Here is a 144,179-nt window from a genome sequence, read left to right as displayed (position 1 = left end):
TCAATGGCTGTACGAATTTGCCGGATATTGGCGTGAACTGGACCACACTGTCGTACGCTGTCGTACACGTCAATCCAGAGTATTCCAAACATCCTAAATGGGTAAGAACTGAGACATGTTCAGCTTTCAGGAATTGTGTACAGGTCCTTACGACATGGGGCCGTGTATTACCATGCTGAAACATGAGGTGATGGTGGCGGATGAATGGCAAGACAATGGCCCTCATGATCTTGTCACGGTACCTCTGTGCATTCAAATTGCCATCGATGAAATGCAATTGTGTTCGTTGTCCGTAGCTTATCCCTACCCATACCATAACTCCTTCGTCACCATGGGGCACTCTGTTCACAACGTTGACATCAGCAAACCACTCGCCCATATGATGCCATACACGCTGTCTGCCATCTGCCTGGTACAGTTGAAACCGGGATTCATCCGTGAAGAGTACACTTCTCACTGAGGTTGGTTACGACGCCAAACTGCAGTCAAGTCAAGACTCTGTTGAGGACAACAAGCACGCAAATGAGCTTTCCTGAGACGTTTTCTGTCTGTTTGTGTAGGAACTCTTCAGTTGTGCAAACCCAAAGTTTCATAAGCTGTCCGGGTGGCTTGTCTCAGAAGATCCCGCAGGGGAAGAAGCCGGATGTGGAGGTCCTGGGCTGGCATGGTTACATGTGGTCTTCGGTTTTGAGGCTGGTTGAACGAACTGCCAAATTCTCTAAAACGACATTGGCCTGGTAGAGAAATTAACATTTAATTATCTGGCAAAAGCTCTGGTTGACATTCCTGCAGTCAGCATGCCAATTGCAAGCTCCCTCAAAACTTGAGACATCTGTGGCATTGTGTTGTGTGCACATATTAGAGTGGCCTTTCATTGCCCCTAGCACAAGGTGCACCTGTGTAATGCTGTTTAATCAGCTTCTTGATTTTCCACACCTGTCAGGTGGATGAATTATCTTGGCAAAGTAGAAATGCTCACCAACAGGGACGTAAACAAATTTGTTGACAACATTTGAGAGAAATAAGCTTTTTGTGCGTATGGAACATTTCTGGGATCTTTTATTTCAGGTCATGATACATGGGACCAGCACTTTACATGTTGAGTTTATATTTTTGTTCAGTTCATGATAAAATACTGTGATCAACGACTTTTGCATACATATCAAATATATCTGTTAAAGGTTTGACTGATGTGTGCCAGGCTGCTTTGAAGGCAATACTGCATGGGAAATCAGAATGTTCCAGAAAAATTCAGGCACATCCGGACACCCTCTTTCTTCATCTCCCCAATGCCCCACTTTCAGCCAATAGGACTCTATAGCTACTGTGGTTCAATAGTCTTAACTTGGGACCATTTCAATATACATAATCTGCATAGGCGCATCCTATGCATCCTATTGTTTCCTACAACCTTTGCTAAACCATGGCCGGTGCTCTATATAAAAGGAAACACTGAGAACTGCACGTTTTGCTCCCTAAAACAACTGCTTCGGACTAATATAGTGTAATGATGCAATGGTCAAAATATTGCAGATATAAAAACAAAATAACACCACCTTTTGTTTTTGTCGGGACACAGAATTTATGTAGGTATCTTTCGTGTGTCTGGGTTACCAAGATATGTCCTCTACTTTGTTTACTCCCAGAATGAAACAGGAAACCATTTCAGTGCTAATTAGAGTGGAACTGACACAACAGAGAAGCTACATCAGCTCCACACACAATAATGGCGGTTTTTTTAAATGACCTTTATTGTCAATTTCAACTGCCTCTGGACAGTAACGAAAGCTATGATCGTTAATAACTGGGTTACAGTGTGTCCCTAGATGCCACAGTCCCAATTTGGCGGAGGAGACGTAATCACAAAGAAACATGAAGGATGGCATCAGCAGAAAAAATGAACTGCGTTGAACATGTATATTACGATCACACATCTCATTTGGATGAAATATGATTGTGGGTGATATTAACAGTTCACTGGAAACAATCATGTGTTGATCAATAATGAGAGGACTGTGTCGATGCTCTCATTTCTCCTTTTCACTATCTTTCTCTCTCCCTCTCTCGCACTTGCTTTTGCATTCTCTTGCTCGTGCACGGATAGTCTTGAGTCATTTACACATTTTACACACCTTCACGTGCTCACATGCACACGAGCGCTCGTACACGTACACTCTCGCGCGCGCGCACACACACACACACACACACACACACACACACACACACACACACACACACACACACACACACACACACACACACACACACACACACACACACACACACACACACACACACACACACACACACACACACACCACCCCTTCCTCCCTACACATCCACACACGTGCACACTGACACACACATTAGACTTGTTTTAGTCTCCCATGCATAGATTTCCACAGTTAATGCTTTGATCGTGAAGCCTTGATTTCTAGGGAGATGCTGTGTTCCGAGTTGCCCCGGGCTACATATAAGTTCTATTATTTATCCTTGACTGTCACAAGGCCTAGGCAGGGGGAGAGGAAAACGTCCTCCCAACCACTTTGATCCGCCTTCACAGCCAAGAGAGGAAAGGCCCTGCGTTCAGTCACTCGGAGATGAGAATATCCCTACTGTAAAATTTAGATTTTGAGATGTAACAGCGTTTCCCCATTTACAGTAGTAGAATGTTTAATGTTAAGTTTTGGTCAGAACTATTCTAGATCTAGAGCCGTTGCTGTTGAGAATGGTTTGGCTGTTGTTCTTCTGTTCATTTTCAAAGGCTAAATCGATAAGAGAAGGTGGAAACTTCTGGAACTCTAGAACTGTATTGCTTACTTATGACTGCTATGCAGTCCTCATGGCCACTAATGATGTCCCACAATTAAAGGGGTGGTCTGAGACTGTCCCGTTGATTCTTGAAGACTATTAATACAAAAAAAATGTTTTAAGTGAAATATTAGATTTTGTCTGAAGGAAATTCAAATCTAATTTGACCTATGCACTAACAAGACTTTTCAGCATAAGCAGCTTGACTACTGCCAGAGTTATGCAGCTTTATTGATCTACTGTACTTCAACAATAGATGTACTTACATTGGAAAGGTTGACTAGGATTCAAACCTTCTCTCAAACAGCTTAATACATACTCTTAGAGAAGGTTTAACCCATTCATGTACTTGGTAATGTAAGCATGTTTTTTCATGTAAAACATAATCCCATTCCACTCCTCTAAATGTTATGGGGGAGGTTTTCCTGGACACAGATTAAGCCTAGTCCTGGACTAAAAGGCAAGATCAATGGAAAATCTCCAGACAAAATTATTTATAGTCCAGGACTAGGTGTAATCTGTGTCTGCGAAACTGCTCTTTAATCCTACATTTGACCAAGCCTAATATATAAGCCTACTGAGACCAGATAGTTGAGATCTTTTGAAGATATTTAGAAGCTATACATGATTTATGTTCCTGTTCTAAACAACGGAGCAATGCAACCTTATATTTTTGGTTATGATAGGGTAAGACAGTTGTGCTATGCTCTTGAGACAATTATACAATATAGTATATAAAGGGTCAATCAGTGATTGCTTCATAAATGTTTTGACTTTTAAATTATTTACACAAACCCATTGACTCTTGAAGAATATAACCTATATAATAAATGCTTCATGAGTTCAGTCCAATTGTCATACCCCATCAGAACTCAAAATACTGGCTTTTTCTACTCAATCGTTTGTAAATAATGTAATTCGAAACAAACAGTGTTTAGCCACTTTAATATGGTTAAAATTGTCACTTTGTATCCATAGCTCTATCGATGAATTTGAGAGTGGTTACACTTCTCCACCCCCAATTATTCAGCTTTTTACCAAAACACTGGTGGGGTTAGGGCTTTGTTGTTGTTTGAACTGCAGATTGCCCCTTTAAGAATCAATAGCTATATATCACGATTATGAACATTGAACAGATTCCCAGATGGCAGATTCATGTAAAACACACATGCAAAAAACATGTTTACATCACCAAGTACATTAATCGGGTAAACCTACTCAAACATAATTTCCATCGGACTTGAATAAATTGAATAATGCAACTGTGTAGTGTGTTTTTTAACCCTTTATACGGGTAAGAAATGTCCGATTGTCCGATTTGGGCACTGATAAGCAGAACTCAGGCTCTGTTCTTCACAGCGCTGTATGGGTTTTGACTGACAGCCCTTCTGAACTTGAGCACCACACACGACAAGAAGTTTCCCCCATCCCTCCTGCTAATTGGGCAACTTTAGCAATTTTTTGGTTGTCTGAGTGAGGGAAGTGTTGCAAATGTAGAGGACTCAATGTATTTTGAAAGGTGAGACGTTGAGGATCATAATAAATAGCGCTTTGATGTCATACAAGCAAGCCAAACACCCGTTGGTCCAAATGTGCACTCCACATTTCCATATCAAATCAAATCAAATTTGATTTGTCACATGTGCCTAATACAACAGGTAGACCTTACTTACAAGCCCATAACCAACAATGCTTTAAGAAGTTTTAAGAAAAATAAATAAGTGTCAAGTAAAAATAGATCAGTAAAAAATTGAAAACAAAAGTAAATAATTAAACAGCAGCAGTAAAATAACAAGCGAGGCTATATACAGGGGGTACCAGTACAGAGTCAATGTGCGGGGGCACCGGTTAGTCGAGGTAATTGAGGAAATATGTACATATAGGTAAAGTTAAAGTGACTATGCATAGATTATAAACAGAGAGTAGCAGCAATGCAAAAAAGGGGTCTGGGTAGCCCTTTGAATAGCTGTTCAGGAGTCTTATGGCTTGGGGGTTGGTTGTTAAGAAGCCTTTTGGACCTAGACTTGGCTCTCTGGTACCGCTTGCCGTGCAATAGCAGAGAGAACAGACTATGACTAGGGTGGCTGGAGTCTGACCATTTTTAGGGCCTTCCTCTGACACTGCCTGGTATAGAGGTCCTGTATGGCAGGAAGCTTGGCCCCAGTGATATACTGGGCCATACGCACTACCCTCTGTAGTGCCTTGCAGTCGGAGGCCGAGCAGTTGTCATACCAGGCAGTGACGCAAGCAGTCAGGATGCTCTCGATGGTGCAGCTGTAGAACCTTTTGAGGATCTGAGGACCCATGCCAAATCTTTTCAGTCTCCTGAGGGGGAATAGGCTTTGTCGTGCCTTCTTCACGACTGTCTTAGTGTGTTTGGACCATGTTAGTTTGTTGGTGATGTGGATACCAAGGAACTTGAAGCTCTCAACCTGTTCCACTACAGCCCTGTCGAAGAGAATGGGGGCGTGACTGGTCCTCCTTTTCCTGTGGTCCACAATCAACTCCTTTGTCTTGATCATGCTGAGGGAGAGGTTGTTGTCTCTGACCTCCTCCCTATAGGCTGTGTCATCATTGTCGGTGATCAGGCCTACTACTGTTGTGTCATTGGAAAACTTGATGATGGAGTTGGAGTCGTGCCTGGCCGTGCAGTCATGAGTGAACAGGGAGTACAGGAGGGGATTGGGCACGCACCCCGTAGGGGCCCCTGTGTTGAGGATCAGCGTGCCGGATGTGTTGTTACCTACCCTTACCACCTGGGTGCGGCCCGTCAGGAAGTCCAGGATCCAGTTGCAGAGGAAAGTGTTTAGTCCCAGGATCCTTAGCTTAGGGATGAGCTTTGAGGGCACTATGGTGTTGAACGCTGAGCTGAATAGCATTCTCACATTGGTGTTCCTATTGTCCAGGTGGGAAAGGGCAGTGTTGAGTGCAATGGAGATTGCACCATCTGTGGATCTGTTGGGGCGGTATGCAAATTGGAGTGGGTCTAGGGTTTCTGGGATAATGGTGTTGATGTGAGCCATGATCAGCTTTTCAAAACACTTCATGGCTACAGACGTGAATGCTACGGGTAGTCATTTAGGCAGGTAACCTTAGTGTTCTTGGGCACAGGGACTATGGTGGTCTGCTTAAAACATGTTGGTATTACAGACTCAGTCAGGGACTGGTTGAAAATGTCAGTGAAGATGCTTGCCAGTTGGTCAGCGCATGCTCGGAGAACACGTCCTGGTAATCCGTCTGGCCCTGCAGCCTTGTGAATGTTTACCTGTTTAAAGGTCTTACTCACATCGGCTATGGAGAGCATGATCACACAGTCGTCTGCAACAGCTGGTGCTGTCGGACTGTCATGCATGTTTCAGTGTTACTTTCCTCAAAGCGATCATAGAAGTAATTTAGCTCGTCTGGTAGGTTCGTGACACTGGGCAGCTCGTGACTGTGCTTCCCTTTCCCATACAACGCATGTCATACAGTGTCAGCGTTTTTGATCACTACTATGATGTACAGTTTCAAGATGACATGGCGTCATACCCTGGGTTGCTCTGAACAGAAGGTTTACCTATTGTGAAGAAAATTCACAGTAGAACACGCACCTGAATGCACTCGCGACTACTTTCTGTGAGGATTGCCTTCTGAAAGCCTAACACTGTAAGACCGTATTTTATAACTTAGCTGGTCATGTTGGCAATAGAACAAGCTTTCAAATGATGACCACCTGACCCAGAATGTGATTTGTAATATACCGTTTTTGGATTGGGTAAACAGTAATTGTGTGATGCCGGGGATGCAGGGTTATGTTCAAAGCAGCAACAAGTGTGCTTGCTCTAGTTCATCAGAGGCACAGCTAGGATAGTTAAAAAAAAATGCACCGTATAGTTGAAGACTCTTCTTTGAGTCAAAAGTGAAATTACGTAGGAACTGTGCTAACTTTGGAGATGTGTGTGGCCACTTGGACACCAGTTAGTCCACTCAAACCCTTGTCATTTTTTACCTGCCCCACATTTTTGAGGAATATTCTTATGTTACTGAAAGTATCCAAAGTTTTGTCTGATTTCGTTGTCAACAAATGTGGCGTAAAGTACAATAAATGAAATGCACATAAAATCAACAGTGTAATGTTTGGATTAAGTCTTGTGTCAGGTGAAATGTTGTGTCCTCACCTACAGTATGCTTTAATAATTTTCAGACGATCTCCAAACTGTTCCCTTTCAATTGATACCATGAATTGTCCTTTTTCTTCTGTAAGAAACACTTCAATTTTGCCCTACCCATATAAGCCAATGTCTACGAGAGTAAAAATGTTAACCGACTCTCCTGTGCCAAGTATGGCCTCAAGGCAATTTGATTTTCTTATCAAAACTGTCTGGGGAAATGTCTATTATCACAATGTGTCCTTAGGCAAAGTATACACATCTTTTAAATATGGAGGAAATTATAGCTTTTCTTATAAGTCATGATTCGAGAACATATTTCCCTATGAGCAAGGTAGCTCAACGGTTGAAGGTCAAGGTAGTTTGTACCAGTTTGAAAACCCCAAAAATGTATGGCATAAAAAATTACAAATGTTACTTAGACCAATGTTTCATCATAACATTAGGAATTTCCCCTGCATCCAAGACAGTTAAGCACATGTGACAAGGTTGAGAATCTATCAAAACAGTCCCTATTCATTGGTGCAGAATCAAGCACTAATTTGCTAATCTCTCGTGTACAGATGTATGTGAACATAACTGGTACCGCAGAAGGGAAGGAATGGGAGGGAGAGAACGAGCAGCAATTGTTCCGGTGTTTGGTTATTTGGGGAAATCATGATTTTTGCAGGTGTTAGCGTCTTTTGTAAGTGGGGTGTCACGCTGGCATGAATGATTCGGGAGACAGGTGCAGGAATGCGTAATAGTTTTTTTTTATTATACCCCAAGCAGCGCAACGACATCGGCCTCGAGGACGATCACAGGAACGCAGTGCTGGTTGATCAGGACCCAATGCAACTGCCGAAGTTGCATCAACGTCGGACGGGCCAGTTGCCGCTGCCAAAGTTGCGGCGGCGTCGGACGGACCAGTAGCAGTGGCATCGGACGGCCCGGTTGTGGCGGCGTTGGACGGGCCAGTTGTAGCTGCTGAAGTTGCGTTGTCGGACAGACCCGTTGTGGTGACGTCGGACAACCCAGTTGCAGCTGTCAAAGTTGCGGCGGCGCCGGACGGACCAGTTGCAGCATCGTCGGACAGGTCATTCCTGCTGTCTCCCACAATGGTCGATTATTCTGTCACGCTGGCATGAATGATTCGGGAGACAGGCGCAGGAAAGCATAATAGTGTTTTTATTATAACCCAAATTACGGCGTGCCGTGTAAGGGCACTGGGACGAAGACCAAATAAACAAGTAAAAAAAACACAGGGTTGAAACCCAAACAAAAGAGCGAGGAGTACCTCAAATAAATACACATGCATACAATGATTAACGCATGGGACGAGGCCTGTAATCATCCGCACAATTCACAAGTGTACGAAAGCCCAAAACACACAGCACAGGTACTCACGCACCAACGGACATTGTAACAATAATCGACAGCACCGTGGTGAACAAAGGGCACGTATATACAAGTAAAATCAGTGGGAATAGGGGCCAGGTGTGCGCAATGAAAGTTCCAGAGGGATTCGTGACAAGGGGGGACTGCATTGTATTGATCTCTGAGATCTGTGGAATGTTCTGCTCCCTGACTGGACAGACAGCAGGTATTTTAACAAGGACTGAAAATATGTTGAGGGACATAAATGGTCATATATTCCAGTTCTCCGAGCCTGCCAGGCGGTAGAATGGTGTAAACACCTGAGTCAAGCACAAAATAGATTCCACATCACATACTGTATTGGAGGCAATGATGTCATTATTTCACAGAGCTATGGTCTCATATTAGAGAAAGGTTATTTGATAGATTTACAGAGAACTGCGGGTCTGATATCGCTGGTGCCTGTAGACTTATAGAGAACTTAGAGTCTGATATTACTCATGTCAGATCTAATGTATATAGTTTGGGGTCCTCTAAAACTATTTGAGTTAGACTGTTTGGCATTCATGTCCACTGACAAAGAAAGCGATGTTTAAAACAGTAATATCTGCCCCACAGATGTATTCGTTTTGAAAGCCATGACGGGGTGATGATCAAAAATGTGTTTTGCAAGGCCAGACAATTTGATTGGAGATTCATTCCAAAGATATATCACCTATAACAGAGAAATTCTGCAATTCAGAATTAGTATTCAAGGGATAGATAGAAAACAAGTGATTATTTTTAAATGAACATGATTGGTAAGCTTTTCTTGTGCACTATAATCTTGAAATAGCCACTGGCTGCTAACCCTAGTTGATGTCCTGCCAGGCTCGGTAATGCCTTTAGCAAGCGAATAACAATAAGTTGTTTATTTTTGAACTCTATTATCCCAACAGTGTGATCAATCTTTCTGTTGTCATGGGGGCCAGTGTATTAGAAGTGTTATCAATTCTGAAATGGATGTGATGGAACATAAACAAAATCCATTAGTGTTTAGACCCTAGTTCTGGGGACAAACACTTATGCGAGACAAGCATGAGGACTAACAGGTAGCTTACTATTGTCACCAGCAGGTAACATAACATACAAAGGCACAGATAAGGACAGAGACAAAGCCAATATGTATATATTGTATAAAACCTACAACAACCAACTGTTTGCTATACCAGGTGTGAAGAGAGACATGGCTAGAAGATTATAGCCATTGTTATTGCCTTTAAAGGCTAGCCGTTCCCGCTTGTGGGACAACTCCCGGTGAAACTGGAGGACGCGCAATTCAAATAAATAATCATAAATATTATGGATATTAAACATTAGGTACATACAAGTGTTGTATATCAATTAAAAGCTTACATTCTTGTTAATCTAACTGCACTGTAGGCTTTACAGCGAAAGTATGCCATGCGATTGTTTGAGAACGGCGCCCCACATCAAAATATTTTTCCACCGGCACAGGTTTCATAAATTTACAAATAGCGATTAAATATTCACTTACTTTTTGAAAATCTTCCTCTGATTTGTCATCCAAAGGGTCCCAGCTACAACATTTAGTGTCGTTTTGTTAGATAACATCCTTCTTGATATCCCAAAAAGTCTGTTTAGTTGGCGCCATCGATTTGAGTAATTCACTCTTTCAACATGCAGAGAAAGGAATCCAAAAGCTACCGCTAAACTTTGTTAAAACAAGTCAAAATAGGTTTCTATTTAATCCTCAGATACCCTAAAATGAAATTAAACTATAATATTTTATATGTAAAGAAGTATGTTCAATAGGAAAACGATATTAGCAGGTGCGTGTCCTCTTCGTTGCGCGCATACACTGATTTCCAAGTCTGTGTTCCTGTACTAAAACTCATTATTCTTCCTCGTTTTGGAAGAAACAAGCCTCAAACCTTGAACAAAGACTACTGACACCCAGTGGACGCCATAGGAATTGCATACTGGGAGCTAGATTAAATTTTTCCCTATACGTTCCATTGGAAGAGCATCGGCTCTCAAAAAAGAAAAATCTGGTTAGTTTTTCTTTGGATTTTCTCCTACCATATCGATTGTGTTATAGTCCCCTACATTATTTTTACAAACATATTTATACAAACTTCAGACTGCTTTCTTTCCAATGGTACCAATTATATGCATATCCTGGCTTCAGGGCCTGAGCAACAGGCAGTTTACATTGGGCACGTCACTCAGGCGGAAATGGAGAAAAATAGACCCTAGCCTGAAGAAGTTTTAATGAATCAAATAACACTTCAGTGATGCCTACAGTATAACATTGGCACTGTCAATTTGAAAAATACAGTCACAAGAAGTCTTTGAAACATTCTTCACAGAAACAAACTTTAAAACGAATTAAGGTTCTGTGGAAAAGCCTGCCTTATTGCAACTCACATCCCTTGGTGGAGAGAGTTCATGAGCTAGCACCCACAATACTACTAATGCTGGAACATGGCGTTGATCATTTTTTTGTTTGACATTTCAATACAGTGTTTCGAAATGAATTAGCCAGACTACAGAAAAAAAACGACCCTCTTTATCTCATTATAGGGGTTCTAACCTGTCATTATAGATGTTCTAGCCTGCCTAACTAGTCCCTAACCTGATATAAATGTGTGCATTTAGAGAGCACGTAAGAGTAAAAAGACCAGTGTTGTCTGTGTATGTACCTAGAAGACAGCATGGTCAAGGGTGAGCTCTGTCCAGTCTCTTGAGTCAGCCAGCCCAAGAAGATTAAGGCCATTCAAATGGTGGCAAATAATGATATATACTACACTGAACAAAAATATAAACACAACATTCTGAAACATGAGGTGATGGAGGTGGATGAATAGCACGACAATGGGCCTCATGATCTTGCCGCGGTATCTCTGTGCATTCAAATTGCCATCGATAAAATGCAGTTGTGTTCATTGTCTATAGCTTATGCTTGCCCATTCCATAACCCCACCGCCACCATGGGGCACTCTGTTCACAACGTTGATGTCAGCAAACCGCTCTCCCACACAACGCCATGCATGCTGTCTGCCATCTGCACGGTACAGTTAAAACTAGGATTCATCCGTGAAGTGCACACTTCTCCAGCTTGCTAGGGGCCCTTGAACGTGAGCATTTGCCCACTGAAGTTAGTTTGCAGAACTGCAGTCAGGCCAAGACCCTGGTGAGGACGACGAGCACACAGATGAGCTTCCCTGATACGGTTTCTGATAGTTTGTGCAGAAATTCTTCGGTTGCACGAACCCACAATTTCATCTGCTGTCTGGGTGGCTGGTCTCAGACGATCCCGCAGGTGAAGAAGCCAGATGTGGAGGTTCTGGGCTGGCGTGGTTGTGAGGCCGGTTGGACGTTTTTTCAACTTCTTTAAAATGATGTTGGAGGTGGTTTATCGTAGAGCAATTAACATTCAATTCTCTGGCAACAGCTCTGGTGGACATTCCTGCAGTCAGCATGACAATTGCACGCTGCTTCACATCTCGAGACATCTGTGGCATTGTGTTGTGTAACAAAGCTGCACATTTTAAAGGCGCTGCGTGGTCAATCCAACGTCTCCATTGGCCGTGCAGCATCTCCATACGGCCTCTGCAGAAGTCAGGGCATTCATACATTTTGCGCTAAAAAATAAATAATATAAACATCAAACCAACAAAGGCAAACCCCAGCATGGTCAGGAAGCTTCTCAATCTGTCTCTGCTCCGTAATCACCTGCCAATAACTCACACCTGTGAGCAATCACTCACCTTGCTGGTGCTCAAAGCACATGCCCCTAGCTACTGCTCCTTAGGGGTGGGATAGGTATAGTGGAAAATGGACAGCCTAACTTTACCCTAACCACAAAACTAGTAAAGTTTTTTTTGTTAACTAAATAAAGTTCAGTGTCATAAAAACGTTATCTATAAGGAAGCATGAATGCAGCCTAGCAGTTAGTTAGTTGACCAACCTGATGGCTGGGTGTGATAGCTGATAGGCCATACAAATGCAATACCGTACCTCATTTACCCCTAGACATGCTTCTGCTGGAGCAAATCCCAGACGGCATAGCCAGTGCCTGTGTCCTCAACAACATGATCGTCATCCATGAAGGCATCCCCGAGGACTTGGATGAGGACCGTGCTGTGGCACAGGCACAAAGCATCGAGCCAGTCCCTGATCCTGCAGACAACAGAGTGGCCCTCCGGAACCAGGCTGTCCAGAAGAGGGACAACATAATGGACTTGCTCTAAAAATATATATAATTGTTCGTGCACAATGGAGAACATTTTTCTGGTGTCCATTTTCTTAAATAAATAGCCCTTTCAATGGTTGAGATGCATGAAATAGAATGTAATAGAATAGAATACCTTAATTCCAGAAGGAACAAAAACAGAACTGCCAGGGAAAACAGATAGTGATTGTTTTATTATATTGCATTCATGAATTACACAAGACTATAAACATAAGAAATTTGATTTGATTGACTTTAAAATTGAGAAACATTACTCACTGCTGATTCCTAATAGAATGTAATTCAATAACAATCACTGCTCATTCTAAAAACGATTTACTTTGATTGATAATCACTGCTCATTCAAAAAACAAATTTACTTCAATTAACAATCGCTGCTCAATCACTGCTCATTCAAAAAAACGTATGTACTTCAATTAACAATCACTGCTCATTCAAAAATGTATTTCACTGTTCATTTAAAAAAAAAATGTGACTTCAATTTCACAATCACTGCTCAGTGATACTCTGTAAAGCAACGATGAACTTTTCCAAGAGAGTGTTGCGGTTGCACTTCTCTTGGCTGTGTTTGGGTTTCAGTGTGAGAAGGGTGAGGGTTTGGTAATGTACAGTACCAGTCAAAAGTTTGGACACACCTACTCATTCAAGGGTTTTTCTTTACTTTTACTATTTTCTACATTTTAGAATAATAGTGAAGATATCAAAGCTATGAAATCACACATATGGAATCATGTAGTAACCACATTTTTCTTTAACAAATAAAAATATATTTTAGATTTTAGATTCTTCAAAGTAGCCACCCTTTGCCTCGATGACAGCTTTGCACACTCTTGGCATTCTCTCAACCAGCTTCACCTGGAATGCTTTTATAACAGTCTTGAAGGAGTTCCCACATATGCTGAGCACTTGTTGGCTGCTTTTCCTTCACTCTGCAGTCCAACTCATCCCAAACCATCTCAATTCGGTTGAGGTAGGGTGATTGTGGAGGCCAGGTCATCTGATGCAGCACTCCATCACTCTCCTTTTTGGTCAAATAGCCCTTACACAGCCTGGAGGTGTGTTGAACTTTGTCCTTTACTAAGGGCTATCTTCTGTATACCACCCCTACTTTGTCACAACACAACAGATTGTCTCAAACACATTAAGAAGGAAAGAAATTCTACAAATTAACTTTTAATAAGGCACACCTGTTAAATGAAATGCATTCCATGTGACTACCTGATGAAGCTGGTTGAGAGAATGCCAAGCATGTGCAAAGCTGTCATCAAGGCAAAGGGTGGCTACTTTGAAGAATCAAACATTTAAAATATATTTTGATTTGTTTAACACTTTTTTGGCTTACTACATGATTTGTGTTATTAAAAGTTTTGATGTCTTCACTATTATTCTACAAAGTAGAAAATATAAAAAATAAAGAAAAACCCTTGAACGAGTAGGTGTGTTCAAACTTTTGACTGGTACTTTTAGACCCTGATTCTTTCAAATGCCCTCCAGCGGCCTGTCAATGTCATTCATGGACTGCTTGAAGGAGTTGCTTGCATAACTCCCTTCACAGAGACCGTATCCCCTCCGTTTTACCAAGGATGCTTATTACCATAGCAACCATATCTCGGAGGCAGCTTGAGGAGCAGCACTTTGAAACAGAGTGGCCATGCCATACATGCATAGCTGACTGTCAAGTATGCCTGTTTGATCATCTTAGAACCCACTCTCTTTGATTACACTTGAAAAAAAGCATTGTGTTACTACCTCTACAAAATAGCCTTCAGTAAATAGCCAACAACTTCTGTATTTCTGAAAACATTCTCAGGGCTGTTAAAATAGTGATCTTCTGTAATGCTGAAATGCTTTATTACATTGGTGTGCTGTAATGCTGTAGTTCTCGTCAATTGATTTAATTAATCCTTGGTAAGTCTTAAAGTTTCTGGCGTGACAATAAATTCACAGCCCTCTGATGTTATTATGGCCTTGATAAGATCTTCTGTCTAGAAAACTGGATGAGGTGGGTGGTAAAAGCATGCACAAGGGGGCTGTATGCAATGTCTCTATGTACTTAAAATGGTTGCTTTTGGCCCTGCAGAGAAAAGTACAGTACAATTTTTATGCAGCAGGTTTATAGTATATGTAAGTGTTTAAATCATGACCAATTCTGCTCCCCTGATATGGACGCCCACTGCGGTGATCTTTCTTTCAAAACACAATGGGGGAGCAGCAGCTGTTGCACATGTCGAACGCTCATGGCCCAATAAGTCAAGGGTGTGGCAGCCAGCCTCAATGAGGTTGTTTGGATATCTTCCACAATGGGATATTCCTTGAGGAAATATTATGGTTTCAGTTGCAGATGTTTTCAGCATTTTTTTGCAGTACTAGAATTGGGTTGTTGGGTTGGGCCTCTTTGATCTGAAATTAAAAGCACCACAAAGGATTGCAGCCCTGGGTCAGTCCAAGCTCCGGAGCTCGGTTTTGAGACCAAAATGAGAGCGGTTCCCACAGATGGATTTTCAGAGTTCCCCGTGGACCGTACCTTCTGTGATCTGTGTTCTGGGAATGCCACGGCCCGTCACCTTGATCCATCTCTGCCTTGGCAGCGCCCGCAACGAGTTGGCATCGCCCGTGGAAATGCTCTGACCTGTGCCAACGGTGTCCAACCATCAATGCCTGGTCGCTTCCACTTGCAGAGTTCGATTGTACATTAGCTGCATTTTGTCAACAAACATTTGCATTATGTGTATCTATGGATGCATTTAGACAGGCGGCCCAATTCTGATATTCTTTCCACTAATTGGTATTTTGACCAATCACATCAGAAAGACCAATTAATGAAGAAAATATCTGAATTGGGCTGCCTGTGCATTAATAATACTTTGAATTGTATATTGAAAAACTATATGTTATAGAGATTGGTTATAAAGCACCCACAAATCCAAAGTTTGCATTGACATAAACAATACAGTATAATGAAACAGTTATTCAGTAAAGAACACTCACACACTTTGTGCGCACAAAATGTTATTAGTTTTACAATAATTGGTCCTTATGCTCATTAAGTTCCATGAAAACACTATAAAAGTCATACCAAAACACTGCTACTAGAGAAGCTTACCAGCATCTGGTGACTAACAGTTTGTCATTCCCACAGCTTCCCTAATTCTTGTCAACGCAACTGTGCGTGGTGTGTCTCTCAGTGGCCTTGTGAGGCCCTGGAGGGTGTGGTGTATCTGCAACAAACACTTGACAATGCAAGATATGGGAAGATAAAACGTCCCAGTATTGCTCTTACATAGCCTCACACATCTCTCCTAAACACACTCCAATCAATACTGATCGCAGCTTTGTTTAATTGCACTTAATTAAGAGGATTATCAAAGATGTATGACCTCAAAGCACTATATAGTATAATACTCCTGGGAAATCGTGTGTCCTTCATTAGCTATTTTTAATGCCCTCTAAGATATCTAAGGGAAATATGACTGCAAACTAAAATCAAATATTATCTTGCTAATTGTTATAACTAATCCCTCAAGAGTTCTTGTAAGACTAAAATATGATCCAGAGGTTTCCTTTCTTTCATGTCTATTTGGGTATTTAAATGTTCTTATATAACATACTGGTACTATAGTTCTTTAAAGGCCCAAATGCAGCCATTTTTATTTCAATATCAAATAATTTCTGGGTAACAATTAAGTAGCTTACTGTAATAGTTTTCCATGAAAATGGTAAAAAAAGAAACAAAATATAATTTTTGCCAGGACTGTCTGGGAGTGGTCTTAGTGGGGAGGGGGAGGAAAATATAATCTGAAAGCTGTTATTGGCAAAAACGTTTGTAACCACAGATATAGAACACTGATATATGTATATGTTTGGAACTCTCTTTGGTATTAGTCTATATTAACTTATACCTCCTGGTAATGTCAACAGGCAAGCCAAAACCCCACCCATGCAAAATCTACTGATTTTAAGGTCTTCTGTAGATTTTATTTTAAACTAGCAATTATAAGGAAATAACACTGATTCAATTTCTGCACACTTGTACAGTGTTAGTTTCATCAACTATTGTACAATTAAATGACAATGCCCGAGAAGCCAGCGTTTGAAGGATATCGGCACGGGTGTGGTTAGGCCTGAGATGAAGTCGAGTTACCAACATAAACATATTCAAATATGTTATATTTTTATTAAAAACATTATTTTTATGGATTTATTCATACAATTTCATCCTTCCATAAGTCATGACACCAATCTAGGGTTGCTACCCAAGCTGGCTGGTCATTCGTTCTATCGGTTCGGTTGCCACTGACGCGACCTAGACGTTCAGTCTTTTTGTTCTGTATCTATGGACACGACCCAGTCGTTTGTTCTAAATGTTCCATTGCCAGCCTATCCCTTGCTTGCTAGCTAGCCAACTACGGCTAACTTACTGGCACGTCAAAAAGTGCAGCCAGAATAACAGCAAAGTAGCTGCATTTGTTTAAGATGTTTTCTAGAGACATTTATTTGGATACATCCATAACAATGAGCTAATGATTCACGATTTTGCCTGGCATAGAAAATGTGCTCACTTGTCAGGACACTGTTGTTCAGAGGAGCTAGCCAAAAACACAACTAACACAATACTTCAAACTGAAGCTGGAAAGACTGCAAACTAGCTGCACTTCATTTCGTTTGACCTGTTTTCTATTGATGGTTCCTTGTATATATCCATAAAAATGATGCTGATTCATGATTTCGACTGGCTGAGAAAAGCTGCCTGCCTGTCTGTCTCAACCCGACACGTTTATTACTTTGGGACAGCTGGGGATCGAATTTGAATATTGAAACAATGTTACACATTTTGGAGACAGATAGCAAGATTTATACAAATCTCCACTTTTGAAAACGAAATGTTAGTCTAAAATAAATGTGAGATAATGTCTAGATATGTTTATAGTTGAGGTCAAGTTTATAAATTGCCTGGTTAGGCTAATGAGACAGTGGCCAGTTTTGGAACAGAGTAAATATGCACTTTAACGTCATAGATTTAGCTGGTGGTAACTTGTGGAATAGACACTTTTAACCAATCAGCATTCAGGATTAGACCCACCCGTTGTATAATATGATACAAAACACAGTAAAACTGAATTTTAACTGAACTGGGCCTTTAATTATTTCTGTGTCATATTCACTAGCTGTCACAACTTTATTTATTCCATTCTATTCCATCAGTCTGGTCACACAGAAGGATTTCCTCTTCACAGAATGATATGAGTCATTTCTTGTTGTCGTGACCACCCTCATCTCAACAAATGCATCACTTGCTCCTTTTACAGGAACTATGATGTGGTGTCACAGCTGTATTTCTGAGGGTCACTGTGCACACTTAATATGCCTCTGTTCAAAATCATTTCCTGTTTGGTTTGTTATATTGTCGTTTATACCCACCATTTTGGAATGGACGTAGAGAAACAGAACACGTCAGGTCACTAATGTTCTCTCTACTGTGTGTATGCTAACCTACTTCAACATTTACTTATTCATCCCTTCATATTTGTGTGTATAAGGTAGTTGTTGTGAATTTGTTAGATTACTCATTAGATATTACTGCACTGTCGGATCTAGAAGCACAAGCATTTCGCTACACTCACATTAACATCTGCTAACCATGTGTACATGACCAATAAAATTTTATTTGACCATGGTAAAATCATTTCAGCGTTAAAAATTCCTCCTGAAATACAGATGACAAGCATACCCAATTATGCTTATGCTATACAATTGTCTGTCATCTCCCATTTTCAGATAATGTGCTATGGATAAACATATGCTGTATCCTAATACAAAACCCTCCAAACCTCTGCATTTCTGACTCTCATTGTGAACATTGAGTGCAGTGCTCATGACAGTCAGTGACAGTATAGCAAATGGAGACTGACATTTTGAGAGGTAATCCCTTCTTTGCCTGTCATCATAATAACACTGGGTTGTGAATCTAAGCAGATACCCTCGCAGGTCCCATCTGAGAGTGGTACAACAGAGAGTGTGAAGTAAGGCCCCACGGGCCATCATCCTGAATAATTGTCAGGCTGACACACACATCACAAAGTGACAGGTTGAAAAGGATCTTATGTTGTGAACCTCGGGCAAGTTCATGTTCTAAATGTCTATATCTTTTTTTGTGTCAAATCAAAAAAACCTTAGTTATTGATTTTAAAACCAGCATTCAGATCTTGTACGCTTAAAACAAGCTAACATTTCACAATTTGCTTGCTCTCTTTGTTTGAAAGCGACTCTCCACTTGAGCTGATCTGTGACCAGCTAACACCTGCCCTTGTCAGAGGGGAATGAGGCAACCTCACAAAGTTAGACACAGGGATGCTTTATTGAGACACATCAGAAATGGTAGTAGGAAAGTTAGTGTTTTTTTTAAACGCACAAAGTTTGTGTCTCTGAGAGATGGCTGTGAAATGGTGTTATGAGTCACCCACCGGAAGGGAATTTGTAACACACCCCACTGGGCACACACTGGTTGAATCAATGTTGTTTCCACATAATTTCAATGAAATGACATAATTCAACATCTATTCCATGTTGGTTCTGATGTCTGTGCCCAGCTTTTAATAGCTTCCAAACCTAGATGATGAAAATACAGTACTGGGAAGCTTTTACACAAATGAGTAGAATTGGTAGCTCGCTGATTGAAACTGACCACAATGACTGCTATAATGTAATTTCTGTGGTCCTGCACCGAGCTCTAGGGTTTGTGTTAGTAGTGCTGCTTGCGTCATACGGAGATCTAAAACATGTGGGGACAAGAGCATTATTAATTGGTCAAAGGTAATTAACTGTAGCATGGTTAAAATGTTTACCAACCAACCCGCTAATTAAAAGTTGAAAGGAGCCCGGGACCATAAGCTATTTAAAATGCCATGAGCAATTCCAACTCATCTTAACCTCACCCTGAGCCAAGAACTAAGAGGCCAATAAAAAGATTGAATCTAATTTAAATCATAATTACCTGCATTTAAGCCTCTGGTTGGTACAGGACATATTCACCCCAATTTCACATGGATATAGATGTATTCTGCTGATTGGCAAAATGATTCTCATTGTCTGAAGCAATGGCCATAATTTGAAGTGAAACAGCGACAGTGCACAGTGTACTTTTCAGGGTGAAATTTAAACAATTTACTATTGTGTCTGCAGAGCTGGCACGAGGTATTACTATTTTCAGCGCCTGTGGGATTGTGTTCCTTTCCAAAGGGCACTGGTGTCTAATTGCCTTGGTGCCAAGGTTAAAGCTGAAAAACACAACCTGCTTTGAGGACTATTTTCAAAACAGTTTATCTCAAGCTACTATAATGTCCCCAGTCAGAAGTCCCCATTTGGAACAGCAGGGCTTGTTGTGTTCAGATAAAACACAGTCCATTTCTTTCTGTAAAACAAAACACTTAATCTTTTTTGATGAAAGAGTCAGGCCAAGCACAGTAATATAAAACCATACCAAAAAAAACAAGACATGTTATAAACACAAATAATCTCACTGACAATACAGCATAGAAAATACAACATAAGCATTAGAGATAATTTGGAGGAAAATAGTTAGACAATACAGTATGAACTGGAGGCTGGGAGAAAGTTCAGGAATCGAGAGCCCTTGCCAGAAAAGTGACCTCAATAAACCCGTACAAAGAGACAATTTGAGTTTATCATGCTCTGATCCAGACCTTGTTGACAGCATCATCCACGGTGGAATGTTTCTGCAGACAGCTGGACAGTTCGATACATAAAAAAAATATGTTGCTTATCCAGAAATCATGTCATACATATTGTAGGTAACATAAAAGACAATACCCAGGGAGGTCAGAAGCTTTGAGGATTCATATACTTCATAGGCCCCACCCCAGTTCGGTAACATTTTTGATACGGTTTACGTTTAGTGATTCCAGAACAGTTTTATATTTGAGCGTTTGATCTCGTAGATCCGAGACAGACTTCAAAGACGTTTTTATACATACTACTGAAGAGTTTGATTTGCTGTAAAAGCCTTACAATACAAAAGTGCATGGCTATTGTCTGCAAGTCCAAAATAAGTAGAGTACAACTTCTGATAAGTCTCAGATAAGCTTAACATCGAGGTGTGTTTCTGCAATTTTACATCAAAGGCGACAATATTAGAGGAGATTGGAAGTGCCATTGTCTCTTCGGATCGTGACAACGTCTTTCATCAGAAAAGGTAGGATCATCCACTTCAAAGATAGAAGCACTACCATTCGCTTAGATTTCCATCTCTGAAAATCGTCAAAACACTGGTGGCCTAAATTGGGGACACTTTGATTGAATTCAACATGAAAGATAAATGTCATTTCAACAAGTCATCACAATGTCTCTATGTCCCAAAATTTGCTCTTCCATATTTCATGCATTGTGAAGGCCTATGTTTAGGCCAGTGGCTTCAGTGTGAGGTGTTTGTCTCGGATGCTGCCCATCCCAACGAAGTCAGATGGGTTCCACCCAGACAAAGCTTCCCCCTGTGGAAAGTCTCAGATAAACTCTCAAGTATATTTCACCACACCTAGAAAAACTCTGCTGACCCCAGTCCATCTTTGAAAATAAAAACAATGTGGTAATATATAGGACAGATAATCTAATGGAAAAGTATTGTACATTTTAATGGAAGCCCCCACCATACACACACAATCACACACACACACACACACACACACACACACACACACACACACACACACACACTCTTTCCCCACCATGGCTAAACAGTGGGTGCAGAAACAAGACAGAATCAGCAGGTAAGCCCTTCTCCCCCGACGACTGTCGAGAGAATCACAGCTGGCGATTTATACACTTCAAAGTAAGAGCCCCCCATGGACTAGACAAGGCTTAGTGGAACACACGGCTGCATGGGGAAGGTGACACAAACTGAATGCAGAAAGACATGGTTACATTCTTTATTTACCGAACACTGCTACCACTGGCTTTATTGCAGTATTTAAAAAATGAAGCGGGAGAGAGGACTAACGTTTTTTTTTAAAAGACTGGCACAGGAAGACAAATGCTTGGCAGTCATTGTTGAATTTCGCTTGTCCTCAAAGTTCTTTATTGCATACCATGTTTCATAAACGCTGGTATGTTCAAACAAACATTGTTCTTTCTCACCTTAAAAGACCATGACAAACCCGTTTTTAATCAGGTAAGGACGACAAAGAGTTTATTTTAGGCTCACTTAGGCTCAGTGCTGGATATTAAATACTTGTCTGCCTTGTTAACAGGGAAAGGAAGCAAGAGAAATGGATGAAATATTCAGTATAGACAGAGCGCTCCTTTGATGTGTGCGTCATCTAAGCCTAAAAGGATATTTAAGGGGTGACCTCTAATTCCTAGTTTGTGCAATGTGCTAGATCGATTTCCTGCCAAGATACTGTAAATAGACATTTGCTTCAGATTAGCTCCCTGACCATGGAATTGGCGGAGAATATATGCCATGTTCACGAGAACGTCACATAATTAAGAGGGACATTTTGTTGAGATTTTCCAGGAGCTGATTTGGAAATGGCTGTAAACTTTCCTTTAGAAAAGAGGCCGCCCCATGTCGTCAGGAAAGGGTGGTTTCCTAAGTTTGTAAACCTTCACTATTAGAGTAAACCGACTCTGGCTGTTGTTTTTTTCTGGCTGACCACATCACTAAAGTAGATTAAAGGACCAGGCCAGTAGTGCTTCGACATGAATGGCACATTTAGTGGACTGCTGACTAGCGCTGTGTAGTGCCTTACATGTGGTCTATGACCCTCGTTTCAAACAGGTTTAAAAGAAAACAGTATTCGTGAAACATTTGACCAGGGGCAGTTTATGCGTGTGACTAACTACAGTGAGGCTATTTGTAATGCTCAGACAGTAGGCAAGTCAAGACGAAGACATGGAAAGAAAGGGAGTTAGTGTTGATTTGTGTTGTTCAAGATGAGGTCATTGATAAAATGCCATAACTCTTTTCTGAGTAGGTTTTAGCCTGCATACAAATAAAGGTTAAATAAAGGTTAAATAAAAAAATGTATCCCTGATTTGAGAGTAAGTTCTTGTTTTTAGGGTGTTCTCTCAGAATCAAATACATTTCTACTTGTCAAATGCGCTGAATACAACTGGTGTAGACCTTACCGTGAAATGTGTACTTACGAGTCAGTAACCAACAATGCAAAGTTTTAAAAAGTAAGAATTGAGGTCAGAGAAAGTTGAGTGAATCTAGCCTACTCAAATCTCCGTTGCACTACCCTGGAATGTGGTAATCCAAAATTAACTAAATTAATTCATTACATGTTCTAATTAATATGATTTGCTCGGTTACTGATGTTCTCCTTGTATAGGCTCAAATTATTATCAAGACACAAGGTGAGACCCAGATTAGACACAGGAGGCAGATGGTTGGTTGGAGTCTTACAATGTTTATTAATCCAAAAAGGGGTAAGGAAGAGAATGGTCATGTACAGACAAAAGGTCAGAACCAGGTCAGAGTCCAATAGGTACCAAAGGGCAGGCAGATTCAAGGTCAGAGCAGGCAGGATGATCAGGCAGGCAGGAAAGTAGTCCAGAGTCAGGCAGTGGTCAAAACCAGGAAGACTAGCAAAAGAGAATAGAAAAGGAATACAGGGGAAAAACACACTGGTTGACTTGACTAAACCTTCAAGACAAACTGGCACAGAGAGACAGGAAACACAGGGATATATACACCAGGGATAACAAGCGACACCTGGAGGGGGTGGAGACAATCACAGGGACAGGTGAAACAGATCAGGGCGTGACAATTATAATCATTGACAAATGCTTTCAAGACAAATGCATAATAAAATATATAAATAAACTGTGTGGAAAAAGCTGAAAAAAACAGTCCTGATTCGACTGTTATTTTTCCAGCTGAACTCACGCACGCACACACACACTACCTCACAATAAGCCCTTTGGCCTTCACGTTGAGTAATGCTACTCAGGATACTGGGGGTTCCTTTCCTCATTACTAAATGATGCTGTATAGAAAAAAATCCTATTGAGTTTAAGCAGTAACTGTTCAGTAGGTTTCCTTTAGGAAGGAATAACAAATGGCATTAAGTCCCATTAATCTCTGTCTGGTGCATCACAGACAACCCAGGTGTTTTGCTAATGTTGGGGTGCAATGCTAACATAGAGCAAAGGTAGGTCACCCCCCCTCTCTCAGTCATGCCATGAGTGGGTGATGAAAATAAGGAAATTATCCTTGCTATTTTTGGAGGGCTTTGAAGGAATGAATGTGCCCACTCATGACGGTCAAGACCAAGCTGGGAACAGCAGATGTAACTGTACAGTAACGTTACACTGAGATCTTGTAAAACGCTGTCCATCAGAGTTAGCAGACACCAATTCTATGATTCCCCATTCAGGTGTGTTTGAATCAATTCTTTAAGATTACATTTATGTCTAGTGTGATGGTCCAATCTATTTGGGCTTTTCATTGCCAAGACGACTGTATTATATGGCATGACATCTATAGAAGAGATGGCTACTCATAACGTATGGGCCCTATGCGTCTTAAAGGTCGGTTAATGCATTACAGAATTCTTAGCAAGGCAGCAATACGCAACTTTCTTGTGAAATGAGAGTTTGAGAAATCTTGCTTCTCTATATCTATTGAACTACCTACAGTAGGTCAACGCTTTGTCGAATGTTGTGTCAAAATTCAATTGTGGTCAGCGGAGCATGACGTGTTTGGGAGTGAATGGATTTAGATTCCTTCTTTCACAGTTATCAGACCACGGCTAATTTGTCAGAAAGAGGTAGAGAAACGTACTCAACTACCCACAAAGAAACGAAATCCTTATCACTCCCACGAAGACAAACAGAAAACAATAAACTCCAAATACAAAAAAAAGATTTGCCAGTAACTTACCTCTTCCAGGATGTGTGACGCAGATGGTTCTCTTCCCTAACTTTGACCTTGTGTCCTAGTCTGTTTGATTTAAGATTGTTGTATAAAATCATTATGAATCTAAGCACGCTACCCACATCTCATCTCATGAACATTATTTCCCTGAATTCACTGTACTCATAGAACTACGCAACAAACTGGAGACTTTCCTCATCCTAGCGATAAATCATATGAAATCACAAATAAACATATACCCTTGAAAATAACAGAGTCAGTAGTCTATATATATTTTCCTTTTGAGTGAGGAAATACACGGAAAGTAGTGTCTGCTGGGCTAATTCTTCAAGTGTCAGAGAGAGTCTGGGTGTGCATCTATCAGTGTCAGTAGGGGTCTTAGACTCTTGGTAGCGGTGTCCCCTGGTCGCCATAGGGAGATCCCAGTGAATGATTAGTGCCGGGCCCCCGGGGCCCTTCGCGGCCCGTCTGACCTCCAGAGCCCAGGGCCATATGGAGCAGGCATCTGTCACATGTGAGCAACCCCACGCAGACGACATGCACCACTTCATACGTGTGGTGTGGCAAACAACTGCCTGAAGCAGTTGCCTAGCACAGTTTTATAGCTTATCTCATGCTATTTTACACATTTTGCCATGAGGCTCAGAGAAAACGTTGCTGTTTTAGAGCAGATTTCCTGCTATTCTACACATTACTCCATTTTGTCATGGTGCTGTGAGGTCTTTTATTTTATTTTTGGTTTTGAATAGCTCTGGGTTACATCTAATTCCAACCTCTGGGACCCCCGGACGGGGGTGTGTGCTACACCAGTGAGCTGCAGGCTCCCTGAATCCAAAAGTAGGAGACCATAGTCATAACATCCATGATACTGCTCACATGTTTATGTTTTCTTTAAAGGTAGACTCATAGTGGTTCAATTTCCACAACAACTAAGAGTGTTGAAGCGTGAGGCTCAACTTCTCTTCTGTTTTGGTGCTCTGACTACCATGCTGTGAACAGAGTGACGCGAACCCGTGCACATGCGCAGATACTGTGTTTGACTGTGAGAGTGTGAAGTCTTGCATCTCGCTCATCTCAACAATGCAATGCTGCTCGTGGCAACTTAATTTTGCTGAGTCTACCTTAAAGATCTTTGTTCTCTGGCTGTGCCAAACTATTGGTAGTATTGTGCCAATTAATTGCTAGCCATTTGTATACCACATAGTAGTAATGCAATGCAACAAACCCTTGTTTTCAGGTTACAGTCAAAAGGATAGTGTGTTGGACCCTAACTATACCCTCAGGTGATGTTGTGGACTAGCGGGGGTGACCAATATTCAATAGGACACGCCAACTGCTGCTCTATGATGGCGCATCTATATGTTTATATAAAGCTAGCATTGCAATCCATTCCATAAATCTCACAAATGTACCTATAATCATATCAAATCAAATTTTATTTGTCACATGCGCCAAATACCTGACCGTGAAATGCTTACTTACAAGCCCTTAACGAACAATTCAGTTCAAGAAATAGAGTTAAGAAAAGATTTACTAAAAAAATTAACAGTAACACAAAATAACATAACAATAACGAGGCTATATACAGGGGGTACCGGTGCCGGTTACTCGAGGTAGTTTGTACATGTAGGTTGTAAAGTGACTATGCATAGGTAATAAACAGTGACTAACAGCAGTGTAAAAACAAATTGTAAGGGGGGGGGTCAATGTAAATAGTCCGGGTGGCCATTTGATTGAGCCATGTCACAATGCATTAGGTCAGGGGCTAGGTAGCCATACACTACCAATGTATTGTGCTTGTGTCACTATATCAAGTCCAGCTTCATTCTTGCACTGTCCAATGTTCTTGGTTGGCGAACTGGCTTTTGTTTAGTTTCTTGAGAACAACAGGATCAAAAAAGCATGAACAAATCAGGTGATTTACCAGGTGACGCTGGTAAATTACGCTACTGCTACTCTCTGTTCATCATATATGCATAGTCACTTTAACCATATCTACGTACTACCTCAATCAGCCTGACTAACCGGTGTCTGTATGTAGCCTCGCTACTTTTATAGCCTCGCTACTGTCTTTTTACTGTTGTTTTTATTTCTTTACTTACCTATTATTCACCTAATACCTTTTTTGCACTATTGGTTAGAGTCTGTATGTATGCATGTCACTGTAAGGTCTACACCTGTTGTATTCAGCGCCGTGACAAATAAACTTTGATTTGATTAAAATCGAAAATCTATAAAGCCTGGACAGAAAAATAAACAGAGAGATAACAAAACAAAGAGAAAGTCAATAAAGTGTTGTGTTTTGGTATTTTGTGTGTTTGATTTTGTACTTGCTCTTGCTAACTCTGGAGGAGATGCAAAGACCTGTCATTTCTGTGAGTGTGAAGGGGGAGACCAATTGGTTTAACATCTGAGGAGAGGAGTAGTAAGGGTGACATCTGTCAAACATTTTAACCTATACTTACCTCTGTGCTGACAAAACGTTTCCTGGTCCATGGCCTTTTCTCGTTTGGGCAAAAGTCTGTCCTCCTTCCTCTCTCCTCCGTGACCCAGAAACCGATAAATGGTCGAGGAGTGTGTCAATTCCTCGATAGCCTCCTTTTGGCAAGGAAGCACAAGTGTATCCTACCACAGAAGAGTTCTGATATCTGCCACACCCCCATTGAATCAGCTGTTGTATTGTCAGAGGTGAAAAGCATGCACACACATTTAAACGATATGCTATTTATCTTTTAAAATCACTTTTTTTGGGATGCACTCCAGTAAACATAATATGCCTGATGACGTGCGAGTGGAGAAGGAGCTTTTTATTTTAATACAAGTGCATTTTCATCCACGTTCACTCTCCTCGCTGCCTCTTCTCGATAACCTTTGACCTTTTCAAAAGGACGCGAGAAAGGATGGAGGAGAGAGGAAGCAGGAGTTGAGAAAATCTATTTGAGAGAAAGCCAGAGATTAATACCAATTTGATGTCAGAGGGACATTGCATTTCCCAGTAAGGCAGCCACTTGCTAGAAACCGCAGCTCTAGGCAGGCCTATAATTATCAATTGCCAATTTGGCTTCTCCATCCATTCACAGACCTAATTAGACATTGGACATGTAGTCTGGAGATAGATACTCAGAACAGTTTTGCTGCTAGACAGTACATATAGGCTGTATTAAAGTGGCTCAGAAGAGTGCTGATCTAGGATCTGCTTTGCCTTATATATCTTATTTAATAAGATTATATGGACCAGTGGGATCAGCACTCCTACTCTGACATTCTTCATGAATATGGACCATGGTGGAAAGCTGCTGTGATGTGAGTGCCGTTTGAAACTGTTCCGGGATCTGTGTCTTGGGGAGCCCATGGGAACAAAAGACTCCAACAGATGGGGCTTATTTTGTACGAGTCTTTTCAAACTGCAATGTATAGTATTCAAGGTGTGTTAAACTAAGAACTCTGAATGCTAGCAGTACCATGGAACACGTGTGAGGATGGTTCATGTGCTTGGGTAGAGAGTGGGGTCTGCACACTTGGGTTCATTCAAGTTTACGATTTCTTTAAACTAGATTTTTTCATTGGTAAATTTTGTCCTAAAAGTTGAGGCCAAGTCGTGGTTGTGGAACATGTTTTGTTACAAAAGAAGACTATGAGAAAAGGGGCATTTGAATACCACACACAACTGACCGTGCTGTTTCGTGTGTTTTGCCAGCAAAGGGAGGTTTCCTCCTCCTGCAAAAAAAGAAAGAAAGTCTGTCCGGGGCCGAGGGAGGGAGTCTGTTTAATATTATAAACCACAGTGGGACTCGGCGGGTTTATGCAGTAGCATCTGGCGTCACAGCGGACGTACATTAGATCAGAATAATTGGCTGGGACAGCTATCTGAGACGGACTAATGCGAACCTCCCCCTGGTTGAGCTCATGGCCCAAAAGGGTTGGATGGAACAACGTTGCACAGTATTTTGATATGTGGTGATACAGGCCCTCCAGGGTGTGGTGACCCATAGAAACCAGAGAGACTGTTCAAAGGCATTTAGGGTTTGTGTAATGTTTGGAATGGTTTCGGTCATCGATGGATTTGAAGTATACAATGAAGTATACAAATAAAACCATTCCTTAGGTTTTTTGGAAAGACATTAATGTAATATGCCATGCCGACAACCTGGCCTCCAAGCCTTTGGCACTGTACGATGGGTAGAGCAGGTTGGTTGCTGACGTTGCAGAGATGGCCCATCCCAGACTACATGTTACAGTCGCCAATCTTCACAGAGGAGTCATGGATTTATTCATCGTGCATGTGGGACAGCGTGCATTCACACAGTAAATACCAACACACACATGCACGCATTCATACAATACATACCTCTACAGTATGCACGCACGCACACACAAACAATTATCTTCAGCATGTCCGAACATCAGGGAGATCCTCTCGCTCTGCCTGTAAGCATAACCCATTCCAGATTGTCCTATCTGCGCAGATATTTGATGAATAATTCGAAAACATATAAACACAATTTTTCAGTGAACCTGATGTCTATAAAATAGATGAAATGAACTGCAGTGGTGTATCGCAGTTTATACGATTTGATTAAAAAAAATAAAAAATTGCCATAGGGTACAGCGAAAAATGTGCCATTTTGAAGCTAATCTCATGCTATTTCATACATTTTGCCATGAGGTTGAAAGAAAACATTGCTGTTTAGAGCCAATTTTCCTGTAATTCTAAACATTTTGCCATGAGCCTGAGAGAACATTTTGCAGTTTGAAGCTAATTTCCTGTAATAAAAAATGTAATTAATCCTGGCTTCTGATGTTCATATGCTATCGGTGAACCTGACCTCCTAAAAAAAGATTATAAATATAATTACATTTCAATTATATTTTGTTGCCATGAGGCAGAGAAGCATTTGCAGTTTTATAGCTAATCTAATGCTATTCTACACATTTTGCCATGAGGCTGAGAGAAAAAGCTTGTGGGGCTGCGTGCTACGCTAGTGATGAACTGCACTACTAGTTATATTTCAACAGTAAGGCCTGGATTCAATCAGATCGAGTGCTAACCAGTGTTAACCAGCATTGGCTGACAGCCGCATAGCAGATGCTTTGGCAGTGTTGGAGGTATGAGCTGACAGAATCGGTGAGCGGCTACTCGTGTCACAAACCACTCCCTCCCTTATTACCCCTACTGCGTTATAAATTCAAAACGGTGCTAGAAAGTGTAGGCGCTATCGACGTTAGAAATGATGAAAGTAGTCAATTGTTTATTAAAACAAAAACAATCCCTCTTGCCTGTGATGTTCTGATTTAGTTGAGGGCTGCTCAGCTAAATGTGTCTCTGTCATCAATCAGTTGGTTACGGTTCTTATAGTTTTTCCATTCCTCTCGTTTATACAGTAATTATTTTTAATGGTCTTGCCTTTTCTATTTATTTAATGAATGCAGGGAGAAGTTATATCTAATTGTTTTGTTATAGAGTAGCACAATGGAAATCCAAATCAGCCATTACCTTAGCCATTCCTTGATTAAACAACAACTGTGAATGTAATTGTTTGATTATTTTTCCAACCTCATTAATTGAGAGACATGAGTAGAGTTCCTAGATTACTGGTGCATAAAACAGCTATTTACACTGATATCTGACAGTGGTGGGTTTTTCACATTGACAGAACCCACTCTTGATGAAATGCACAGTCAGGATGTAAAACAGTGAAATTACTTTTCTATGACACTTTGTCCATGAAGTATATAAGGTGTCACAACAGGCCTACTTAAAAAGGTGCCATCTAGAACCTAAAAGGGTTCTTTGGCTGTCCTAATAGGAAACCCTTTGAAAAAAACCTTTTGGTTCCAAGTAGAACCATTTTGGGTTCCATGTAGAACCATTTCCACATAGGGTTCTACATGGAACTCAAAAGGGTTTTACTTGGAACCAAAAAGCGTTCTCCTATAGGGACAGCTGAAAAATCCTTTTGGAACCTTTTTTTCTAAGAGCGTAGGCATGTACGTAGAAGGATCTATGACCATAATCCTATTCTGTTAGATGACTTTGATATGCCACTAAAATGTAATTTCCTCAGTCAATATTCCCTAATAATACGAATTTATACCATTACAATAACAATGAGAAAGACACAATGCTTTATCTTGACACCAAATGAAAGTCCTTATATTGCAGGGGACTATGTCAAAATACAAGTACCTATCTCCAGAAACACATTGACTGATTTATTTCTACTGACAGATACATACAACAAAATAGATCATAAAAGGTCATGTTAAATAACTTTGGTACGCAGAGAAGAGAACACACCCATATTTGGCATGGCGTGGACATAGAAATGAAAATATTGAAGATGAACACTCAAGAACTGTACAAATGACAGAGAAACCACCATTTCAGCATACAAAAAAGCATTCTGGACAACTTCCCTTCATTGAACAAAAAAATATTGAGTATCCATACTGTTCCACGCACTAGTTGGGGTTATATGAAGTTATAAAGCAAGCAGATTTTACACCTTTGCTACGACGGTATGTACGTTGAAACGCAACAAAACAGCACCCACTTGGTTTAAGTGTGCAACTTTATCTCCTCAACGAATACAAGTATCTTTGGTAGAAAAATACAACAGTACAGAAAAACCATGAAAATGAAATATTTACAAATATAGTTTGCATCAGTAAGACAGTCAACATTACCATTATGTCACTCCAAAGATCTAATAGATGGGAAAACAGGGGGGAGTGGGGAATCACTGATAAAAAGGACCATTATTTTCCTCTTTTATAGGAATAATAAAGTACCATAGGGATTGGCCTGAAGGAAGCTCACTTATGTACAGAAAAGTACTTGAAGAAGGAGCCCATTTTCCAAGATACTCTCTAGCCACGTGTGTTGAATTTCAACAAGACCCCTTAAAGGTTTTGGCACAAAAAAATGACACTAAACCGACGCTGCCAAAGATGTCCCTTAGCACCAGTTCCGATCTCTGAGAAGCAAAGGGAGAGAGAGCCTTCAGAGAGTGAAGAATGAATAAGATAGGTCCAGCATTCCAGTGCAGTCTATCCATTTCCTGTCTCTTCAATGCACTCAGTCAGCTACAGGTCCTCCACGGCGGCAAGATCCATCCACAAATGAAGTAGTTCCAGTCAGTTTTTATTCTCGTCCAATTAGCAAGATGAGAAAGGTCAAGCAAAGCAATCTCATTCGCTCCTCACTCTCAATGGAGATGGTTAGGGTTTGCCTGGGAGATGCTGGAAGACGCGTGCAGTTTCAAGTGTCTCCTGGGATGCTGGTGGCACCGGTACACAGGCTTGAGATCAGTCCCAGTCGTCTTTGCAAACACAGTCACACTCCTCATGGTGTTCCAAGGGCACATCGGTCATGGACTTCTGCAGGCCTCGGCCCCCGCTTCGGTGCTTCAGCAGGAGAACCTACAGAGAGCGGCAAGCCAGAGCTTGGATTGAAAGTTTGGAACAGGCCCTGCACCAAAACAACTTCAAACACATTTACACATCAAATGGTTAAATTAGCTAAAATACATAGCAGAAATATCTTTATGATAAATTTGTTTTACACCACTAACCACGTTTTCATCCACAGTTTTTATGCGAGTAAAGTCTTACCATATAAAAAAAAAAATCACAGCAGCTGTGATGGAAACAGGTAGTTTCGGTACAATTTTATAAATGCCGACAGATAATTTGTTCTTTTGACATGGTGGAATCTTTTTGTGTCTGTAAAATGTATTATGCGAGAAATGGTGGAGGAAATGCCTTTATGAGCAAAAAGTGATATACAGTGCCTTGCGAAAGTATTCGGCCCCCTTGAACTTTTCGACCTTTTGTATCCAAAATAATTTTGCACGCCCAATTTTTCAGTTTTTTATTTGTTAAAAAAGTTTGAAATATCCAATAAATTTCGTTCCACTTCATGATTGTGTCCCACTTGTTGTTGATTCTTCACAAAAAAATACAGTTTTATATCTTTATGTTTGAAGCCTGAAATGTGGCAAAAGGTCGAAAAGTTCAAGGGGGCCGAATACTTTCGCAAGGCACTGTATGACCATCATATCGAAGTAAACTTGGAGTCACGTGATATGGTGTGTGGTCCTCCCACTATGACTCAGGAAACCATGCAGTTTATTAGGCTACAGATGAAATACTTTATGATGAACTTTACAGGGTGCTGAAAGTGCACATGATCTTGATGCTCTTTTCCAATAAATATTGAGAGTATTATTCTGGTGACATGATTGATGCTTGACGGCAATCTGACAAATATAAAAAAAATCTCTCTCTTATCCATAATAATCTCAATGTAGACTAGTCGACCTGCATAGTATCTTGCAAGCTGTTGGCTTGAGCGCATGTGCCAAGACCAGAGTAGGCACGTTTGCAATTTAACGCAACTGTTTTTGTGACAAAACTATCTGTAGAGTTGAAAATGCGATGGAAACACATTGAACTCTATATTTGTATTCAGTGCATGTTAACTTAAGTGAAAAAGTACTGTGTACACTACATCGTCACCCACTGATTTTTATCCGCAACAAGTCTGTTTGGTGGAAACACCTATATTTTCTTTGTGGATTTTTGAATATCCACATAAATAACAGGATGTAATTTTGTTACGATACATTAGCTTGCATTTATTATGCTGATCTTTCTGAAAAATAATTAACTTCAAGTATAAGTAGCGAATTATGACCCTTGTCTAGAGTTGCAAAGTTAACTTCTAATAACTTTCACATAATTCCCAGGTTTTCCAGAAATCCTGGTTGGAAGATTCCTGGATTTCCAGTTTATTCCCTTCTGATTCCAGGGATATTAAAATCTCAGAAAATTGGGAAAGTTGCCACACTTTTACCTCATGGTACTTCTTGACGACCCGGGTAGGCTCACACTGGCAGTCGGAGCAGCGATGCGAGCAGCAGGCACAGTTGCCCCCACAGCGCTTCACCAGGAGGCAGCTAGGCCAGAAGATGGCGTCCGTCCTCTTCAGCTCCTCGCGCAGGGAGATGGAGAAGTTGCGCGGCGTGCAGCTGTACAGTATCACCTCTTCTCTCAACAGGTTGAGATCCACTCCTGTTCAAGAAATAGATTAAGCTCACCACGTCAACCTAAAATGATTAGATACCTTTTATTAAATTACAAAAAAGGGGCTAAACTGAGGTTAAATTGCCAAGATATAATTTCAAGTTAACCTTTCACAGACAGTTTTATGCTCAACTGCAGCTGTACATCTGTTTTTCCCTCCATCTCAACATGACAGCTCTTTCTTCCACTGCAATTGCTATCACTAGAACCCCAGTTGTTAGCCGTTTGAGAAGTGGCAGTCGCTGTACCTCTGGATTTCTTGTTGTGGAGGAATGACTTTCCCAGGATGTGCCACGTGGGCTTGTATAGGTCTTCCATGTCAAGCTGCCATCTCTCAGGCTCCAGGTACTTCATGACCTCCTCCACGGTACCGAGGCCAGCCACGGCCTCAGACAACGCATCTGCGCTCTGCAGAGATGGAGTTACCTCGGGCTTCGACACACATAAGAAAACCGGCATAAAGGAAGATGAGGAAAAAGTTTAATAGACTTCAGGCTCATGGTCTAAACTGAATTAAGCATAATTTAATGTCTACTTTTAGAGAGCCCCATACAAAAATAACTGCACTGAATCAGAGGTTTAAACTGGGTTACAGTTATTACAAGCAAAACCCCCATACAAAGTAACATAAGCTCTACATAATGAGTGATTGTGCTACAGTGCATTACAAAACCGAACATCAAAGCTCCATTCGTTTTGGCATCTCCATAGATTCCACTTCTCTCAGCTATATTTTCATCCCGAAATAACTACAGTAGCAACAAGGTTCAAGTTAAGACTCATCAGTTCCAATTGGGGGCAGCATTTTTTTTCTCTGACTTATATCTCTACCTAAAGACACAGAACGGTGCAGTAGATTGATACCTGGGGTATTGGTATCCCCACATGAGACTAATCCTCCAGATACCTTTCTGGTCTGTGATACTCTGGCTGAGTCCCAAATTACACCCAATTCTCTATATAGTGCACTACTTTTGACTAAGGTCCATTGCTCTGTTGAAAAGTAGTGCACCATCTCTGCTCATTCTGTCTGACATGTCAGCTTGCTGGTATCTTTATGTGGCAATACAGACCCAATCCTGTGTGATTGGCAAGTTGAATGCATCACTGTGACACCAGCAAGCAAGCACTGCTAATATGGACACTAAAAATAAGCACTAAAATGTTTATTTAGTACATTGATTACTAGTGGAATCCAACTCCCTATATTATCACAGTGTAGGCCTATCAAAAGCTTTGACAAAAATCCTATGTGAAATGTCTAATGCCTACATGACAAACAATCAAGAAATCTTGAGCGGAGTCATACTAGAGGAGAAACAGGGATTTGATTTGATGGGGGGTAAAAAACTGTTTTCAGCTCAGACAGACTAAAGAGATACAGAATGAATCAGGGAAAAGGACTCACCACAGGATTGATAATGTCACATTGAATAATGGAAGTAATACGGGAATGTCTGTTCTGATTCACTGACAACGTAATACAATCTGAAATTACAGTCAGCACTCCCTCGAAATTTGGCTCCCTTTGGCGCTGCCACTGCATGATAAGATTACAGAGGAAGGCTAGAGTTTAGCAACGTGGCCGAGGCAGAGGTCAGAAAATGTAGTTTATGCAAATGTGTTTACGCCAAGTGGTTTAGTGATCTGTTGATGTCTGTTGTGCCTTGTATGAACAACTTCACATTCAATAAAAAAAACATGGAGATTTACAGTGAATGGCAGTTCTTAGGCAAGTGGGCAAAGTCAAATGTGACAGGAATATTCATCCAAATGCACTGGTCATGCGGTTCGATTAATAAGACAATATTTACCATAAATACCAAAAAAAGAACATCAAAAGCATGAAAGAATTGTCTCAGGGGATCAACCAAGGCAAAACATCTTGCCATTGCTTTTCTATGAGAATAGTGGATATTTTTGCTTCATAGTAGAAGCACACAATGTGAATCCTGTTACACTTTCCTGGTCTTGGCAGTGGATACCAGTGTAGAATGGGAACCATTAACAGCTTGTGAATGCCGACGGTGCTACACTCCTCCAATTAACGGCACTCTGTAGGCACGGCCTCAAAAGCGGCAGCCAAGCACTCCTTAAGAGACAGATGAAATGTGAAGCTTTGTGAAGAAGATGAGAGCCCTGACTAAAAGGCATTGGGGAACAAAGCACTTAAAAAGGGCCACCATAACTTTGGACTAGCATGAATTCTCTGAAATTGTTCAACTGTAGTATCAAGAGTATGGTCGTTCGGTAGTCTTAGTCTTACCCCAAGTGTTCAGTTGTAGCAGAAGCGATAATCTATTATGGGATGGTAGATATGGAAGCGCAGAGGGTTATTTCCCATATAAATGTGGTGAAAATTGTCATCGGTGGAACAATGCCCACATCGACCCAAAAGTGAAAGTCTGAAGACCTTTTGAGTGATAGTGTTTGTAATTGAATGACCAGCACTATCCATCTGTTTCCTTATACTTGTAACTAACAGCACCACCACAAAACACAATTGTATTTGTAATAAAAAGCAAAGACAGACAAAACAACCAATATAAATGTGATGGAACTGAGTCAGACTACCTGTATTTAGCCAATTATTTGCACGGCTATAAAAATATGCAAGTCATCAACTCGCCTCACTTTGACATAGCTAAACTATGACATCTCCTTGCATAGCAACCCTGCAAATATTTTGCCTTATAACTGCAGTTAACGTGTTCACATTGTAACTTTTTTTATTGTGGTGCCTGATACTAAGTATTTCATCTTAGCCACAACTTCATCGGGTAAGAATTAATCTGAAGAGGTATAAAACCCCAGCACAGAAGTGTCTATTGTATTCTGCAGCCATAGCTAAAAGGTGTTTCAAATTGGTTGCAAGCTGTGTCAATCTTTCATAAGGAAAATAGCTTAGCAGGCAGACAAGGGGCTCAGACAGCAACTTCTGCCAGAAATGACAGAGTGGACAGTGTGTGTAGAGTGAGGAGTGGTAGAGCAGAACTAGACATCTGAGGCATGTGTAGAGGTGAATGGACACAGTGTACAAAACATTAAGAACTCCTTCCTAATATTGACTTGTACCCCCCCCCTTTTGCCCTCAGAACTGCCTCAATTCATTGGGGCATGGACTCGACAAGGTGTCAAAAGTGTTCCAAAGGGATGCTGGCCCATGTTGGCTCCAATGCTTCCCATAGTCTTGTCAAGTTGGTGGACGTCCTTTGGGTGGTGGACCATTCTTGATGCACACGGGACACTGTTGACCATGAAAAACCCATCAGCATTGCAGTTCTTGACACAAGCCTGGCACCTACTAACATACCCTGTTCAAAGGCACTTAAATATTTTGTCTTGCCCATTCACACACAATCCATGCCTCAATTGTCTCAAGGCTAAAAAAATCCTTCATTAACCTGTCTCTTCCCCTTCATCTACCCTGATTTAACAGGTGACATCAATAAGGGATCATAGCTTTCACCTGGTCAGTCTGTCATGGAAAGAGCAGGTGTTCTTAATGTTTTGTACACTCAGTGTATGTATGCATGCGTGCGTGCATGTATGTATGTATGTATGTATGTGTGTGTGTGTGTATATGTATGTATGTATGTATGTACACATGAACTATACCAGGAGGCAATGAATAATGTCTGACAGGAACGTATAAATCCAGGAAAACATAAAAAATTTTGAACCACAATCCCATTGTGCAAGCCATTGTCACTTTCTTGCAGGGTTGCATATTGTGGAGGAATGTGATCAGTTCCACTGCTGGGAAATATTGCATAAATAAGTAGATATACATTGTTACAGAATACAACACAAACAGTGAGCTCCAAAAGTATTGGGAGAGTGACACATTTTTTGTTGTTTTGACTCTGTAGTCCAGCACTTTGGATTTAAACTGATACAACGACTATGAGGTTAAATTGCAGACTGTCCTATTTACAATTTCTAAAAGGTGAACCATTTAGAAATCATATAACCTTTTGTACACAGCCACCCCATTTTAGGAGACCAAAAGTATTGGGACAAATCCACTTATACAGTGCATTAGGAAAGTATTTCAGAACCTTTCCCTACAACTTGATTGGAGTCCACCTGTGGTAAATTCAATTGATTGGACATTATTTGGAAAGGCACACACCTGTCAATATAAGGTACCACAGTTGACAGTGCATGTCAGAGCAAAAACCAAGCCATGAGGTCGAAGGAATTGTCCATACAGCTCTGAGACAGGATTGTGTCGAGGCACAGATATTGGTAAGGGTACCAAAAAAACACATTGAAGGTCCCCATCATTCTTAAATGGAAGAAGTTTGGAACCACCAAGACTCTTCCTAGAGATGGCCGCCCGGCCAAACTGAGCAAATGGGTGACAAGGGCTTTGGTCAGTGAGGTGACCAAGAACCCGATGGTCACTGACAGTGCTCTAGAGTTCCTCTGTGGAGATGGGAGAACCTTTCAGAAGAACAATCATCTCTACAGCACTCCCCCAATCAGGTTTTTAATTGTAGAGTGGCCAGACGGAAGCCACACATCAGTAAAAGGCACATGACATCAGTAAAAGGCACATGACATCAGTAAAAGGCACTTAAGGGACTCTCAGACCATGAGATACAAGATGCTCTAGTCTGATGAAACCAAGATTGAAGTCTTTGGCCTGAATGCTAAGAATCACATCTGGAGGAAACCTGGGACCATCCCTACGGTGAAGCATGGGTGGCAGCATCATGCTGTGGGGATGTTTTTCAGTATCAGGGACTGGGAGACTAGTCAGGATCGAGGGAAAGATGAACAGAGCAAAGTACAGAGAGATCCTTGATGAAAACCTGTTCCAGAGTGCTCAGGTTCACCTTCCAACAGGACAACAACCCTAAGCGCACAGCCAAGACAATGCAGGAGCGGCTCAGCCCAGGTCTCTGTCCAGCCAGAGTCTGGACTTGAACATCTCTGGAGAGACCTGAAAAATAGCTATGCAGCGACACTCCCCATCCAAGCTGACAGAGCTTGGGAGGATCTGAAGAGAAGAATGGGAGAAACTCCCCAAAAACAGGTGTGCCAAGCTTGTAGGGTCATACCCAAGAAGACTCGAGGCTGTGCTTCAACAAAGTACGGAGTAAAGGGTCTGAATACTTATTTATTTTTAATAGATTGCGAAAATGTCCCAAAACATGTTTTTGCTTTGTTTTTGATGAAACAAAAATAGAACTATTTGGCCATATTGATCATCGTTATGGTTGGAGGAAAAAGGGGGAGGTTTGCAAGCCGAAGAACACCATCCCAAACGTGAAGCACGGGGGTGGCAGCATCATGTTGTGGGGGTGCTTTGCTGCAGTAGGGACTGGTGCACTTCACAAAATAGATGGCATCATGAGAACGGCAAATTATGTGGATATATTGAAGCAACATCTCAAGACATCAGTCAGGAAGTTAAAGCTTGGACGCAAATGGGTCTTCCAAATGGATAATGACCCCATGCATACTTCCAAAGTTGTGGCAAAATGGCTTAAGGACAACAAAGTCAAGATATTGGAGTGGCCATCATAAAGCCCTGACCGCAATCCTATAGAAAATTTGTGGGCAGAACTGAAAAAGCGTGTGTGAGCAAGGAGGCCTACATCCTGACTCAGTTACACCAGCTCTGTCAGGAGGAATGGACAAAATTCACCCAACTTATTGTGGGAAACTTGTGGAATGCTAACCGAAACACTTGACCCAAATTAAACAATTTAAAGGCAATGCTACCAAATACTAATTGAGTGTATGTAAACCTCTGACCCACAGGGAATGTGATGAAAGAAATGAAAGCTGAAAAAATATCAAAGATTCTCTCTACTATTATTCTGACATTTCACATTCTTAAAATAAAGTGGTGATCCTAACTGACCTAAGACAGGGAATTTTTACGAGGATTAAATGTCAGGCATTGTGAAAAACTGAGTTTAAATGTATTTGGCTAAGATGTATGTAAACTTCTGACTTCAACTGTATATACACACACATATTTATTTTATTTAACTAGCAAGTCAGTTAAGAACATATTCTTATTTACAATGACAGCCTACTCCGGCCAAACCCCGACGACGCTGGGCCAATTGTGCGCCGCCCTACGGGACTCCCAATCATGGCCGGATGTGATACAGCCTGGATTAGAACCAGGTACTATAGTGACACCTCTTGCACTGAAATGCAGTGCCTTAGACTGCTGCACCACTCAGGAGACCATTTTTATGTACCAGTCAAAAGTTGACACACCTAGTCATTCTTTATTTTTACTATTTTCTACACTGTAGAATAACAGTGAAGACAACAAAACTATGAAATAACACATATGGAATCATTCAGTAACCAAAAAAGTGTTAAACAAATCAAAATATATTTTAGATTCTTCAAAGTAGCCACCTTTTCTCTTGACAGCTTTGCACACTTGGCATTCCCTCAACCAGCTTCATGCAGAATGTGTTTCCAACAGTGTTGAAGGAGTTCCCACATATTCTGAGCACTTGTTGGCTGCGTTTCCTTCACTCTGCTGTCCAACTCATCCCAAACCATCTCATTTCGATAAGGTCAGCTGATTGTGGAGGCCAGGTCATCTGATGCAGCACTCCATCAGTCTCCTTCTTGGTCAAATAGCCCTTACACAGCCTGGAGGTGTGTTTTGGGTCATTGGCCTGTTGAAAAACAAGTGAGAGTCCCACTAAGCGCAAACCAAATTAGGTGGCGTATCGCTGCAGAATGCTGTGGTAACCATGATGGTTGTGCCTTGAATTCTAAACAAAATCAGACAGTGTCATCAGCAAAGCACCCCCACACCATCACACCTCCTCCTACATGCTTCACGGTGGGAACCACACAAGCAGAGATCTACCATTCACCTACTCATCCGTTCTCCACCAACGCCGGTTGGACCAAAAATCTAAAATCTGGACTCATCAGACCAAAGTTCAGATTTCCACCAGTCTAATACAAATTGCTTGTGTTTCTTGGCCCAAGCAAGTCTCTTCTTATTGGTGTCCTTTAGTAGTGGTTTCTTTGCAGCAATTCAACCATGAAGGCCTGATTCACACAGTCTCCTCTGAACAGTTGCTGTTGAGATGTGTCTGTTCCTTCAACACTTAAGCATTTATTTGGGCTGCAATCTGAGGTGCAGTTAACTCTAACGAACTTATCCTCTACAGTAGAGATGGCTCTGGGTCTTCCTTTCCTGTGGCGGTCCTCATGAGCCAATTTCATTATAGCGCTTGATGGTTTTTGTGACTGCGCTTGAAGAAACTTTCAAAGTTCATGAAATATTCCGCATTGACTGACCTTCATGTCTTAAAGTAATGGACTGTCAAATCAAATCAAATGTATTTATATAGCCCTTCTTACATCAGCTGATATATCAAAGTGCTGTACAGAAACATAGCCTAAAACCCCAAACAGCAAGCAATTCAGGTGTAGAAGCACAGTGGCTAGGAAAAACTCCCTAAAAAGGCCAAAACCTAGGAAGAAACCTAGAGAGGACCCAGGCTATGAGGGGTGGCCAGTCCTCTTCTGGCAGTGCCAGGTAGAGATTATAACAGAACATGGCCAAAATGTTCAAATGTTCATAAATGACCAGCATGGTCAAATAATGGCTCGGAAAATAATGTCTGTCATTTCTCTTTGCGTATTTGAGCTGCTCTTGCCATAATATGGACTTGGTCTTTTACCAAATAGGGCGATCTTCTGTATACCACCCCTACCTTGTCACAAAACAACTGATTTGCTCCAACGCATTAAGGAGGAAAGATATTCCACAAATGAACTTTTAACCAGGCACATCTGTTAATTTAAATGCATTCGAGGTGACTACCTCATGAAGCTGGTTGAGAGAATGCCAAGAGTGTGCAAAGCTGTCATTAAGGCAAAGGGTGGCTACTTTGAAGAATCTCAAATCTAAAATATATTTTGATTTGTTTAACACTTTTTTGGTTACTACATGATTCCATGTTTTATTTCATAGTTGATGTCTTCACTATTATTCTACAATGCAGAAAACAAAAAATAAAGAAAAACCCTGCAATAAGTAGGTGTGTCAACTTTTTGACTGTATATTTAAATAGTATTATGTTTCTCCACAATAAGTGTCAAGGCACAATGGACCTCAGTCCCATGAAGAACCAAGACCAACTTACTGGAGGTATCGTGTGAAAAATGGGTCACCCTGACGCTGACATTTAGGGAGACAATGGAATTTCAGTTAGTTTTCCTTTTTCGCTCCCATTCAGAGAAACACATTTTTTCCGAGCCACGCTGTGTTTTAACAACCTCTTCGCCTGGACCTTTTTAGCTTTTCCAAAATATCTTCCCACGAATTACAATAATCTCTTCCTAAGAATTTCCCCTTTCCATGGAAGTGGTAAAGAGGAATTATTGCTTGTTTAAATATAAACAAGTGCTGCCCCCATGACCTGAGGTTCCAGTAGCGTTGGTTTACCACAGGGAAACAGAGTGCTGCTGTTCATTGGGGCCTTCCAGTGCCCGAGGAATGCTCAGCGAGAAGCCAGGCCGAAGTGAGGCCAAAGCTAACCTTTCCTCTCGTGATTTCCACCAGTAAACACTCTTGCTGGCCAACAATTGTCTGCCCCAAGTCGAAACATGAATGACATGCCACCTTGTTCTTGCTCTCTCAACGTATTAATTCTCGCAAATATCTGTTTACGGATGGATGGACAGAGGCAGTATTTAGGGATGTATGTAATTATGCATGCATGTTCAATAGACCGGTAACAGACAAAATTAAGGAAACACCAACATAAAGTGTCTGGAACTTTATTGAAGGGATATGACACCATTCTTCCATGAGAAATTCCATCATTTGTTGTTTTGTTGATGGTGGTGGTGGAAAACGCTGTCTCAGGCGCCGCTCCAGAATCTCCTATAAGCGTTCAATTGGGTTGAGATCTGGTGACTGAGACAGCCATGACAAATGCTTCACATTGGTCACTGAATGGTTTGATGAGCATGAAAACACTCATGCCCTTTGGATGGCAGCATTATCAACCTATGGGTGCCAAAATAAATGGCCAAAAAAGAGGCCTGCCCAGCATTTTTATATAACCTTAAGCATGATGGGATGTTAATTCCTTCATAAACTCAGGAACCACAAATGTGTGGAAGGACCTGCTTTCAATGTACTTTGTATACCTCTTACGCAAGTGTTTCCATTATTTTGGCAGTTACCTGTAAAATCTGCGCTACGGAGAACGAGGACAGAAACGCAGAATCCAGACATTAAAATGGAATTCAACAATATTCTAAAATGTATTGAACTTAGTAGGAAATCACCTAAATGTATTGAACTTAGGAGAAAATGCATTATTTTGCCATGACATGAACAAAATGCATCAGTGATACGTAATTTCCTTCAACTTTCTGAAGAGGCAAAGGAACTGTCTGGTGTGTCCGTTTTTCTACCACTACCATTTCTACCGTTTCCAAAAGCCTTCTCAATTTAATATTAACTACAAAGTAGTTGTTGCATCAATCAAGTGGACATTTGTTTTGCAAACTCTGTAATCAAATGGGCGCTACAGAAATATTGCTAACCAAACAACGGTCTATGGCTGGTGCACAGTTGAATTAAAAGGTAACTATACCACAAAATGTGTTTGATTTTTCCCAGACCTCAAAAGTAGTCTCCTGATATGGTTTAAGCACCGTTGTGGACTTAAAAATAATCATCTAAGTGTGACTTTGACAGAGAAAGCCTGAAAAAACATAAACCTGAAAAAACAAAATGGAGAAAAAAGCTACATTTGGGAAAAACTAAATAGAACTGATTCAATCCCACTATAGGTTTCCATCCAATTGGCGACAGATTTTCATGCGAATATTCAAAAAATCTGCATAAAGAAAATGTGAATTTTCCCACCAGTGGTGTGTTTCCACCAAACTGACTTGTTGCGGGTAAAAGTCAGTGCGCGATGACGTAGCACACAAAAGTACGTATCACGTATCGAATAAAAATCTAATGTTCAATGCGTTTCCATTGCATTTTCCACTCAACCGATAGTTGTCAGAAAAACTGTTGCAAACATCGTTCATCATGTCACCAGAATAAGACCCTCAATATTTATTGGAAAGGAGCATCAAGCGCATCACCTTGCACCACCCTGTGAAGTTCATCATAACTTATTTAATCTGCAGCCTAATAAACTGCATGCCATTCCAACGAGTTTTAGTGGGAGGACCACACACCATATGACTGATATGCCATTTCTCACATACATTTTAGACACAAAAAGACACCATATCGAATGATCGGTCTGCATTTATAGAATTGCACCGAAACGTCCATTTTGCATCACATTTTGTGATTTTTTTTAACATGGCATGATATTACTCACAAACTGTGGATGGAAGCATGGTTAGTATAGTGTAAAGAAGTCAAATCCCAGGCAATCACCTGAGAAGCCTACAACACATTCATGAAGATCAGTGATTCCGTCACGAATACATATTTTTCTGTCAGATAGTGGATGCATTAGAAAGATTTATATCCTATCCACATGACTTCATTACACAGACAGAATCTCCTGTTCTATAGCTTATGATGTACGGTACTATCACAGACTCCAAAATGAAATGTCAAATGGGAAAGAAACAAATGACAACGCCCCTAAAATGCATCAGTACCATGGAGAAGACGGCACGCAGCAGAATTGTAGGTTGTCCAATATACTCCCCTCCAATGGACATTATAAATAGCACCTCACAATCCAGCCACACCTCTTTTGATGTGCACCCTATGCCAGAGACGAAGCCAAAACACACCTCCTTCCCTTCCCTTCCCTTCACTAGAACAGAACAGTTCTACAAGAAAAATATACAACTAAATACCACAGAGGAAAAACAAATTTACAAATTGTAGACCTTAGGACAACTCAACATTGCTTTTGGGAACCAATGTTTAAGAGGCACAAATCCTACAGCAACCTGGATTCTTACTAGATTATGGATTTAGAGATTGGAGTGCCTAAAGCATAGTGTTGTATATTGTGTAAGGTAATATTTGATAAGATAATTAGTATTGACTAATTTTAGCTCTGATTAGGATTGATGCAGAATACAGAAAAGTTTACCTAGCGATTTAGGGTGCAGATCTGAGATCGTTAAAATGATCTGTGATTTGTGAATAAAACATACTAAAGTAGAAGTACTGTAAGCTGTCCTCATCTTCTCTACCCTCATGACTTTCACGTACATAAATAAAATGCATTCATTCCCCATCTTAGAATTTCTGTAGTGCTTGGATGGGATTCTAAGCAATGTAAGTTGATGTTGGTGGGCCAGATTTTAAGGTTTTGGAGTAACTATTCTCTATGGATTGACAGAAGTCATTGCGTACATTATTCTGTAAAAGGGTACCAAAACCTTCAAATCTGTGAGATCCTTATTCTCTGTAAATCTATCTGCTTTATAACAATCTCTCCCATGATATTTGGCTTAGAGATAAAGGAGAAGAACCAAACAAATATCAAGTCCCATCTGGTCTTTCATACAATGACTATGTCTATCTTGCATTGTATGAGTGATTATATACACCGACTGTAAAAAACATTAGGAACACCTGCTCTTCCCATGACAGACTGAACAGGTGAATCATATCACATTTTATTTGTCACAAGCGCTGAATACAACAGGCTTACCGTGAAATGCTTACTTACAAGCACTTAACTCTATTTCTTGAACTGCGTTGTTGGTTAAGAAAATATTTACTAAATAAATAAAATAAAAAGTAACAATAAGATTATATAACAATAACGAGACTATATACAGTGGGTACCGAGTCAATGTGCGGATGTATTGGTTAGCCGAGGTAATTTGTACATGTAGGTGGGGGTAAAGTGAATAGTCCGGGTGGCCATTTGATTAATTGTTCAGCAGTCTTATGTCTTGGGGGTAGAAGCTGTTAAGGAGCATTTTGGACCTAGACTTGGTGCTCCGGTACCGCTTGCCATGTGGTAGCAAATAGAACAGTTTACGACTTGGGTGACTGGCCTTCCTCTGACACCTCCTAGTATACAGGTCCTGGATAGCAGGAAGCTTGGCCCCAGTGATGTATTGGGCCGTACGCACTACCCTCTGTAGCGCCTTACGGTCGGATGCTAAGCAGTAGCCATACCAAGCGGTGATGGTGCAGCTCGATGGTGCAGCTGTAGATCTTTTTGAGGATCTGGGGACCCATGCCAAATCTTTCAGTCTCCTGAGGGGGAAAAGGTGTTGTCGTGCCCTCTTCACGACTGTCTTGGTGGGTTTGGACCATGATAGTTTGTTGGTGATGTGGACACCAAGGCACTTGAAACTCTTTACCCACTCTACTTCAGCCCAGTCTGTTTATGGGAGCCTGTCGGCCCTCCTTTCCTTGTAGTCCACTATCATCTCCTTTGTCTTGCTCACATTGAGGGATAGGTTGTTGTCCTGGCACCACATGGCCAAGTCTCTGACCACCTCCCTTTAGGCTCATCGTTGTCGGTGATCGGGCCTACCACTGTTGTGGCGTCAGCAAACTTAATGATGAAGTTGGAGTCATGCTTGGCTATGCAGTCGTGGGTGAACAAGGAGTACAGGAGGGGACTAAGCACGTACCCCTGAGGGGCCCCGGTGTTGAGGATCAGCATTGCAGATGTGTTGTTACCCTCCCTCACCACCTGGGGGCGGCCCGTCAGGAAGTACAGTTCAAGAGGGAGGTGTTTAGTCCCAGGGACCTTAGCTTAGTGATGAGCTTTGTGGGCACTATGGTGTTTAACGCTGACCTGTAGTCAATGATAATGACTACTGGTAATCCGTCTGGTCCTGCGGCCTTGTGAATGTTGACCTGTTTAAAGGTCGTGCTCACATCGGCTACCAAGAGTGTGATCACACCATCGTCCGGAACAGCTGGTGCTCTCATGCATGCTTCAGTGTTGCTTGCCTCAAAGTGAGCATAAAAGTCATTTCGCTCGTCTGGTAGGCTCGCGTCACTGGGCAGATCGCAGCTGGGTTTCCCTTTGTAGTCCATAATAGCTTGCAAGCCCTGCCAAATCTGACAAGCGTCTGAGCCGGTGTAGAAGGATTCAATCTTAGTCCTATATTGACGCTCTGCCTGTTTGATAGTTTGTCTGAGGGCATAGAAGGATTTCTTTTAAGCGTCCGGATTAGTGTCCCGCTCCTTGAAAGCGGCAGCTCAAGCCTTTAGCTCAGTGTGGATGTTGCCTGTAATCCATGGCTTCTGGTTGGGATAAGTACATGACCAGTCAAACGTTTGGACACACCTACTCAGTGCAGGGTTATTCTTTATTTTTACTGTTTTCTACATTGTAGAATAATAGTGAAGACATCAAAACTATGAAATAACACATATGAAATCAAGTAGTAACCAAAAAAAAAAGTGTTAAACAATTCTAAATTCTATTTTATATTTGAGATTCTTCAAAAATAACCACCCTTTGCCCACGCTTGGCAATCTCTCAATCAGCTTCATGAGATAGTCCCCTGGAATGCATTTCAATTAACAGGTGTGCCTTGTTAAAAGTTCATTTGTGGAATTTCTTTCCTTCTTCATGCATTTGAGCCAATCAGTTGTATTGTGACAAGGTACGGGTGGTATACAGAAGATAGCCTTATTTGGGAAAAGACCAAGTCCATATTATGGCAAGAGCAGCTCAAATGAGCAAAGAGAAATTACAGTTCATCATTACTTTAAGACATGAAGGTCAATCAATCCAGAATATTTCAAGAACTTTGAAAGTTTCTTCAAATGCAGTTGCAAAACCCATCAAGCACTATGATGAAACTGGCTCTCATGAGGACCGCCACAGGAAAGGAAGACCCAGAGTTACGTCTACTGCAGAGGATACGTTCCTTAGAGTTACCAGCCTCAGAAATTGCAGCCCAAATAAATGCCAGTAAGTAACAGACACATCTCAACATCAACTGTTCAGAGGAGACGGCGTGAATCAGGCCTTCATGGTTGAATTTCTGCAAAGAAACCACTACTAAAAAGGACACCAATAAGAAGAAGAGACTTGCTTGGGCCAAGAAGCACGAGCAATGGACATTAGACCGGTGGAAATCTGTCCTTTGATCTGATGAGTTCAAATTTGTGATTTTTGGTTCCAACCGCCGTGTCTATGTGAGAAGCAGAGTAGGTGAACGGATGATCTCCGCATGTGTGGTTCCCACTGTGAAGCATGGAGGTGGTGGTGTGATGGTATGGGTGTGCTTTGCTGGCGACACTGTTTTTGATTTATTTAGAATTCCAGGCACACTTAACCAGCATGGTTACCAAAGCATTCTTCAGCGATACGCCATCTCATCTGGTTTGCTGGGACTATGATTTGTTTTTCAATGGGACAATGACCCAACACAATGTGTAAGGGCTATTTGACCAAGAAGGAGAGTGATGGATTGCTGCATCAGATGACCTGGCCTCCACAATCACCCAACCTCAACCCAGTTGAGATGGTTTGGGATGAGTTGGATCGCAGAGTGAAGGAAAAGCAGCCAACAAGTGCTCAGCATGTGGGAACTCCTTTAAGACTTTTGGAAAAGCATTCCAGGTGAAGCTGGTTTGAGAGAATGCTAAGAGTGTGCAAAGCTGTCAAAGGAAAAGGGTGGCTACTTTGAAGAATCTAAAATATATTTTGATTTGTTTAACACTTTTTTGGTTATTAAATGATTCCATGTGTGTTATCTCATAGTTTTGATGTCTTCACTATTATTCTGCAATGTAGAAAATAGTAAAAATAAAGAAAAACCCTTGAATGAGTTGGTGTGTCCAAACTTTTGACTGGTACTGTACGTACGGTCAATGTGGGGACGACGTTGTCGATGCATTTATTGATGAAGGCGATGATTGAGGTGGTATACTCCTCAATGCGATTGAATGAATCACGGAACATATTCCAGTTTGTGCTAGCAAAACAGTCTGTAGTGTAGCGTCCTGGGCATCTGCCCACTTCCATATTGAGCGAGTCACTGGTACTTCCTGCTTTAGTTTTTGCTTGTAAGCAGGAATCAGGAGGATATAATTATGGTCAGATTTTCTCTGTGTGGAGTAAAGGTGGTCTACAGTTTTTTCCCCACTCTGGTTGCACGTGACATGCTGGTAGAAATGAGGTAAAATGGATTTAAGTTTGCCTGCATTGAAGTCCCCGGCCACTAATTGCGCCGCTTCTGGACGAGCATTTTCTTGTTTGCTTATGGCCTTATAGAGCTTGTTGAGTGCGGTCGTAGCGCCAGCATCAGTTTGTGGTGGTAAATAGACGGCTACGAATAATATAGATGAGAACACTTTTGGTAGATCGTGTGGTCTAAAGGTGATCATGAGGTAATCTACCTCAGGCGAGCAATACCTCTAGACTTCTTTAATATTAGACATCGCGCACCAGCTTTTATTGACAAACAGACACACCCTTGCCCCTCGTCTTACTAAACGTAGCTGCGCTGTCCTGCCGATGCACAGAAAAACCAGCCAGCTCTATATTATCCGTGTCGTCATTCAGCCACAACATAGTGAAACTTAAGATATTACAGTTTTTAATGTCCCGTTGGTAGGATAGTCTCGACCGTAGATCATCCAGTTTGTTTTCCAGTGAATGCACATTGGCCAATAGAACCGATGGTGGCGGTGATTTACTCACTTGCCTACGAATCCTCACAAGGCAACCCGACCTTCGCCCCCTGTATCGCCGTTTTTTCTTCATGCGAATGACAGGGATGTGGCCCTGGTCTCAGGGAAGCAGTATATCCTTCGCGTTGGAAAAAAAAATCTTTGTCCAGATCGAGGTGAGTAATCGCTGTTCTGATGCCCAGAAGCTCTTGACAGTCAAAAGAGACGGTAGCAGCAACTTTATGTACAAAATAAGTTTCAAACAATGCAAAAAACAAAATTGAACAGTTGGTTAGGAGCCCGTAAAACGGTAGCCATCCCCTCCGGCACCATTATATTATCCAATTTAAGTGTGTCAAGAACTGCAATGCTGCTGAGTTTTTCATGCTCAACAGTTTCCCGTGTGTCTCAATAAGTTTCCACCACCTAAAGGACATCCAGCCAACTTGAAACAACTGTCGGAAGCATGGGCGTCAACATGGGCCACCATGCCTGTGGAACGCTTGACACCTTGTAGTCCATGCCCCAACGAATTGAGGCTGTTCTGAGGGCAAAGGGGGGTGCAACTCAATATTAGGAAGGTCTTCCTCATGTTTTGTGCAGTCAGTGTATATAAAACACCAAACCAGGCTTCTGTTGCTTTTTTGCATGAGCAGAGAAAGACAAACACTGCCTTTCTTACAGAGGGAGACAATGAAACTCATTTTGCAGAGATTGAAAGGTCCAGGCATGCACAAGTGCTTTAGTGAACAACTCAGGGAAATAAATAAAGTTCTGAGCCGGGTATCACACACCAAAAGAAACATAGCTATTAAATCATTTCCAGAGGATATGCTTCATAAATTACTTTCCAGTATTCATTGACGTGTAAATTGAGATGGGATATTGGAGTGGAAGCACTGCAGCACCCAGCCAGTTGTCAATGCCACAGATGTTTTTCATTGACAAAAAATTGGCAGTATCAAAGGTCCACTCTCAAAAAAGACTTTGTGAGATTTATGATATGGTGGATCATAAATGTTCTCCAAGGTAGTGATAGGAAAAATATTTTGACTAACAACAGTCTTGGTCAAGGAAGGGAGCATGGCTAGCAAATGGTCTCAAATTCACTGGATTGGATGTTTTAGTCTATATCTGCAGGACTTTGGAAATTCTACTGTGAAAAGTTTTAATCTAATGACACTTTGGATCATTGAACAATCCTAATGGATAATCTTTAAACTGGAACATGGCTGAAGCTAGTGACATCAGTTGTAGTCACATTCACATGGACATGCTATTGGTCTTGACAGATGTCATTAAAGCGTAATGAACAGAAACTGCTTCCTCTGTATGGTCTCATATTGTAGAAATGTGGGTTCCAAGTACTAAACCACCAATTTAATTTTAATTATTATAAATGTTTAGGGCAAGTTGTATGAAATGCTCTTAGAATTAAGGTCAGGTCAGGCCTGTATACAGTATGTATGTGTGGGTGGACTCCTTCAATTTAGCATTGAGGACTGCAGATTTAATCTAATGAATATAGCTGGATGTACACAATATACGGTGTAGAATATGGACTCACATTACATCACCTTTATGGTATGAAAGTATTTGATTGAATTTTGGGTGACGAAAGTGGAATGGTTCACGTTGAAGGCCCAATGCAGACATTTTTATATCAATATCAAATAATTTCTGAGTAACAATTAAGCACATTACCGTAATAATTTTACAAAAAAATAACAGCCTTTTAGCCAAAAACTATTTCTCAAGCAATAATTTTCCAAGGACTGTCTGGGAGTGGTCTGAGTGGGGAGGGGAAAACGGGAAACTAGCTGTAATTGGCAGAGAGGTTTGGAACTCTGAGGGCTGTGACGGTCATGGAATTTTGGATGACGGTAATTATCCAGCCAAATGACCGTGGTCACCGTAATAAGACTGTCTGGGAGTTCAAATATCAAATATTCCAAAACATGCATTCTGTTTGCAACAAGGCACTTAAGTTATACTTCAAAAAATGTTGCAAAGCAATTAACTTGTTGTCCTGAATACAAAGTGTTATGTTTGGGGCAAATCCAATACAACACATTACTGAGTACCACTCTCCAGACACTTTCAGGACAATAACCTAAAACACACGGTCTAAATCTACACTGGAGTTGCTTACCAAGAAGACAGTGAATATTCCTGAGTGGTTGAGTTAGTTTTAACATAAATCTACAGCAAGACCTGAAAATTGTTGTCGAGCAATGATCAACAACCAATTTTACAGAGCTTAATGGGCAAATGTTTGGCAAATGTTGCACAATCCAGGTGTGGAAAGCTCTTAGAGACTTACCCAAAAAGACTCACTGCTGTAGTCGCTTCCAAAGATGATTTTACAAACTATTGACTTAGGGGTGTCAATACTGTACTTATGTAAATGAGATGTGCAAAAAAAATCTAAAATCATGTTTTCACTTTGGCATTATGGGATATTGTGTGTAGATCGGTGCGAAAAAATTAACATTTCATCCATTTTGAATTCATGCTGTAACAACAAAATGTGGAATAAGTCAAGGGGTATGAATACTTTCTGAAGGCACTGTATACATCTCTGGGGATACTCAGACTGTTTATATTTAGTTGGCCACACATGCAGGAGGTATTAGGTTAGTATTTTGGAGTAACTACAATGCTGTTGATCCATCCTCAGTTTTCTCCTATCAAAGTAATTTAAACTACCGTAAATTCCGGACTATAAGCCGCAACTTTTTCCCCCAGGCTTTGAACCTCGCGGCTTAAACAATGACGCGCCTAATATGGATTTTTCCAGCTTTCAATTTTTTTTCTCCAAAAAAACACATTCTGTGACGGGCTCAGTTTTTTGCCGGCATGAAGCTTTCATTAGACCAATGAAATTGCCGAACGGGTTAAGGTCAAACAACTTTTTTGTTTACGGTTTAGATTAAATCGAGCGCTCTCAAACTTCCCATCATTCTGATTACGGTAGTCATTTTGTCACCCTCATGGCAAAGACACGGAGAAAAGCATATGATGCAGCTTTCAAGTTGAAGGCAATTGATCTGGCTGTTGGAAAAGGAAATAGAGCTGCTGCACAGGAGCTTGGTCTTAATGAGTCGATAAGACGTTGGAAACAGCAGCGTGAGGAATTGATTCAGTGCAAAAAGACAACTAAAGCTTACTGCAAATTTTAAATTTTTTGTTACAAGCCGTGTTTCGTTAAAGCCTATTTATTTTTGTTACAAGCCGTGTTTTGTTAAAGCCTTTGTAAAGTTAATTTGTTTCAATGTACCGGTAGGCACCTGCGGCTTATAGACAAGTGCGGCTTATTTATGTAAAAAATATTTTTTTCAAATTCAGTGGGTGCGGCTTATATTCAGGTGTGCTTAATAGTCCGGAAATTACGGTAACTATTTTAAAGTCATCACTGGGCTCATGGTGATATCTCTGAGTGGTTTCCTTCCTCTCCAGCAACTGAGTAAGGAAGGACGCCTGTATCTTTGTAGTGACCGGGTGTATTGATACACCATGCTCAAAGGGATATACAAATGTCGGCTTTTTTAGGGGGCTGGACATCTGCCCATCCTCTTGACTCTGCAGGACACACAATACTTGCAGTCTCCCTCAAGCAGTGGCAGAGAGCAACATATTTGTCTCTGCCCATCAACAACTGGACTCACTCCACAGGAGGATGGTGACAGCTTAAAAATCTGTGGAATGGTATCAAATACATCAAACACATGGTTTCCATGTGTTTGCTGCCATTCCATTCACGTCATTCCAGACATTATGAGCCGTCCTCCCCCCAGCAGCCTCCACTTGGTGTGCATGCCCAAAGTGAATAAGTGTGACATTTGTATAGTGTTTTTCATTGTTAGTTACTACTATTTGGATAATGTATTGTGTGGTGTAATACTCTGCAGGTGGCATATGTAATCTATACAGTCCTTTTACATGTATTACTGCTATATTCTATAGGTTCTGTATCTGTGCATTTGTGCCTTGGTGTATTCATTCGGTTTGTGTGTATTCATTACCCATTTCTGTCCCTTACAGAACCATTCTACTAGCTTTCCCACTTTTCATTCCCATGTACATTGCCATATACCTTTACAACCATCCCCATGTTCATCTTCTCCTGTTTGTGAATAAAGTTCCTGTGTGTGTTAACTCTAGGCTGCTTTATTCCCCTCTAACTGGGGCGGTGTCAGAAACCAGTAATATAAGTAGAGCCGGATCGCTGTCTTTCAAGAAATGTCAGCTCATCTACCAAAGGGAACAGAGTCAATAAAACCAATTGAAAGAATGTGGTAATTATAAACCAAATCCTGCCTCTTCCTCTGAAAAAAATAAAAAGGTCAAAGACAAAAAAAAGCACTGTCGCTGACCTCCTTTTGCCATTAGTGCTTGTCAGGAACAGAAATTATTTCACTGCGCTGCAGGCCATTGCAGATTAATGAAGGGAAGAGCTGTTTACTAAGAGTGAGGCGCACACAACTGCAACATGACAGATTAAAACAGCAGCCTTCACTTCAGTTTATCTCTGGGCATTTGTAAGTGAAAGGTGTGGGTATGAAGGGGGCTCTATATATGTGGTCTGAGATGAGGACATAGAGAAAAAGGAGAGAAAGAGTGAGGGGAGGGGGGAGAAGTAGGGGAGAGAGTAAAAAAAGAGAAAGAGGAGAGACTAATAGGATGCGAGGCATAGGATGTAAACAGACAGTGAAAGCAATGTGATCCAAAGTTGTGATCTTTCATCTTACATGAACTAAATTGGGATTATTGCCATACATCCTGCCAATAGAGCCTGACTGAACCGAGAAAGGAAGGATGGAAGAAACAGCGAAAAAGAGCCGCTCTTAATCCATCTTTTCTATCCAGTCGGAGGAGAGGAATAAGACATGGATTGAATCCAACCAGGGTCAGCAGGCCATGCTGTGTCTGAGAGTCTAGACGCCATCTGGGCCGAGCTCAATCTCAACCAACACCATTAACACTCCACCACCAACCACCTCTTTTTGAAACCTTGTCTGATTGGATCGACAGCAGTGCCAGAGCTAGACAATCACACAGGTGCATCAAACGGCAACGCAGGTCACAATTTCTATTACAACAGCACTTAGCTATGAACTCAGGACAAAACAAACACGTCGAGAGAGGTTTAAACATACAGAATAGCAGTGGCCGTTACATAATAAGTAATTATATAAGGGAGCGTGTGCTGTTTATGTGCTCAGAGGAAAGATGGCTTATGGCTTACCATGGGGAGCAGGGAGTAGCGAATACTGAAGCCAGGCTCGGAGGGGAAGTACTCATCAGATATGAATCTCACCCGGATCTGACCGCCTTTGGACACGTGGCTGGCAGGTACCTGGGTCCCGCACCAGCGGCCCAGGATGGTGTCCTCAGACGGCTCCTCGATCTCCACAAAATCATACCTGGAAAAAGGCCAAAGAGAAAGAGCGAGAGAGACAGAAAGAAAAAGAGAGCTTTGGCTCAATGTGTGTAGTCCCATGAATTCACATTGCCATTGGAGACGAGACAAAGTTGCCGTGCAATGAAAGCGAGCACTTAATGCATATACAGTACAAGTCAAAAGTTTAGACACACCTAATCATTAAAAGGGTTCTTCTTTATTTTGACAATTTTCTACATTGTAGAATAATAGTAAAGACATCAAAACTATGAAATAACACATATGGAGTGTAGTATAAAAAAAAAAGTAACAAATCAAAATATATTTTATATTTTAAAACCTTCAAAGTACCCACCCTTCGCCTTGATGACAGCTTTGCACACTCTTGGCATTCTCTCACCCAGCTTCACCTGGAATGCATTTCAAACAGTCTTGAAGGAGTTCCCACATATGCTGAGCACTTGTTGGCTACTTTTCCATCATTCTGCGGTCCAACTCATCTCATACCATCTCACTTGAGGTCGGCTGATTGTGGAGGCCAGGTTATCTGATGCAGCACTCCATCCCTCTCCTTGGTCAAATAGCCATTACACAGCCTGGATGTATGTTGGGTCATTGTCCTGTTGAAGAAAAAAAAATGATAATCCCACAAATCGCAAACCAGATGGGATGGCGTATCGCTGCAGAATGCGGTGGAAGCCATGCTGGTTAAGTCTGCCTGGAACTGTGCCTTCTTTCATGCTTCACGGTGGGAACCACACATGCAGAGAGCATCCGTTCACCTTCTCTGCGTCTCACAAAGACAGAGCAGTTGGAACCAAAAATCTCAAATTTGGACTTCAGACCAAAGAACACATTTCCACATTTCTACTGTCCATTACTCGTGTTCTTATTGGAGTCCTTTAGTAGTGGTTTCTTTGCAGCAAATTGACCTTGAAGGCCTGATTCACGCTGTCTCCTCTGAACAGTTGATGTTGAGATATGTCTGTTACTTGAACTCTGAAGCATTTATTTGGGCTGCAATATGAGGTGCAGTTAACTCTAATGAACTTATACTCTGCAGCAGAGGTAACTCTGGGTCTTCCTTTCCTGTGGCGGTCCTCATGAGAGCCAGTTTCATAGTTCTTGATGGTTTTTGCGACTGCACTTGAAGAAACTTTCAAAGTTCTTGAAATATTCCGCATGTCTTAAAGGAATGATGTGCTGTAATTTCTCTTTGCTTATTTGAGCTGTTCTTGGCATAATATGGACTTGGTCTTTTACCAAATAGGGCTATCTTCTGTAAATTACCCCTACCTTGTCACAACACAACTGATTGGCTCAAATGCATGAAGGAAAGAAATTCCACAAATGAACTTTTAACAAGGCACCTGTTCATTGAAATGCATTCCAGGTAACTACCTCATGAAGCTGGTTGAGAGAATGCCAAGCGTGTGCAAAGCTGTCATCAAGGCAAAGGGTGGCTATTAAGAATCTAAATGTTTCCATATGTCTTTTTCATAGTTTATGTCTTGACAATTATTCTACAATGTAGAAAATAGTAAAAAAAAAAGAAAAACCCTTGAATGAGTAGGTGTGTCCAAACTTTTGACTGGCACTGTACAGTACACACCAAACTGGGGAGTGGCACATGTATCTATCCTCAGAGCATGAATTGAATTGCTGTGTCGATCTAAAGGGGTTTTATGGTTCCTTCACTGAAGCTGGGTGTTTCCTTAGCCATGTAGCACAATGCTATTTCATAAACTGCCTATGACTGCTTCAAATCAAATCTTATTTGTCACATGTGCCGAATACAGCAGGTGTAGTAGACCTTACAGTGAAATGCTGACTTACAAGCCCTTAACAAACAATGCAGTTAAGAAAATACCCACCCCCCCAAAAAGTAAGAGATAAGAATAACAAATAATTAAAAGAGCAGCAGTAAATAAAATGTCGGGGCTATATACAGGGGGTATCAGTACAGAGTCAACGTGCAGAGGCACTGGTGTCGAGGTAATATGTACATGTAGGGAGAGTTATTAAAGTAACTATGCATAGATAATAACAGAGAGTAGCAGCAGCGTAGAAGGGGGGGGGGGGTGGCGAGGCCGAGCAGTTGCCATACCAGGCAGTGATGCAACCCGTCAAGATGCAACCCGTCAAGATGCAACCCGTCAAGATGCTCGCCCATGGTGCAGCTGTAGAACCTTTTGAGGATCTGAGGACCCACGCCAAATCTTTTCAGTCTCCTGAGGGGGAATAGGTTTTGTAGTGCCCTCTTCACGACTGTCTTGGTGTGCTTGGACCATGTTAGTTTTTTGGAACTTGAAGCTCTCAACCTGCTCCACTACAGCTCCATCGATGAGAATGGGGGCGTGCTCAGTCTGTCTTTTCCTGTAGTCCACAATCATCTCCTTTATCTTGATCACGCTGAGGGAGAGGTTGTTGTCCTGGCACCACACGGCCAGGTCTCTGACCTCCTCCCTATAGGCTGTCTCATCGTTGTCGGTGATCAGGCCTACCGCTGTTGTGTCATCAGCAAACTTGGTGTTGGAGTCGTGCCTGGCATTGCAGTGACGAGTGAACAGAGAGTACAGGAGGGGACTGAGCACTCACCCCTGAGGGACCCCTGTGTTGAGGATCAGCGTGCCGGAAGTGTTGCTACCTACCATTACCACCTGGGAGTGGCCCGTCAGGAAGTCTAGGACCCAGTTGCAGAGGGAAGTATTTAGTCCCAGGGTCCTTACCTTAGTGATTAGCATTGATGGTGTTGAACGCTGAGCTGTAGTCAATGAACAGCATTCTCACATAGGTGTTGCTTTTGTCAAGGTGTGAAAGGGCAGTGTGTAGTGCAATAGAGATTGTATCATCTTTGGATCTGTTGGTGCAGTATGCAAATTAGAGTGGGTCTAGGGTTTCTGGGATAATGGTGTTGATGTGAGCCATGATCAGCCTTTCAAAGCATTTCATGGCTTCAGACGCGAGTGCTACGGGTCGGTAGTCATTTGGCAGGTTACCTTAGTGTTCTTGGGCACAGGGACTATGGTGGTCTGCTTGAAACATGTTGGTATTACAGACTCAGTCAGGGACAGGTTGAAAATGTCAGTGTAGACACTTGCCAGTTGGTCAGCGCATGCTCACAGTACACATCCTGGAAATCTGCCTGGCCCTGCGGCCTTGTGAATGTTGACCTGTTTAACCTCTCTGTCGCATGTGGGACGAACTCGTCCCACCTACGTAACAGCCACTGAAATCCAGTGGCGCGATTTTTGAATCGTTAGAAATACTATTACTTCAATTTCTCAAACATATGACTATTTTACAGCTATTTAAAAGACAAGAATCTCGTTAATCTAACCACACTGTCCGATTTCAAAAAGGCTTTACAACGAAAGCAAAACATTAGATTATGTCAGCAGAGTGCCCAGCCAGAAATAATCAGACACCCATTTTTCAAGCTAGCATATCATGTCACATAAACCCAAACCACAGCTAAATGCAGCACTAACCTTTTATGATCTTCATCAGATGACACACCTAGGACATTGTGTTATACAATACATGCATGTCTGTTCAATCAAGTTCATATTTATATCAAAAAACAGCTTTTTACATTAGCATGTGACGTTCAGAAAAAGCATAACCCCCGCAAACTTCCGGGGAATTTACTAACAGTTTGCTAAATTACTCACGATAAACGTTCACAAAAAGCATAATTATTTTAAGAATTATAGATACATTACTCCTCTATGCACTCGATATGTCCGATTTTAAAATAGCTTTTCGGATGAAGCACATTTTGCAATAATCTAAGTACATAGCCCGGCATCACAGGGCTAGCTATTTAGACACCCACCCAGGTCAGCCTCCACCAAAATCACATTTCCTATAAGAAAAATGTTCTTACCTTGCTTGTTCTTCGTCACAATACACTGCCAGGACTTCTACTTCAATAACAAATGTTGGTTTGGTCCCAAATAATCCATCGTTATATCCAAACAGCGACATTTTGTTCGTGAGTTCTAGACACTATCAGAATGCTACATCACGGTCTCGCGCATGGCGCATTGGCGTGACAAAAAATGTCTAAATATTCCATTACCGTACTTCGAAGCATGTCAACCGCTGTTTAAAACCAATTTTTATGCCATTTATCTCGTAGAAAAGCGATAATATTCCGACCGGGAATATGCAATCAGCCTAAACAGCCGAATTAAATTTCTCCTCAGGAGCGAATCGTGGACGCGCCTCATTCAAAGGTCCTCTGATCCGCCACTTACCAAAGGCGATAATGTGTTTCAGCCTGAGGCTGCCTCGTCAACCTTCAGGTATTTCCCGGGTTCTGAGAGCCTATCGGAGCCCTGGGAATTGTCACGTTACAGCTAAGATCCTTACTTTTCAATAAACAGATGCAAGACGCACGACTCCTTGTCAGACAGGGTACTTCCTGCATGAAACCTTGTCAGGTTTTTGCCTGCCATAGGAGTTCTGTTATACACAGACACCATTCAAACAGTTTTAGAACATTCAGAGTGTTTTCTATCCAAACCTGAACAATAATATGCATATTCTAGCTTCTGAGTTGGTGTAGGAGGCAGTTAAAAATGGGCACATATTTTTTCCAAAATTCTCAATACTGCCCCCTAGCCCAAACAGGTTAAAAGGTCTTACTCACATTGGCTGCAGAGAGCATGATCACACAGTCATCTGGAACAGCTGGTGGTCTCATGCATGTTTCAATGTTACCTGCTTAGAAGCGAGCATATAAGTTATTTAGCTCGTCTGGTAGCCTCATGTCACTGGGCAGCTCTCGGCTGTACTTCCATTTGTAGTGCGTAATAGTTTCCAAGCCCTGTCACATCCGACGAGCGTTGGAACCGGTGTAGTACGATTCGATCTTAGTCCTGTATTGCCGCTTCGCCTGTTTAATGGGTCGTCGGAGGGCATAGCGGGATTTCTTATAAGCCTCCGGGTTAGAGTCTCCCTCCTTGAAAGCGGCAGCCCTACCCTTTAGCTCAGTGCGAATGTTGCCTGTAATCCATGGCTTCTGGTTGGGGTATGTACGTACAGTCACTGTGGGGACGACGTTCTCGATGCACTTATTGATAAACCCAGTGACTGATGTGGTGTACTCCTCAATGCCATCGGAAGAATCCCGGAACATATTCCAGTCTGTGCTAGCAAAACAGTCCTGTAGTTTAGCATCTGTTTCATCTGACTAATGTTTTTATAATGGTGCTTCCTGCTTTAATTTTTGCTTGTAAGCATTTGCCAAATGGAGGCCGAGGGAGAGCTTTGTATGCGTCTCTGTGTGTGGAGTAAAGGTGGTCTAGAATTTTTTTCCCTCTGGTTGCACATTTAACATGCTGATAGAAATTAGGTGAAACTCCCTGCATTAAAATCCACGGCCACTAGGAGCGCCGACTCTGGATGAGCATTTTCCTGTTTGCTTATGGCGGTATACAGCTCATTGAGTGCCAGCATCGGTCTGTGGTGGTATGTGGACAGCTACGGAAAATACAGATGAAAACTCTAGGTTGATAGTGCGGTCTACAGCTTATCATGAGATATTGTACCTTTGGCGAGCAAAACCTTGAGACTTCCTTAGATATCGTGCACCAGCTGTTTACATATATGCCTAGGCCCCCGCCCCGTGTCATACCAGATGTTGCTGTTCTATCCTGTCGATAGTGTACAACCCGCCAGCTGTATTTTCTTAATATCGTCGTTCAGCAACAACTCAGTGAAACATAAGATATTACAGTTTTTAATGTCCCATTGGTAGGATATATGTGCGTTCAGTTCGTCCCATTTATTTTCCAGCGATTTAACGTTAGCTTGCAGGACGGAAGGCAAAGGTAGATTAGCTACTCATCGCCTGATCCTCAGAAGGCACCCTGATCTTTTTCTGCAAAATATCGGTTTCCTTCTCCAGCGAATGACGGGGATCTGGGACTGGTCAGGTGTCTGTAGAATATCCCCCCCGTAGCGACTCATTGAAGAAAAACTGTCAAAACTGAGGTGAGTAATCGCAGTTCTGATGTCCAGAAGCTCTTTTCAGTAGCAGCAACAGAATTAACCTAGAATTAACGCTGCAAATAGCAATACTGGGTGATTTGAAAAGTCAGTCAATCAATCAATAATATAATTATTTTAGCAAAAATGTTTCTTTAATTTTCCATCTGTAGAAGCTATGAGAATAGAAAGGTTCAGTACTTTTGAGAAGAATCAAAGCTCAGTTGAAAAATATATGGCAAATAGAAATCCAAAATGGATGGTGTTAAGAGATAAATGGGAAGGGTTGAATGGAGCTGAAGGGTGGGACTAATAACCAATGTAAAGCATACGGGGTCTGTAAAATGTATATAGGTTCAGAAATGTTGTGAAATAGCACAGTTACAAATAGAAATCAAACTGGATGGACATCAGAAATAGAGGAAGGACTAAAAACAAACAAAATAACTATGGTAAAATAGATTGTCTCTAAAATGTGTATAATACCTATAAACTGAATGTAGAAGCCTAAGTGTTATTGTTTATTAGTTTCCTCCAATCGGGGGAGGGGTGGAAGGGTTTGCAAGGAATAATAAATAAATAATAAATACATTTATTTATTATTCCTTGCAAACCCTTCCACCCCTCCCCCGATTGGAGGAAACTAATAAACAATAACACTTAGGCTTCTACATTCAGTTTATAGGTATTACACACAAAAAAATGTACATAAGTTACGAACAACACAAAAAAACTAACAAAATAGCATGGTTGGTTATGAGCCGGTAAGACAGCAACCATCCCCTCTGGCGCCATCTTGATTATTGTGAGGTCAGCTTTTGTCCCTCTTGAGCCCTAATACAACCCCACTGAGCTGCATCTGCCCTACATGGCCCCCTCTTGATTTTACTTTCCTCCCCTCCCGCCCATGCATCCAGTTCCCTCTCTCTGAGGAGAAAGGGCTATGCCATCACTGAACGGTTTCGAACGGTGGGGCCTAATGCTCACAGTGTCTCCGCGGGGAGCAATGGGCGGCTCCACAATTTAGAGTCGATATTAAATTAAGAAAAGAGCTGAGCATTTCCTGTGAAATCGTTCAGAGTTCAACCTCAGGTGGGTTGGGGAGGAGAGTAGCATTAGCAGCTGTCGCCTTTGGTTAGCAATAATGGGCCTGACGCAGACACTGGGACAAGCCTATTAGGCTAATGCTAATTGCTGTAATCACATACAGTGCAGTGAAAAAGTATTTGCCCCCTTTCTGATTATCTCTATTTTTGAATATATTTGACATGGATTGTTTTTAGATCTTCAACCAAAACCTAATATTATACTGAACAAAAGAGCTGATCAGGCTGTTGATTGTGGCCTGTGGAATGTTGTTCCACTCCTCTTCAATGGCTATGCGAAGTTGTTCGATATTGGTGGGAACTGGAATACGCTGTCGTACACTCCGATCCAGAGCATCCCAAACATGCTCAATGGGTGACATGTCTGGGTGGTATGCAGGCCATGGAAGAACTGAGACATTTTCAGGTTCCAGGAATTGTGTACAGATCCTTGCGACATTGAACCGTGCATTATCATGCTGAAAAATGAGATGATTACAGCAGATGAATGGCATGACAATGGGTCACTGTATCTCATCACGGTATCCCTGTGCATTCAAATTGCCATCGATAAATTTAAATTATGTTCGTTGTCCGTAGCTTATACCTGCCCATACCATAACCCCACTGCCACCACCGGGCACTCTGTTGACAACGTTGACATCAGCAAACCGCTCACCTACAGGACGCCATAAACATTGCGGTTGTGAAGCAGGTTGGACATACTGCCAAATTCTCCAAAATGGCTTATGGTAGAGCATGGTTCCCAAACTGGTGTATGCGTAACCCTGCCGTCAGGGGTACGCCAAATAAAAATGCGATTCACATTTTTTTCTTCACATTTTCAAACAGTCCATTTATATTTTTCATCGGGGCTATACATTTGGGTGAGTTTATGTTCCTTGCCTGAGCAGCCTCGTTTTAATGCCAAAAATAAAATTCAACCATCTAGTGTTCAGCGAAATAACAACACAATGTCATATACAGGTAGCCTCGTCAAATAACTAACATCCAATCACATTAACCGTTACTCTCACGGGAATTCCACTAACGGTCCTAATGTAGCCAAACGTAGCTTCTGCTCATTCAGTTTGCTCAAAAATTGTATAAATGGTAAAAAAAGTAAGGCCCACGTCCATAGACACAACAGCTTTGCTGGTAGTACTGCTACTACCAGCAGTACTACACCTGCATCTGTCGACGACACAAGTTGTTCTGCTTCCACGAGCACATCCAATGCTAGCATCAGTAATTCTACATGTTTTTAGCCCAGCTAGCATGGACACTGACAGTTGTGAATCTGATGCAGCCGAAGAGCTACTGCCCCCTTACCCGGGAAAGCACCGAACATACAGGGACGTTGGACCATTTAATTTATATATGATAAGAACTACATTAATTTGGGGGTAGTGCCTTTCCACAGCCAGTGTGTTATATGTGCAAAAGTACTATCTCACAACTCAATGAAACCTTCACTCTTGCGCAGTCATTTAGAAACAAAACATGCCAATTTAAAAAAGCCACGGGAGTTTGAGCGAGAATTAAGATGACTTTCGAGTAGTAAGACAAAAGCAACAGATACCATTAATAAGAAAGGTCTAGAAGAGTCTGATATGGGGAGCTACCGAGTGGCTAGAACAGGCAAGCCCCACACAATTAATTCTTCCTGCTGCCGCAGATATGGGTGGGACAATGCTGGGGGAAAATGACCCCAAAAAATATACAGACAATGCCTTCATCAAACAACACTGTTTCACGATGCATAAGTGACATGGCAGGAGATGTTTTGAAACAATTACTGCTTCGCATACAAGCCAGTGAATTCTATGCGTTACAGCTGGATGAGTCGGACATGGCGGGCCTGGCACAGCTCCTGGTATATGTCCGTTACGTTTATGGGGGGTCAATTAAGGAAGACATCCTCTTCTGCAAACCACTGGAAACCAGGACAACAGGAGAGGATATTTTTTAAAGTACTTGACAGCTTTGTGACATCAAATGGACTTTGGTGGTCAAGATGTGTTGGTATCTGTACTGATGGCGCAAATGCCATAACAGGGAGACATAGTGGAGTGGTAACGCGCGTGCAAGCAGTTGCTCCCGACGCCACTTGGGTACACTGCAGCATCCATCAAGAGGCTCTTGCTGCCAAGGGAATGCCTGACAGCTTGAAAGATATTTTGGACACTACAGTGAAAATGGTTAACGTTGTAAAAGCAAGGCCCCTGAACTCTCGTGTATTTTATGCACTATGCAATGATATAGTCATTAACAGCACAATGCTTGAAGCATTGCGAAGAGCTGCTGGCAAACGCAGGAAAGTGCTGTTTGAATGAATGCTTACGAGCTTGCTGCTGCCTACCACTGCTCAGTCAGACTGCTCTATCAAATCATAGACTTAATTATAATATAATAACACACAGAAATACGAGCCTTGGGTCATTAATATGGTTAAATCCGGAAACTATCATTTCGAAAACAAAGGTTTTTTCTTTCAGTGAAATATGGAAGCGTTCCGTATTTTATCTAACGGGTGGCATCCATAAGTCTAAATATTGCTGTTACATTGCACAACTTTCAATGTTATGTCATAATAACGTAAAATTCTGGCAAATTAGTTCGCAACGAGCCAGGCGGCCCAACCGTTGCATATACCCTGATTCTGCGTGCAATGAACGCAAGAGAAGTGACACAATTTCCCTAGTTAATATTACCTGCTAACATGAATTTCTTTTAACTAAATATGCAGGTTTAAAAAAAAATACTTCTGTGTATTGATTTTAAGCACGATTGTGCTTTTTTCGCAAATGCGCTTTTGTTAAATCATATCCGTTTGGCAAAGTTGGCTGTCTTTGTTAGGAAGAAATAGTCTTCACACAGTTTGCAATGAGCCAGACGGCCCAAACTGCTACATATACACTGACTCTGTTGCACAGAACGCAAGAGAAGTGACACAATTTCCCTAGTTAAAAGAAATTCATGTTAACAGGCAATTAACTAAATATGTAGGTTTAAAAATATATACTTGTGTATTGATTTTAAGAAAGGCGTTGATGTTTATGGTTAGGTACACATTGGTGCAACGACAGTGCTTTTTTCACGAATGCGCTTGTTAAATCACCCGTTTGGCGAAGTAGGCTGTTATTCAATGATAAATTAACAGGCACCGCATCGATTATATGCAACGCAGGACAAGCTAGATAAACTTGTAATATCATCAACCATGTGTAGTTAACTAGTGATTATGTTAAGATTAAACTTGTCTTATTAAAAACAATGCTAGCTAGCACCTTACCTTGGCTCCTTGCTGCACTCGCATAACAGGTAGTCAGCCTGCCATGCAGTCTCCTCGTGGAGTGCAATATAATCACCCATAATCAGTGTCCAAAAATGCCGATTACCGATTGTTATGAAAACTTGAAATCGGCCCTAATTGATATTGGCCATTCCGATTAATTGGTCAACCTCTAGATAGAAAACACTTAAGTTTGTAGAATTGTTATGGTCCCTTACTAGACGTCCGCGAATGTTTCTAAAATTCGCAGACGGCGGCGGGCTGTGCATCGGGGCCAGACCTTCTGGGAAGTCGTCGAATGAAGTCTCTCGGACATTCGGTTTCCATTTTATAAAATTTCGAATTTGTCATCGAAGAAAAAACTTGCTGAGCATAGGTTTGGACTAATGGGCTGTTAGCCCAGAAACAAGATGGCATTGAGGCCTCAACACTTTGAGATGAGGCCATTTTTCTGGGATTAAAGGTAAAAAATTAAAATAGAGCGCAAATTTGACCGCTTCACATCAAAGAACATGAACATACGGTGTCAGGGAAAAAAGAATCAGCCATTTATCTATCGTAATTTAAGAGAAATCGTATAATGTACAATTGGTGATGGTCAAGGAAATGTGTTTTTTTCCAAAAAGGTTACAGATCCAGTTGCGGCGTGTTCAGACGAATCCATTAAGGCGGGTTTCGGAGCTCTGCGAGATTTGTGATTATCTGAAATCACACACACTCATTCAACCCTCTGTAAATCAGCCAGTTCTTAATGTAAAGACTTAAAACTCAAGATTCTGTAAGAGCCTACCCCAAGGAGGATGTGTGTTCACTTTCAGCTTCCTGTGTCAACCGGAAGTGCATTAAATTGGGGTCATAGGGCTGTTTCGAAGAGCTAAAAAGGTCAGATCTTTTCAAAACTTCATAGGTGTGATTAGGCAACCCTCATGAACTGTAAATCAGTCATTTCTTCTAACAGATGTCAAAGAAAAGCTCTCGCACACACACACACACACACACACACACACAGCAAGGATGGAGTGAGACAGCGCGGGGCTTAAAGACACACAGAGCCTGCAATGCATTACCATAATCTCTAGGCTGTGCCGAGTTCAATGAGAGCTCGCTCGGTCTGAGCGCAGCGACCGTGAAAAAAAGTAGGCCCAAAATGAAGCCTGGCCCTAAATTTCAGGTGCTTTTGTGTGACAGCGGGAGAACCGTTAGGGTAAGAAGCACAATTCAACCTCAGGAACGTTCCTGAGGTCCTCCCGATCTGTGAAAGCCTAACCTTGACTGTGTGGCATTAACCCTTAACAGTGAAAACAGGGTGTCTACATCTAACATTTTGCAATGACTTCTCTCCTCATAGGAATACATTGCCACTCAAACGCAATCATCAGTACTTCACTTGGGATTACATTACCACTTTGAGGAGTTGAGCAGAAGGGAGGAAAGAAAAAAAAACGTGGGGAAATGTGCATCTGTGATTGTGTGTTGAATAATGCGTAATAGGTTTTGTTGCCCGATTTTGTTCACGTGAAAAGTCAGAATAATTGTAGAGAGAATGATTTATTTCAGCTTTTATTTCATCACATTACCAGTGGGTCAGAAGTTTACATAATTAGTATTTGGTAGCATTGCCTTTAAAATGTTTAACTTGGGTCAAACGTTTCAGGTAGCCTTCCACAAGCTTCCCACAATAAGTTGGGGGAATTTTGGCCCATTCCCCCTGACAGAGCTGGTGTAACTGAGTCAGGTTTGTAGGCCTCCTTGCTCGCACACACTTTTTCAGTTCTGCCCACAAATTCTCCATGGGATTGAGGTCAGGGCTTTGTGATGGCCTCACCAATCCCTTGACTTTGTTGTCCTTAAGCCATTTTGCCACAACTTTGGAAGTATGCTTGGGGTCATTGTCCATTTGGAAGACCCGTTTGCGACCAAGCTTTAACTTCCTGACTGATGTCTTGAAATGTTGCTTCAATATATCCACATACTTTCCGTTCTCATGATGCCACCTATATTGTGAAGTGCAGTTATATTTTTGTTTCATCAAAACAGAGGACATTTCTCCAAAAAGTACAATCTTTGTCCCCATGTGCAGTTACAAAGCGTAGTGTGGGTTTTTCATGGCGGTTTTGGAGCAGTGGCTTCTTCCTTACTGAGCGGCCTTTCAGGTTATGTCGATATAGGACTCGTTTTACTGTGGATATAGATACTTTTCTGCCTGTTTCCTCCAGCATCGTCACAAGGTCCTTTGCTGCTGTTCCGGGAATGATTTGCACTTTTTGCACCAAAGTAGGTTCATCTCTAGGAGACCGAACACGTCTCTTTCCTGAGCGGTGTGACGGCTGCATGGTCCCATGGTGTTTATACTTTCGTACTATTGGTTGTACAGATGAACGTGGTACCTTCAGGCATTTGGAAATTACTTCCAAGGATGAACCAGACTTGTGGAGGTCTGCAATTTTTTTCTGAGGTCTTGGCTGATATCTTTTGATTTTCCCATGATATCAAGTAAAGAGGCAGAGTTTGAAGGTAGGCATTGAAATACATTTACAGGTACACCAATTGACCCAAGTGATGTCAATTAGCCTATCAGAAGCTTCTAAAGCCATGACATTTTCTGGAATTTTCCAAGCTGTTTAAAGGCACAGTCAACTTAGTGTATGTAAACTTCTGACCCACTGGAATTGTGATACAGTGAATTATAAGTGAAATAATCTGTCTGTAAACAATTGCTGGAAAAATGACTTCTGTCATGCACAAAGTAGATATCCTAACCGACTTGCCCAAACTATAGTTTGTTAACAAGAAATTTGTTAAGTGGTTAAAAAACAAATTTTAAATGACTCCAACCTAAGTTTATGTAAACTTCCAACTTCAACTGTATGTTGACCATGACATGACAACGGTGTGTAGCAGTAAGTGGTCATGATATGAAGGTTTGGCTTGGAAAGTTTTTTTTCGCCTGGTAACAGACACTGAAGTCCACAAGCGAAGGGAAAAAGTGAAAAGAGGAGAGCGTAGATAGTTGCGAGAATAAATGATATAACGAGCAAAGTGATCATGCTGTTTTTATGTGGCTGCTATGAAAGTGAACTGTGTTTGCGTTTGAGCAGAGGTGTACTCATTCCGCCGTTTCTGCTTAAAATATTTTCTTAAACGGAAGCAAACAGAACGAAATTAGGATAAACATACCTGCATTTGTCCAATAGAAACTCTAATTTGCAACTGTTGGACAAATGATTACACCCTAGATCAGCTAGATGGGCTCCCGAGTGGCTGGCACCTCAAGCACTGCATCTCAGTGCTTGAGGCGCCAGTACTGTCCCTGGTTCGAATCCAGGCTGTATCAAATCCGCCCGTGATTGGGAGTCCCATAGGGCGGCGCACAATTGGCCAAGAATCGTCCAGGTTTGGCCGGGGTAAGCCATCATTGTAAATAAGAATTTGTTCTTAACCGATTTGCCTAGTTAAAGGGTAAATAAAACATTTAAAAATAATAACAAAGTTGCAGGCAAGCGCGTGCAAGGCAATATTGAATGTTTCACACTCTCACCTTGATTACAAAAAAATTGTAAACTTTCATTCATAGGCCGATCATTCACAGGCTGCAGTAACCTCATGGGTGTAGGAAAAATTTGACTATCATGTAGTAGTCTAAACCTATCAATGTTACATTGAGCTAGGTGAATGGAAAATGAATGACTGTCATCAAATATGCTGTAATAGAAATAAGGCCATGCTCATTAGAAAAAATTATCGGCACTGATTAGCAGTCAATATTCAGCCTTTCTTTCCTGACATGGTTTAGATGTCTGTGAAGCAGGACGGTGCACTCTAGGATCAAATCGCTGACAGCCCCACGGTGGCAGATGGGTCATCTATAATGCAGTGCAACCTGCTTTTACAAAGTTTCATATTTTCCGATCCTACATGTGCAACATCCCGTTTTGGATTTGCAAATCCACCGACGTACATGCATCTCTCACACATTGTTTATAGAAATACAGTAACAGTTCTCGAGAATGGTTAATCACACTGTAGCTAAGTGTCTCAAGTGTCTCTGTGTTGCTATGCCAAACGACACGTTGCAAGAGGCGAAACACACTCAAATATGACTTCTCTCTTCGGTGGATTTGGGCAGAATGTTTTTTTAGCCCCCCTAAAACAAGCATAATAGTAGATGAGCATCTGAACTACTGAAGATCTTACTCATCTTGAGGATGACCACTCGCTGGAGGTGCTCTCACTCCCTTTCTAGTGCTTTTTCTCCACCCTTTTATTTGTTTTATTCCCAGCTACTGCTGTTGATTAGAGAACCAAGGTTTTGAGGATTTGTATTCTCTTATTTATTTACTTACTGGTTATTGTGATGTGAGGCGTAGGGTAGAAAACCTTAGCAACATAACACTTTGTATGTGAATGTATTCCATTCAGATATTTCAGCTTGGAATGGATTCCTATGGGGGCGCACTGAATTCATTTTTCAACAGACTAGGAGAGAGACTGTGGATGTACACGATGAGTTGGAAGGGGGTAGAGCTAACAAGAGGGTGTGTGCGGGTGTTTGTAAGAGACAGAGAGGGAGAGAGAGAAGCAGAGAGGGGAGGAGGAGACAGACAGTGACAGCGATTGGGAGAGAGAGCGAGAAAGAGTGAGAGCATGTGTGTGTGTGAGAGAGACACTTGTGAAGATCTGTCTGCTTCTGCTTGTGTGTGCATGAAGTCATTTGTTTGCCATCCCTGCCAACCTGATCAAATTAAACGTGTTCTCTGCCCCTGCTTGAAAATGAAAAATGTGGGAGGTAGAGAAAGGTAGACGTGGCAATGACTTGCATGACCCTGCATGAGGATGTTATTGTCTGCTCCCCTCCTCGGGAAACTAGTGCAGGCTTGTATGGCATTAGGGCCAGAACAAAGGCTGCAAATCCTCACTCTTCCCCACTGTGGGACGACTCCTCTTGGGCATCAGACACCACAGTGAACCCACACATCAAAATACATCCACCCACACAAGATGGCTGAACATGGGGTCAAATTACCAGGACTGAAACCTCTGGCTGGTTCTTCTGACGCCAGAATAAGCTTTGCCTTTTATGTCATCATATCGTAGGTGAGATTAAGGGCTGTGGCAGGGAGAGATGATCTAGGATCAGCCTGAGTATGATGACAACACATCTCTGGGGATCTGGCTGGCTGTGGCACTGTCATGTCATACATCATAACTGCAATCAAGGGACTCTCCAACAATAGCCAACCACTGTCTGTCCTCTCTCCCTCTCCTTTCTACAGGACATCTCCATACCAACCAAGAAGTCAGACCTGCTGTATTGATATCGGGACGCTAAGTATAATACATGAAGGAAATCGATCACAGACCGGTTCAGCACTGCTGGTCCTAATGAATAGTAACAGAGGCGCAAAGATAGCCGGTAATTGAAAAGGGGGTATTAAATCAAATGGGGGGGGGGTCTAAGACCTCACGAGCATTTTGTACAATCACAATGCCCGTCCGCAGGGAACTCGCCGCCGACAAAATGTGTGCCCATGGCGTATGGCTGCGGCAGCCTTGGCAAAACAAATCACTCGGTCGCTGTGCTTTTCGATATTCATCAGCAGCCACATGGGGAAAAAGTCAATTTCACAAATGGGCCCGGTTTGACTATAAATCTTTAAAAATGGACCACAACACAGCCACGACATGTCATGCTCCCGGGGCATAGCCTCTGCATGCTAACTGAACTGCGGAGTGTCCAAGCTGGCTAAAGCATAGAGAAAGACGAGGTAAACTCCTACCACTGTATATATAGTTACAAAGTATAGGTCTACATTCTGCATAGCTGCAGTGTACTGCATCATGTTGTCATTGTACATCCTGTATTTAAATGAGTAATTAAATGGCACGGTACATTCATCAGGTATACCCTAAGGCGAAACAAATCATGCAGATATACACTACATGACCAAAAGTATGTGGACACCTGCTTGTTGAACATCTCATTCCAAAATCATGGGCATTAATATGGAGTTGGTCTCCCCTTTGTTGCTATAACAGCCTCCACTCTTCTGGGAAGACTTTTACACTAGATGTTGGAACATTGGAAGCAAGTCCTTGCAGCATTCAGCCACAAGAGCATTAGTGAGGTTGGGCACTGATGTTGGAGCGTTTAGGCCTGGCTCGCAGTCGGCATTCCAAATGATCCCAAAGGTGTTCGATGGGGTTGAAGTCAGGGCTCTGTGCAGGCCAGTCAAGTTCTTCCACACTGATTTCAACAAACCATTTATGTATGGACTTTCCACAGGGACATTGTCATGCTGAAACAGGAAAGCGCCTTCCCCACACTGATGCCACAAAAAGTTGGAAGCACAGAATCATCTAGAATGTCATTGTATGCTGTAGCGTTAAGATTCCACTTCACCGGAACTAAAGGGCCTAGCCCGACCCATGAAAAACAGCCACAGACCATTATTCCTCTGCCACCAAACTTTACAGTTGGCACTATACATTGGGGTAGGTAGCGTTCTCCTGCCATCCGCCAAACCCAGATGGTGAAGCTTGATTAATTTATTTAACTCGGCAAGTCAGTTAAGGACAAATTCTTATTTACAATGACGGCCACCCAAAAGGCAAAGGGCCTCCTGCGTGGTCGGGGGCTGTGATTAACAATACAAATAAATTTAATAAAAACATAGGACAAAACACACATCACGACAAGAGACAACACTACATAAAGAGAGACCTAAGACAACATAGCATGGCAGCAACACATGAGAACAACATGGTACAAACATTATTGGGCACAGACAACAGCACAAAGGGCAAGGTAGAGACAACAATACATAGCACAAAGCAGCCACAACTGTCAGTAAGTGTCTGTGATGGAGTCGTTGAAGAGATTGAGATAAAACTGACCAGTTTGAATGCTTTTTGCAGCTCGTTCATCACACCAGCATTTCCACTGCTCCAGAGTCCAATGGTGGCGAGCTTGCCATTGCGCATGGTGATCTTAGGCATGTCTGCGGCTGCTCAGCCATGGAATAACTATGTCCACCTGTACATAGTATTATAGGGCACTATTGCTCTGATCCATCTAGTGGTGAACTTGGGTACTGTAGCTATAAAATCAGCTAACTTCCTGTTCAGAGCTCATTCCGACTACAAGCAATCTGAAGAATGGCAACATACATTAAGGAAGATGAAGCTCATCTTTATGTTGCCTTTCTTCAGATTGCTTGTAGTGGGAATAAGCTCTTAACAGGAAGTTTACTGATTTAAAGCTAGTTTACTGATTTAAAGCTACAGTACCCAGAGTTAACAAAAGCATGTAGTAAGCGGACATAAGAGAACAAGGCTACATAGAAGAAGTGCATCACTTTTAGTAGCTAGAAGAAAAGCAGATGTAAAGGCACACTTACATTCTCAAGCGGCGAAAGCCTCAATAGCAGCCATAGCTGTAGCCAAGGTTCTCTAAACAGCTGTCGATGATGAAAACAGAGCAACACCGTCTGATAGACACCCAGATGGCACCTCTCAGCGCAACTCAACGCACCTGTGAGTATGTACAGTCACACGCAACAGTGTACACTGCCTCACAATTAGTGCAAATATGTACAAAAGTATTTCAGTAGATTTTGTGTGGCTTAATTCGTGTGAAAAGAGATTTTGATGCAACTTAATTTGAAGGTAAATACATTTGGGGGGGCAAACTTCAGAACAATCTTTTTTTAATGTCCCACATTTATTTATTTATTTAATATACAGTTGAAGTTGGAAGTTTACATACACCTTAGCCAAATATACTGCTCAAAAAAATAAAAGGGAACACTTAAACAACACAATGTAACTCCAAGTCAATCACACTTCTGTGAAATCAAACTGTCCACTTAGGAAGAAACACTGATTGACAATACATTTCACATGCTGTTGTGCAAATGGAATAGACAACAGGTGGAAATTATAGGCAATTAACAAGACACCCCCAATAAAGGATTGGTTCTGCAGGTGGTGACCACAGACCACTTCTCAGTTCCTATGCTTCCTGGCTGATGTTTTGGCCACTTTTGAATGCTGCCGGTGCTTTCACTCTAGCTGTAGCATAAGACGGAGTCTACAACCCACACAAGTGGCTCAGGTAGTGCAGCTCATCCAGGATGGCACATCAATGCAAGCTGTGGCAAGAAGGTTTGCTGTGTCTGTCAGCGTAGTGTCCAGAGCATGGAGGCGCTAACAGGAGACAGGCCAGTACATCAGGAGATGTGGAGGAGGCCGTAGGAGGGCAACAACCCAGCAGCAGGACCGCTACCTCCGCCTTTGTGCAAGGAGGAGCAGGAGAAGCACTGCCAGAGCCCTGCAAAATGACCTCCAGCAGGCCACAAATGTGCATGTGTCTGCTCAAACGGCCAGAAACAGACTCCATAAGGGTGGTATGAGGGCCCGACGTCCACAGGTGGGGGTTGTGCTTACAGCCCAACACCGTGCAGGACGTTTGGCATTTGCCAGAGAACACCAAGATTGGCAAATTCGCCACTGGCGCCCTGTGCTCTTCACAGATGAAAGCAGGTTCACATTGAGCACATGTGACAGACGTGACAGTGTCTGGAGACGCCGTGGAGAACGTTCTGCTGCCTGCAACATCCTCCAGCATGACCGGTTTGGCGGTGGGTCAGTCATGGTGTGGGGTGGCATTTCTTTGGGGGGGCCGCACAGCCCTCCATGTGCTCGCCAGAGGTAGCCTGACTGCCATTACGTACCGAGATGAGATCCTCAGACCCCTTGTGAGACCATATGCTGGTGCGGTTGGCCCTGGGTTCCTCCTAATGCAAGACAATGCTAGACCTCATGTGGCTGGAGTGTGTCAGCAGTTCCTGCAAGAGGAAGGCATTGATGCTATGGACTGGCCCGCCCGTTCCCCAGACCTGAATCCAATTGAGCACATCTGGGGCATCATGGATTTTTCTTTGTAGTATCGATGAAGGTATTTGATTGGGGAATGGAGATACATTTTTGTGTGCGTGTATTACGGAGTGTATACACACACTCATTTTGTTTGTACTCATGTTATAACACCACCTCTTGACTTTTGTATGAACAATTTTTTATAAAATATTTCCATCTAGTTGTCATGTATTCATTATCTGTAACTGGTTAAATGTTTGTAGTTTGCATGTTTCAGTAACGATTGACATGGTTAAATAGTTGTCAATCTCTGCTTGATTTAGCCTTTGGAATTTTTGCATTTTTATACATATTCTGTATTTCCACTGAAGAAAGAAATAATTAACACACTTCTGTAAATAAATGGAACCTACACGTTATAAAACGGAAATGGCTCTTCGTAAACACACTGCCGTTCAAAAAGTTTGGGGTCACTTAGAAATGTCCTTGTTTTGGAAAGAAAAGTACATTTTTTGTCCATTAAAATAACATCAAATTTATCAGAAATGCAGTGTAGACATTGTTAACGTTGTAAATAACTATTGTAGCTAGAAACGGCTGATTATTAATGGAATATCTGCATGGATTATTTGATGCATTGGTTTGTTTTATCTGTAGTGTTTTATGATCAGTGATTTACAGTAGCATGATCATCTGTTGTAGTTATGTCTTATACATAGTTGTTTTCTAGTTTTTTATGTTAATGATCAAATATTATTGGGTCAGACTGTATATATTTAGGCATAGGCCTAAATAGGTTTACAGAGGCCTGTTATCAGCAACCATCACGCCTATGTTCCAATGCCACGTTGTGTTAGCTAATCAAAGTCTATCATTTTAAAAAGGCTAATTGATCATTAGAAACACTTTTGCAATTATGTTAGCACAGCTGAAAACTGTTGTGCCTGATTTAAAGAAGCAATAAAACTGGCCTTCTTTAGACTAGTTGAGTATCTGGAGCATCAGCATTTGTGGGTTCAATTACAGGCTCAAAATGGCCAGAAACAAAGACCTTTCTTCTGTAACTCGTCAGTCTCTTCTTGTTCGGAGAAATAAATGTTATTCTATGTGAGAAATTGCCAAGAAACTGAAGATCTCGTACAATGCGGTGTATTACTCCCTTCACAGAACAGCGCAAACTGGCTCTAATCTGAATAGAAAGAATGGGAGGCCCCGGTGCACAACTAAGCAAGAGGACAAGTACATTAGAGTGTCTAGTTTGAGAAACAGACGCCTCACAAGTCCTTAACTGGCAGCTTCATTAAATAGTATCTGCAAAACACCAGTCTCAACGTCAACAGTGATGAGGTCACTCCAGGACGCTGGCCTTCTAGGCATAGTTGCAAAGTAAAAGCCATATCTCAGACTGGCCAATAAAAAATGACGATGGGCAAAAGAACACAGACACTGGACAGAGGAAGATTGGAAAAAAGTGTTATGGACCGACGAATCTAAGTTTGAGGTGTTCGGATCACAAAGAATAACATTCGTGAGACGCAGAAAAAAATGAAAAGATGCTGGAGGAGTGCTTGACGCCACCAAGCACGGTTGAGGCAATGTGATGGTCTGGGGGTGCTTTGGTGGTGGTCAAGTGGGAGATTTGTACAGGGTAAAAGGGATCTTGAAGAAGGAAGGCTATCACTCCATTTTGCAATGCCATACCTTGTGGACGGTGCTTAATTGGAGCCATTTTCCTCCTACAACAGGACAATGACCCAAAGCACAGCTCCAAACTATGCAAGAACTATTTAGGGAAGAAGCAGTTAGCTGGTACTCTGTCTAATGGAGTGGCCAGCAGTCACCAGATCTCAACCCTATTGAGCTGTTGTGGGAGCAGCTTGACCGTATGGTAGGTAAGAAGTGTCCATCAAGCCAATCCAAATTGTGGGAGGTGCTTCAGGAAGCATGGGGTAAAATCTCTTCAGATTACCTCAACAAATTGACAACTAGAATGCCAAAGGTCTCCAAGGCTGTAATTGCTGCAAATGGAGGATTCTTTGACGAAAGCAAAGTTTGAAGAACACAATTATTATTTCAATTAAAATTCATTATTTATAACCTAGTCCACGTCTTGACTATATTTCCTATTCAGTTTGCAACTAATTTCATGTATGTTTTCATGGAAAACAAGGACATTTCTAAGTGACCCCAAACTTTTGAAAGGTAGTGTAAATGGTGAGAAATGCTCAGTCTGAAGCAATTCGGCTATGGGTTTCACAGCCCTATAAGGATACAAGTTATATCAGCTTAAAAAAAGGTTGATTTACAACCTATGGGTATAAGATGTTAAGAATAGTGTTATGAGAGTCTAAAATTAATTAAATACCCTAAGCTATGTTCAATGTCAGCAGCAACTTCCAATAAGAAATGCTTAGTCTGAAGCAATTCGGCTATGGGTTTCACAGCCCTATAATAACGATACAAGTTATATCACCTTAAAAGGGTTTATTTACAACCTCTGGGATATAACATGTTGGGTAAAGTGGTATAGGAGAGTCTGACATACTTGAGTTCAGTCTTTGCCAATGACAACAAAGAGTGCCTAGCTTCGTCCTTCATGACTGGGAATATCCTCGATTCTAGGCCGTAGAAAATCCTACATCATCTCATTAGATCAGAACAGAATGGATCAATAGTGATTCATGTTACTTGTTTGCATCCTAAAAAAAGGATTGTGTGTTATCCAGAAAAATCAACTTACATAATTTGTTTACCCATATGTGGATCATTGTCAGGTTATTTGATATAAGCTTCATTAACAAAAGAACACCATGGTTGTAATAATAAACAGGTAGTTTGTAAATGTGTAAAATATGTTTGTTTTGGGTCCACACTGGTAAGTTAACTTTTGTAAATTAGACAGAGGGTTCTCTTCTGAATAACTGGTCAGGGAATAGCACTTTCCATTCAGCTTCAGGAAACGTTGATGTATGGCTTGATCACACCTGTAGAGACTAATTCTATACGTTAGCCCATTGTTGCGTATCCATTGTTCACTAGACACACGAAATCTGCTAAACTACTGTCATGACGTTGGCCTGTGGGTAAGGTTTATGACCCCCCCCCATAAATACCTTTCTCCCTTCCCCTCTCTGACCCTACTGAAGGACTTGAATAGCCTGTGTTAAATATAGAGAGTCTGGGAACATCAAACAAATGGGGAAAGGAACCATATTTTGGTAATAAAACCAGTTGGAAATATGCTTTGGAACGTAATGAGTATGGATGTCAGTTTGTTGTTATCTGAGACATTATGATTGATGACAGGACGACATAAACTGTACCTGAGAAAGTATACACCCTCTAGTTATCAGAGTAACATGGAATTGTTATGCAATTGAAATGTTTGATATTGAAATTGTTTGTTAGGAGATGAAATGTAATTTTAGCTTCCAAATGAGAGATTTGGGTTTTCATAAGGAAAGTGCCCTGCTTGATCAGTGGCCCACCCCTGTGAAGAGGAGGGGTTCTAAACTATGAAACACATCCTTCCTCCCTCTCCACTATATAAGCCTTTGACGAAAAGATAACCAGGTTGTTCCAGTACGGGAGGTCTGCAGCCTCTACGTTAGAAGGACACACATGTCAAGGACAGAACTAAGCCAACCTCGGCGTGAGCTATGGTATGAACTGGTATGTACTTTGAGCTTATTCACTACAGAAGTGCTACTTCCTAGCCGTTGAGTTAGCAGCGGCCGCTGTAGACGTGGGCTAGGAAAGGACGGTCGACGGATCCAGTCTAACAGACGGACGAAGATACCACCACGTATTCAATTTACCACCAGAGACATTCTTAAGAGATTACAGGAAGATCTGTTGGCCAACCCGGCCAGCATCTATGACCAATCTACCGAAGCGCAGCTCAGAGTAAATATTTATTGCATTTTCCTTTTCCAAATGGGCGGTAATTTAGAATGCATAAGATAATGTATTTACGATAGCATAGCTGCTGTTTCTTCGTTCCTAAATCTTCCCGCTCTTTCATTCAAGCCCAACCCCCTTTCCTTTGTGTAACCAGCTTTCATACAGGTTCCGTCCACCAGGACGTTTTCTGTATGACATCATTTGTATTCTGTGTATATGTAATTCTGTGTGATTAGTTTAGGTATTTAGTAAATAAATAATTAAACCCAATTTTGTATTGATGATTAAACTTGTTAACCAGGGTTCGTGAAGATAGCCAAGAATTTACAACTTTCATTATGAGACTGAAAATAAGATAAGGGTTAATATTGACTGCTATCGATGTAAAATATTACTAAGTATTTTAAGAGTTTATTCGGAAGATAACGGCTCTATAAACGTTCTTCCGTGGTGCCCCGACTTTCTAGTTAATTACATTTACATGATTAGCTTAACCTGTTTGGTATAGGGGGCAGTATTGAGAATTTTGGAAAAAATATGTTCCCATTTTTAACTGCCTCCTACACCAACTCAGAAGCTAGAATATGCATATTATTGTTCAGGTTTGGATAGAAAACACTCTGAATTTTCTAAAACTGTTTGAATGGTGTCTGTGAGTATAACAGAACTCCTATGGCAGGCAAAAACCTGACAAGGCTTCAAGCAGGAAGTACCCTGTCTGACAAGGAGTCGTGCGTCTTACCTCTTTTTATTGAAAAGTAAGGATCTTAGCTGTAACGTGACAATTCCCAGGGCTCCAATAGGCTCTCAGAGCCCGCGAAAACCCTGAAGGTTTACGAGGGAGCCTCAGGTTGAAACATATTATCGCCTTTTGTAAGTGGATGCTCGGAGGACCTTTCAATGATGCGCGTGCATGAGTCGCTTCTGAGGAGAAATTTTATTCGGCTGTTTAGGCTCAATGCATACTCCCGGTCGGAATATTAACACTTCTCTACGACATAAATGGCATAAAAATTGGTTTTAAACAGCGGTTGACATGCTTCGAAGTACGGTAATGGAATATTTAGACATTTTTGACACGCCAATGCGCCATGCGCGACACCGCGAAGAAGCATTCTAGAACTCACGAACAAAACGTCGCTGTTGGAATATAACGATGGATTATTTGGGACCAAACCAACATTTGTTATTGAAGTAGAAGTCCTGGCAGTGTATTCTGATGAAGAACAAGCAAGGTAAGAACATTTTTCTTATAGGAAATGTGATTTTGGTGGAGGCTGAACTGGGTGGGTATCTAAATAGCTAGCCCTGTAATGCCGGGCTATGTACTTAGATTATTGCAAAATGTGCTTCATCCGAAAAGCTATTTTAAAATCGGACATATCGAGTGCATAGAGGGGTAATGTATCTATAATTCTTAAAATAATTGTTATGCTTTTTGTGAACGTTTATCGTGAGTAATTTAGTAAAATCACCGGAAGTGTTCGGTGGGAATGCTAGTTCTGAACGTCACATGCTAATGTAAAAAGCTGGTTTTTGATATAAATATGAACTTGATTGAACAGACATGCATGTATTGTATAACACAATGTCCTAGGTGTGTCATCTGATGAAGATCATCAAAGGTTAGTGCTGCATTTAGATATGGTTTGGGTTTATGTGACATGATATGCTAGCTTGAAAAATGGCTGTGTGATTATTTCTGGCTGGGTACTCTGCTGACATAATCTAATGTTTTGCTTTTGTTGTAAAGCCTTTTTGAAATCGGACAGTGGGGTTAGATTAACGAGATTCTTGTCTTTAAATAGCTGTGAAATAGTCATATGTTTGAGAAATTGAAGTTATAGCATTTCTAACGATTCAAAAATCGCGCCACTGGATTGAAGTGGCTGTTACGTAGGTGGGACGAAATCGTCCCACATAGCCCAGAGAGGTTAATCAGGTAATATTAATTACAGAGAAATTCTTTTATAAATTAGCATGTCATATCACTTAATCCGGCATAGCCAAAGACACGACACTACTTTTTGTACATATTTGCATGAATTGAGTGTGAGATTGTGTTGACACCGCTCAATGGCCTCGTGACACAAAGCCATTGAAACCATCAAAGGTCAAGTTAGCACTGGTCAGCATTGATACAGCCAGATGCTACAATACAGAAACAGACTTCCAATGTGAAAAGTCAAGCAGGGACCTACCAGTCAGTCCTACATGGAAACCAGCATAATGCCGACAATCTCTCCACTTCAGAACACCATTACACACTACAGGAGGAGAGATTATCAGTGTAGGAGAAAAACCACATAACAAGAGAGGGTCCAACCAAGCTCACCTGCCGTCTCGCCAGCCACAGTCGGCTGCCTCCAGAGAGGATTCACCCAGACAGTACTCAGCCAATACTTCAGGAGCTACAGATGTAACCAAGTACCTGATATGCTGTGAAATGGTGAGTTCTGGCCTTCTGAAGTTTGACGACCACCCAGAAAACTATTGGGCCTGGAAATCATCCTTCCTTAGCAGCACCCAGGACTTAAATCTGACAACCAGAGAAGAGCTGGACCTACTCTCCAAAAAAGAGTCATCTGAGCAGGCCAAGAGAATAAGATAGGTGTACATACACAACGCAACAGCAGGGCACACAATTGTATGGCAGAGACTTGAAGACTGCTATGGTTCACCTCGAAAACGCACTTCTGAAGAAAATTGTTTGTTATCCTCGGAATATCTTCAAAGACAACCAGAAGATGAGAGCTTGGGGACCTGCTTCTAGCGCTGGAGTCAATCCTATCATATAGAAAATTCCTACAGTGTCAAAATACAAGATAAATTGGGTTGCATTCCCACCTTTTTCCTTCTTTGCCAAGTTCATCCAAAACCAAGCAAAGCCACACAATGTTCCAAGCTTTGCCTTCTTGAACACGAGGCTATAGCTCTTGAAAGACTGAGAAACCACCTACGAAGCGCAACAAAACACAGAACACCAGTGTCCGTAAGGAAGACAGAAGTCTCATCTGAGTCTTTAGCCAACCAGACTCTCAGGGAAGAAAGTTGAGGACCCAGACAGTGTTGTTGCACAGCAATCATCATCCGCTGAGAAAATGCTGCAGTTTCAGGAGCAAGATACTAGATAAGCTTAAGTCTAGTCTCAAGGACAATCACATGTTACAGATACTGTGCTTCAACCAGTCATCTCGCAAAAGATGGTGGGAAAGTGGTGCTGTGCAAAGAATGTGACAATGATAGACATCCATCCACGCTGAATCCGGGGCCAGCCTCATGGAGAACAGAAAACTCCACTACCAAGGAAAATCATGGCGGAGAGCAAGAGTGCAACACTTGCAGTAACCTCAAAGTGCACTGAGATCTGTGGAGATGCATTCAGCTCTAGATCATGCTGCAAGATATGCTAAGACAAAGTGTATCCCGCAGGTCGCAGAGAAAAGCGTTCAGAACATACGCTGTCTTAGACCAACAAAGTAACATGTCTTTAGCAAGAACCAAGTTCTTCGACTTCTTTGCTGTTCGAAGGCGATTCCGCTCCATACACTCTGAAGACATGTTCAGCAGTTGTGGAGACATCTGGGAGGAGCGCAAGCAACTACATCGTCGAGTCAATGGACGGCAAGACACAGCTCACTCTCACCACTCACATAGAATTGGACACGATGCCAGATGACAGATCAGAGATCCCCCTCACCTGAAGTTAAACGTCATCACCCTCATCTGAAGCCAGTCACAGACAAGATTCCAGTACTCTTCTCAGACCCAAGCAGGAGGAGGATTGCTGTAAGAGATCTACTGAGAATGCACAAAATAAGAGATCGGTAGAATGGGCCACACAACGCACGATGTCTAGACCAAGGCTTGGTCATCACCGGGGAGTTACGCATGTCTGGACAGAGCTCACAAGCTAGCGAAAGTGAGGTTTTACAAAAGAAACATGCTACAGAATGGATGCACATCATTCCTTAGCCCTTGTGCTAACAGCATCCAGATCAAGGAGAGACTGTTTAACACAACACTGCGCCAAGTGACCACAGAGCTGGATGGAGGCCACCATCCCAACCAGAGATACGGACGACCTTGGAAGTGTTTGAAGGAACACAACGATGACAAGTCGGCCCCATCAGTCGAAGATCACATCTTCCCCCGAAATCATGGACAGGGAAGTCTTCATGGACGAGTTGAACAGCTGGGTAGTTCCCCTACCTTTCTGTTCACCCTGGTGTCACCTCCAACAGAGGACAAGTATCCCGAGAAAAGTAGCCATTCACAAGAAGAGATGTCCTGTCCACGGTCAACAGCCTGTATAACCCCTAGGGTTCGTAGCACCTATAACGATGCAAGGCAAGGCTCTAATGGAGAGAATTCTATACTGAACATGTAAGGCTGTGGAAAGACTCATTGATGGAACAAACAGCTCACCATGCAAAGGCCCCATGTACCTGTCTCCTTGTCTTTCACGCAGCAGAGAGAACTGTGTTCTCAGATGCATACACTATGGCCAAATCAGCTGTAGCACACCTCAACGGTTGACATCAAGGGACAAAGTCACGATGGGTTCATCATGGGTCACTCAAGAAGCTGAACCCCATCATTGATGAAGACAGGTTGATGGGAATCGTAGGCCGCACATCAGCAGTTGATATGACGTGGGAAGAGAAACACCCCTTCATCATCCCCAAGAACCACGACATCGCCACTCTGTTGGTAAGATACTACCATGAGCAAGTTGCACGCCAGGGCGTAGTCCAGTCATCTGGATTGTGGATCGTTGGAAGTAAAACATTGGTATCCAGTGTGGTCTATAAGTGTGTAACCTGCAGGAAACTCGGAGGAAAACTGGAAGACCAAAAGATGTCAGACTAACCTGCAGACAGACTTACCTCAGCTTCACCATTCACTCATGTTGGACTGGATATCTTCGGACCCTGGAACTTAACCTCTCACCGGACCAGAGGAAGCAGCACAGAAAGTAAACCCTAGGCTATCATGTTCTCCTGCATGAGTACAAGAGCGATACACATCAAGTTGATTGAGTCTGTCTACCCCCAGCTTCAACAATGCTTTGAGAAGATTCTTCTCTATCCGGGGACCTGCAAAGCAACTCCACTCAGGTCCTGGCACAAACTACATTGGAACCTGCAAAGAACTGACGATCAGCACAGAGGACTCTGATGAGTACTTACAATCAAGACCAAGGATGCACAGGGACCTTCTATCCTCCTCATGTGTCACATATGGGAGGAGCTCAGGAGAGGACGTTGGGAGTCGCTCACCGCATTTTGGATGACATGCTCTTGGAGCACACAGTTCTCACCACACTAATGGCTGAAGTCATGGCCATCATGAACGCTCAACCCTTAGTTCCAGTGTCTACAGATCTGGACATGCCAGCAGTCCTGACACCTGCAATGCTTCTGACACAGAAGAATAAAATAACAACAGCACCCCCAGGCGACTTCGACCTCAAAGATTTCTACAGCAAGCAATGGAAACAAGTTCACAGTCTCACAGACACATTTTGGAGATGGAGACAAGAATACCTGGTGACACTCCAGTCACACAGAAAAAAGCAAGTTAGCAAATCTAACCTGCAAGATGGAGATGTCATCTTACAGAAACAAATGGCCTGTTGGATTCATCGTCAAAACTGTACCCAGGATTGACAACAAAGTTTGAAAGGTTGAAGTCAAAGCCATGAGACAGGGCACCCTTAAGGTGTACTTCAGACCCGTCTCCGAAGTCATCCTACTCCTCAAAAAAGTGATATAAAAGTTATTTTTTTATTTCACCTTTATTTAACCAGGTAGGCTTAGTTGAGAACAAGTTCTCATTTGCAACTGCGACCTGGCCAAGATAAAGCAAAGCAGTTCGACACAGACAACAACAGAGTTACACATGGAATAAACAAGCATACAATCAATAATACAGTATAAAAAGTCTATATACAGCATGTGCAAATGAGGTAGGATAAAGGTCGGTAAGGCAATAAATAGGCCATGGTGGCGAAGTAATTACAATATAGCAATTAAACACTGGAATGGTAGAATGTGCAGAAGATGAATGTGCAAGTAGAGATACTGGGGTGCAAAGGAGCAAGATAAATAAATAATATACAGTATGGGGATGAGGTATTTGGATGGGCTATGTACAGATGGGCTATGTACAGGTACAGTGATCTGCTCTGACAGCTGGTGCTTAAAGTTTGTGAGGGAGATAAGAGGCTCCAGCTTCAGTGATTTTTTCAGTTCATTCCAGTCATTGGCAGCAGAGAACTGGAAAGGAGAGGCGGCCAAAGGAAGAATTGGCTTTGGGGTTGACCAGTGACATACCTGCTGGAGCACGTGCTACGGGTGGGTGCTGCTATGTTGACCAGTGAGCTGAGATAAGGCGAGGCTTTACATAGCAGAGACTTGTAGATGACCTGGAGCCAGTGGGTTTGGCGACGAGTATAATGCGAGGGCAAGCCAACAAGAGAGTACAGGTCGCAGTGGTGGGTTGTATATGGGGCTTTGGTGACAAAACGGATGGCACTGTGATAGACTGCATTCAATTTGTTGAGTAGCGTGTTGGAGGCTATTTTGTAAATGACATCGCCGAAGTCGAGGATCGGTAGGATGGTCAGTTTTACAAGGGTATGTTTGGCAGCATGAGTGAAGGATGCTTTGTTGCGAAATAGGAAGCCGATTCTAGACTTAATTTTGGATTAGAGACGTTTAATGTGAGTCTGGAAGGAGAGTTTACAGTCTAACCTGACACCTAGGTATTTGTAGTTTTCCACATATTCTAAGTCTGAACCGTCCAGAGTAGTGATGCTGGGCGGGTGCGGGCAGCGATCGGTTGAAGAGCACGCATTTAGTTTTACTTGCATTTAAGAGCAGATGGAGGCCACAGAAGGAGAGGTGTATGGCATTGAAGTTTGTCTGGAGGTTAGATAACACAGTGTCCAAAGAAGGGCCAGAGGTATACAGAATGGTGTCGTCTGCGTAGAAGTGGATCAAAAAAAATCACCAGCAGCAAGAGCGACATCATTGATATATACAGAGAAGAGAGTCGGCCCGAGAATTGAACACTGTGGCACCCCCATAGAGACTGCCAGGGGTCCGGACAGCAGGCCCTCTGATTGGACACACTGAACTCTATCAGAGAAGTAGTTGGTGAACCAGGCGAGGCAATCATTTGAGAAACCAAGGCTGTTGAGTCTGCAAATAAGAATGTTGTGATTGACAGAGTCGAAAGCCTTAGCCAGGTAGATGAATGCGGCTACACAGTAATGTCTCTTATCGATGGCGGTTATGATATCGTTTAGGACCTTGAGCGTGGCTGAGGTGCACCCATGACCAGCTCTGAAACCAGATTGCATAGCGGAGAAGGTACGGTAGGATTAGAACTGGTCGGTAATCTGTTTGTTAACTTGGCTTTCGAAGACCTTAGAAATGCAGCGTAGGATGGATATAGGTCTGTAGCAGTTTGGGACTAGAGTGTCTCCCCCTTTGAAGATGGTATGACCGCGGCAGCTTTCCAATCCATGGGAATCTGACGATACGAAAGAGGTTGAACAGGCTAGTAACAGGGGTTGCAACAATTTCGGCAGATCATTTTAGAAAGAGGGTCCAGATTGTCTAGGCCTATTGTATTTAAACTAAGCGAGGACTGTTCTGATAACTATATGTCCATCTATACATAGTATTATAGTGCTCTATTGCGTTACTCTGCCATCTAGTGGCAAATGTGGGTACTGTAGCTTTAAATCAGCTAACTTCGTGTTCAGAGCTCATTCCAATGGAAGCATACAGATAAGCTTCATCTTCCTTACCTACTAGGCCTTGGATAAAGATAAGTCTTTAAGTAGGCACCTTTGGTTTTTGAGTCATTAGTACATGCTTTTGTTAATTCAAGCTGTGCTTTCTAGAAGATTAACATTTTTAAATGTTTATTCTAGCCTTTAGGGTCGCGATGATGCTAAGCTAATGTGTGCTAACTAATTGCCATAGGAGAATACATTGGGTGTAAGCATGTTAGCTATCTTTTTGACATGCAATTTAGCTTCGTTTACTTTATATTGGTGTGTATCTGGCTAATGTGAGTGCCTAGTTATCTCTATGTTACAAGATGATACCGTTGTAATTATGTTACATGTATACATAATATGTGTATTGCTGTTTTAGTCATTTTGTGGCACTTGTCCAGTCAGGTAAATTGTCATCCTTTCTGCAATGTCATGTTGACTAGCTAGGCCTATTGTATTGTTAGCTCGTGATGGTTCATGCAGGAGTCTATTCTTTGTGTACGCATTTATGTATGAATGTGTACAGATCATTTTCTAATAATATTTTCTTTATTCTGTACTTTAGTTTTGCAAAAATCATCTCACTAAAGATTAAAAATGGTACTCCTGCCTCCGGGGTCTTTATTGGGAGTTATAAGCTGTCTGCCAAGCTTTATACTTACACACATTGTGAGGGCAGAACACTCGTTTCTACTTCACAATAACAGCACTTACAGTTGACCGGGGCAGCTCAAGCAGGGCAGAGATTTGACAAACTGACTTGCTGGAAAGGTGGCATCCTATGACGGTGCCACACAAAGTCAAAGCCCTTAACCTGTTTGGCCTAGGGGGCAGTATTGAGAATTTTGGAAAAAAATATGTGCCCATTTTTAACTGCCTCTTACACCAACTCAGAAGCTAGAATATGCATATTATTGTTCAGGTTTGGATAGAAAACACTGAATTTTCTAAAACTGTTTGAATGGTGTCTGTGAGTATAACAGAACTCCTATGGCAGGCAAGCAGGAAGTACCCTGTCTGACAAGGAGTCGTGCGTCTTGCATCTGTTTATTGAAAAGTAAGGATCTTAGCTGTAACGTGACAATTCCCAGGGCTCCGATAGGCTCTCAGAACCCGGGAAATCCTCAGGCTGAAACACATTATCGCCTTTGGCAAGTGGCTGCTCAGAGGACCTTTGAATGAGGCGCGTGCACGATTCGCTCCTGAGGAGAAATTTTATTCGGCTGTTTAGGCTCAATGCATATTCCCGGTCGGAATATTATCACTTTTCTACGAGATAAAAGGCATAAAAATTGGTTTTAAACAGCGGTTGACATGCTTCGAAGTACGGTAATGGAATATTTAGAAATTTTTTGTCACGCCAATGCGCCATGCTCGAGACCGTGATGTAGCATTCTGATAGTGTCTAGAACTCACGAACAAAACGTCGCTGTTTGGATATAACGATGGATTATTTGGGACCAAACCAACATTTGTTATTGAAGTAGAAGTCCTGGCAGTGTATTCTGACGAAGAACAAGCAAGGTAAGAACATTTTTCTTATAGGAAATGTGATTTTGGTGGAGGCTGACCTGGGTGGGTGTCTAAATAACTAGCCCTGTGATGCCGGGCTATGTACTTAGATTATTGCAAAATGTGCTTCATCCGAAAAGCTATTTTAAAATCGGACATATCGAGTGCATAGAGGAGTAATGTATCTATAATTCTTAAAATAATTGTTATGCTTTTTGTGAACGTTTATCATGAGTAATTTAGCAAACTGTTAGTAAATTCCCCGGAAGTTTGCGGGGGTTATGCTTTTTCTGAACGTCACATGCTAATGTAAAAAGCTGTTTTTTGATATAAATATGAACTTGATTGAACAGACATGCATGTATTGTATAACACAATGTCCTAGGTGTGTCATCTGATGAAGATCATAAAAGGTTAGTGCTGCATTTAGCTGTGGTTTGGGTTTATGTGACATGATATGCTAGCTTGAAAAATGGGTGTCTGATTATTTCTGGCTGGGCACTCTGCTGACATAATCTAATGTTTTGCTTTCGTTGTAAAGCCTTTTTGAAATCGGACAGTGTGGTTAGATTAACGAGATTCTTGTCTTTAAATAGCTGTAAAATAGTCATATGTTTGAGAAATTGAAGTAATAGTATTTCTAACGATTCAAAAATCGCGCCACTGGATATCCAGTGGCTGTTACGTAGGTGGGACGAGTTCGTCCCACATGCGCCAGAGAGGTTAAGGCCATTCTACTGCCAATGTTTGTCTATGGAGATTGCACGGCTGTGTGCTCCATTTTATACACCTGTCAGCAACGGGTGTGGCCGAAATAGCCAAATCCACTCATTTGAAGGGGTGTCCACATCCTTTTGTATATATAGTGTAGCTATGTTGTCTATATGATGCATTTGTAATATAAGTCTTAGTTTTATTTACAATATGTTATATGCATATTTCATGTGTTTATGCTTATGATCTTACTTGCATATTCCATCCTCTGGGTCTTCCAGGCCAAACCTCTCGTCGAAGGATAACTGGATTCTCATGTTGTCATTGGAGGCCACTAGTCTCCAGACCAACACGGTACTCCTGGGGTAGGTGAGTGGGAAGTCCGGACTATGGATCACTCCCTCTCCTGTGACGAGGATTATCTTCTCATGCTGGGAATCTTGGACTCCTTGGAAAAATATTTGGGAAATGTTACTTTTATATTATATTAACATTGGTAGAAGAGTTGTTTGAGACAAGATGAAAGATTGTGTAAAGATGAAAAGGAATGGTCAACTTCATCCCTGCTGGGGTTGTAATTGTGGTTTTATTAAAGATGTTGGCCATTTCAGGACATGGCAGAAACCTACTGATGCACAAGGCTAAGAAAAAAATAAACTGTTTTTGGATGGCAATGTATTGGAATAATGAAATGCCATACTTAAAACAATAAACCTTGTATCCATTTTTGGGAAATACAAATAAGATGGAAGCCCCACAACCTCCAATATAATACAATGTAAACACAGAAAAAAGTCATGATGATAGAAGTAAATAATAATATCTCTGAGGAAAGAGGAAGAATGCACAGACTGTTCTTCCAGGCTAAATATGCGAACACCGAACTGATAAAGAATAATTTATTCGACAGAGGCTATGAGTTACCAGCTAAAATTGCTTCTTTATTAAATATTGATCGTCAGAGCCTCTGATAATATTTTAAAAGTAATAAAGTGGAGTAATAAAAGTATAACTTAATAAATGGTTATGAGACCTCTGTATTGAAATGTGGACTTCATGGTTTTATGTTCTGCCAGCGCAGCACTGTTTCAGAGAGTTGATGTGGATCAATGAAATAATCCTCAAAGGAATCACCACACACTAAGTTTTTACTCACAAGAAGTTGGTTTCGGCTAGTAAGAGCGCAAGTATGAAACTAGGGAAGAAGCATGGAACATGTAAGGTCTGCTTGCAATGTCATTCTCACTATAGTCTCTGTCTGACAAATAATCTACTTTTGTTAATAGAAAAACTTAAAACATTGAATGGTCAGAGGGGCAAACACTAAAGCAGGGTCACTTATGATTGGGGCCGTCATACTGCATTTGAGTGGGCTAAAATAATTGTTTCAGTTTGCCATTCGGCATAGTAAAGCATCAGTCCACTGCCCCTGCCTAAACACTGAACATCACAATATCTATTAAGCTTAATTTATTTAGTGAAGTATATAATTGCCTGAACACTACCGTTTGATAAAAGATCAAGTGTTGCTTCAAGAAGCACGTGTCCTTCCCTATAGTGGCAAAATATTTGAGTGACTTTTACAACCACAGCAGAAAAAAAACATCTGAAAGCTTCCCAAAAGAAGCACCTCTCTGACACTATCATTTACACCGCTGTCAGCGGTTCCTTTTTAAAAAATTACAGCTACAATACACTATGATTCAGCATCTTGTCTCCATAAACTCCTGGAAGGACTTAACGAGCTACCCACAACGGGCCGGTCTCCCCCGGGACCTGCGGCCAAGGGGTCTTAAATCACACCCCTCACGCTGCCCCTCTACACTCCCTCTCTCCATCAGGGCCTGTCACCTCGAGGAGAATACACTGTCAATATTTTGTCTGTCTGCCAGCCTAACGGCCCAAAATTCACTGCCTGCCTCCCACCTGACCACCCACCACGACAATAATAGCGAGCTGAACCAATCTGCTAAGAAACAGTGTTGTGATGTCACATACAGATGTATCAGGGAGATCGGCTTTAAAAGAGGCAACTTTGAGAAATAAGAGGAAAGTAAGCTTTTCCAGATGAACAATTGGATTTTAATTGCACAGGATAGCATTTCCATTCTCTAATCAAGAGTCAGGCAAAGGGAGACTGTGCAGAACCATCTCACAAATCTTACATCTTGCCACGTTAGTATGATTTAACAAGGATGGGTAGACTATATATCTGTAACACAGTGGTTTCTGCCAGTGTTGGTCAGATGCCCCCAGATCACTATTACAGGGAGGAATAGCAGGGAGTTTTCCCGAGTGCTGACTGCGTTGTCTGGACAACATTGCTGACCAAGGGAGTCGTCGACAACAGAAAGACATTGTGTGTAAGTGTCTGATCCAAGATCCAACTCGATTTGATCCACTGTGATACAGGTTGTACATCTGGCACGAAATACAGTGCTGTCGACCACAAATATGAGATGAATAAATGGGGATGACACAGCTTGGTGAGATAACACGTCAGACACCGTCAAAAGATTTGGATGTTTCCATTTAGGGTTGGTGGCACGCCAGGTAGGAAAGGGAGAGAATTATGTGAGACAAATAATAATGAACGGTCGCATGTCAAGACCGGTTCTTTCACAGAAGTAAAAAAAAAAAAAAGTTTAAACTTGGCTTCCAACACCAACCACAGCGAGGAAAAAGCAAAGCCACCTTGTTTGGGTAGGCAAGCTGTTGCAGCAAAATTATTATTTCACTCCCCCGGAGATAGAAAACGGACATTTTGTGCAATATCATTCCAGACAAAAGAGCCTATTCCCCTTCAAGCAGTATTTCATGGCTGTACACCTCAGATACACCTCTTCCAGAAGACAAAACACCTTATGTTTTGTCTTCACAAAGCCCTGACCTCAATCCTATAGAAAATTTGTGGGCAGAACTGAAAAAGCATGTGTGAGCAAGGAGGCCTACAAACCTGACTCAGTTACAGGGGGAATGGGCAAAAATTCACCCAACTTATTGTGGGAAGCATGTGGAAGGGAAGCATGTGGGAAGCATGTGGAAGGCTACCCAAAATGGTTGACCCAAGTTAATCAATTTAAAGGCAATGCTACCAAATACTAATTGAGTGTATGTAAACTGACCCACTGGGAATGTGATGAAAGAAATAAAAGCTGAAATAAATCACTCTCTACTATGATTCTGACATTTCACATTCTTAAAATAAAGTGGTGATCCTAACTGACCTAAGACAGGGAATTTTGACTAGGATTAAATGTCAGGAATTGTGAAAAACTGAGTTTAAATGTATTTGGCTAAGGTGTATGTAAACTTCCGACTTCAACTGTATACACACACACAGTGCTACCATTGTACTTTGTTCACACGTTACTTGGTAAACCATTTGGGCCTATGCTAACACTATTAAACATTAACCTTTCGATGGCCAAAACAGAGGACAGTGAGTAAGTGCTCACATGAACGCACACACTGAGGGACATGAAGGGACACCCACACTAATGTACAATTACCTACAGTCACAGTCCACAACACTTAAGTAGGTAGTTGCACTCTGCATTCACAATCACACACACACACCCACCCACAATGTAAAAAGGCACCCACTGGACTTGGTGTATGTGTCCTATCACATTGGAAAGTGAGATATGAAAAAAAACACAAAAAAACGAATCTGGCTTTGCTGTAACATTACTAAATTCTCATGTTTTCATTATTATATCATGAATGTCACATTACAGAAAGCCTGTAGCAATGAGCTTATCTAACAGACATGGTGTAATATATATGTCAGACAGAACTTTTGCTCCCCTAATAGACCAGCACTATTCATGTCAGACCACAACACACTTCAACTCTGACAAAATGGTAAGCATTCCGCTCAGAGTTTAAGGCAAGGTTCTCACAGAGGTTACATTAATTCTCAATTTCAGTTGGCAATGGTCAAAAGTTAATTGTATCCAATTGCTATGGATTGCATTTACATGAGGTTACGCTTGTTAAGTGGACACGTAACAGTATTTTCACACGGAACAGCAATAATCAGACAATTCAACACCGTGACACCTGCGCCCTCGACTGTCTTGCCTCAGTTTCCGACGTCAAGCCGAAAGCGGTCGTGATAACAATTTCCCTTCCTATAAAACGACACGAGAACCATTATGGTACTAAATCAAAATTGTTTTTAATTTGACCCGCGTTACCTGCTAATCAAAAGTCGCTATGAGTCCCTAAGCGACAGGGTCCAAGCCGCTTTGCACAGATGATGAAACAATACCCAACAATTAATTCTCGTTTTTCCCCCCGCTGCTTTTGGGCCAAAGCAACAGCTCACACATCTGTTGCTTCAAAATTCCAGGGACAGCTTTGGGCTATTTATTGCCTTCAGGTTTACAGTTGGTCAGGCAAAAATACGGCATGGGATTTTTTCATACAAAAAAAAATAAAAAAATTTGGCCTGCATTGGACCACTGCTATCTGTTATGATTCAATCTGACTGGCATATGCTTTGTTTGAGACTAAACATAAAGCATGACCACTTGAAGTGCAGAGGTCACTGATGCTACTGCTGCTGAGGCAGGGATGACAGAGCACAGAAGCCTGGCTGAGTGATGGCACTGTATAGGCCAAGACACTGTGCATGCCTAGGCCTATACTGTACATATGTTTGTAGTCCAAGTGTGTGTTTGTAGTAAGTGAGTGCATTTGTGTTGGTTTTAGTCCACAAAATGCATCCTCATCCTACTAACTGCGTCTTCTAAACTTTTGACAAACCGTCAACTCACAACATTTTATCTCCTGACAACATATGAAAACCACTATGGTTAGTGTCAAAGACAAAATCAAAAGGCAAAAATCATTGAGATTTGATTGACAGCATGACTCAATCCTTTGACACCCTGCGGCCATGGCTTATCTCTGTTCATTACTGACAGACATACCAGAGCAGACAAATACCAGAGACCTCCAAAGACTAACGACTATACACCTCATGAAGACAGTAGACTCAGGTCGGTAAATCTTCAAACAGTGATAAGTAACTTCAGCTGTAGATGAGGTTATACGCACCTGTAGGTTTCACAAAAACTTGTACAGTTTTTGTCATGCTTTGACATTTGATTTCCTTTACTTGGATAGATGGAAAGAGGGAGGAAGAGAGAGCATGGGCTTTTAAGAGAATAAGAAGCTAAATCTAAATAGCGGGATTTGAATGTTGATGGTCTGTCTGGAAGATCCCTCACTCGGCAGAAGACCCGTTAGCCAGGACGCAGCTGATGTTGTATTAAAGTGTTTTTTCTTTCAAAAATGCCTTTGGTCCAGTCACAAGAGTTTCACAATTAGAAGCCTACGGCCCTATAGTACAGTAAGCACCCTAGTCCAGTGTTCCCCAACCCTGGTCCTCGAGTACCCCCAACATGTCAGTTTCATTGTAGCCCTTGACAAACAACTCATTCAACTCATTAAGGGCTTGACAAGTTGAATCGGATGTGCTTGTCCAGGGTTACAATAAAAATGTGTACTTTTGGGGATACTCGAGGACCAGGGTTGGGAAACACTGCCCTAGTCCAGTAAATTAAGCACCCTGGCCAGGTGAGGGGGACATCTCAACCATCTACCTCAGAGGATATATACTTCTCCTTAGGCCCTATGTGTCAAAACATGGGACCCAGGAGTGGCCATCTGTTAGCACATCCTGCTGAATCATGGAAAAACATCTGTGGATGCTATCAAATCAAATTTGATAAACAAGTGTAGATTAACAGTGAAATGCTTACTTATGGGCCCTTCCCGACAATGTAGAAAAAAAAGAAATAGGAAAATAATAACAAGGAATAAATACACAACGAGTAACGATAACTTGGCTATACACATGGGGTACCAGTACCAAATCGATGTGCAGGGGTACGAGGTCATTGAGGTAGATATGTACATATATGTATGGATAAAGTGACTATGCAGCAGGATAGATAAAACAGTAGAAGCCGCACATGTGATCAGTCAACAGAGTTAGTGTAAAAAGGGTCCTTGCGGATAGTTAAATAGTTAACCATAAGCTACCCAAACTAACTATTTAGCAGTCTTATGGCTTGGGGGGGGGGGGGTAGAAGCTGTTCAGGGTCCTGTTGGTTCCATACTTGGTGCATCGGTACCACTTGCGATGCGGTAGCAGAGAGAACAGTCTATGACTTAGGTGACTGGAGTCAGACAATTTTTAGGGCCTTCCTCTGACATTGAGTAATATAAAGGTCTTGGATGGCAGGGAACTCTGGCCTAGTCATGTAATGGGCCGTATGTACTAAACTCTGTAGCGCCTTGTGGTCTGATGCTAAGCAGTTGCCATACCAAGAGGTGATGCAGCCAGTCAAGATGCTCTCAATGGTACAGCTCTAACTTTTTGAGGATCAAATCAAAGTGTATTTATCGCCTACGCCGAATACAATAGGTGTAGATCTTAGTGAAATGCTTACTTAGAGGCACAAACCAATAACGCAAAAAAGTAATTAGGTGAACAATGGGTAAGTAAAGAAATATAACAGTAAAAAGATCTACTGTATATAGCCTGAGGGCCCATGCCGGATCTTTTCAGCTTCCTGAGGGGGATGAGGCATTGTTATGCCATTTTCATGACTGTGTTGGTGTGTGTGGACCATGATAATTCCTTAGTTATGCGGACACAGAGGAACTTGAAGCTCTCAATCTGCTCCACAACAGCCCCCTTGAATTGGATGGGGGCATGCATGGCCCTCCGTTTCCTATAGTCCACGATCAGCTCCTTTGTCTTATTGATGTCGAGGGAGAGGTTGTTGTCCTGGCACCACACTGCCAGGTCAGTGACCTTCTCCCTATAGGCTGACACATCGTCGTTGGTGAGCAGGCCAACCACCGTTAAGTCGTCAGCAAACTTTAAGATGTTGTTGGTGTACACGGCCACACAGTCATGGGTGAACAGGGAGTACAGGAAGGGACTAAGCACGCACCCCTGACAGTCACCCATGTTGGAGGGTCTCCGTGGCGGTTGTGTTGTTGCCTACTATCACCACCTGGGGGCAGCCCGTCAGGAAGTCCAGGATCCAGTTGCAAAGGGAGGTGTTCAGTCCCAGGTCCTGAGCTTAGTGTTGAGCTTGGAGGGCTCTATGGTGTTTAACACGGCGCTATAGTCAAAGAACAGCATTCTCACGTAGGTGTTCCTCTTGTCCAGGTGGGAGAGGTCAGTGTGTAGTGCAGTAGAGTTTGAATCATCTATGGATCTGTTGGGGCAGTATGTGAATTGAAGTGTGTCCAGGGTGTCTGCGATGATGGTATTGATGTGAGCCATGACCAGCCTTTCACATCTGTAACCATGAAAAGCTTTGATTGCCACGGGGCGATAGTCATTTAGACAGGTTACCTTGGCATTCCTGGGCACAGGGACTATGGTGGTCTGCTTGAAACATGTAGGTATTACAGACTGGGTCAGGGAGAGGTTAAAAATGTCAGTGAAGACACTTGCCACGTGGTCAGTGGACGTTCGGAGTATGCATCCTGGTAATCCGTCTTGTGAATGTTAAGGTCTTACTCACGTCAGATATGGAGGACAAGATCACACAGTCATCTTGAACAGCTGGCGCTCTCATGCATGGTTCGGTGTTGCTTGCCTCGAAGCAAGAATAGAAGCATAGCCTTTAGCTCAGTGCCTATGTTGCCTGTAATCCGTGGTTTCTGGTTGGGATATGTACATACGGTCACTGTGGGGACGACGTCGTTGATGCACTTATTAATGAAGCATGTGGACTGATGAGGTAAACTCAATGTCTGATGAACCACGGAATATATTCCCAGGGTTCATACAGACAGTGGCAAGTCAAATTCAAGGACTTGCAAGTACTTTTTCAAGCAATAATATTTATTTTCAAGGGCCATCAATTGTTTCTAGTCACCACCAGATGGCAGCCACAACCTCATGAAATACACCAACTAACTTATTATTGAGTAGAATTTAGTGATGAATAGTATGTGTTTCACTACTTATTTACTACATACAGGAGTGGTAAGTCAGCACTGATGTTGACTTATTTCCTTATATGAACTGTAACTCAGTAAAATCTTTGAAATGGCTGCATTTATATTTTTGCTCAGTGTACATGCTAATAATATTAAATTGTCTTTATATTTCACAAAACTTTAGGTCCCACAGGCTGTCCCAACATGAAAGTGAATTATAACAGTGTAAAAGGCCCTTAGTTTACTCTAAAATGTTGTATTCTATACCCATTTAAAGAGAAACAAGTTATTCATGTGTTTGACAAGATTAAAGATTCTCTCAGGGGACCCTATTTATATTTTAGGGGACCCCACCTGGGTCTCTGACCCCAGGTTTGGGAACCACTGTACTACTAACCTCTCTCCCTGCTTGCTTCAAGCATGAGCTTCTCTGTGATGGACTGATTTCTTTGGACGGACTTATTTTCTTTTGCATTTATTAAGTCTCACATAATGAATAACAATTAAGCTAAATCATTGAGAGTGTTACGTTGTTAGATATGGATGATAATGTAAAATACATCTGCTGGGAGTGACAGTGACAGCTTGTGAACTGTAACCAGTCCTCACATTCAAACATATTTTTTGGGACACTGTCAAAGCTGATATCTAGTTAACTAGACTCCCTTTGATTTAGCTATTCAAAAAGGTAGATCAGGCCATTAAAATGCTAAAACACACTGCCATTGTTGTGGATGGTCAGATTTGCCTTAATTTCTGCATTAGCTAGGAGTAAATATCAAAAGATAATTCTTGTTTCACAGGATATGTAATAGGTTGGAAGGAGAATGGGAGGTATAAGACGTGCCTTACAAAACACAGGGAGACAAGTCTAACACTCTGTCTGGCTCAGCACCAGCCGGTTTACAGACAGGCCACATCTTTTTTAAAGTTCCCTCCACAGCTGTAAGATCTTATGGCAGAGGCTGCTCCGGGCCCCTTTGTAGTCTGAAATGGGCAGCTGGATGTTTGGAGTAAATTAGTTTTATCTGGGCAGGCCATATTGGCACACCGCTTGCCTCTCAAGATCCACATACTGCTAAAGGCTGATTAGAGATCCACATACTGCTAAAGGCTGATTAGAGATCCAGGTTGTTGATCATAGACCCACTTTTTACATAGAAGCTCTCTAAGCCCAAAAACAGAAAACTCAATTTGAAAAGACCACCTTCAAATAGTCCACAGTGGAGGTCTTGATAACGTGCAAAGTTAATATTTAAGAGAGGTGGGTCGACCTTTCAATATTCTTGAACACAGAAAGTGCACAACTTTGGGCTTTTATATCTTGGATTGCAGCTTGAACATTACCCAGATTCACACTCCATAGAGAGCCTCAACTTCGCACAGCTTCCTCCCACAGTCCATTACTTGTAAGAATAGTTTATAATTAAAAAGTTATACTTGTGACTTCTCACCAAAGACCACACTTATTTAATTTCATTGGCCCAAGTCATGCCCTTGAAAACAGGTGGCATTACAGCCATTAGGCAAAAGCCACCTACAGCACCTACAGTAGGCAGATATTACAAAGTCGGGAAGCTCATTTTTGGTAAATGTAGGTACATCAAAAACAGAACTTCTGAGCAACCCTTTAATAAGCTTTTCAAACGGTCTAATGTGATTTTCAGCAGCGGCAAATTGAATGATTAATCCTAGCCAGGAAATGGAAGACAAGCACCAAAGAACATTTTAATCTGGGCAATTAAAAAACAAATGTTATGGCTTTGCTTTTGTCTCTAAGATATAGATCTGCTTCTTTAAGAGGGTTCCCCTGTTCTTCTAACTAATGGCCGCCCCACCAGGCTCCCACAACCCAGAGTTCAGCTGTCTGGAGAAGGCAAGCATTATGGACATTGTTTGTAAAGTACCAATCAAAAGGTTTGGACACACCAACTCATTCAAGAGTTTCTTTATTTTCTACATTGTAGAATAATAGTGAAGACATCAAAACTATGAAAGAACACATACAGAATCATGTAGTAACCAATTTTTTTTTTAAATAAATAAATAAATATATTAGTGAGGGAAAAAAGTATTTGATCCCCTGCTGATTTTGTACGTTTGCCCACTGACAAAGAAATGGTCAGTCTATAATTTTTATGGTAGGTTTATTTGAACAGTGAGAGACAGAATAACAACAACAAAAAATCCAGAAAAACACATGTCAAAAATGTTATAAATTGATTTGCATTTTAAATGAGAGAAATAAGTATTTGACCCCCTCTCAATCAGAAAGATTTCTGGCTCCCAGGTATCTTTTATACAGGTAACGAGCTGAGATTAGGAGCACACTCTTAAAGGGAGTGCTCCTAATCTCAGTTTGTTACCTGTATAAAAGACACCTGTCCACAGAAGCAAATAGATTCCAAACTCTCTACCATGGCCAAGACCAAAGAGCTCTCCAAGGATGTCAGGATGTTGTGTTTGGGGCAAATCCAATACAACATACAGTGCCTTGCAAAAGTATTCATACCCCTTGGCGTTTTTCCTATTTTGTTGCATTACAACCTGTAATGGTTTTCATGTAATGGACATACACAAAATAGTCCACACTTTTAAAGTGAAATGAAAAAAAAGGACTTGTTTAAAAAAAAAGTGGTGCGTGCATATGTATTCACCCCCTTTGCTATGAAGCCCCGAAATAAGATCTGGTGCAACCAATTACCTTCAATGTCACATAATTAGTTAAATAAAGTCACCTGTGTGGAATCTAATTGTCACATGATCTGTCACATAATCTCAGTATATATACACCTGTTCTGAAAGGCCCCAGAGTCTGCAACACCACTAAGCAAGGGGCACCACCAAGAAGCCCAAGAGCTCTCTAAACAGGTCAGGGTCAAAGTTGTGGAGAAGTACAGATCAGGGTTGGGTTATAAAAAAATAAAAATAAAAAACTTTGAACATCCCACGGAGCACCATTAAATCCATTATTAAAATGTTTTAAAGAATATGGCACCACAACAAACCTCAAGTTCTGTTTGTCTTATTTCTTGTTTTTTTCACAATAAAAAATATTTTGCATCTTCAAAGTGGTAGGCATGTTGTGTAAATCAAATGATGCACACACCCCACCCCAAAAATAATATATTTTAAATCCAGGTTGTAAGGCAACAAAATAGGAAAAATCCCAAGGGGGGGTGAATACTTTCGCAAGCCATTGTATTACTGAGTACCACTCTCCATATTTTCAAGCGATGGCTGCATTATGTTATCGTTATGCTTGTAATCGTTAATGACTGGGGAGTTTTTCAGGATAGAAAAAAACATAATGGAGCTAAGCCCAGGCAAAATCCTAGACGGAAATCTGGTTCAGTTTGTTTTCCACCAGACATGATGAATTCACCTTTCAGCAGGACAATAACCTAAAACGCAAGACCAAATCTACACTGGAGTTGATTACCAAGAAGACAGTGAATGTTCCTGAGTGGCCAAGTTACATTTGATTTGAAGAGCTTGAATAATTTTGAAAAGAATAATGGGCAAATATTGCACAATCCACATGTGGAAAGCTCTTAGACTTACCCAGAAAGACTCACAGCTGTAGTCACTGCCAAAGGTGCTTTTACAAAGTATTAACTCAACGGTGTGAATACTTATGTAAATGAGATATTTCTGTATTTTATGCTCAATAAATTTGCAACAATTTATAAAAACATGTTTTCATTATGAGTATTGTGTGTAGATGGGTGAGAAAAAATATCAAATGTAATACATTTTGAATTCAGGCTGTAAGAAGGGGTATGAATTGTTTCTGATGGCACTGTAGCTGGCAAACATAAGTAGTGAATTTCAAGTGTAAATTGATCACCTATCTTGCTCTGCACAACAATGGATCGTCACTTCACAAACCTTCCATTTACTCCGTGTGGTCTTTAAGTGACAATGCCAGAGAAGTCGGTATTTGGAGGATATATTTGCACGCGTGTTGTTAGGCCCAAGGCGAATTAGAGGGCCGGCAAACCATGCCAATATATCCTCCAAACACTGGCTACGGGTTACCAACATATTCAAATAATGACTGACATATTTTCATTAAAAACATTTAGATTAATTTATTCATACTATTTAATCCTTCCACTAGACATAGTTACGACACAAATCTAGGGTTGCTACCCAAGCCTGCTGGCAGTGTGGTTGCCAGACCCAGTCGTTCAGTCTTTGTTCTGTATCTACGGACGTGACCCAGTCATTCGTTCTAAATGTTCCAATGCCATACTGGCTGGCAAAGTTGTTATCCCTTTGCTTTCTAGTTAGCCAACTACGGCTAACTTACAGTCACATCAACGGTGCAGCCAGAATAACAGCAAAGTAGCGGTTACAATGAGCTAATGAGGCACGATTTCGCCTGGCAAAGAAAATGTGCTCACTTGTCAGGACACTGTTGTTCAGAGGAGCTAGCGAACAACACAGCTAACATAATCACTTCAAACTGTAGCTGGAAAGACTGCAAACTAACTGCACTTAGTTTTGTTTTTAACCTTTTGTTCAATTTTACATTTCTTTGTATATATCCATCAAAATGATGTCAGCTGATTCATGATTTCGACTGGCTGAGAAACGCTGCCTGCTAGTCTGTCTCTTCCATTACTATGGGACAGCTGGAGATTACATTTGAATACTGAAACAATGTTGCAAATGTCAGTGAGACAGACAGCAAGGTTTATACAAATCTCTGCTGTTGAAAACTAAATGTTAGTCTTAAAAAAAAAAGTGAGATAACGTCTAGAAGCATTTATAGTGGAGACAAAGTTTATAAATTACCTGGCTGTGCTGATGAGACAGTGGATTGCAAAGTCAGATGGAACAGAGTAAATATGCATTTTAACGTCAGATTTAGCCGGTGGAATAGACACTGGCATTCAGGATCAAACCCACCCGTTGTATAATTGTAAATAAACATACCATGTGACTGGCTCAATCAGCTGCTGAAGAATGCAACCTGCTTGACCTATTAACCTAATGCACAAGTCGACTGCAGGTATTAACATTTACAAAAGAACAAATATTCACATTTACAAAAGAACATGCTAAAAACAGTTTAAACGGTATTGACGGTTGAGCTGGGATGAAAAACCGAACAGTATCGACACCGAACAAACTGTCCACTTATCATGAACGTTTTGCTGATATTGTTCATTACGATAAATAACCTATAGGGTCTTACTAGAGAAATTTGAAGTTTAAAATGCATTACATTTACAAAAATGGGTGATTGTTGATGGGACAATTGAAAGCTACAACATTTAACGCAGTAGTAGCAGCAGCTTTAAGGGTAATTGGTGTTATTGAAAATAATACTGTGGGTATTTCAAAATACCCCGGTATACCGCCCAAGCCTACTATGTACTATACAGGTTGTCAGCTCTATGATCCATGCTGGGTGACAGGTCACATATACCATCAATTACACCTCAGGATTTTTGTTCCACTTCGTCAAGTTTGATCCCTACTGACTGTTTGAATGCTGAGCCATTGTAGAACACATATTATAGAATACCCTTAACTTTTTATCCCTAACCTCACAGTCCACCGACCCCATTCCTGCTTTACTTTAACCCTAATCCACCAATTAGTCCCTACAGTACACATCATAGCCCCATGCATATGGACTTCAATTAACCAATGATTTGAACTCACACAACCTCCGCAAAAAAATTACCGTCCTCTCACTGTCAACTGCGTTTATTTTCCGCAAACTTAACATGTGTAAATATTTGTATGAACATAAGATTCAAACAGACAAATTAAACAAGTTCCACAGACATGCGACTAACAAAAATTGAATAATGTGTCCCTGAACAAAGGGGCGGGGTCAAAAGTAACAGTGAGTAACAGGATTTGCCAGTTCTTTCTGTGAGATGTTACCCCACTCTTCCACCATGGCACCTGCAAGTTCCCGGACATTTCTGGGGGGAATGGCCCAAGCCCTCACCCTCCGATCCAACAGGTCCCAGACGTGCTCAATGGGATTGAGATCTGGGCTCTTCGCTGGCCATGGCAGAACACTGACATTCCTGTCTTGCAGGAAATCAGCCATACTGCTCGTTCTGTGTGTGGTGGCATTGTCATGCATGTCAGAATGAGGATATCTTCCCTGTAACGCACAGCGTTGAGATTGCCTGCAATGACAACAAGCTCAGTCCGATGATGCTGTGACACACCGCCCCAGACGATGACGGACCCTCCACCTCCAAATCGATCCCGCTCCGGAGTACAGGCCTCAGTGTAACGCTCATTCCTTCAACAATAACACAAATCCGACCATCGCACCTGGTGAGACAAAACCGCAACTCGTCAGTGAAGAGCACTTTTTGCCAGTCCTGTCTGGTCCAGTGACAGTGGGTTTGTACCCATAGGCGACATTGTTGCCGGTGATGTCTGGTGAGGACCTGCCTTACAAACAGGCCTACAAGCCCTCAGTCCAGCCTCTCTCAGCCTATTGCGGACAGTCTGAGCACTGATGGAGGGATTGTGCGTTCCTGGTGTAACTCAGGCAGTTGTTGTTGCCATCCTGAACCTGCCCCGCAGGTGTGATGTACCGATCCTGTGCAGGTGTTTCTATACGTGGTCTGCCACTGCGAGAACGATCAGCTGTCCGTCCTGTCTCCCTGTAGCGCTGTCTTAGGCGTCTCACAGTACAGACAAGCAATTTATTGCCCTGGCCACATCTGCAGTCCTCATGCCTCCTTGCAGCATGCCTAAGGCACGTTCACGCAGATGAGCAGGGACCCTGGGCATCTTTCTTTTGGTGTTTTTCAGAGTCAGTAGAAAGGCCTCTTTAGTGTCCTAAGTTTTTGTAACTGTGACCTTATTTGCCTACCATCTGTAAGCTGTTAGTGTCTTAACGACCGTTCCACAGGTGCATGTTCATTAATTGTTTACGGTTCATTGAACAAGCATGGAAACGTGTTAAAACCCTTTACAATGAAGTTATTTGGACTTTTACTAATTATCTTTGAAAGACAGGGTCCTGAAAAAGGGACGTTTCTTATTTTGTTTAGTTTACATACATCGTTTACTGTGACTAATGTCTGAGGAGTATTTAGGTGATGTGAAACGTTACATTTTGTAAATTTCTATTTCTGTGTACTTTAGGCTGTAAATGACGTGTTTTTTTGCATTTAGTTCCCTTTTTATTAACTCCACAGGTCATTAAAGGGGCAGATCACACAAAAACATGTTTTATTTATATTTCCACACTATGAGGTTGGAATAATACTGTGAAATTGTGACAATTATGATATTGCACTTATTGTAAAAAAGACTGCCTGAAATTTCTGCTTGTTGTGTTGGGTGGGATTTTTTGACCGCCTGGTGACGTCACAATTTCACAGTATTATTCCAACCTCAGTGTGGAAATAAAACATGTTTTTGTCTGATCTGCCCCTTTAATGACCTGTGGCATCTGTTAAAACAAGGGAACTGAATGCAGAAAAACACTGGTCATTTACAGCCTCCAGTACTCAGAAACAGAAATGTACAAAATGAGACATTTCACTTAAATGAATAGACCAATAACAAAGAGTTTGCCCTCCTCTCTGCCAATAACAGCTAGTTCAGGTTACACATCCCTCCCTTTAGGCTCCTCTCTCAGATCACTCCCAGACAGTCCTAGCAAAATTCTTGCTTGAGAAATTGTATTTTGCTAAGAAACTATTTTTTCTCCATTTTGGACCATTTTTCATTTAAAAAACAATTACAGTAAGATACTTAATTTTTACACAGAAATCATTTGGTATTGAGATAAACATGGCTGCATTGGACCATTAAACTTCTGACTTTCCAAACTCCTCAAAGGGCCTGCAGCCTTTTTTTACTTAACTGTGGCTGCTTGTTTCTCTCCAAAAACAAGCCATTGCATAAGGCAAACAGTCTCAAGAAAAAATATTGCAAAAGCAGAATTATAACAGCAGCAGCCAGTTTTAAAAGCTTTGATTTGATCTTTAAAGATTAATATTCATGTGCGGTTGCAATTATGGAAAAATTTCTAATTTCATCCTAGATGGATGCCTGAGAAACAGAGATTCTCTCTAAAGCATCTTTAAAAAAGGTGCACCATGCAGAAAATCGCTCCGAAATTTCCTGGTTGCTAAAATGCTAATAGTTTGCCGAATAGTTTGTGAAATTAGGAGAGAATCACTGTACCATCTAAACCGCTGTGAACTATAATTGTCAAAACTGAAAATATTGTATTTTCAGCTGTTTGAAGCTAGTGTACAACACCAGAAGTACATTTGTGAATTTGGTCGGGTCATCCAAAAAGTTACATATTGCAGCTTTAAATTCAAAAGCAGTCTTAAAAATGCTAATTTACATCTTGGTAAACATTTATACTTTTTGTTATGAGAAGAAACTGCAGTTGAGTCTAGAGATGAGGAGCTCAACTATGACCTCTAAATGACCCCATACAAGCAGATGGCTGGTCCAAAAAGGTACAGTAGCAATTGCTTCAGGGTGAAGGTGACAAAGGGCATGTCTCAATTTTCTGATGTTACTGCAGCTCTTCCTCTAATCTATTTCAACTGAACAAACCTAAAATTCCTGTGAAATAATTATGGTGGATGTGTTGTGAAGTAGCGCTCACCTGTCCAGTTCCTTCACATCAATGCAGAGGATACAAGGAGAGGACTACTGAGACACACCCATAGTACACTAGAACTTAAAGGAAGAGGGTAAATATTACAGAACTATTTTCATTGACTGAAGTACTTTTTTCCTTCTTTAAGCCAACTATTATTCCCTCAATATTTGTTCTTTTAATCATGTCAGGTTTGTGCCAATACCGCCTTTCTCCTCACATCTGCCTTTTTTTACACGCCGGAAGGTAAGATCTATCACAGGTGTGAGGTGTTGAATGTACAGTACATTAACATTTCTGACACACCCTGACTGCTCAACAGTTCCTCTAGCTACTTGAACTTTGTGGGTGCAATCAAGATGATAGATTGCAATACAATCAGTAAATTGTGCAATCCTCTTGATTAGTAATTTATAATCTTGAGGAAGTTAGTTTAGTGAGACTAAGAAGTCACAGAAGTAGATTACAATTACATTTTAGGAAACTATTGCAAAACATCCATGTCATGCCTTAAAATGTAATAAAAATAATATTGAGGCGTTTGAATTTAGCACCTCCTGTCACACTTTGAGATATTGAGGGATCTGTCTTTGAATCGAGAAAACAAGAAGAAAATAAAACAGCCTTGTATAACTGATTTATTTCACAGTTTCACACCTTTGACATTATACCGGATACTGCTCTCTTGCTAAGGTAAAACTCATGTTTAGTACCTTCACTCTCACGAAACCATGTCAGTGCAGGGACAAGTGGCATGGGGTCCATTCCTTTTGGAGAAAATTGCTACATGCTCAAAATTGGGAGTCTTGTAATGTCACCAAGAACATTGTGGACAGACTACAAACAAATCCCTTTCGAATACAGCTTCAAAATGTCTTCTTAAACTGATTACAATCAATATTACATTAAAAGTTATTACTTAGCCCACTTCTAACCAATTATTGCAGTATTTGCATGATTACAGTACGTCAGGGTTATGATTAGGGCTGTTATGGTGATCATATTACCGCCACATCGGCAGTCACGAGTCATGACCGCAGTCATGACCGCAGTCAAATTTCCTAATATTAAGCACACAAATTCGCTTTACAACAGGAGTATAGCCTACCTGGCTGGCATGGAAATTACCACGGGAAAAGCGTCCTCAATTCGCTATTTAAGTACACAGATGATATGTATGATTTGCCCCTGCTCCGAGACAGGTGCATAATAATGGTCCATTCAAAAATGTAAACTAATTTCACACATACAGTACCAGTCAAAAGTTTGGACACACCTCATTCAAGCTTTTCTTTATTTTTTCTACATTGCAAAATAATAAGACAAAAACTATGAAATAACACATATGGAATCATGTAATTTCTTTTTTTTAAGCGTTAAACAAATCAAAATATACTGCTCAAAAAAATAAAGGGAACACTTAAACAACACATCCTAGTTCTGAATGAAATAATCTTATTAAATACTTTTTTCTTTACATAGTTGAATGTGCTGACAACAAAATCACACACAAATAATCAATGGAAATCCAATTTATCAACCCATGGAGGTCTGGATTTGGAGTCACACTCAAAATTAAAGTGGAAAACCACACTACAGGCTGATCCAACTTTGACGTATTGTCCTTAAAACAAGTCAAAATGAGGCTCAGTAGTGTGTGTGGTCTCCACGTGCCTGTATGACCTCCCTACAACACCTGGGCATGCTCCTGATGAGGTGGCGGATGGTCTCATGAGGGATATCATCCCAGACCTGGACTAAAGCATCCGCCAACTTCTGGACAGTCTGTGGTGCAATGTGGATTTGGTGGATGGAGCGAGACATGATGTCCCAGATGTGCTCAATTGGATTCAGGTCTGGGGAACGGGCGGGCCAGTCCATAGCATCAATGCCTTCCTCTTGCAGGAACTGCTGACACACTCCAGCCACATGAGGTCTAGCATTGTCTTGCATTAGGAGGAACCCAGGGCCAACCGCACCAGCATATGGTCTCACAAGGGGTCTGAGGATCTCATCTCGGTACCTAATGGCAGTCAGGCTACATCTGGCGAGCACATGGAGGGCTGTGCGGCCCCCAAAGAAATGCCACCCCACACCATGACTGACCCACCGCCAAACCGGTCATGCTGGAGGATGTTGCAGGCAGCAGAACGTTCTCCACGGCGTCTCCAGACTCTGTCACGTCTGTCACGTGCTCAGTGTGAACCTGCTTTCATCTGTGAAGAGCACAGGGCGCCAGTGGCGAATGGGCGCCAGTGGCGAATTTGCCAATCTTGGTGTTCCCTGGCAAATGCCAAACGTCCTGCACGGTGTTGGGCTGTAAGCACAACCCCCACCTGTGGACGTCGGGTCCTCATTCCACCCTCATGGAGTCTGTTTCTGACCGTTTGAGCAGACACATGCACATTTGTGGCCTGCTGGAGGTCATTTTGCAGGGCTCTGGCAGTGCTCCTCCTGCTCCTCCTTGCACAAAGGCGGAGGTAGCGGTCCTGCTGCTGGGTTGTTGCCCTCCTACGGCCTCCTCCACATCTCCTGATGTACTGGCTTGGTCTCCTGGTAGCGCCTCCATGCTCTGGACACTAGGCTGACAGACACAGCAAACCTTCTTGCCACAACTCGCATTGATATGCCATCCTGGATGAGCTGCACTACCTGAGCCACTTGTGTGGGTTGTAGACTCCGTCTCATGCTACCACTAGAGTGAAAGCACCGCCAGAATTCAAAAGTGACCAAAACATCAGCCAGGAAGCATAGGAACTGAGAAGTGGTCTGTGGTCCCCACCTGCAGAACCACTCCTTTATTGGGGGTGTCTTGCAAATTGCCTATAATTTCCAGCTGTTGTCTATTCCATTTGCACAACAGCATGTGAAATGTATTGTCAATCAGTGTTGCTTCCTAAGTGGACAGTTTGATTTCACAGAAGTGTGATTGACTTGGAGTTACATTGTGTTGTTTAAGTGTTCCCTTTATATATATGGGGGATATATATATATATATGGGGGATAGAATCTTCCCAGCTCTGCAGATTCTGCTGTGAGGAGGCAGAGTCATTAGATCATTTATTTTGGTATTGTCCATATGTAGCTCGTTTTTGGTCACAGGTCCAGGAATGGCTGAAGAATTGCAACATTTGCCTAGAACTAACGCTGCAGATAGAAATACTGGGTGATTTGAAAAGCCATAGTCAATCAATCAATAATATAAAAATTATTTTAGCAAAAATGTTTATTTTTAATTTACAATCTGTAGAAGCTATGAGAATAGAAAGGTTCAATTGTTTTGTGAAGCATCACAGCACAGTTGAAAAATATATGGCAAATAGAAATCCGAAATGGATGATGTTGATGGATAGAAGGGAGGGGTTGAATGGAGCTGAAGGGTGGGACTAATACCAAGATAAACAATGTAAAACATACGGGGTCTGTAAAATGTATATAGGTTCAGAACTTTTGTGATATAGCACAGTTACAAATAGAAATCAAAATGGATGGACATCAGAAATAGAGGAAGGACTAAAAACAAACAAAAAAATAACTATTTTAAAATAGACTGTCTGTAAAATGCGTATAAGATGAATAAATTGAAGGTAAAAGCCAAAGTGTTTATTAGTTTACTCCAATTGGGCGATCGGTGGAAGGGTTTGCGGGGAATAATAAAGGTATATTCTTTAAAAAATATATACACCAAAAAAATAAATAAATGGGGGATTGGAAATGATGCAGACAATTACATTGATGAAGGAATATTCTTTCCGCAATATTAAGCTGATCCACCCCTAAAAAATATTTACCAAAAAAAAAAAATAAATAAAAAAAAAAAAAAAGAAGACACGGAAGTTGGAACCAAAAATGTCAAATTTGGACTCATCAGACCAAAGGACAGATTTCCACCAGTTTAATGTCCATTGCTTGTGTTTCTTGGCCCAAGCAAGTCTCTTCTTCTTATTGGTGTCCTTTAGTAGTGGTTTCTTTGCAGCAATTTGACAATGAAAGCCTGATTAATGCAATCTCCTCTAAACAGTTGATGTTGAGATGTGTCTGTTACTTGAACTCAGTGAAGCATTTATTTTGGCTGCAATCTGCAATCTGAAGAGCAGTTAACTCTAAATGAACTTATCCTCTGCAGCAGAGGTAACTCTGGGTTTTCTTTTCCTGTGGCAGTCCTCATGAGAGCCAGTTTCATCATAGCGATAAAGGTTTTTGCGACTGCACTTGAAGAAACTTTCTTAATTTTCCAGATTGACTGACCTTCATGTCTTAAAGTAATGATGGACTGTAATTTCTCTTTGCTTATTTGAGTTGTTCTTGCCATAATATGGACTTGGTCTTTAACCAAATTGAGCTCTCTTCTGTATACCACCCCTAACTTGTCACAACACAACTGATTGGCTCAAACACATTAAGGAAAGAAATTCCACAAATTCACTTATAACAAAAGGGACCGCTGCTCCCGAGTGGCACAGCGGTCTAAGGCACTGCATCTCAGTGCAAGAGGCGTCAGTCACTACAGTCCCTGGTTCAAATACAGGCTGTATCACATCCAGCCGTAAATTCCCATAGGGTAGCGCACAATTGGCCCAGCGTTGTCCGGAGTAGGCCGTCATTGTAAATAAGAATATGTTAACTGACTTGCCTAGTTAAACAAAAGTTAAAAAAAATTTAAACAAGGCAAACCTGTTAACCTCTCTGGCGCAGGTGGGACGAATTACGTAACAGCCACTTGAATCCAGTGGCGCGATTTTTGAATCGTTTGAAATACTATTACTTCAATTTCTCAAACATATGACTATTTTACAGCTATTTAAAGACAAGACTCTCGTTAATCTAACCACACTGTCCGATTTCAAAAAGGCTTTACAACGAAAGCAAAACATTAGATTATGTCAGGAGAGTGCCCAGCCAGAAATAATCAGACACCCATTTTTCAAGCTAGCATATAATGTCACAAAAACCCAGAAGACAGCTAAATGCAGCACTAACCTTTGATGATCTTCATCAGATGACACACCTAGGACATTATGTTATACAATACATGCATGTCTGTTCAATGAAGTTCATATTTATATCAAAAAACAGCTTTTTACATTAGCATGTGACGTTCAGAAAAAGCATACCCCCCGCAAACTTCCGGGGAATTTACTAACAGTTTGCTAAATTACTCACGATAAACGTTCACAAAAAGGATAACAATTATTTTAAGAATTATAGATACATTACTCCTCTATGCACTCGATATGTCCGATTTTAAAATAGCTTTTCGGATGAAGCACATTTTGCAATATTCTAAGTACATAGCCCAGCCATCACGGGCTAGCTATTTAGACACCCGGCAAGATTAGCCTTCACCAAAATCATATTTCCTATAAGAAAAATGGTCTTACCTTTCTTGTTCTTCGTCAGAATGCACTCCCAGGACTTCTACTTCAATAACAAATGTAGGTTTGGTCCCAAATAATCCATCGTTATATCCTAATAGCATCGTTTTGTTCGTGCGTTCTAGACACTATCCCAATGGTAAATCACTGTCACGAGCAAGGCGCAGAACGTGACAAAAAATGTCTAAATATTCCATTACCGTACTTCGAAGCATGTCAAGCGCTGTTTAAAATCAATTTTTATGCCATTTATCTCGTAGAAAAGCGATAATATTCCGACCGGGAATCTGCAATAAGCTAAACAGCCGAATGAAAATACTCCACGGGGGCGAATTGCGCACGCGCCTCATTCCATTGTCACCTAATGGGACACTTGGAAAAGGCGATAATCTGTTTCAGCCTGAGGCTGCCTCATCATCGTTCAGGTTTTTCCCGGGTTCTGAGAGCCTATTGGAGCCCTAGGAATTGTCACGTTACAGCTAAGATCCTTACTCTTCAATAAACAGAGGCAAGAAGAACGACTCCTTGTCAGACAGGCCACTTCCTGCATGAAACCTTCTCAGATTTTTGCCTGCCATAGGAGTTCTGTTATACTCACAGACACAGGACACGCACAATTGAGAGCATCCTGTCGGGCTGTACCACCGCCTGGTATGGCAACTGCACCGCCTGCAACTGCAGGGCTCTCCAGAGGGTGGTGCGGTCTGCCCAACGCATCACCGGTGGCAAACTACCTAACCTCCAGGATACCGACAGCACACGATGTCACAGGAAGGCCAAAACAATCAAGGACAACAACCACCGGAGCCATTGCCTGTTCACCCCACTATCATCTAGAAGGCGAGGCCAATACAGGTGCCTCAAAGCTGAGAGAGAGACTGAAAAACAGATTCTACCTCAAGGCCATCAGACTGTTAAATAGCCATCACTAGCACATTAGAAGCTGCTGCCTCCACCTGGATGGTGGAGAATGATTTTAAGTGGTGGTCTGTCATGTAATAATTTTTTACTTGAAATCACTGGCTACTTTAATAAATGGAACACTAGTCACTTCAATAATGTTTACATATTTTGCATTACTCATCTCATATGTATATACTGTATCTTAGTCTATGCCGCTCTGACATTGCTCATCCAAATATTTGTGTATTCTTAATTCCATTCCTTTACTTAGATTTGTGTGTATGTTGTGAAATTGTTAGATATTGCTTGTTAGATATTACTGCACTGTCGGAGCTAGAAACACAAGCATTTCACTAAACTGGCAATAACATCTGCTGAACATGTGTACGTAACCAATAAAATTAGATTTTACTTCAATGAATCTCAAATATATTTTGATTTGTTTAACACTTTTTTTGGTTACTACAAGATTCCATGTGTCTTCACTATGATTCTACAATGTAGAAAATAGTAAAAATAAAGAAAAACCCTGGAATGAGTTGGTGTCCAAACTTTTGACTGATACTGTATTTCAAAAAAGGACACGTTAGACAAGATTGCCAATACATACTGACCAGCTCAAAATAGAAGTGTGCTATATGGCAGACTAATCCAAGCTCACCTCTCTGCATGTCCAGCCTACTCATTGTCTCAGCCAATCATGGCTAGCGGGAAGATTGCTGTCTTTTTCTGTGGCTTAACCAACTAGGTTCGTAATTTAACAATTTTATTCCTATTTAGATGGCATACAAATGTGTTAAGGCACATGAAAGTTCACATGTTCGAGAAGGCATTTCTGAATTTTTTATTAAATAAAAAAAGTTTGTTCAAATGGCTCTCCTGTGAAGTAGTGACCCGCGACATATGCCTAGTTTCCTGAAACGAGTCACAAATGTGTTAATTAACGGTCAATTACCGTGAGACCGGCGGTTATTTGCTTGACAATCACCGGCTCACAAAATACCATGACCGCCACAGCCCTACAGTGGTTCTTCCTTTAAAAGTTGTGGTGTACTGCAGCACAGCTTGTTGGGTGCCGCAGAATTATTTGGCACGTTATTTAAGTGTCAGCCATTGTTGCCAGAACAACGCAATTTACCACAATCTGCCACCATCTACCGCAAACAGTCACGGCATAAGCTCAAAACTTTTAAAGGAAGAAGCACCGTAGTTATGATTATGTTGGTACCCCAGGGCCACAGTATATTGATTACCATCACAGTGCACATAGCATCTGACTCATTACTGGGACTAGCAAAACCTCCAATCTGTTCCAGCCAACTCAATGACCTAGGTCTAAATGTCTGCATAATGCCTGCCAACAAGTGGGAGGGGAGACGACACGAACAAACGTTGGCTGTCAAGCTGAGTAGAATGAAAAATTGAGTTTGACAAACGGAGGTGATACATGATAGATTGGGCCTGTCAATGGCATCTCATTAACCAGCAGGGCTCCTGGGCGATTTCAATACTGTCAACGATAAGCGCTAATGAGAAACAGCTGAGCAGATGTTTGCCTTGAAGTTGGGAAGAAAAAAAAGGCCTACCACCTTTAATAATAACCGACTGACCTGTCACTCTACCACAATTTATACAGATGGCGATTGGTTGATAAATTAGGCCTCCCTTCAGGCGCTGCTGTTGCTCAATCTTTACCCAGTTGTCTGTCATCTTTTTTTGGGCCCTTACTGCATTATCATGGTAGCTACGTTTGCACTAGCAGACTATTGACATAGGGATAATAGCCCGTTGCGATTGTTTCCAAATGTAATCACCTCATGATTGATACAATCCTTGTGTTCTTGGCATTGGGAGTGAAAAGCCTGAGACAATGCTTACATTAAAATAAAATATGCATCTGCTGCCAATGTTATTCTGTATTGTCAGACAGCCATGCCTGCCAATAAGACGGACCCAACCTTGCTCTATTAAAATCGGTCCGCTAAAACAATGTGCCTTCATCAAAAAAGGAGATTCCTGATTATCTTGACAGGCCATTCGATCTGCACCGTGCACCACACGTATCTCCAGAACACAGTTGCTCAAATCATCAGTAGTCGCAAGAGCTAGCTAAGAGCCCAATGTACATTTTCATTCCATTAGATACCCCCCTCCCAGGGGACCTAGTGTGGGTACTGCGAGGGGCAGCATATGTGTAGTGTACAGGCACAGAGGCTGTCGCCAGAGACTATGCTGGCACCTCCCTCACCATGACCTGTTAGGGTGTGCTGTCCTCACCAACGTTATTTGGAACCCACTGTGTGACTGGGGGGAAGGAGTCTTGTGTATTGTGGTGGTGGGAATGTTAAGGAGCGAGCACAGACAAGAAAAGTTCACTCACCTGGCAACATGGCCGGCACCATGGAGTAAATAGCCTAAACTTACTACTTCACAGGTGAGGCATTTGACCGTAAACATTTATTTTTATCAAAATGCGTTTTTTGGCAGAAATGTGACCCGTTTCAGGAAACTTGGTGTATGTTGCAGGTCACTAGTTCACAGGAGCCGTTTATGTTCCAACTATTTTGATCAAAATGCATTTTTTGGCAGTAATGCCTTCTCAAACATGGGAATTTTCATGTACCTTAATACCAAACTTGTATGCCATCTGTAAATACGAAGAAAACTTAAAATTACGAGCATAGTTGGTGAAGCCACAGAAAAACTCAACCTTCCCGCTAGCCATGATTGACTGAGATAATGTGTGGGCTGGACAAGCCGAGAGATGTTTGGATTGGTCTGCCATATAGCACGCTTCTGTCTATTTGAGCTGGTCAATATGTGTAGGTAATCCTGTCTAACAAGGCTTTTTAATGTATATGTAGTATAGTAAAACTTAACAAGACTTTACTATGCAAGTATCCATTTCAATAGAATGTCACTGCAACAACTGTTTCAGAGCACTCTCGTCTAAATGTGCCAGAGTGCAGAATAACTGATGACTTTACGAACGACCATATTCAACAGGTGTCAGTAAGCTGAGCTGTGTCAGTAAACAGAGAAAAAAAGCATCATTAAATTGTTGCCAGGAGCACCATTGCAGTCACCAACGCTCTAGATAACATGAAAACAGCCTAACCAGCTCTGCTAGTGCAAGTAAAATGGTCAGTTGGTGGGAACTAAAGCTTAACCTCTTGGGTAGGGGGCAGTATTTTCACATCCGGATGAAAAGCGTGCCCAAAGTAAACTGCCTGTTACTCAGGCCCAGAAGCTAGGATATGCATATAATTGGTAGATTTGGATATGTCTGTGAGTATAACAGAACTGATATGGCAGGCGAAACCCCAAGGACAAAACATCCCCCATACATTTTTTTTTCAGTCTACCACTGTTTACAATAGCTGTCACTTTTATTATAAGGCGAAATCCTCCCAGATTGTAGTTCCTATGGCTTCCACTAGATGTCAACAGTCTTTAGAAAGAGTTTCATGCTTGTTTTTGGAAAAATGAGCCAGAAGTTGTAGTTTTTCTAGGTGGCTCCCATTTTGGCTGTATGTTTCCAAGCGCGTGGAAGAGAGTGCGTTCTTTGGCATTTTTCTCCGGTAAAGACAATAATGATTGTCTTAAATTGTATAGTTTATTTACGCATTAGGTTACCTAAGGTTTGATTATAAACATTGTTTGACTTGTTTGGAAAAGTTTATTAGTAACGTTTGGGATTCATTTTGTATGCATTTTGATGGAGGGAAACTGGGTGGATTATTGACTGAAGCGCACCAGGTAAACTGAGTTTTTATGGATATAAAGGACATTATCAAACAAAATGACCATTTGTGATGTATCTAAGACCTTTTGGAGTGCCAACAGAAGAAGATCAAAGGTAAGGCATTTATTATATCACTATTTCTGACTTTGGTGGCGCACCTGCCTGGTTGAAATATGTTTTTCATGCTTTTGTATGCGGGCACTGTCCTCAGATAATCGCATGGTGTGCTTTCACCGTAAAGCCATTTTGAAATCTGACACAGCGGCTGGATTAACAAGAAGTTAAGCTTTATTTTGATGTATTACACTTGTGATTTTATGAAAGTTAAATATTTATAATTCTGTAGTTTGAATTTCGCGCTCTGCAATTTCACCGGATGTTGGCCAGGTGGGACGCTACCATCCCACAAGAAGTTAAGATGATTATGGAATTGCAAATGGTCAGTGTTTACCAGAGTGACTTGACAACAGGCCAAGCAAACTGTACAAACAAAAACGGAAACTACATCTTATTTAATGAAAGGGGTTGCAGTCTGCCGTGTAGCATTCATCCATGTATACAGGTAAGAGTCTAGCTACATTTTCAGATATTATACGTTTCTAATTTTGTCAGAAAGTTGTTTTCATTTGCAAGTTAAAGCTTACTGGTAGCTAGCTAGCTGACGTTAGATGGCTGGCTCGCTAGCTAACATTACGTTTATGATCTGTCTGTAGTAATGTTCTCAGAATGCCATTTCGCATTGCTGGTTATAGCCTAATGTTAGCTAGCTATCTAGCTAACATTGAACCTATTTGGTTAACTTTATCTAGCTATGACAATCACTTTGTATTGTTAGTACTCTATGAATTGGGATTACTGTTCATTGTTAAGCTAGCGAGCTACATGTCTAAACAAAAGACCAAGTTAAAGCTTACTGTTAGGTCGTCAGCTAGCTAGCTATCAAGTTAGCCAGGTGTGTCTGACGGTGATTACAGATATCTATTGTAAAATAATGCTAAAATATTTGTAATCTGGAATTTGTCTTTCAGCATCAGTAGAGCACGCCTGACTCTCCTCCACCAGTAATACTGAAGAATGGTCTAATGCCTCAAACCAAAACGACAGCTGGCCCAAGCAAGCACAGGTTACAGCTGAAGCATAAGGACTTGCAGCGAGTGGTGAACTTAAACAACTATGCAGAGGATAATGCAATAGTATTACCAGGACGCCACCCAGGACAAACACTTTGGTAGAAAGCTACTGCCATCCAATGTGACAAACGCAGCAGTGTGGCGTCTCCAAAGGAATTGATAACACTTGGTATTTAAAGCATAAACAACATTTAGATTATTTAATTGACCTCCAACATGACTGGCACTTCGTCTGAGATTGCTGGTGTTGTGAAGGGCAGCACTGTGACAGGGGTCAACATCCCACAGCTGGATGGATTGGAGGATGGTACGGTGCTGGTGGAAAGCTATGGCTGACAACACCTGACGCCGTACTTCAGGCCGCTGCCACAGATCAACGAGTACCAGCACTTCAGGTGAATATAATTTTCATTGCATAGTATGGGGTTATTCTTATCTAAACTTGGGAGGTGAATTGATGTTGAGCAAGGTTGTAATATCTTCAAATTTTAATTTCCTATTTTACAGCTTCGATGCTCTGGAGCCTGGTGTTGTTGACGCCAAGGAGCGTTCAGACTTACCCGGGACCAGGTTTTAGCTGCTGCGCAACGCTGACATCCTCCCATAGATGGTCTGCCTGTACAAGCACCACCTGGACTGGACACAGCTAGACAAACTTATCTTTTTGAGAATATAAGAGAGTTTTGCAATGAAGAGGCTATGTGCATCACATGCCGTGCACCAAAGTCAAGTGCAGGACCGAAACAGGTATATATAGTAACAGAAAGGTTGCAAGATCAAATCCCTGAGCAGACAAGGTAAAAATCTGTCCTTCTGCCCCTGAACAAGGCAGTTATAACCCACAGTTCCTAGGCCATCATTGAAAATAAGAATTTGTTCTTTACTGACTTGCCTAGTTAAATAAAAGTTGAAATAAATGTAAAAAATTGTACCGTTTAGAAAATAGTAAAAATAAAGAAAAACCCTTGAATGAGTAGGTGTGTCCAAAAGTTTGACTGGTACTGTGTATTACATTTACGTCATTTAGCAGACGCTCTTATCCAGAGCGACTTACAAATTGGTGCATTCACCTTATGATATCCAGTGGAACAACCACTTTACAATAGTACATCTATATCTTTTTTTTTGGGGGGGGGTAGAAGGATTACTTTATCCTATCCCAGGTATTCCTTAAAGAGGTGGGGTTTCAGGTGTATCAACTGTAGCTCAGTAAAATCAGAACTTGTTGCATGTTGCGTTGATATTTTTGTTCAGTATAATCTGTAACACTGTAAAGACATTGATTTATTCGAAAAGCTATATTGTTGATACGAATACCTGTCATTGAAATTACAAAGTCATTTCTGGAATATTAAGTTTCTACATTGTGTAAAAGCACTATTTTGCTATTGAGATGCATGGCCTTATTTCTATTACAGCATATTGGATGACTGTCATTCATATTCCATTCACCCAGCTCAATGTAACGTCGATAGGTTTAGGCTACTACATGACACAAAAATGTTCCCTATACACATCATGAGGTTGCTACGACCTAGCCTATTAATTAAAGTTTACAACGTAGGTACACAGGCCGAGAGAAAAATGTGATTAACGAAGGCGACAGACAGTGACACATTCAATATCGCCTTGCATATTAGCTGATCTAGGGTGTAATCATTAGTCCATCAGTTGCAATTAAGAGTTTCTATTGGACAAATTCAGGCATGTTTAGCCCCATTTTTCAACAGAATCGGCCGAATGAATTCACCCCTGATCACACGCATACATTTCACTTTCATACAAAAAGCATGAAAATGTTAACTGTATAATTCCTTCTCGCATCTACGCCATCTCCTCCTCTCACCTTTTCCCTTTGCTTGTGGACTAATGGTCACCCCAGCATGAGTTTTTTTATGTGCATGATAGCATTCACTGCCCCAAAATGCGATTGTTACACAACAGGACAGTTAACCCGCGCTGCCCTTAAACCAAGACACACGATGCCTGCTATTTATGTATAGGCTATATTTCAACTTAGAATATAAAACTTGTTAGAATATAAAACTTGTTGAAATAATTTTCTAACAGTTTGAATTCATGTGTGTTCCGCCTCCTCATTAACTCACATAGAAGTAGCCCATTTCACTGTCGCGGACAATTGATGTTTGAGGCTTTACTGAACCGGACAAACTTCTCTCTTCAATGTGAGCCCAAGCATCTCCCCAGTGTTTCCCCAGATCAAGTATGCAGACATTTGTGCAGTCTAGCAGAAACTTTTTTCCCGTGGCACATTTTCTGGTAGGCGCTCGCATTGCTTTAATTGTTGTTTTCCTTACAAATTATAACTGCTGTGCGTTCCTATCAAAGTAAGTGCCTTATCTTCTGTATATCGTGTTGTTGTTTCTACTGTAGCATACCGTATGTATGCATGGAGCATAATGCATTACTGTTTTATTCACGTTTTAGAGTACTGGTGTAATGCATATACATTCCGATTCTTGCATAGATTGTAATGGACACATATGGTGTGTGTAAAATACTTTGAAGGTTGTACTGATTATGATGAGCTAATGCTAAGCTATTTTCTAGCTATGTGTGGTGCCATGTTTGTTGACATTATACAATACATTCTGGGTTTCAGGTAAATGTCTGTCAGACCAAAGAGTACTAGTAGTAAAATGAAGTGAGGCATGGTTTGCTCATCTTTCAAGTAAACATCCGGAAGTGAATGATGGTAGATGACAAACCCCCTTCAACACGCATACCGCAAACAGACAAAACTCAGTCTCCTCTTATCTTTGGTTGACCCCCAAAAAACACATGGCGGCGCGCATAAACTACCAATTGTCGGAATACACAACTATTTTGATCAATGGCGAGCTCACCTGTGATGTGATGAATTGTATATAGTAATTTCTATTAGCTAATTCATAATGGTTTCTGTCAGAATAGGGTTGGCTAAATATGACTGTTTGTGTTACATACATTTTTCTTCACTTAGCGCAAGGACTAATGTGGCCTACATTTTCTGATTTGAATGATTGTATTATGCAGTCGACACTTCTGTGAATGTCTGACCATTGAATGCAAAAATAAACTGGTCAAATTCAGGCCATAACATTGTAAGGACTGTGTTTGTGAAAAGAATTTGTGAAGAAAAAAAAAAGAAAGAAAACTGGCCAGCTCAAACGCTGACTGTTGTGTCAATTGAAACTGAACGTTCTAATCACACCGGTCTGAGCATATGCTGCAGGAACCACTGTAGAATGATCACACCCGTGGGTTGGTACGCGTCAAAGGGTTCATGTTTCACTATTTAAATGTTTATGAAATTCACTGAGAAGGATGGTCCTCCCCTTCGGAGTTGGATATACTGCTAAAGTTACCCAATGAGGTAACATGACTGAACAAAGTGTTAATAAATGGTTAATGGCGTGATCCACAATAGGAAGATACAAATGTTGTGCCGGTAATATGGGTCAGATCTTTTGACCTGGTTGGGCTAGAAGCAAGCCGTTTTATCTGTAGTAATGGTGCAACCCTGACACTTTCTCTAGGGCACTCATAATAACAATCATTTTCTGGGACATTAGTTAGTGTCATGGCTCCCAAAATAAAATGAATGGTCGCACAGCTAAATATTTTGTTGCATATCCAACCAAATTGGTTGTACTGTAGAGCCCTAGTCACGTGTTTTTTTGTTGTTGTAAATACAGCACAACGGGAGTAAGCGGGAGGTGTTGAGTCCAGCTGTACATTTGGTTTACCTTGCTAGTTAGCTAAGTAAGTGGCCGATTTAATAAGGAGACAGGGCGCCATTCACTAGTACTTGTGCCAATTTTGTTAGCATTCTGGTAATAGAGGCCCAATTGGCTTTTTTGTGTACTAAACCGGTACTACCGTAAATCCTGGGATGAGAGAAGGACGGTATGATATGAAAATCTGGATACCACCCAACCCTAACGCTCACTACAACGCCCCCGCCAGAACTATAAATCCCATTTTGATCCAGAAAAAACGTTGCCACCGCTGATGAAAAACCCTGGGGGAAACACTACAGAATGTAGTGATTTCTGCTCGATGGGCCAGATGCAAAGTCAAAATTGGCTATAGAAAGAAATAACAAAAAACAAAAAAAATGTCCTTTTTGGTCTTAATTTAAGGTGAAGTTTAGGCATTAGGGTTAGCGGTGTGTTTAAGTTTGGTTATGTTTAAAATAAGATTTAAAAACTTTGTGGCTGTGCCAGCTAGTGACCACTCTGCAGAGCTGCCTTCAGAACCAGATTCATGTTGAAAAATACATTTATCAACCAACAAAAATCAAGCAGGTTAGTATCAACACTCAAGCTGGGCAACGTCCACATGTAGCCTTAACCTATGGGGATTTTAGTAGTTCTGGGATTTATCCCCCGGGAAAGATCTAACAGCAGACATAAGGAGAGATGAGACAAAACTAGACAGTTATAGAATATTGTGTTGTAGGACAGCTGAGCAGACTCAAGGTGTTGTAGATCGAGTTTCTTATGAAACACATCCCAGACCCTTGTTCTTTCTATTTTGGAATAACTGTGATATGACAGGCTAGCCAGCTGCCGATATCCCCAAGCTATGCTAGCTAGCTGCTGTCAGCTTGGCTAAACACATGGTCAGTGCAGATTTTAGCCTAAACATAGAACTGAATTTGCAGACCATCAAGATGGCGAGTCAGTCAGGAGGGGAGAAGCCCGTAACTTAAAAACTTCTCTCCAAAGCAAAGCTAGTTTAGCTTACCTCGCCATCACTACTCACTAAAGCCCTTGTTTGTTGTGATTGAATGGCAAAGACACCAAACTACATTCAACATAACTCTCGTTTGGCTTCAGTCATGGCCGCTAGCATTTCTTAATGAGCAATATGAAAAACGAGGCCAGTTCAGTCCCCCTTTAAAAATGGAGTACAACTATGCACAATTCATCTCGCTTCCCTCCTCACTCATTCCCTGACTGACCTACAGTATATGAAGCCCAGCATGTGAGAACAGCTGATGTGTGGCTCCTGTAAAACTAACAGTATACAAGCTCCATACGTGACCTCACGAGGCAGTGAAATACAGTACTAGTAATCCTTTTCCATGTTCCAACAGACAGCTCAAACTAGCATAGAAACTGCAGTGAGAAGTTGATCTTGCTCTGATATCGTAATTCACGTGCAGCAGACTACACATCGCTACCTCTCAGAATTAGATCAGAAATTATGTCAGTTGAAACAACAAATGCCTCAAAATGTACAGGACTTTATGCTGTGTTTCACACATAGTGGCACCTTCAGACTGTTACAGCGGAGGAGAACATTCTAGTGCAGGGTTCTCTTTTTAAAATTATATATATATATATATCACACAGTAAATATAGATATTAATAACAGATTAAACAAGTTTTGGCCAAGGGATCCATGGAATAAATTGACAATATTATTGCATTACAATCTACAATGTATGTTCTTAACCCTGGGCAACATGGGCCTGGGAGGTTCACAGGGATATTGGTATCCACAGTACTCCACCAATTGTACATTTTTTAACTCAATATCGCTTGTATCCCCCCAACATTTAAAAACAAAAAAAACAAATGGACTGTAATTTAAGCTTTAAAACTGCTAACTTCTCTCTCAGCCTCATGTCAAAATGTGTAGAATTACAGGATATTGGCTTTAAAGCTGATTAAAATACTCTGCCCCATGACCAAATATTTTTTTTATTTGCTTGACAACTGCAACATTCTCTTCAATGTTATGGGCCTTTAAAATGTTCCTTCCTGGGGCCCGAGACTTGGTTCGTTGGGCCTGCACTGCCATGGTCGAGTAGAACTCCTTTTATGCTATTTTTATTCATGAGGGGGTCCCTGATGAATTTGCTATCACAAAAAGGGTCCCTGGCCCAAATAAGTTGAGGAACTGTTCTAGTGGAGCAACAGACGCATTGTTCCCAGACTGCTGGGTTGGTAGTCCTGCCACCCTGGACCATGCCAAAAGTGAGGATAAATTATTTTTTTGGTGTGTGGGGGCTGGTGGATGCATACATTGGAGTTATGCCTGTGAAACACAGATTTATTCAGGAAATCCATGGTCACAATGGAAGTTGTCAAAAATAATTTATGGGAACGGCAATTTGTGACTACAATAGTCTGAAAGAAAACATATGCTTACATAAAATCAAATTAATTTTGATTTGTCACTTGCGCCAAATACAACAGGGAACAGCGAAAATCAGCAGTGTAAAAACCTTTATTTAACTAGGCAAGTCAGTTTAAGAACAAGTTCTTATTTACAATGACAGCCTACACCGGCCAACCCCTCCCATAGCCCGGACGACGCTGGGCCAATCGTGCGCCGCCATATGGGATTCTTGATCACGGCCGGTTGTGATACATCCCAGGATTGAACCAGTCTGTAGTGACACCTCTAGCACTGAGATGCAGTGCCATAGCCTGCTAAGCCACACGGAGTAGAAGCTGTTAACCTCGTCGGGCTAGGGGGCGGTATTTTCACGGCCGGATGAAAAGTGTGCCCAAAGTAAACTGCCTGCTACTCAGGCCCAGAAGCTAGGATATGCATATAATTGGCAGATTTGGATAGAAAACTCTAAAGGTTCTAAAACTGTTAAAATAATGTCTGTGAGTGTAACAGAACTTATTTGGCAGGCGAAACCACGAGGACAAACCATTCAGGAATTCTTTTTTTTTGTTGAGGTGATTTCTTTCAATTGTTTTCTATGTGAATCCAGATTTCTGAGGCATCTGGTTGCAGTTCCTATGGCTTCCACTAGATGTCAACAGTCCTTAGAAATTAGTTGATGTTTTTCCTTTGAGAAATGAAGAAGCAGCCCTATCCTTTCTGGGTGTAGAGCCAAGTGTACTGTTTTGTTTGGGGCGTGTGATCTGGAGCTCGCTCCACTTTCCTTTTATTCGCTATTGAACACAGTTTATACCATCTTAAATTTTATCGATTATTTACGTTTTAAAATAGCTAAAGTTGGATTAGGAGAGTTGTTTGAAGTGTTTGGACAAAGTTTACAGGTAGCTATTTAGATCATTTGTAGTCATGTTCGGCGAGTTGGAACCGGTGTTTTTCTGAATCGAACGCGCCAAATAAAATGGACATTTTGGAGATATAACGACAACATTTATCAAACAAAAGGACCCTTTGATGTTTGAGACATTTTGGAGTGCCAACAGAAGAAGATCTTCAAAGGTAAGGCATGAATTATATCGTTATTTCTGAGTTTTGTGTCGCCCCTGGCGGGTTGAAATATGATTGTCATGCGTTTTGTATGATGGGGTGCTGTCCTCAGATAATCGCATGGTTTGCTTTGGCCGTAAAGCCTTTTTGAAATCTGACATGGCGGCTGGATTAACAAGAAGTTAACCTTTCATTTGGTGTATTGCACTTGTGATTGTATAAAAAAATATATATATATATATATATATATTTCGCGCTCTGCAATTTCACCGGATGTTGTCGAAACGTTTCGCTAGCGGAACCCCGAGCCATAACAGGTTTTAAGGAGCCTTTTGGACCTAAACTTTGCACTCCGGTAGCGCTTGCCGTGCGGTAGCAGACAGAACAGCCTATGACTTGGGTGACAAGAGTCTTTCACAATTTTTTGGGCTTTCCACAGACACCGCCTGGTATATACACTTGAAGTCAGAAGTTTACATACACTTTAGGTTGAGTCATTAAAACTGGTTTTTCAACCACTCCACAAATGTCTTGTTAACAAACTATAGTTTTGACAAGTTGGTTAGGACATCTACTTTGTGCATGACAAAAGTAATTTTTCCAACAATTGCTTACTGATTATTTCACTGTATCACAATTCAGTGAGTCAGAAGTTCACATATACTAAGTTGACTGTGCCTTTAAACAGCTTGGAAAATTCAATAAAATGTCATGGCTTTAGATGCTTCTAAGATCATTTGAGTCAATTGGAGGTATACCTGTGGACGTATTTAAAGGCCTACCTTCCAACTCACTGCCTCTTTACTTGACGTCATTGGAAAATCAAAAGAAATCAGCCAAGACCTCATACAAAAAATTGTAGACCTCCACAATCTGGTTCATCTTTGGGAGCAATTTCCAAATGCCTGAAGGTACCACGTTCATCTGTACAAACAATAGTATGCAAGTATAAACACCATCGGACCACGCAGCCTTCATACCGCTCAGGAAGGTGACGCGTTCTGTCTCCTAGAGATGAACGTACTTGCGAAAAGTGAAAATCAATCCCAGAACAACAGCAAAGGACCTTGTGAAGATGCTGGAGGAAATAGGTAAAAAGTATCTATATCCACAGTAAAACGAGTCCTATATCGACAACCTGAAACGCCGCTCAGCAAGGAAGAAGCCACTGCTCCAAAACTGCCATAAACAAGCCAGACTACGGTTTTCAACTCCACATGGGGACAATGATCGTACTTTTCGGAGAAATGTCCTCTGGTCTGATGAAACAAAAATAGAACCGTTTGGCCATAATGGCCATAGTTACAGTGCCTTGCGAAAGTATTCGGCCCCCTTGAACTTTGACCTTTTGCCACATTTCAGGCTTCAAACAAAGATATAAAACTGTAATTTTTTGTGAAGAACCAACAAAAAGTGGGACACAATTATGAAGTGGAACGAAATTTATTGGATATTTCAAACTTTAACAAATAAAAAACTGAAAAATTGGCCGTGCAAAATTATTCAGCCCCTTTACTTTCAGTGCAGCAAACTCTCTCCAGAAGTTCAGTGAGGATCTCTGAATGATCCAATGTTGACCTAAATGACTAATGATGATAAATAGAATCCACCTGTGTGTAATCAAGTCTCCGTATAAATGCACCTGCTCTGTGATAGTCTCAGAGGTCCGTTTAAAGCGCAGAGAGCATCATGAAGAACAAGGAACACACCAGGCAGGTCCGAGATACTGTTGTGGAGAAGTTTAAAGCCGGATTTGGATACAAAAAGATTTCCCAAGCTTTAAACATCCCAAGGAGCACTGTGCAAGCGATAATATTGAAATGGAAGGAGTATCAGACCACTGCAAATCTACGAAGACCCGGCCGTCCCTCTGAACTTTCAGCTCATACAAGGAGAAGACTGATCAGAGATGCAGCCAAGAGGCTCATGATCACTCTGGATGAACTGCAGAGATCTACAGCTGAGGTGGGAGACACTGTCCATAGGACACCAATCAGTCGTATACTGCACAAATCTGGCCTTTATGGAAGAGTGGCAAGAAGAAAGCCATTTCTTAAAGATATCCATAAAAAGTGTTGTTTAAAGTTTGCCACTAGCCACCTGGGAGACACACCAAACATGTGGAAGAAGGTGCTCTGGTCAGATGAAACCAAAAATCGAACTTTTTGGCAACAATGCAAAACGTTATGTTTGGCGTAAAAGCAACACAGCTCAGCTGAACAGCTGAACACACCATCCCCACTGTCAAACATGGTGGTGGCAGCATCATGGTTTGGGCCTGCTTTTCTTCAGCAGGGGCAGGGAAGATGGTTAAAATTGATGGGAAGATGGATGGAGCCAAATACAGGACCATTCTGGAAGAAAACCTGATGGAGTCTGCAAAAGACCTGAGACTGGGACGGAGATTTGTCTTCCAACAAGACAATGATCCAAAACATAAAGCAAAATCTACAATGGAATGGTTCACAAATAAAACATGTCCAGGTGTTAGAATGGCCAAGTCAAAGTCCAGACCTGAATCCAATCGAGAATCTGTGGAAAGAACTGAAAACTGCTGTTCACAAACGCTCTCCATCCAACCTCACTGAGCTCGAGCTGTTTTGCAAGGAGGAATGGGCAAAAATTTCAGTCTCTCGATGTGCAAAACTGATAGAGACATACCCCAAGCGACTTACAGCTGTAATCGCAGCAAAAGGTGGCGCTATAAAGTATTAACTTAAGGGGGCTGAATAATTTTGCACGCCCAATTTCAGTTTTTTATTTGTTAAAGTTTGAAATATCCAATAAATTTCGTTCCACTTCATGATTGTGTCCCACTTGTTGATTCTTCACAAAAAAATAGTTTTTTATGTTTGAAGCCTGAAATGTGGCAAAAGGTTCAAGGGGGCCGAATACTTTCGCAAGGCACTGTATATTTGGAGGAAAAAGGGGGATGCTTGCAAGCCGAAGAACACCATCCCAACCATGAAGCACGGGGGTGGCAGCATCATGTTGTGGGGACGCTTTGCTGCAGGGGGGAGTGGTGCACTTCACAAAATAGATGGCATCATGAGAACGGAAAATTACGTGGATATATTGAAGCAACATCTCAAGACATCAGTCAGGAAGTTAAAGCTTGGTTGAAAATGGGTCTTCCAAATGGACAAAGACCCCAAGCATACTTTCAAAGTTGTGGCAAAATGGCTTAAGGACAACAAAGTCAAGGTATTGGAGTGGCCATCACAAAGCCCTGACCTCAATTCTGTAGAAAATTTGTGGGCAGAACTGAAAAAGCGTGTGAGCAAGGAGGCCTACAAACCAGACTCCGTTACACCAGCTATGTCAGGAGGAATGGGTCAAATTTCACCCAACTTATGGTGGGAAGCTTGTGGAAGACTACACAAAACATTTGACCCAAGTTTAAATTGTTTAAGGCAATGCTACCAAATACACTCAATTAGTATATAAACTTCTAACCCACTGGGAATGTGGTGAAAGAAATAAAAGCTGAAATAAATCATTCTTCCCTGGCCTTCCCTGTGGCTCAGTTGGTAGAGCATGGTGTTTGCAACGCCAGCATGGTGTGTGCAACGCCAGGGTTGTGGGTTCGATTCCCACGGGGGGCCAGTACAAAAAAATTTAATACAAAAAATATATATATAAAACATTAAAAAAATGCATGAAATGTATGTATTCACTACTGTAAGTTGCTCTGGATAAGAGCGTCTGCTAAATGACTAAAATATATATAAAAAATATTCTCTACTATTATTCTGACATTTCACATTCTTAAAATAAAGTGGTGATCCTACCTGACCTTAGACAGGGAATTTTTACAAGGATTAAATGTCAGGAATTGTGAAACTGAGTTTAAATGTTTTTGGCTAATGTGTAAGTTAACTTCTGACTTCAACTGTAGGTCCTGGATGACAGGAAGCTTGGCCCCACTGATGTACTGGGCCTTTTGCACTAGCCTTTGTAGCGCCTTACGGTCGAATGCAAACAGTTGCCAAACCTGGCTGTAACGCAACCGGTCAAGATGCCTTCAATGGTGCAGCTGTAGATCTTTTTGAGGATCTGGGGACCCATGCCAAATATTTTTCACATCTCTTGAGTAATTAATATTCTGTGAACATTTAGCATAGTGACCAGTTCCTCACTAACCAGCTCTGCTCTTCTTGTACCAAAGCAATACTCGTTTGTTCCCTTCTCTGCAAAATGTAAGCACAGAATTAACAGCAAATGTTGCATCTGCCACTCCCAATACATCTCTATATTAGAAGCCACTGCTGCACTACATTTTGGTACTTGTTCAGGGTCAAGCTCCTTGTCAATCAACTGCAAGATAACGCCCAAGCCCGGCATATTGACGGAGCAAGACACTTTCAAATAGTTCTCTGACAGGGGGCGATGACATCTGCCAAACTATGTAGACATACCCTCCAGAGACGGTAACCAAGGTCAAAATTGTAAGTCTAATGGGATTCAGTCTGCTTTCAAAACAGCCAATATCCCCACAGACAGCTTAAGTCCATTCAAGTGCAGGGCTGTTCCAGCAATGTACAAATCCTCAAACACAGCTACAGGTAATACAAACGTATTCAGTTTGGGAGTGCCAATATGAGCAGCACTCGAGACGAAGCCACCACAAGAATGATAATGCGCTAATTACCCAATAGTAATGCACTGATTATGCCAACAGTAATATTTACATTCTCTCGAGAAATGCTTTCTCCTCTAGACATTTAAGGAAATGTATGCCTAGACCCATGTAATGTTTTATTTATGTAACACAGTAGTTACATGTAGCCTATTTCACCTCAATGTTTTTGAAAATGCCAATGGATTATGTCAAGTGTGCGTGGCAATGAGCACATAAACCACTGGCAGAAGTGCAGCTGAGAAACAAGAGAGACTTGAGGAAAAGATGCTGCAGAGGAGTAAATGACAGATATTTGCACTGACAGGTAATCCTAATTTGAGACAGACGTACTCATGTCTAGACTGCATCTTCTCTCCCATTCAATGTCAATGTTAGCATTGGGCTATTTACAGTGGCGCGTTTATATGACCAAATTTATGTGCTCTTTATATTTTTGTCTCCTCTGGGAAACTATGTGCTTGGACTCGGTGCTCATTTCCATACTGAATAGATTTTCAGCTGTAGGCCTAATCCATCGATGAAATAGCTAAAGAAGTGCTCACTATATTGCATGTGCTGGAGCAATTGTAGGCAGCTGATAACATTCATTAAAATCTACTGCCATCTAAGAATCTCTCATGAATTGATTTTTCAATGAGGCATTTCATTTTGCAGCAGATAAGGAAAGAATGTTCTTGGGATTGGTTGGCTCTGTGTCTCAAGACAGTTATTTGGTCACTGGTTCACAGGTGGAAACAGGCAAATTGTTACATTGAAATGGTCCAAGCTGAAAACATAACTGTATTACGTACATGTCACTGCTATTCATAAGTTACATGAATCCATAATTGGCATTGACATTCAGCATGCTGGCTATAGTTTGGGGTTATAAGGCCTTGACTGGTAGATGAATTAAAAGTGGAGAATCCACAGGTGTTCCCTATCCACACAGTATGGCAAGATTATTCCTTACTATTTAAAGGGCACGAAGGGCATTTATTGTGATACTAAAAGAAAGGCACGCACATTACACACCTTTGGCTGGATGGGTGACACTCCTCACAGGGACATATCGATGACAATGTCAAGATTTTGGAGCTGCATACTGACCTCAAGAGGACATTGATTCTGCTGAAAACAATAGGTCCTTACAAAGTATCTGGGGCAATGTTGATACTGCAAATGAGAGAGAAGCTACTGCCTGCCTGGAGGCTTTCTCAGCCAATGCAGAGCTTAAAAAACTGTGACCCAGTTCCCTTGAGAAACTCCCTCTTGCCTGAGGAGAATGTACACTCGCTGCCCAAAATGACAAACAGCAGGCAGGCGGGGGGATGTTCGCTTGCCAAATTCAGTGCTCCGACGTTCAAGTTGTGCTGACAGCAAAAATATAGACACTGTTAGTCCTCACTTGAGACTGAAGTGGTGTGGGGGAAATAAGTCTACATGGACTGCTTGTGGTGACGAGACAGACTTTAGTGTCTCAGTGCGGGAAAGCGCTTGTGTGGTCAGTATATTTTCAGGTCTATTTGTATTGCAAGTTACTTTACTTAAAGTATCATCCAATTAGCTTTTTTTTCTCAACTAGACCATAGTTGTCAGTGTAGGCCAACTACTTTAGTGCGAGTAACTGTACATTAGTTCTTTGTTAAGATTTGTCAATTTACAACTTACTCTAACTGAAAACAACTTTTCCCAGAGAAACTTATATTATTAAAGAATAAATGTATATTCCAAATCCTTTTGGTGCCGTTTCACCGGTTTTACAGCTATACCGTAATTTCCAATAAAAAAATAAACTACTATGGAAACCACTTAACACAACAACAGACTGGCAATGTGAATCCAAGCCGCCAAGCTGGTAGCTGTCAACAGCATGGGCTAACAGCTATATAAACCACCCTAGTAAGTCCAGCCAGAAAATGTTGGGTAATCATTGCCTGATAGGGAGAGGCGTTACTTCCTAAACAGAGCAAAACATGCAATATGCTGACTTCAACAAATCCCACGCCACACAAAAGACTATGGCTTTGATGTGAGGAAATTATGCTTGGCTTTGATGTGAGGAAATTATGCTTGGCTTTGTATGAAACTGCACAGTAGAGTAAGTTAAAAAAATTACATGGAGAGGTTTGGTCAAATCTCCAGATACATATGGGCTAGACTAGAGAGTGACTTGAGATTTGCACCAGTAACATGAATTTTGATGCAACTATCCATTGACATCAATGCATGAAACTAAAGTTCCACTTCCATGCATACATCTCAAGTCCCAAGTTCTCGGTCTGTAGCGAACAAACATACCACACCATGTTTTTCTCCCATTATGCATGTTGGTTACATATTGCCTGTTGACTTGTTCTTATTGGGACCTTTTGAATGCACACTGCACTTCTCTATTCCCATTCCCCAGACATTTCACATGTATACGTGAAAAACTGCACATTTCCCTATTGGCCTGTGAACCCTGAGGTAATATGTACATGCAGGTAGCGGTAGAAATAACTAGGCAATCAGGACAGATAATAAACAGAGTAGCGTGTGTGAAGAGTGTGAAAGTGTGTGTGTGTGGGGCGTCAATATGCATGCATGTGTGTTGTGTTTGCGTGCGTTGGAGTGTCAGTGTAGTAAGTGTGAGTAGAGTAGAGTGAGTGTGCATAGAGCCAGTGCAAGAGGGTCAGTGCAAGAAAAAAAGGGGGTCAATGCAAATAATCCAGGTAGCCATTTGTTAAACTGTTCAGCAGTCTTATGGATAGGGGGTAGAAGCTGTTCAGGAGACTTTTGGTCCCAGACTTGGTGCTCCGGTACCACTTGCCGTGCAGTAGCAGAGAGAACAGTCTGACTTGGGTGGCTGGAGTGTGGCTGACCAAAAGATGATATCCTATGTATCAGGTTGCATAAAAAAAAAGTCAACAGCAGTTCCCTTGGAGAAAGTTATCGTAGTAGGACTGCTCTAGCAACCAAGCTAAGACTGATAGTGGAGCAATTGCACTAGCTACCAAACTGAGACTAAGAGTAGAGGGACCGCACTAGCAACCATGTGGTGACTGATAGACATCTATAGAGTCATCAGCCATCCGCAGTCAAGACTTAAATTACCCCAGGCCGTAACTCTCCCAGCAACCACCACCAAACATGCCAGACAGCTATAGCTTTTCCAGCAGACCAATATCAAATTGTGGCCCAGCATCAGCAATCATCCACACCGGAGCTCTGGTGAAACACTCACACAGAGTCAAAGGTTACCGCTAGCCAGGGCCTTTATTCTCATTCCATGTGTGGCCACTGTTTTAAGAGCAGGTTTTATGGTTCAACACCCCACTTGTTTTTCTTCATGGCCAGATTGATTAGATGGGGATCCTGGGGCAAGGCTTTGATCATGGGCCCCACAGAAGGATGACACTTCCTGCCCTTGACCTCCATATGCTAACATGTAGTTAAATCAGAGATGAAGTGGTGAAGCGAGAGGTTTCACTCTCACCAAGATAGTCCCAATGGGTTTCTATGGGTTTAATAAGCAGACGTATGCTTGTCGCCTGCCTATTGTTAGGGCGGAGACATGAGCATCTCATCATTATAAACAGATCTCTGGTTAAACGCAGATAGAGGAGCCGCATGCCAGTGGCGGTTCTAGACCATTTCAACTGGGGAGGCCAAGCTGGGGCCAGTTGTACTGTTAGAGGGGCCAGTTACATTAGACGTTATTGTTGTCATATCGTTTTGCATGTGGTACGATACTGTTGTGTTCCGCCTAAAGCCGTCCCTCTAGAAAATGTGTGGGTTAAATTAGTGGTCTGCGTTGCCACTGTCTAATAATGGATGTAAAAAAAGAACGATAGCAAAAATTATTTCATACTCCACATTTAGGGGGGGCCACAAGGGGGTCCAAAATTGTTGTCACAGGGGCACTGCCCACCCCCCCCCCAGAACCGCTAGTGCCCGCATGCAGGAAAGTGAAATATGCAAATGAGCTGTTTGGGGTGACGGTAGAAGAAGACAACGACTACTAAAGCTTAAAGTAGAAAATAGAGTGCCATATGAACTGCCACAGCATGAGGGGGCTGTGCATTAGAAAACGATTTGGGGTTTGTAATGACTTGGTAAGGATGCTGGTAAGTGTAGAATAAACAAAGTTTTAGAGAAAGTGATTCAGTGTCAGTGTGAAACAAAAACCTGCAAACTGTTTACATAGAATACATTAATGATGGACAGAGTATATTGCTAGGTCACGTTGTGTATGCTTCATCAAATAATGTTCAATTAACTGCAACACTACCTGGGTGCAAGCTCATAGGCTATTTATGCATTTACGCATGCACACACACCTCATCACAACAACAAAACAGCTTGATTCCAAGTTGCACATGCTGGAAAGAATAAGTAATTCATACATGGGTCACCATGTTTTTGTTTTGTTTTTTTACTTTAAAATGGGAAATTACAAAAAAAATTATTTGACAGTCTAAATCAGTGGGGTTCAAAGGGTAAGTAAATTACATCACATGGAGTGCCTACCACTGAATGAATAGAGCCTTTTATGATCATAGAGAACCTCAGGGGACATGATATTTCAGAGGGTTTTCCCCCTTAAACACACATGGGCACACTTGAAAAGGTAATTTCCACTTCCTATCTCGCATAATGCTGTTTGAACTGAATAAGCTATTTATTTATTGCTGTTTAAACTCAAGCAAGATGCATCTTAAACCTGCTCCTCTTACAAAGCACATTAGTTTATGAGCAGAAATGGATATGTGAGATTCTCAACACCTTTATTTACAACTCAAACCATGTTAAAAGTGAAAACTCTACACACATTCCAAAACACGCAACTTACCGTTTTGTTCCTTTAAACTTGGTTGTTGGAATTTGCTGATGTGACTTGATTCAGCTTCTGAGCCATGTTTTTGGAGAAGCGATACAAGTAGGATTAAGAATGGAAGGATCATTTGGATTAGTGGCAGAAAGCGATTACAATGCACTGTTCACGGGACGTTTTCTATCACCATGCACAACAGTTGTTTGGACGACACCAATGTTGTTTTGGAGACATTTGTAGCGGATAAACGCAGAGTAAAATCCACATAGCCTCATTCAAAAACTGAGTCCTTTGAGAAAAACAATGTACGTCATAAAAATCCTGTAACATCCACAATCGGAAAATGTTGACACTAATGGCCGTTTTGCGCTAGTCTTATTGGTTCGGATGCGCACCTGTTGGCTTTATGGAAAATTGGCTTGGACGTTAGAAAATTGCTGCTGCGCTTGAAATAATTTACATATCCAGCTTGAAGTTCCATCAAATGAAACAAATTAGTTATATTGAATAAAATATTTCGTAAATGCTGAAATGTACAACTTTTTTTGCCCAAGGAGAAGTGTGATATTGTAGCCTGCCCGCGACGTTCAGTTTCCAAAATCTCTGCCGTCTGCAATTCCAGTCCAAAGATTAGCAGGCATTAGAATAAACTTCACATTTATCGCAGATACCACGAGAGTGCAGCGCAATATGATACAATTTGTAAAGTGGATGATATTGCAGAGCACACATGACTCCAGTTGTTTGATGAGGTTGCTGAAGACTGGAGCTATTAGCTGTCGCTAAAACTGGGACTACCGTATCTGTATTTTTGGAGAAGCAGACTGCCAACTGACGACACAACAGGTGCTATACATAAGTAAACTTCTTACCAAAGGAAACTCCCCGGGAAGTTAACTATTTAGTTGCTGCAGCTCTCCTGGTGCATGGTGTTAGAATAACTTCTTTACACTCCCCACATCTGTGAAGTCATTAAACTGATTTTTCTGTTATTTTTGTTCACAATTCCCTGACAAAGTACGTCTACAATAACAAACCATGTGTGTCCATAATGTGTAATGCATTGTACCTGTATTTAACTATTCATTTAATTCTTATCTACTGTAAATTAGATAATTAATCTATATTATGATCACATCACAAATTAAATAAACCAGATTTGCATAAGTACAGCAATAGGCCACAATGCAAAATAATGTACAAAATAAGTTAGTCCTCTTTTCCCCTCTTTGTTGACCTACCAGTTGCTTTTATGCTAATTCCTTGTGATATCATGCCATTAAGGGTTAATATCATTTTAATATTGGCAGAGGAACTGTAGGCTACACAATAACTTTCCCATTTCAGCAATGTGAATACTGTAACACACCCTGGACTCATTCCTTAATCTCGCCATCATTGCCCAGAACTTTTCATAATTGGCAAGGTAAAACAATGCCTCTTGGGGAAATGTTTAAGAACGCTCAATTTGTCATATCAAAGCTGTAGACACCACTGTTACCATTCCCCCTTATGTTCCCAATTTCCGCTCTGCAATACAAAGCTGTACCTCATCATGTGCGTTTCATGTGGTTACTCTCATCTCATTGTCAGTGGAAAGTGTGTGTGTGTGTGTGTGTCCCTGTGTAAGTCTAGCAGCAGACAAAACAATCAAAGGAAGTTGCAGACACATTGAACCTATTTACCAAGACACATGATGCAATGGCAGAGCAATTTAGTCTTGTCTCACATTTCTGAGATATTACAGCCTCAAAGGAAGGTGAAAGGAAATCTTAAAGATGGCTCCACCTGAAAGGTTTTAATGTTTTTAATCCAAAATAATGGCGGATAAGAGATTGCATGACTGTGATACACCGGTTGGTGTGTTGCCCCCATGGAGAGTGGCATATAGAGGTCCTCTTTTGCCTGCTGCATGGGCCAAGTCCCTTTGTGTAAAGGAGAGTATCACATTCCACCCCTGCAAAAGCCTGCAGCAGATGTCAACACTTCACATTGTGGAATCTTTCTCTCTCTCGCTCTCTCTCTCTCTCGTTCTCTCTCTCTCGTGCACACACACGCACACAATCAAGCATGCACACAAGCAGACATGCAACCTCTCTCTCTCTATGTCTCTCGTGCACATGCAAATGCACACACTCAAGCATGCACACACGAACACATACAACCTCTCTCTCTCTTTCTCTCTGTCTCGCGTACACACACACATGCATGAGCACACGCATGCACACATGCACACATACACCCCCCCCCCCCTCTTTCTCTATCACACAGGCAGGCACACACTCTTTCACCCCTGGAGGTTTTGTCTGTGAAAGCTTGGTATTTTGTCTCCCTGTCCACATTTGATTGCTGCTTCCATGGTGGTCTCGTGAAACACAGAGGGTTTGATAGAAAAAAAATCATAAACAGAGGAAATTAGAAACAAGACAGACTTTTTGGTCACTGCAAGCATACAAAGAAATGCCAGCCAGGAGGGCTCTGCTGAGTAAGCTGGGATGGAAATGTATGCAACAGAAAATTCACAGTCATTAGCAGAGCTAAATCCCATTACAGTCGAGTTGCCTTTTTAGGACGCACACCGCCAAAGAACAAATTCCCCATCACCCATATTACGTTATGTATTCGTCATGGTGAATGTGAGATATTATTTTGTTAGAGGTGAATTAAAGTGGAAACCTTATGAATGGACATTTCTATACAGTGTTCAAGAGTAGTACCTCATCATACCTCGAGGCAAGGGCGTCATGCCCATACGGGGCACAGGGGCATGTGCCTCCTCAGATTTGTCCTGTTTACATTTGTTTTATTTTTATAATAAAAATACAAAATAATATGTAACATTACTAGCCACCTAGCAATTTTATGAAGATGACTTTAGCTAGCTCAGATACAGTAGGTTCCTGTCACGACTTCCGCCGAAGTCGGTCCCTCTCCTTGTTCGGGCGGCGGTCGACGTCACCGGCCTTCTAGCGACCGCTGATCCACTTTTCATTTTCCATTTGTTTTGTCTTAGTCTTACACACCTGGTTTCACTCACCCAATTACCTGTTTATTATTTAACCCTCTGTTCCCCATGTTTGTTTGTGAGTGATTGTTTATTGTATTTTCGGTCCGTTATTGTGTGCTCATGATATTACTTTGTACATTTGTCATTTTGAGTAAAAGTACGTTGATTACTCATATTTGCTGTCCTGCGCCTGACTCTCTATACCAGCTACACACAGGACCCTTACAGTTCCCAATCTCCCAACCTCATACAATAACTAGCTACCAAGAAGCTATTTCAGGCTATCAATCATGTTAGAGTAGCTAGCTTGTTTAACTATCTTAGATAGCATAACATAACATAGCAAGCAATAACTAAATGTACTGAATAAGACTTACATTCATTTCAATCTTTTACCCAGATCTTAGCAGAGATGCAGAGGAGCATATTTCATTTCTTTAAAAAAAGAGCCACCAGTCAGGAGAATAAAGACAGTTCAAGAGGTATGCTTAGGTATTCAGAACAATGACCATATTTTTTTTATACATTGCAGGAAAAAGCCGTTTCCATCCCACAGCCATCCTCATGTAATTTGTGCCTCCTCAGATTTTTGGGGTGCATGACCCCCCCTGCCTTGAGGAGAGGTTTATGCTGTTCTGATGACTTCATTTGTATGGTAAAAAAAAAAAAAAAAACGTTTTACCAGCCTCAGCTTTTGAATGCTCCGCTGAGCCATTACCATAAACTGGTGAGATATTTGTTGGTCCATTTTTGTCTACGTGTCTATTTTATAGGTAGGTAGTCAGGTATCCCAGTCGTTTAAAAAATTCCATGTGTAATCTCATTGAAGAGTTTAATAGGCCCCTACATAATTTATTAAAGGCTTTGACACCAAATTGTATCGCTGATAGTCTGTGATTACGGGCATAGTTACTGTACAATGTCACGCTAGCATAGTTAAAGATGCTCTATGTTATAATTCCTTCTGCATATAGACATACATGTCAATGCTGTAGTAAAATAATTAAATTGCATGAATGAAAAAACAGCACCATTTGAAACTACAAAGAAATAATCACTAAATTGTTAATTAGAGAACCTTTAAAGTCAGATGTTGACCTACACATAAAACCAAAACTGTGACCCCTCTTTGAAGGGGGGGACAGAATGTCACAGTCAATAATGTCCTCCAGCAGTGATATATTGGTGTTTTGCTTTGAGGCTAGATCCCCCTGTTGGTGGATCTCAGTCATGAACAATGGCTGACAATGGATCTGGTATTGGAGACCATTAATCATGGGCAATATCTAATTGCAAAGAAGAGTTGTGTATGTCATATAGTTACAGAATCCAATCAAATATATGGAAAGTGGGATTTGATTTTCATAACTGTTTGTAATGTGTTCCCCCTGTATTCTGATACGCATCTGCTACAAGACCATGGTGCTTGCCTACGGAGCTGTGAGGGGAACGGCACCTCCGTACCTTCAGGCTCTGATCAGTCCCTACACCCAAACAAGGGCACTGCGTTCATCCACCTCTGGCCTGCTGGCCCCCCTACCTCTGCGGAAGCACAGTTCCCACTGAGTCCAGTCAAAACTGTTCGCTGCTCTGGCACCCCAATGGTGGAACAAGCTCCCTCATGACGCCAGGACAGCGGAGTCAATCACCACCTTCCGGAGACACCTGAAACCCCACCTCTTTAAGGAATACCTGGGATAGGATAAAGTAATCCTTCTAAATCCCCTCCCCCCCAAAGAAATATATATAGATGTACTATTGTAAAGTGGTTGTTCCACTGGATATCATAAGGTGAATGCACCCATTTGTAAGTCGCTCTGGATAAGAGCGTCTGCTAAATGACGTAAATGTAAATGTAAATACAAGAAGTAAAAACTGCCAATACGCTAGGCATGTACGGCACGGTAAACTCTTCATATGTCGACTCAATCGAAAAATGCCTTTAAAAACGTAAATGCCTATAACCCTTGATAGGACTGAATCCCAGCCTAAGTGTGTGTGTGTGTGTGCTTGTGATGGAGTGTGAGACAAAGAAGAGATAACGAGAGAAAAAAGCAAGTGATCAATAAGGAAAGGGAGAACTCAGCAACTAGAAAAACATCAATTATGTGCATGTTAGTGTTCTTAGAAAAACCTGCATAACAACAGCCTTGACTGATAGGTCTAGCTAACAGCCCTCTCTCTAAGGCATCAAGAATCCACTTTTTACTACACTATGCATCTTTCTCTAAATAAGTCCCATTTGTCATTGAGAAAACTGCCAAAAAGATTTGGCTGGTTGAGATCTAAATAGTGTCTGGTAGGTCATCACCACTGATCCATTTCCCTCTAAACGTCTTCAGCCTTAGTTTGCATCTACAACATATAGGAATATGAACCTCTTCTGCTGGTGCCTTTGCCACCTCAATCATCATTCAAGTGTTCATCCTCTTTGTCAGCACTATTTGCCACATGGTAAGTGCTTGTCCCTGTCAATACTCCCTATCATATTTCTCATTGGTATTACTCCGAATAACTAGACAGGCACACACATGTTTCATGCACATGCACGTGCACACAAACACACACGCATACACACACCAACCTTAGAATTTCAGCTGAACAGCTGTGAATCACCTATTGAAAACCAAATCCTTAGGGCTAAACGAAGGCCTCTCAAACCAGCAAAGTGGTATACCTCTACCTCTGTCAAGGGCTTTATTTTCATTAATTCACAGAACGTGTCCACACAAAGTCCTTACTTACTGAGAGCAGAATATGGCCTGCATGCCAGATATAATACCACATAAGATTTGCTAAACCTTACTGACACATTTTTGGAATGGCACACCGTTGAACATTGAACATTTTCTCAAACACAAAAGTAGCTTTGTATTCCAGTAAATTAATTGATTATAACATTAGAACAGTGTACTCAGATATACATCATTAATCATAATTCAGCTAATGTGAATAATTTTGTATATGCAAATGGTATGGCCTGCCAATCCCAGTCAATCCCACCAATATTACAGGGACTAAAGTGGGGAACCTGTCCAATCAGCCCCAGAATCATTGAAAACAAAATGAACTGAAGCCCTCCCAGCAAACCAAAATTGATTCTGTGAATGTTCCCAGAATATTTGTTGTCGTGGCAAATGTTCTCATAAGTCATGTGGATGATTACAGAATGTTTGTATAAAATATCCATCTGATGTTGCAAGAATGTTCCTAGAATGTTCCTAGAACACAATCGGTTCTTTCAAGGTTCCTAGAATGTTTCATTAGGTTGTGCGAACAGTCTGGACATAACAAAAGATATGTTCCCAAAACACAAAAAGTCCAATTGTGAAGATGATTCTACAATGTTTCTTTTAGAGTGCAAAGAACATTGACTTGATGTTACAAGAATGTTTACAGAACACAGTTTGTCTGTTCTTTCAAAGGTTTGCAGAATGTTTATTTGGGTTTTGGTAACATTGTGGGAATATGACACCAGATACAGTAGGTTCACAAAACACTAAAACTGTCCAGTTGTGCTGACATTCAGATAATGTTTGTTTCAGGGTGCACAAAACATTCCTTTGATGTTGCAAGAATGATGACAGAACAGACTTCCTGAGTTCTTTAAAACCTGTTGGGGCTAGGGGGCAGTATTGAGAATTTTGAAAAAAATATGTGCCCATTTTTAACTGCCTCCTACACCAACTCAGAAGCTAGGATATGCATATTATTAACATATTTTGATAGAAAACCCTCTGAAATTTCTAAAACTGTTTGAATGGTGTCTGTAAGTATAACAAAACTCATATGGCAGTCAAAACCCTGAGACAAATTCTAACAGGATGTGGATATCTGATGTGTTGAATTACTTTTAAGCATATGCCATTGAAACACACAGGGACTTATTAATCATTGAGCACTTCCTACGCCATCCACTAGATGTCAACAATCTTTACAAAGTGGTTTGAGTCTTCTACTGTGAAAACTGACCGAACAAGAGGCTTGGAAAGTTGGTCATAAGCGGATGGCCTATACTACTCTGGCACGCGAGTGCATGTTTGGGTACTCTCGTTCCAATACGTTTTAAAAGAGAATGCAATCGTCCGCCTTGGATATTATTGAAGTTCTGATTGAAAAAGGCCCTAATGATTTATGCTATACAACGTTTGACATGTTTGAACGAACGTAAATATTTCACTTTGGTGAAGACAAGTCCGGCGGGCGACGTTCATGTTTTTGAGTAGCCTACAGGACGCGCTAACAACACGGAGCTTTTTGGACATAAATTATGAGCTTTTTCGAACAAAACTACATTTGTTATGGACCTGGAATTCCTGGAAGTGCCTTCTGATGAAGATAATCAAAGGTAAGGGAATATTTACATAGTATTTTTGATTTTAGATCTCTCCAACATGGCGCCTACTCTGTATCGCCAAGCCTATTTTTCTGAGCACAGGACCTCGTTTATTGCAAAGTGTGATTTCCCAGTAAAGTTATTTTTAAATCTGGCAATGCGGTTGCGTTCGCGAGATGTTAATCTATAATTCTTTGAATGACAATATAATATTTTACCAATGGTTTCAAATAGTAATTATTTAATTTGTTGTGCTGATTGACTGGCGGTATTGGAGGGAAAATATTTTCTCAACATCAACGCCATTGTAAAATGCTGTTTTTGGATATAAATATGAACTTGATAGAACAAAAAATGCATGTATTGTCTAACATAATGTCCTAGGAGTGTCATCTGATGAAGATTGTCAAAGGTTAGTGCATAATTTTAGCTGGTTTTCTGCTTTTGGTGACGCCTGTCTTTGCATTGACAAAACATTACACACAGCTATTTTCAATGTACTGTCCTAACATAATCTAGCTTTATGCTTTCGCCATAAAGCCTTTTTGAAATCGGACAACGTGGTTAGATTAAGATGTTTATCTTTCAAAGGGTGTAAGATAGTTGTATGTTTGAGAAATTTGAATTATGACATTTAATTGTTTTCAAATTTGGCGCTCTTGATATTTCACCTGCTGTTGATAGGGTGTACCAGGGGTGGGACGCTTGCTCCCACCTAGCCCATAGAAGTTAAAGGTTCCCAGTACATTTAATTAGGGTTGTGGGAACAGTATGTGTACATTACAAGAAATAGGTTCCCAAAACACAAAATATGCTCAGTTGTGATGACATTCATACAATGTTTAAGTTAGGTTGTACAGGACAAACCTATAATGTAAGATTGTTGACAAAACACCTGGTCTAAGTTATTTAAAGGTTCCCGAAACATTTCAAGTTATCTGGGATGTTGCAAGAGTATTCTTGTGATATTCACATAGGTTGCACAGAACATTTACATAAATGTACGTTTTTATGACGTTCATCAAATCAAATGTATTTATATAGCCCTTCTTACATCAGCTGATATATCAAAGTGCTGTACAGAAACCCAGCCTAAAACCCCAAACAGCAAGCAATGCAGGTGTAGAAGCACGGTGGCTAGGAAAAACTCCCTAGAAAGGCCAAAACCTAGGAAGAAACCTAGAAAGGAACCAGGCTATGAGGGGTGGCCAGTCCTCTTTTGGCTGTGCCGGGTGGAGATTATAACAGAACATGGCCAAGATGTTCAAATGTTCATAAATTACCAGCATGATCAAATAATAGTAATCACAGTGAACAGGTCAGGGTTCCACAGCCGCAGGCAGAACAGTTGAAACTGGAGCAGCAGCACGGCCAGGTGGACTGGGGACAGCAAGGAGTCATCATGCCAGGTAGTCCTGAGGCATGGTCCTAGGGCTCAGGTCCCCCGAGAGAGAGAAAGAAAGAGAGAATTAGATAGAGCATACTTAAATTTACACAGGACACTAGAGAAATACTCCAGATATAACAGACTGACCCTATCCCCCCGACACATAAACTACTGCAGCATAAATACTGGAAGCTGAGACAGGAGGGGTCTGGAGACACTGTGGCCCCATCCGATGATACCCCCGGACAGGGCCAAACAGGCAGGATATAACCCCACCCACTTTGCCAAAGCACAGCCCCCACACCACTAGAGGGATATATTTTTCCTCATAATCATGGACTATCGGACCATCATCTTATTAAGTTTGCAATTGCAACAAATAATCTGCTCAGACCCAACCAAGGAGCATCAAAAGTCGTGCTATAAATTCTCAGACGTCCCAAAGATTCCTTGATGCTCTTCCAGACTCCCTCTGCCTACCCGAGGATGTCAGACGACAAAAATCAGTTAACCACCTAACTGAGGAACTCAATTTAATCTTGCGCAATACCATCCATGCAGTTGCACCCCTAAAAACAAAAACAATTGTCATAAGAAAGGAGGCCTGTAAACAGTAGCTATAAAAAGTGATTGAGTAGGCTGCATAGATTTCATGACTAGAAGCTCAAAAGACGAAAACATAGTTTTTTTTGTAAATTGAAATTTGCTATCGTAAATGTTAGCAACACCTCCGCCTTTGCGGGATGCGGGGGGGGATATGATCACTAGTGTAACCAGGAGGTGAGGCCTCATTTAACACAGTAAATTCATCAGGCTTAAGACATATTTCAGTCAGGCCAATCACATCAAGATTATGATTAGTGATTAGTTAATTGACTATAACTGCCTTGGAAGTGAGGGATCTAACATTAAGTAGCCTATTTTGAGATGGGAGGTATCACTATCTCTTTCAATAATGGCAGGAATGGAGGAGGTCTTTATTCTAGTGAGATTGCTAAGGCGAACACCACCATGTTTAGTTTTGCCCAACTGAGGTCGAGGCACAGACACGGTCTCAATGGGGATAGCTGAGCTGACTACACTGACTGTGCTAGTGGCAGACTCCACTAAGCTGGCAGGCTGGCTAACAGCCTGCTGCCTGGCCTGCACCCTATTTCATTGTGGAGCTAAGGGAGTTAGAGCCCTGTCTATGTTCGTAGATAAGATGAGAGCACCCCTCCAGCTAGGATGGAGTCCGTCACTCATCAACAGGCCAGGCTTGGTCCTGTTTGTGGATGAGTCCCAGAAAGAGGGCCAATTATCTACAAATTCTATATTTTGGGAGGGGCAGAAAACAGTTTTCAACCAGCGATTGAGTTGTGAGACTCTGCTGAGGGGGCCAGAGACAATTACTCGATGCCGACACATCTTTCTAGCTGATTTACACGCTGAAGCTATGTTGCGCTTGGTGACTGACTGTTTCATCCTAAAATCGTTGGTGGCGACGTGGATAACAATATCCCTATACTCTCTACACTCGCCAGTTTTAGCTTTAGCCAGCACCATCTTCAGATTAGCCTTAACGTCGGTAGCCCTGCCCCCTGGTAAACAGTGTATGATCGCTGGATGATTCGTTTTAAGTCTAATACTACGGGTAATGGAGTCGCCAATGACTAGGATTTTCAATTTGTCAGAGCTAATGGTGGGAGCCTTTGGCTTCTCAGACCCCGTAACGGGAGGAGTAGAGACCAGAGAAGGCTCGGCCTCAGACTCCGACCCGCTGCTTAATGGGGAGAACCGGTTGAAAGTTTCTGTCAGCTGAATGAGCGACACCGGTTGAACATTCCTACAGCATTTCCCTCCAGAAGCCATGAGAAAGTTGTCCGGCTGCGGGGACCGCGCAAGGGGATTTATACTACTATCTGTACTTACTGGTGGCACAGACGCTGTTTCATCCTTTCCTACACTGAAATGACCCTTGCCTAACGATTGCGTCTGAAGCTGGGCTTGCAGCACAGCTATCCTCGCCGTAAGGCGATTGTTCTCCTGTATATTATGAGTACAGCGACTGCAATTAGAAGGCATCATGTTAATGTTACTACTTAGCTTTGGCTGTTGGAGGTCTTGACGAACCATGTCCAGATAAAGTGTCCGGAGTGAAAAAGTTGAAAGAAAAAAAAAAGTTGAGTGAGGGAAAAACAAAAAATATAAACGGTAATTAAAAAGTAAAAACCGTAAAGTTGTCAGGTAGCAAAGTAAGGTTAGCAACAAAACACACAGCAGCACGTAAACAAGTCTGCAAGTTGTGATCGGAAATGACGTTCATAGCATATTTGTTTTAGATTTTACATAATAGTCCATTCATGTTCACACAATATACATTTAACCTTGTCTTGCAGGTCCTCAGAACATTTAAATAACGTTTAGAAAATGTTAGATTTAAGTTTTATCTAGCATTACCATAACATTCTCAGCATGCACATTTGTATCTCCTTAAAGCAAAAGAAAGTAGATGGTAATACATCCCCATTATGTTTCTCTCCAGATTTAATGACAATTAGCATTTGAGGACTGTATTGCTGGCCCACTACAGGGTGATCTACACACATGGCAGTTTAATTTAATTTATTGGACAAAGAAAAACATTGTAGAATTATCTGAACAGTTTTTTGTTTTGGGAAGTATCACGTTTCAGGAGAAGATGCAGACAGTGTCAAAGTAACAAAAGTTTATTAGTAGAACAGGGGACAGGCAAAATGACAGGTCAAGGGCAGGCGGAGGTCAGTAATCCAGATCAGAGTCCATAAGGTACAGGATGGCAGGCAGTCTCGGGGTCAGGGCAGGCAGAGGTCAATAATCCAGGGTGGTGTGACAAGGAACAGAACGGTAGGCAGGCTCAGGGCAGGCAGAATGGTCAAAACCGGGAAAACTAGAAAAAGACAGGAGCAAGGGGAAAACCACAACCAACAAACAAACAGCGAACACGGGTATAAATACACTGGAGGTAATGGGGAAGATGGGCGACACCTGGAGGGGGGTGGAGACAAGCACAAAGACAGGTGAAACAGATCAGGGTGTGACAGGAACATATATTTTGTGACGTCCTCAAAATATTCTAACTAGACTGTTTCCACAACCTAATGAAACATTCTGGCAACGTTTAATGGACAAATTTAATGTGTTCTCAGAGCGTTCTTGTAATGTCATGTGAATGTTTTTTAAAAACGTTGTATAATCACCAGCACAACTAGACAGTTTTTGTGTTATGAGACCATTTGCTGCAACCTAACGAATGTTATGTTAACTTTCACAGAACCAATTTTGGTTTGCTGGGAAAA

The 144,179-nt window shown here is 41.5% G+C and overlaps 1 protein-coding gene across 1 annotated transcript; it reads right to left on the bottom strand.

The window, feature by feature from the left end:
• Positions 1–30,591: 30,591 nt before the first annotated feature.
• LOC115205109 (platelet-derived growth factor C) lies at positions 30,592–132,973 on the bottom strand. The gene is made up of 6 exons (XM_029770766.1): positions 132,151–132,973; positions 87,998–88,193; positions 54,412–54,589; positions 33,802–33,985; positions 33,324–33,541; positions 30,592–31,888 (listed from the first exon to the last, which is right to left on the bottom strand). Exons 1-6 carry the CDS (start codon positions 132,260–132,262, stop codon positions 31,775–31,777), a joined length of 1,002 nt encoding a protein of 333 aa, XP_029626626.1. The 5' UTR covers positions 132,263–132,973; the 3' UTR covers positions 30,592–31,774.
• Between the last annotated feature and the right edge of the window lie 11,206 nt (positions 132,974–144,179).

Source organism: Salmo trutta, chromosome 13, assembly GCF_901001165.1.
Source record: "Salmo trutta chromosome 13, fSalTru1.1, whole genome shotgun sequence".
Lineage (NCBI taxonomy): Eukaryota > Metazoa > Chordata > Actinopteri > Salmoniformes > Salmonidae > Salmo > Salmo trutta.
The sequence above is the reverse complement of the archived record's forward strand: the minus strand, read 5'-3'. Positions and strand labels throughout refer to the sequence as shown.

What these genes read in the sequence shown, in the direction of transcription:
- LOC115205109 (XM_029770766.1), bottom strand. Translation starts at nt 132,262, where the DNA reads ATGATCCTTCCATTCTTAATCCTACTTGTATCGCTTCTCCAAAAACAT. An exon ending in CCAGAGGATGGAATATGCAA is followed by an intron (nt 54,590 to 87,997) that starts GTAAGATCATAA and finishes GCCTTTTTCCAG; the next exon opens with GTATGATTTTGTGGAGATCG. An exon ending in CCACAACAAGAAATCCAGAG is followed by an intron (nt 33,542 to 33,801) that starts GTACAGCGACTG and finishes TTTCTTGAACAG; the next exon opens with GAGTGGATCTCAACCTGTTG.